Source organism: Loxodonta africana, chromosome 1 (assembly GCF_030014295.1).
Source record: "Loxodonta africana isolate mLoxAfr1 chromosome 1, mLoxAfr1.hap2, whole genome shotgun sequence".
NCBI lineage: Eukaryota > Metazoa > Chordata > Mammalia > Proboscidea > Elephantidae > Loxodonta > Loxodonta africana.
In genome coordinates, this window is record NC_087342.1 from 145,741,365 (window position 1) to 145,885,543 (window position 144,179).

Below are 144,179 nucleotides of genomic sequence, written 5' to 3' on the forward strand. Positions count from 1 at the left end.
TTAAATCTTTAACACTAAACTTTCTACTGAACTCTAGGCCTCATATCTCTGATTGTCTTCTGGATATCTTTTCTATCTAAATTAAAAAAAAAAAAAAGTTGCCCAAGTCCATTCTGATTCAAAGCAACCCTATAAAACGTAGTGGAACTGCCCCATAGGATTTCCAAGGAGTGGCTGGTAGAGTTGAACTACCTGTCTTTTTGGTTAGCAGCCCAGCAGCTATAGCTCTTAATCACTACACCGCCAGATCTCTTCTAGGCTGCTTTCCTGGGAGCAACTGTATTTTACATGCAGGAAGGAAGGTGAAATGAATATTCAGTGTCTAAAAGGGCAGATTATGATACTCTTATATGCTGTTGGTTTCTTTTCTCTTATTTCAGGGCGCAAAGATAGAACTGTGCTTCCCTGGCCCCTTGCAGTTAGGTATGGCATGTAACTTGTTTTGGCCAATGAAATATATCAGAGGTAATGTGTGTCACTTTTGGCAGAAGCCTTTAAGAGCTGGCACACAGATCATTTCATTTCCTTCCCCCTGTTATGAGAACTAGAAATGTTTGGGAGGGAAGAAGCTCCCTAAGACTGCATCCCTAAGTGAAGATGATATAAAGTAGATCCTCCGCTAATCCAAAATGGACACATAGCACAAGTGAGAGATAAATCCTTATTGTTGTAAGTCTGTGAGATTTGGGAGTTGTTTGTTACTGCCACATAACCCACCCTATGCGGACTGCTTCAAGACCAAAGCCAAATTCATTTTTTTTCTCCTGCATACCATTAATAAAAAAAAAAAAAAAAAAAGCAACTCACCTTTATCTTTGCAAGAGCCATCACCAGCTACACACTTAACCAGGCTAGAAGTCCAGGAACACACCTAGACGCCATCTTCATGTCCACAAATATTTTATGATTCAATTAATTCTGTAGATTCCATTTCCTAAACATCCCTCAAATCTATCCTTTCTTCTCCATCCTTAGTACACATCTTATTATGGCTTTCCTGGACTACTGCAACGACCTGTTAAATGATCTGGTCTCCAGTAGCAGCATTCCTTAAATCCATCTTCCATATGGCTCCTAAAGCGATTTTTATAAAATTCCGACTTTGGCCATTCCACTCTCCTACTTAAAATCTTTCACCAGTGCTTGTAGAAAAAAGTCAAAATCTCTTAGTGTAGCATATTAGGTTATTAAATAGTCTGGCCCCTTTTTATTTCCCCTATGTAGCTACGTCTCTGCTCCAGCCATACCCATCCCCCAGTAGCCATGTTCTTTCTCCTCCTACCCCTACACTCCCCCCCCCCAACAGGCTATATTTCTTGAAACCTTTCCTGATTTTCCCAAGCAGACTTACTAATTCCCTCCCTTTGTGCTACTTCTGTACCTTAAATGTGGTTTTTCTATCAATGTGTCACCTTTTAAAGATCTTTGTTTATATGGCCACTGTAATGATCATGGATTGTCATGATGGTAATCTTCTTGGGGGTAGGGAGAATATTTTATTCACTGTTATAATCTGGAATGCACGGCGCTTGACTCATTACAGACACTTTGAAAGATGTTTTTGCAACTGAACTGAGGAGCCATTTTATCAGATAGTTTAACATCTGTGAAGGGCTTATGTCTTTTTAATACTTTAACATCTGTTGAGGGCTTTCTATATATCAAATGCTGTAACAAGCATACTATAAGTCTTATTTTATTTAGTATAATTCTAGGGCATTGAAACACATCTATCCTTACTGATTTTACTACCTGGGGTAAATCACATCTTACCTTGGGGGCAGGGGTAGATCACTGCAGGCCATAGGCACTAATTCCCCAAACCGAAGAAACCGATTGCCATCAAGTCGATTCCAACTCATAGGACTGTACAGCACAGAGTAGAGCTGCCTCTTAGGGTTTCCAACGCCGTAACCCTTACCAGAACAGACTGCCACATCTTCCTCCTCCAAGCGGCTGGCGGGGAGCCACCTGCCTTTTGGTTAGCAGCTGAGTGCTTAACCACTTCGCCACCAGGACTCCTTCAGGTACTGATTAGAAGTTAATTTTTTCCTATGTAGCAAATGAATTAGTAGCAAGGACACTGTAGCTTACATTCAAGGTTTTTATCTATAAAATGTAAGGGAAAGTTCAGCTCTGTTATTCAATACATTTTCGGAAAAAAAAATCACAATAGTCTCTTCTTTGAAGCATAACAATTTACCAAATTTTTAGTGGAACTCTGTAGATAAATGAGAAGTAGCTAAGTAAGGGAAGCAGGGGCACAGAGAAATGGACTAATTTGTTTTAAATCATAACTTTTTAAGATTTTATTACCATTCCACACCACCACCCCAAAAAAGATTTTTAAAATTCCCAATGTGGAGGCATAGTGACCAAATGCCAAATAACGATGGAGCTGTATGGATGAAACTCAGGATTGATTCTAGAGGAAAACTGATAAGATGTTGGGGAGAATCAACAAAGACAGTAGAAGATAATATAAAGCTATATGCCCGAGTATCTATGCCCCTCGGCTCCAGTCTCTGCAGCTCTTGCCTGGAGCATTCAATCTGTTACAATTCACTTCTTGTTGCCAATGATTTTTACTACCGTCAAATAATAATATAGATAAACCTAGTCAGTTTATACATTAAAAAAAAAAATCCTACATTCCTTTCTTGAGTTTATCTTTTGTTTCAGAAAGAGGAGTTAAGGACATTCCTTTTGACTTGAGTCCGCATCCCAGCCTTTATAGAACACAGCGTGCAGAGCCAGTTGCATTTGCTGAAGGCCAGAAAATCGGGAGACTCAGACCAATCAAGCAATTACCAGTCACTTGGCCTTTTTGCAGAAATACACAAACCGTGTAGAATCGCTTAATTTTATCCCCTCCTAGCCTCTTCACATGGAAATTGGCTGCTCGGGCGAATGTTATTTTTCACTGCAGCGATGTGTAGAAGAGCGATTAACACACTCGCTCGACAAAACTCCTTCCCCGGGCCATTTGGGGAGTTGCACGCGTTCACACCCCAGGCTCACCCCGATGAGCCTTCACGCGGAGCCTTTTTGTTTATGCAGGTAGCAGCGGAGAGAGGGGAGGAGAGGGAGCGCACCTCTGCATACGCATCAGGCCGTGAGGGTTATATAAAGACTCAGGTCTCGGGCCTGGTGAAAAGGGCTAGGATTGCCCGCGAGCTGGTAGTCTTCCGCAGTTTTCCCCCACGCCATGGACATTGCCCAGAGCTCGGAGAGTGGAGCCGGCGAGTGTGCGCGCTGCCGCCGCCTGCTGCCCGAGGCCTCCAGCGACCAGACGCGGCGTGGGGGTGCGGACTCCGGGTACTGTGGCTCCGCGCGGCCCTGCGCCTTCCCTCCCGCGCGCCCCTCCCGCGAGCGCCTCACCCAGCTTCTCCCCTCAGCTCCAGGTCTCCCCGCCCCGTACCCGCGCTCGGCTTGGGTTGCTACTCCCCGGCCTCGGCTCATGTCTCCTGCGCGCCTTGTGCTCCCTACCCTGCAGATCCGCAGGCTTCTGGAGACCGTGGGTTGACCCCCGAGGTGAGAAAGAGGAGGAGGCGCCGCAGCAAGCCACCGAGGCGGTGAGTGAGCCGCGCTTTCGGGGCCGCACCTCCTAGAGGCGCAGAGGATTGCACAGGGTAAAGACGCGGAGCCCCGGGAGGGGACAAGCACTCGGCCTGTCCCTCGCTAATACCCTGCCTGCCGGAGGCTCTCCAGGTGCTGATGCGGCGGGTGTGTCTCCCAGAGCAACTTGGACACGCAGATTGTGCCAGGAGCGAAGCTGCTGAGGGCCGCGGGGTCGCATTCCTTGCGGGCGCGAAGGACGCTGGGTCGGTCTCACAGGTTTCCAGTTTCTAGTGAGGAGGTAGGTGGTAACTGCGATTCATCTCCTTTCGTCCCCAGGTGCCGGATAGCCCTGGAATGACGGGAGCCTCAGGAAAGCTTTCCCAATACAGACACCCAGTCAGGTGAGTGAAGGGCGTCACTCCTCCAGCCCCAGGAAAGACAGGTTTCGCACAGCCCAGCTCAGCAGCTGGCCTTGCTGTTTTTCTCTTAGACAAATGTGTCTTCAAGGTTAAGACTATTTTATTTTCCCACTTCCAGATGTCCGTTTACTCATCACATTGGGAAAAAAGTGTAGGCGTTCACGCTTCCACCTAAAAAAAACTGCTAATCACTGCATTCTCAGTAAACCATTAAAAAATGTATTTTGAAGAGGGAAAGTGGCTGATATAGTAAATGTAGAACCATGGCAAAATAGGGTTCTGTTTTGTTTTGTTTTAAATGCTAAAGGGAACGAATGAAATTGACTTCACACCAGGCAGAGTGTGTATGTTCTTACTCTTTTGCAAACCAGAAGGAAGAATGGGGTTCACAGTTGGAGTACGGCAGCAAATCAAGCTTGATATATAAGACAAAAGTGGAAATGTAACAAAATCATGAAGACCGTAAAAGAATATGTAAGACAAAAGTGGAAATGTGACAAAATCATGAAGACCATACAAGGGGTCAAAAGTTATTAAAATACAATGAGGAGTTAATATACTGTTCCTAGCCACAGGAAGGAGCCCTGGTGGCGAAGTGGTTAAGGGCTATGGTGAGCTATGGCTACTAACCCAAAAGTCTGCAGTTTGAATACAGCAGCTCCTTGGAAATCCTAGGGGGCAGTTCTACTCTGTCATATCGGGTTGCCAGAATCGTCTGGATGGCAATGGGTTTGGTTTTGTTTTGGCCACAAGAAGCTAGCCTTTCACTAAGATTCTTTATAGCTTTTATTCAAGTGTTAAGGCTGCTAATTCTGCAGTTTGCCTGCTTCAGAGAGCTGTTAAATGCATATTTAAACCAAACCAAACCCATTGCCGTCAAGTCAGTTCCTACTCAACTACCCCATAGAGTTTCCAAGGAGCGCCTGGTGGATTTGAACTGCTGACCTTTTGGTTAGCAGTGGTAACCACTTAACCACTATGCCACCAGGGTTTCCATAAATACCAATAAATAGTTATTTCCTACTATGTATAAAAAAATTTTTTTTTTTTTTATGTGCTAGCACTGGTGGAGGACACAGGAGAAAAAGAATCATGGAAGCATGGCAACAGCTATAATAGTTTAGTCTGTTTTACGGTTAAGTACAGGACATGAAGTGCCTAACCTGCCAGGAGTGAGTGGTGAAGGGCCAGGAAAGGTATGTGTCATAGATTGTGGTTACCTGACTGAGTCTTGAAGCAGTTAGCCAGATTGTGGGTAGTGGGTGTGCAGAGGAGGCAAAGTTAGAAGAAATAGTGTAAGAAAAAGAGATGCAGGGTTGTGGAACAGCATAGCTCCTTCTGGGAGCTCCAAGGAGCTGGGATTTGGGTTTGTGAAGCTGGGGTCATTCCAGCAGGGTAGCCAGAGGCCAAATCTTCTTGTCCCTGTACACCTTGGTACAGTTTTGTCCTTATCCTGGAGGTAGTGTTGGGAACCCATGGTATTTATTCTGTAGAATTTTAATCAGTAAAGTGGTGTGATCAGATTTGTGTTGCAGAAAAACCACTCTGGAAGAGATATATAGGCTCAGTTAGATGCCAAGAGTAGGACTAAATGGGAAGCTATTCCAGTTGTTCAGACAGGAAATTATGAAGGGCCATTCTAAGGCATTGGAAAAAGGAATGGGACAGTGAATTTGAGGAATGTTTAGATCGCAAAGTAAATTAGGCTTTATAATGTGCTGAATATGGTAGGTGAAGAAGAGGTAAATGATCAGAACAGCTCCCAAGTTTCTGGCTGCTGACCAGGTGAATGCTGTACTGATTGGAAATGAGAGCTTGGAACAGATTTGAGGAGCAAGATAAAGAGTCTAGTTTTCCTTTATCTTATTTAGTGGCTTATGGGGCATCCAAATAGTGATGTCCAGTAAAGAGCTGCATATATAGGTAGAGGCCCAGAGTCAAGATCTTAACTAGAAATCATCTTGAGATCCCTTGATAAATGAACAGTTTGAGAAATCATGACAATGGGTCAGGTCATCCTGGATAGTGTAGAGAGGAAAGATGATCACTCTCAATAAAGCCCTGGGAGAAGGCCAGCATCAAATCAGTGTACACAGAAAGTCTGCAAGGAAACTGAGAAGAATCAGTCCAAATGGAAGAAATCAGGAAAAGTATGGAGCCCCTGGAAGAAAAAATGGTTCATAGTGAAAAATTCTGGAGAAGAGAGTATGCTAAAGATTAAACAATATTCTTTGAGTTTGACAGTTCACGTTTTGACAGTTTCAGTTACGCATTGGGAAGTGGTGACCCTATAGGACAGAGTAGAACTGCCCCATAGGGTTTCCAAGACTGTAAATCTTTACAGAAGCGGACTGCCACATCTTTCTTCTATAGAGTCGCTGGTGTGTTTGAACCATCCAACTTTTGGTTGGCCGCTGAGCACTTTAACCACTGCACCACCGGGCTCTTTACTTCTTATATAACCAATTACTTCCTTTTCTGAACCACTGTAGCAATTTATATGTACTACTGTTAAACTTTTTTTTTTTACTGTTAAACTTAATATTATTTTTATTACTTTCTATCTTGACTAGTATTGTGTAAGGATTTTTTTACTCAATTGTCAACTTCCTGAAGGTGTTGTGTGTTGTCCAGTTGATTTCAAGTCATAGTGACCCTATAGGAGTGAGTAGAACTGCCCCATAGGGTTTTCTAGGCTTTAATCTTTGTGGGAGCAGATCGCCAGGTTTTTTCTCTTGCTGAGCAACTGATGCATTTGAACCATCAACCTTTCAGTTAGCAGCCAAGCACTTAACCATTGCACCACTAGGGCACCTTTGTCTTTAGGGTAGAAGCCATGATTTATTAGTTTTTAAATTATGAATTATGTCTTGTACAAGGGGTAAGTAAAATATTTATTGAATAACCAAATAATTTGGCATTTACTTACTTAGGCATTAAATTATAAACTATTTTTTACCATTTTGGTGTAAACACTTATAAGCTACATTGACCATTTTTCTACCTTTTTTAAAATGAAGTATACTGTACGCGATGTTACCGTCCCTTTGTTTAGGATTCAGGGCCACAGTAATAAATATCAATTACCTCGGGCTGTAATAGAGTGAGGCTCTCAGAGGCCATATGGATACAAGGGGCTATTTATTCTACACTAAAATGATGGCACTGTGCTTGGTGATTCAGCCTTATCCATGCTGCTTTTTTTTCTTGGATGAAGAAGAGTAGAAGCCCAGATGGCAAGATTGATATCTGTGAGATTTTTGGAATTTTGAGGTAATCATGTTTATATGCAAATTATTTGTATAAAACCAAAATTATTATCTCAACTTTTCCAATATGGGGTTCCCAAATTTACTTGGGTGTAGAATAGGAAGAGAGGTGGATCGAGGTTTGGGTGAAAGGTAGCCTTCGTACACCTCAAATTGTAAGTGGACAAATTTATAAAAAAAATTTTTTTTTGTACTTTTTAAACTTATCTATAACTAAAAAAAAAAAAAAAATTTTTTTTTTTTTTTTATAACTAAGAGTTAAACCTATGAGCTTTAAGCAAGGTTCTAGGTGATTTTTGCCTTTGTGTGTAAGGAGCATTTGTTGTCTTTATAAAGTTGGCTATTGTTGGAATTTTTAATATAGAGGTAGGATTCACATTGTTCTTCCCAAAGAAACTTGGATATTGGAAGACAAACTTTTCTTCCGTATCTGGAAAGTAAAAATATATCCATGATGCCTGAAGTAAGCTAAACATTACCTTATTCTTGCACAGGGTTTAGTGTGAATTTGTTTGATCCAATTTTCAGCTTGGATGAAGATGAAAACAAAAAATCAACTAGTTGTTGAGACTTTGGCAAATGGACTCCATGAAAGCCATGATAATAGCATTTTTTAACTCTGTATCTAAAGTATGATCAATTGTTGAATGTATGGAGCTCTTAAAATTTTATCGTTTCATGAGCATAAGAATTCTGCATGTGAAAAAATAAAACATATTATGTTGTCTGCTTATTTCAGACTATTTTGGCCAAAATCAAAGTGTTATGATTATTTATATCAAGAAGCAGAAGCTCTTCTGAAAAATTTTCCAATTCAAGCCACAATTTCATTTTATGAAGATTCTGATAGTGAAGATGAAATTGGGGAGCTGACCTGGGATTCAGAAAATTAATCTGATTAGTTACTTTGGATGACATTCAGAGCTTATGGGATTTAAATTTAGTGTACAAATGTATCATAATCCTTTAAAATAATTTATTTGTATATAAGTTATTAATAAAATGAAATATTTTATAATTACATGGTAGTTTGGCCTTTTTTTTCCCCCCTAGAATTCAATGCTGGAATTTAAAATAGGCTCCATTTACAGAATTGTCTTGATTCTATTGTAAACATTTGGGTTTTACGAAAGATAATTTTTGGTTCTTCATCAAATTACAAATTTATCTTTAGTTATAATTTTGCAAGGAATTACAATATTTAATTTTCGAGATTGAATCCTGTAACATCTGCTATTTCCTACTAATTACCATTGGATGTTGTAGTTACAGTTGAAATTACCTTATTAGATAATGAAGAAAATTCACCTTATGCTACCAGTCACATATTATTATATGTTGTTTGCTAGCAAATGGTGAAAACACTTTAAATCATTGTCTAGAATTAAGAATGGGAGTCAATTTTAGGGCTATTAAATAAATTTTTAATAAATGATGAGTCCAGTAATTTTCACTTTAAATACTCCTCTGTGGTCCTTAAATCTAGTGGTAAAACAGCATGATGTTCAATATATTTAGCATTAGATTGCAAAACTCCCCCTCTCCCCAGAATTAAAACAAATTGTTTAAATGAGAATGAATTTCATGAAGGCTGAAAAAGGAGAGTGCCAAGGCAATAATTTGATAGCATTTTTCCATTTCTCTCTAACCCGTTGCCTGTTGCCGTCGAGTGGATTCCAACTCATAGCGACCCTATAGGACAGAGTAGAACTGCCCCATAGGGTTTCCAAGGAGCACCTGGTAGATTTGGACCACCGACCTTTTGGTCAGCAGCCGTACCTCTTAACCACTACACCACCGGGGTTTACATTTCTGTCCAACAGGGAGCTAAGAAACTTGGCAGATATAAATGGTCACGAAAGAAAAGTGTTCCACTGAAAAAAAAGAAAGTTTACCAGGCATTTTCTTGGCCTGGGTGAAGGGTTCTCCAACATCATCCACCTTCCTTTGTTTGGTTCTCTGCTCCTAATATTCTCGTATAAAAATATTCTCCCGGGAAGTAAAATAACAATTATCAGTGATAAACTTTTCCTACATGGACTTGAAGAATACGTCATCATTTACGAGAGAGAAAAAATGAGCAATTTCCAAGGTAAAGGTAACATAGTAAACTATGGTTATGAAGTTCTTTTAGCTGCAGTAAAATCTTTTCACAACATGCATTTCAATTGCCAATAAAAAATGTGCGTGCGTGTAATAGTCCAGAATAGTAATGTGTAGAGGTGAAAGTTAGAGATGGTTACCTAGCTAAGAAATGCCTCTTACTTGAGTGGCTACATATATCCACACATTTTTCCTTCTATTTGAAAAGACACTACAAACATAACTTTGATTTCCAGGTGCTCTAAAACTGAAATAGAGGTAGCAAGTTCAAACCATGGCAATATGTCCAGAATTGGAAAAGTTAGTAATGGGAGGGTGGGGTGGGCGTGGGGGTTTATTTAGAGCTACGTTTCTTCTGAAAACTTTTTCCTCTCACTAGATTCTACCCTCAGGATCTGTATGTTCCCCAAAAAATCCCCAAAGGACATACAAAATACTTACCAGGTCACCAATCTAGGCCTTGGACATTAGGGACTGGTGTTTACCTGCACAGTGTCTGTACTTCTCTCATTAATATGTTGGAATAGCATGAAGATCTACTGTCCATTATCCACTAGGAGCCCTGATGGCACAGTGGTTAGGAGCTCAGGGCACTAACCAAAAGTTGGCAGTTTGAATCCACCAGCCACTCCTTGGAAACCCAGTGGGGCAGTTCTCCTCTGTCCTAGAGGGTTGCTATGAGTTAGAATTGACTTGACAGGAACAGGTTTGGTTTTTGGTTTTTTACTACCAGGGACAAATATAATGTAGTTTACATATGACACTTCATTTAATCCTTATAAAAACCTAATCCCATTATTCAGACAGGGAAAATGAGGCTTTGAAATACTAAAGGAACTTGCATAAGGCTGCCCAGTTATGTGCAGGATCTGCATGCAAGCCAAATCTGTTTGACTCTCAAACAGATAATTTTTTCAAAACCACAGTTAAGGGTGAGCTGGATCAGCACACCTTGTAAGTTAAGTAAGGAGGAAGAACTTGTGAGTGGGTGAATGGAGCAGAGGGTGACTTTACAAGACTCTTTTACTCATTTGTCAGCCATTAAGGGGGGTGCTTAGAGGTGAGGTTTTCTCCTTATCTCACAGGAGTGGCTGTTTGCATTTGACACCTTAGCTATTAAAGGTGTGAAGTTCTGTTTCCTGTACAGCCTGTTGCTTTAGAGGAGAGAATTTCAGAGAGATGTTGTTCGGTGCGGTTGAGTTGGTTCCAACTCAAACCAAAAAACCAAGCCCAGTGCCATCGAGTCTATTCCAACTCATAGCGACCCTATATGCAACAAAATGAAACAGTGGTCCTGCCCAATCCTTACCATCGTTTCAGCCACTGTGTCGTTTCAGCCATTGAGTCGATCCAGCTCATAGAGGATCTTCTTTTTCCCTGACCCTTTACTTTACCAAGCATGATGTACTTCTCCAGGGACTGATCACTCCTGATAACGTGTCCAAAGCATGTGAGAGGAAGTCTCACCATCCTTGCTTCTAAGGAGTGTTCTGGCTGCACTTCTTCCAAGACAGATTTGTTAATTCTTCTGGGACTTCATGACATATTCAATATTTTTTGCCAACACCATAATTCAAAGGCGCCAATTCTTCTTCCGTCTTCCTTATTCATTGTCCAGCTTGCGCATGCATGTGAGACCATTGAAAATACCATGGCTTGGGTCAGGCGCACCTCAGTCCTCAGAGAAATAGAAATGCTTTCATAGTGTTATTCCATGTTTCAAGTCATGCGTTAGGACTGTTTAGCAATGGACAGAGACTGGTGTTCTGGATTAACAATACTCGAGGGGAATTTATTCTCAGACTCAGTCAGCACCAGGGCCAAGGAACAGCTGCCTTTAATGCTCTCTTAAATCTTTCCGCGAAATAGCTGTCACCTCCCTCAGTGCTGAAGTTCGGGACCAACTGAGCATGCGTCTTTCTCCTCAGCCGGCGCTCCCTCCCTCCATTAACCCCGCCCTTCTCGTTGGCTCCGCCCCCGTAGCCTCAACGTGCTGCGTCATGGCGCGCCTCACCCCGGGCGACCCCGGAAGTGAGTCAGGGGCTTGGCCTCTGCCCGGCCGCTGAGCCGGAGCCGGGGGCCCTACCTGCAGAGGGGTCCTGCCGAGCTAATCTGTCCGGTAGCGGGCCCCGGGCAGGGCCCAGGGCCAGGGGTTCAAGATGCTTAACGTCCCTTCCCAGTCCTTCCCGGCCCCGAGCTCGCAGCAGCGCGTCGCCTCGGGGGGGCGTAGCAAGGTAAGCGGGTGAAACTGCAGGTCTTCCCAACCCTCGCCTCCTGCCGGCGTTTCGCGCTAATTAATGTTCAACCTATTTTCTGTTTTCCGCCCCTCTCCCATTTCAGTCCTCTCCAGCTTTCACCCCCTTCTGCCCTTGCTGGCGACTTCCTTCTGATCCTCTTCCATCTCCAATCCTCGAACTCGCCAATCTCACTCTCCCTTACCTGCTGTCCTCTTTTTACCCATCCCTTTATCCCGCATTGGTACTTTTCTTCCTCCAAGCCTTTTCCCGCTAATTAAATTCAGACGTATTTGACAGGGTCAGGCACAGTATATGTCGTATTGTAGGTACTTGTATTAGTTTCCTTCCCTCAACTTCTCCTTTTTGCTCTTTTGTTCTCCTCTTTCCGACGGAGTTGTGAGTGATGTCGGTCGCCTAGCAGAAGGGAAAGGCTGGGCAGTGGTGACCGTGACCAAGCCGCCAAGGGTGGTGGGTCGTGGAGCTAGGAAGGATTGGAGGAACGAGAACAAATGTCTACAAACCTCCGATCAGGTTTACGGATACTTCTTCTCCAAGCCATACTTTCTTCATCTGGTACCTGATTGTGTCATCACTGCCTCTACTGATATCACTTGCTGTTTATTGCTCTTGAGGCTTTGTTGAGTGTTGTTACTGTTAGCAACAGGTAGACTACAAATGCATTTTTTTTTTTTTGCAAAATCGAGTAATAAAATTGGCTTCTATGTTCATTGCAGTGTGAGTGTTGTCTGCTCCTGTTACTTGTTTGTTTCTTACTTTGTAACCACATCCACATTTTTTGTTTTGTGAGACTTCCCCCTACTTACACCACTGCTTTTTCTTTTTCATTTCTGGACTCTTAGGTCTAAGCATCATTTGTGGCTTTCACCGACTTTTTTTTTTTTTTTTCAACTTGGACCTGACCCTAGGTCAGAATATGGGCTTCAGGGATCTGTAGATTTCATTCGTTTTTCAGAGGTCTTTAGGCCCAATTGGAATTTGTTCATTGCTTACTGATAGCCATGTATGTTGTGTTTTGAGTGCTTTACATGCATTAACTTGTAAAGTTAACAACGATCCCATGAAGTGAATACTTTTATTATCTCCTTTTCATAGAAAAGGTAACTAAGAAATGTTGCCTTAAACCCTATAGGCTTGTTGTGATGTGACTCTGCTTGTGACATTTCATTTACTGCTCTATTTATCATCTGGCCATTCAAACATGTGTCTTATTTTTCCTGGATGTTTTAATCTCTTCCTCAAGCTAAGTACTTGATTATTTATAGTCTTGAATAGTATAGTCTTTCCAGAGAATCTCTGAATTAGAATGTAAGAGTTCCTGCCCTTCTTTATTAAAATTGCCTACCATGCCCTCAGCATCCATTTAAGGTGAAAACTTAGGGCAAACATAAAAGGTTCATATGGCCAAAGTGAGTCTTCAGGTCTAAAAAGAGAACAAAATAAGATTATTGTGCAATCAAAGGAAAACTCAGTCTCTGGTGAAAAAAGATAAACATGTCAGAATCTGAGTCAAGACTGAATGAAATGGGTGGAGGTTGTATATCATGATTGTTCAAAGCATAGATTTTTGTAGCCTGAAACACTCAGATTCCTTCCCCAGCTATACCACTTAATTTCTTTGTGTGCAGGTTTCCTCAGATGTACAATGGGAATAACAGTCTGCATCTTACAGGGTTGTCAATGGGATTAAATAAGATAATGCTTCTCTTAGCACAGACTTGGTATAAAAACTAAAAAAAAAAAAAAAACAAAACCTGTTGCCATCGAGTCAGTTCCAACCCATAGCGACCCTATAGGACAGAATAGAACTGCCCCATAGGAATTCCAAGGAGCGGCTGGTGGATTCAAACTGCCAGCCTTTTGGTTAGCAGCCGTATCACTTAACCACTGTACCACCAGGGCTCAGGAAATTTTATTCACCCTTAAGCTTTCATTCAGGTCTCAGGAATTATTGGGTAAAGTCCTTAACACATCACCTGGCATAGATTGTGTGCTCAGTGTGTGATTGCTGTTATTTCTACTACTACTACTACTCCTGGAATTGTGATCCCTGATTTCAAGGAGTTCATTCTCATAATCTACGCAGATTAGTAAACAGACAGTTAATAATGCTATAAGTACTATATAAAAAAGCAAGGTGTTATGACCACTTGGAAGTTGAGATCAGAGACAGCTTCTGGAGGAAACGTCTGAGTGTGTATGGGGGTGTGGGGGATTGATTCAGAATGAGGAAGCAGCACTTGTGTGAACAAGTGCTTGATAGCAATCAAGGAGTTAGTTCCCATTTGGCTAAAAATGGAGCAAAAGTTAAAGCATGGAGCGAGTGAGGTAAATTATGATCAGATTATGAAGGGTCTGGTAAACCACTCTTAAGGAATTTAGACAATATAAGGTAATGTGGAGGTCCCTGGGTGGCACAAATGGTTGTGCTCATCCACTGACTTAAAGGCTGCTGCAGAAGGAAGGTCTGCTTCCATAACGATTACAGCCAAGGAAACTATGGAGCAGTTCTAGTCTGCAGCACATTGGATCTCCATGAGTCAGAATTGACTCAACAGCAATGAGTTTGATTTCTTTTTTTTTTAAAGGAGATATAGGGAGCCACTGAAGGAGGGAGAGCCTGTGATTAGATTTGCATTTCCCCGTGAATTATGGAATGAAGAGAGACCAGTGACTTTGGTTTGGGATGGGAAAAATCATTTGCTCACATGTTACTTCATTTATTGGGACCAAGAGACCTAAAGAGTTTCAGTGATGATAAGAACAGGACAGTATAGATTGGTAAGGCACACAGATCTATTGGATATCTATTGATCTGTTGGATATTTGGATATACCATAGTAGGTATATTTCAGGAAAATGAGGAGTATATACTTTCTTGAGTTTGCCTGCTTTTATATTACATATTTTGTTGGTACTATATTACAAACTAATGATACAAGTTTGGGCAACAGTCCTGTCCCATAGAGAAATCTTGAAAAATTTCCACTAGGTTGTCTTAACTGGTCGAAATACTAATAATATCGCTCATCTAAAAAGTCTTGAAAATGTATTTTGTTTAAAAAAAAAAAGATCCCATTATCAAATCCTCTAGGCAAGTTTCGACAATAATAAATATTTTAGGCTTTGAGGTGCATCATCACCACTGCCTCCACGACTACCACCACACATGTAAAAACTATTCTTAGCCCAAGGCCTGTATAGAAATAGGTACCGGTCTTAGCTGGCCAACCAACTCTTTTGCAGCTGACGGAAAGGTTGAAGGTTGGAGTCTACCTAGAGGTGTAACAGACCGAAGGTTCTTGTCCTGTCCTATTAGCTGATCAAAATAAGATGGACACTACCCCACCAGTTGCATGGGAAACAAAGTGGAAGTTTCTCATCTGTGCAGACAAGGAGCAACACAGGGCCTAGTGACCATAAGGCCATGTTCTTGCTGTCTGAGGGAGTTAAGGAGCTTTTTATTTCTGATGGCGTCTGGGGGTTGGGTTTGGTGCCCAGAACTCTCCGCCCTTAGCCCTCCCATGTCCACATTTGGAGGTCCGGATGTTAAATCATGTCAGTGATGTTCAGGTCCAAGGCCAGATTGAGGACACAATTCTTCAGATCCTGCACATGCACCAAAATTTTGGTTCGCACATGCGTGGGGTTCTGGCACCAAATTCAAAGTGTGCTTAGGGTTGCAGCGTGGTCAGGCCAAACCGCAGTTAGAAGCTATGGCTTGGTGGGCTGTAGTGTAGGGGGGACTGTGGAGGAGCAGGGAGAAGTCTCGGCTGAGCCTTCAGTCCCTCCCAAACATGTTCCTTTTAATCTTAAAAAGGGTTTAGGGCCGAACGTCTCATCTTTTGTTGCTTCTTCTTGCTGGCTAGGAGCGCTGGCGTAGAGCTGGGCTCTAGCTGGAACCTGCTCGGGGGAGGTGGGCTGGTGTCTCCGTCGCAGCGTCATTTGTAGATGTAACTTCTGAAGCCTGGAAGACAAAAACTTTACTAAAAGGTTAAACAAACAAGGCCTGAAAACAAGCAGCAGGATGACCATGGCCAAGGATCTTAGAAGGGCAGGACACCAGGTTAAGTTCAGGATTGCTGCCTTTTCTGTATCCCAGATAGCTTGTGAAGTTGGGCCTTGGTTGAACTTGTGTAGCCACTTACTATGGAGGGACTCGAATCCTCAACAAGCGGCCAGGAGCCCTGTTACTGCACCTGCCCCAGTTAGGATTCAATTTAGTGCCCTCTTTAGTCTACAACCTGAGGCTCAGCTGGAGGCTCAGTGCATGCAGACACTAGTGCCTAAGAGGAACTTTAAATTCTTAGGAAACATCGACCAGTGGTTGTGACAGGGCCGATGTAGGAAGCTGTCTATTCACAGCCAGGACAATGACAAGTCGGGTTGCGGTCACCCAGGTACCAGCCAGACTCACGCACTCAGAGACATCTACCAGGGGCACACAAAGATTCAGTTATGGCACAGCCACCAAGGGTGGCACCAACTCACTCGAGCCAAGTGCCGCTCCACAAGTTTGGGCCCAGGGGACCACAAAGCCCAGATTGGTGCGCTCAGCACATGGGGCTTTGGTATTTTTTTCCTTGTGGCATTGTAAAAGTGTTTTGGAAGTAAATGAATGTGCCCGGGGGATGTAGGCCCCACGTGGTTGGGCAAGCAATAGTCAAGGAGCAAATAAAAAGTTCTTGGGAAATTTTTGTGTATCTTCTCTCAATAGGTATCTCCATGTAACAGACTTTGTCAGGTTAGTCTGGAGATAAGTTGTCTCATTCCAGTTGTCTGGGGTTTTAGCAGTGGAGTCAGTGAGACCCTGGATAGTCTGTTGGACAAAGTCCCTATTGTAATTAATAAAAGATGGGCTCAGGGGGAGACCCATTACATGGGGAATCTAGTGGTGTTTTTAATAGGTGAAGGCACCTGGACCGGGACTGCCTCTACATTTTCTTTAGTTCTGGTAGGGGGGATGAAGCAGACCCAGTGATCTTTTAAGTGGAGATCATTTGAGGTGCTTATGAGATAATTATTTTGCCATTCAGGGGGCCCTGCTTTTCCTCTAGAGAGACATAGGAAATAAACGAGCAGGATATAAGGCCGCATATAGGTGGTAAATGTGAACAGAGTCGTGAATAACAACCTGTACAATCACTAGGGAATGACAGTCAACTGGCACAATTGCCTATCACTTTAAATCTTTTGAAGCCTGACTTTCTCAGTTATTACCGTCTTGCCAGTTACTGTTCTGCGCGGCTTGTTGTTCTGTATTGTGAGTAGGAGCCTGCTCGATGCGAGAGTTGTGGATCCACACTCCCTTTCTGGCAATCTTGATTGCAGTGCTAGGGGTTTGTTCTCTTGCAGGGTCTGTAGTGCTCCAGGTCTTGACACAGAGAGAGAGAGAGACTTCAGGTTGTGGAGGAGTCTGTCATGTCGTGTACCTGTAAAGAGAGTCAAGCATCCCTGCCACAGAATACAAATATTTTTTAATAGCGAGCTAGCTTTGTGCATGTTTCTAAGCCTCTAACTTATTCTCAGAACGCAGAGTAATCAAGCCCTCCCACAAGTTATGGAGGAGGGGAATCCTGTACATAACCTCAGAAAGGCTTACCTTAAGTTTGGTTTGAGGTGCAACCCTAGTCCTGAACACAGCCAAGGGAAGGGTCTTAGCCCATGTTAATTAGGTCTTCTTGTAAGGTTTGGCCCGGTGGGCTTCAATAGTCCAGTTTACCTTTTCCTGCAATTTTTTTCTGGAACATATTCCTGGTGTTTAGTCTCCTCTCATGCTGCCAAGAAGATCTTGTCTCTTTTTTTGGTAAGCAGTGGTCTTTAATATTGAGAGGAACCATACAGAGTGACGAGTGGTATAGAGCCAGCTGTTCACAAGAGTGTAAAACCTGATCCGGTAGCAGAATAAATCAATATATTTAGGTTTTTCCTGGAAACCCAGGACAGTCCAGTCTGGAGCCAGCCCCCCCCTTTCTTCTCCACCTTTCTACTTTCTCACCTTTTTGTTTTCTCTTCATTCTTCTTGCTCTCTACCCTTTTATTCTTCCAAGCCTCATCAGTTGTTTCTTCCCTGTCTGTCCCCTATTTTTGCAACTGTAAAGGTCATCTGTAGCTTATGGCAAGCTAGAATCAGCCCCTACTACTGGGGTCACAGTTTTCGCTGCTCACTTGGGTTATAGGTCGGCCCTTTGGTGGCCTTGGGCCACTACTGTATCTTCCTGTTGATGTCCTTTGCAGTATACCACAGCCAGAGCAGCGGGGAGTGACACCGCATCAAGGAGTTGTAAAATCTGTTGGCTCTGTTTGATTTTTTTACTGTCCCAATTTAAAAGCTCTCTGCTTCCACAAAGTCCCGTATACATGTAAAACTGGCAACGTGTACTCCGAATCTATGTGAATGGTCACTTATTTGGACTTGGCCAGCCACAATGCCAGAATCACCACAACCAGCTCAGCTTTTTGGGCTGAGGTTCCATCTGGGAGAGCATTTGCCTCGAGGACCTCGGTGTGGCTGACAACTGTGTAGCCCACTCTCCTTTGGCCACCTCGATGAAGCTACTCCCACCTGTGAAGATCTCTAAACTGGTGGCTCTTAGAGGTTGATTTTGTGGGTCTGGACAGCTGGCATGGACCAGGCCACCATCCAGGCACAGTCACGGTGGACGGAGTCTCCCAGGGACAGAGTGGGAAGAGGGGTGCCTGAACCTGGAGCAGCAACAGATCGGACGGACGTGCTGGGATTACCGACTAGAGAGGTCTGGTATTGAGTTTCTCGGTACTTAGTCTCTCTTGGGACACTCTCTTTACCAGTGGCCCTCTTGCTCACAATATGCACACTGGTTCCCTCCCAGCGGGGGTCAGGACCGGGCCTTGCTAGGGTCTGCGGGTCTGTTCCTCCTAGGGGGCCTATGCTATTTCTGTACTGTTGCTGCTGTTGCTGGTAGGACAACTTGGCACTTCCTGCTTTTGTTTTCTTCCCTGTTGTTATAGACCTTGAATGCCAGTTCAACTAGCTGTTCGATACTCATAGTTACCCTCCCTCTATTTTGTGAAGTTCGTTCCCAATATCCGGGGTATACTGTCTATATAAAAATATTATTGGCCACGTGAGCATTTGTTGGGTCCTTTGGATCTTGATCAGTATATTGTCTAAAAGCTCTATAACTCTTTCGAGGAAGGTTGCAGGGTCCTCACCTTTACACTGGTTAATTTTATACTTTTTTCCAATCTAATAGCTTAGGCACTCCACATCTAAGGCCCACGAAAAGACAGTCCCGATACCGGGTGAGCCTATGGTATTCCACTGTGCGATTGTGGTCCCAGTGGGGTCTTGACGGGGTAGGATGTCATCGACTGCATCTCTGGTCCATCAAGCATCATGTTGCCTCTGGGCTTCTTCTCCGGCCTTGTCTAGGACCATCTTCTTCTCTTCCGGGGGGAGAAAGGTGCTTAAGAGAGATTGACAGCCTGCCCAGGTAGAATCAAAAGAATTAAAGATGATAGTAAACAGTTCATACAATGTCTTTGGTTTCTCTTGACATCCTGAGGTGTTATTCTTCCAGTTAATCAGATCCGCTGTACTAAAGGGAACCTGGCTCCAGTTCACTACTGGAGTTGTTTGGTGGAGGGGGTACTGGCCAGGGGCTAGACCTCCCTGTTGGCTCTGTTCTGGCTTTGCGGCACCCAGGGCCACATTTGTCTCTCGATAGGGTGTCCCCCGCCTCGTATGGGGGGCTAGCAAGGGGAAATTCCCAGGACATTCGAACTGCCCTCTCTGGTTAATTCCGTCCTCCCCCCCTCCCGCCACAGCACCTGGCACAGGTCCAGGAGGCAAGCCGCACATGCTGCTGGAGTTGTAGGGGCTGTTCGTCACTAACCCTGGCAGCGGCGTGGTGGACTTTCTCATTTTCCCATGATTACAACCGAATTTATCTCAATTCTCTGAAGTACATCTTAAGGGTGAATGCTTTGGAATGTTTTTAGGATTATCCCTGTCCCTACACCTACACACTCGAACAAAGACACACAGACAGACAAAGAACACCAGTTTTAAACACATTCAGACAGGATGGCCCCTACCAACCTAGAGGAGTGCCCATCAGACAGATAGACAAAGAATACCAATGCAGAAAGGACGTCCCCTAAACCAAAAACTGAAACGTGAGCCAAAACCAAAACCAGGACTTAACCAGAATCAATGACCGTAAATTAAATTACCCATTTTCTGCTGTCGGAGAACAGAGATAAAGACAGGGAAAGGGGAAAAAAGTATTCAAAAGAAAGATTGTCGCAATGGCAGAGCAACCCCTGAGGGACTTAAATACCTTCTATCAACTACTGATAAGCCTTGGGTGATCACAGATGGACAGAGATTGTCGCCAATGGCAGGGTGACCTGATACCCTTGGTTTCACATGTGGCGAGGGACCCCAGCTAGGCTGAGGATGGGTCCCAGGGGCCACGACTCCCCACTTCCCTGATTTTACAACCCTCGGGGTCGGGTCTTAGCACCGTGCTGTTGCCACCCTCTTCTTTGCCTAGCTCCCTGGGGGAACTGTAATCCCCCTCAGTGGGGATTTTAACCCTCCTTAGATGACCAGTGGAACAGCCTGGTTTCGCACGCTTACCTTAATTCAGAGGCTTTTCCCATCAAGTTTCCAGTTTCTGTTTCTGAGCTGAGGTGGGGACCCAGTGGACCTTGTCCCAGGGCGGGGATCATGGTGGCCACCTGAAACTCCTTACCGACCAAACAGGGTTGGGGCACGCCTTAAGGGGTTGCAGGGGTCCGGATGCTCACCACGCAGGTTTTGGAGTCCTCAAGTCCCGACCAGAGTTGCCAAAATCTGTAACCGAGCAAGGGTTCTTGTCCTGTCCTATTAGCCAATCGAAATAAGATGGACACCACACCACCAGTTGCAAGGGAAACAGAAAGTGGAAATTTATTGCCTGTGCAGACAAAGAGCAACACGGGGCCTGATGACCATAAGGCCACGTGCTCACTGTTTGAGGGGGTTGGGGGAGCTTTTTTTTCCAGTGGCATCTGAGGGTTGGGTTTGGTGCCTGTAACTCTTCGCCCTTTGCCCTCCCATGTCCACATTTGGAAGTCTGAATGTTGAATCATGTCCATGATGTTCAGGTCCAAGGACAGATTGAGGACACAGCTCTTCAGGTCCTGCACATGCACCAAAATCTTGGTTCGCGCATGCGTGGGCTTCTGGCACCAAATTGAAACTATGATTAAAGCTGTAGCGTGGTCAGGCCAAACCACGGTTAGAGGCTGTGGCTTGGTGGGCTGCGGGGAGGGGACCATGGTACAGTGAGGGGAGGTCTCGGTGGAGGCTTCAGAGGCACCTTGGCAGAAAGGCCTGGTGAACTTTCTGACAAGTCAGTCACTGAAAACTCTGGAACACAGTTCTACTCTGGCACACATGGGTTGCCACGTGTTGGAATCGACTACCACTCGCTAACTGGCCCTGAGGGTTACAGCTTTATTATTTTCCATTATTTGATAATCTTTGTCTCTCAGTGCATGTTTAGAAAACCGATTGTTGCCTAGTGATTTGTAATATTCTGTTTATATTGACTATCCAGAACCTCAGTGTTTATTTTTTCTTCCATCAAATATGTTTTGATTTTTTTCCTTTTTAAGTATATATATATATATATATATTTTTGAAATAATATTTTATTGTATTTTAGGTAGAAGTTTACACAGCAAATTAGGTTCCCATTTAACAATTTATATACAAATTGTTCTGTGATGTTGGTTACATTTTTCACAGTGTATCAGCATTCTGGTTATTTCCATTCTGTTTGTTCTGTTCTCATTAATCTAGCTTCCCTGCCTTTCTTTACCATCTCATCTTTGCTTTAGGGTAAATGTTGAACGTTGTAGTTGATTGTTTAAGGGAGCACAGTACTCATGGGTTATATATTGTTTATTTTATAAGCTGTTTTGATTTTTAAGGTGAAAATATTTTAGTCCAAAGAGGTGAGTGACTTGCCAAAGTTCTGTAGCAAATTAGTGGCAGAACCAGAATCAGAACTCCTTTTCTCCCTCCAGGTTCAATACTCTTCCTATGATCCATTATGGTGGTAATTTGTGTGACAGGCTAAGTCCTACCTGATAGCCGGATATTTTAAGTAATGTTCTGTTTATAATTCTAACACAACAAAAACAGTTTTGATGGCCTCCTAGAGCTGTAAGAGAATTGTTAGATTTGTGTTTTATTATCTTTGTAACAGGAATTAGAGTATTGAAGTAGCATGAAGACAAGCAGCAGGAAGAAGGGGAAGCAAGGAACTTGAAGCCAAATTTAATTCTTCCCGTTTCCTTTTTTAGGTTCCTTTAAAACAGGGCAGAAGTCTTATGGATTGGATTCGACTGACTGAAAGTGGAAAGGACCTAACAGGATTGAAAGGAAAGTTAATTGATGTAACTGAAGAAGAACTCAAAAAACACAACAAAAAAGATGATTGTTGGATATGCATAAGAGGTAGGTGGTATTTCTTAGGTACTTCAGAAAATATTGATTGTGCTTTCAAACTATAATGCTATATAACTCCTTGATCGTGTTATTTGGTGATACAGTTTGCCATTAGATAACAAGAATATGTGTTTTAGTGGACAGTAAATGATAAAATTTTGACTTAGGATAGTATTTATTCCTTACCTAATAATTTATGTTCTGATTCAGAAAACAGTGAACTTATGAAATGAAAATTTTTTTCTAGCATCTCAGTACTGAATTCCCTTTGAAAGGAAACAAATATCCAAACATACAGTTTATATCGAGTAACTTCCCACCTCAGTGCCTTGTAACAAAATTCTGTCAGGGGAAAAAAATTATTTCTGAGAATCTGGAGTAAATCAGAAAACCCTGCATTAAAGATTCTTTCCTAAGAACCTTCAGTTTACACTTGCAGCAGTTTTTATTGTTATTTACTGTATATGTCTTAGCAAGACTAGTTACCTGATTTTTCAAGCCTGTAGTAAATTAGAAGTCCCACTAGAAATGGGTGCATAGAAAGGGGAGAGCAGAGTGATAGGAAGGTAGATAATAAAAGCAGACATCGTGCTAGCCAACAACCTGCTGTGTAGGAGGGGAGCAAAAATCATGAAGAGAGTATAGAACTACACAGTGAGCATCCATAGTGATGCCCTTGAGTCATCTAGATGTGGTTAACTATGACCACTATTTTCTGTCTAAAGAGAAAGGGAAGTGTGTCCTTTATTGCTCAAAGCCACCTCACTTTTCCAGCTAAGTATTTTCTGCTAAACTCGGTGAACTGGAGGTCATTTTCCCAGGAGCATCCCTCAGATGGCCTAGGCTATGGGCATGTTTGAGTTTTGTTTCTACAGTAGAAAGTCGCTTCTCTAGAAAATTCACTTACGTGAACTTTTCATTTCCCAGGCGATATTAGATAAATGAGGCACTATAATACAGTAGTACTATCCTGTTTATTTGATGTATTCATGGGGACTGGGTTGCTGTGTTTGAAAAGTAATATACGTACTTCTCCCAGTTAAATATCTCTTTTGATAGTCTGAATGGTATGGTACCTCTTCTGATAAGGTCATAATTTAATCATAACTTTTAAAAAAGTTTCTGTTGGAAAATGTTCTACTGTGTCAATAATAAAGCTTTTTCCTGCTTTGCAAAAGGAAGATTTTTTTTTTGACAGAATTTGGATTTTTGATTTTGTCAAGAAGCACTCATTCAATTTAGCCCCTGCCCTTTGAGCTTCCACTCTAATAGGTTAGACAAGCGTGAATGAAGGTGTGTTAGACAAGGCTGAATGAAGAATTTGGTAGACAAGACAAGGCTGAATGAAGAATTTGGTAGACAAGACAAGGCTGAATGCAGACTTTGTGCCATAGGAGGGTTACAAAGAAAGTGATATCAGACATGTGGGCTAGGAAAATCAGGGATTCCTGGTGGTGCAGTGATTAAGAGCTTGGCAGCTAACCAAAAGGTCTGCAATTTGAATCTACCAGCCACTCCCTGTGGGGCAGTTCTACTCTGTCTTAGAGGGTTGCTATGAGTTGGAATAGACTCGACGGCAACGGGTTTGGTTTTGGTTTGTTTTTTTTTTTTTTGTGGTGGAGATCAGCCTTGAAGCACTGGACAGACTGTCAACAGGAAATGATTAGGGAGTGTATCCAAGTAGAGGAAAAGGCTGAAACAAAGGTGCAGACATAGAAAAGCTTGAGGTATGTTCTGGGATTTAGTTTATCTGTTGCAGAGTTATAAGAAAGAAGACTGGAAAGGCAGGCTAGGTCAGATTGTGGAGGACCTTGAAAGCCAGACTGAGAGAAGTATGTTCTTAATTTAAGTGGCATTGTGATCTTGTGTGTGTTGTGTGTGTGTGTGATCTACTGGAGAGATTTGAATGTAGGCACAGCGTGAGCAGAGCATACCTTGGAAAAATAAATTTGGTGGTAGGTGCGGAGTGTATTGAAACGAGACAAGGAAAGCATTTGACTCATTACAGTAGTATGTACAGGTGGTAATAGGAGCTGAACCAGGATATTGACAGACAGCAGAAAGTAGGATGAGTGTAAGATGAACAGAGTACTGGCAATTTCTGACATGTCCCCAGATGGAAATTAAAGAAAGCACATGACCAAATGTAATTGTCTTTTTCTTCGTAAACCAAAACCAAACCAAACCCGTTGCTGTTGAGTCAATTCTGACTTATTAGCGACCCTATAGGACAGAGTGGAACTGCACTATAGGGTTTCCAAGGAGTGCCTGGTGGATTCAAACTGCTAACCTTTTGGTTAGCAGCCATAGCTCTTAACCACTACGCCACCAGAGTTTCCTTTTCTTCATAGTGGTCCTAATTTAAAATACCTCCGATAGCTCCTTAAAGGAGGAACGTGTGCTAACTTTAGCTTTGAATATCAGAGATCTGTTAGGAACCAAGTTTTAATCAAAGCTGTACTGAAGCATGGTATCTTTTTTTTTTTTTCTTTTGTTAAATATTAATTTCTTCATTTTCTAACAACTGCTCTGTTTTTAGATCAGCTTTTAATACAACTGATAAGGTTGAGGCAGGAAAATGAATTCTTTAAGAAACCTTAGAAAATGTACAATTTAATGTGGTTTTTATAATAATATTTTGGGTACTACTTTCTTTTTTGAGTATGTAGCAGCAGTTTTGCTTCATCTTCAAGTATGCTGAGCCTGCTCGTGTTCCTAACAATGATGACATGGAAAGAGCACTTGGCTGGCAGCAGGCCCTCTCTGAACCTCAGGTCTCTCTCCACAGTAAAACATGGGTGTTGGCCTGGAATGATTTCTAGGGCAGGTATATATGGAGTCCCTAATTTGTCTATTTTATTCCCACCATTTTCTGTAAAGTAGGTAATTATTATAACACAGGAAGAATTAGTTGTCTGGAAATTTGAGAGAATGGGAAAGTAGTGCTTTGTCAGAAATATTACTGAATTTAACATTAATTCATGCTTTTGTTGGAAACCCTAGTGACGTATTGGTTAAGTGCTACAGCTGCAAACCAAAAGGTTGGCAGTTTGTATCCACCAGGCGCTCCTTGGTGAATACTGGTTAAGTCAGGCTCACTCAAGATAATCTTCCTTACTTACAGTCAGCTGAATAGACACTTTACATTTGCTTTGCAACAGCAGCACCTCCATTAGTGTTTGATTAAATAACTGGGAACTGTAGCCTTTGTAGCCTCGCCAAGTTGACATATTAAAAAAAACCACCACGGGGAGTATTCCCTCCTTTTTTCTGGAAGACCTTGTGTAAAACTGTATCCCTACCCCCACCTCAGATGTTTGCTGGAATTTATCTGTGAAGTCATGTATTTTCTTTGTCGGGAATTTTTTTTTTTTTTTTCAGTTGTGCTTTAGATGAAGGTTTACTGAACAAATAGTTTCTCATGAAACAATTAATACACATATTGTTTTGTGACATTTGTTGCCAACCTCACCATGTGTCAACACTCTCCCCTTCTCGGCCTTGGGCTCCCCATTTCCATTTGTCCAGCATTCCTGACCCCTCCTTTCCTTCTTGTCCTTGCCCTGGGCTAGTGTGCCCATTTAGTCTCATTACATGATTGAGCTACGTATATTATTGTTCTATGGGCCTGTCTAATCTTTGGCTGAAGGATAAATCTGAAGAGTAACTTCTCAGGGTTTCTCCAGTCTCTGTCAGACCAGTAAGTCTGGTCTTTTTTTTTTTTTTTTTTCTTTTTTTAAATTGTACTTTAGATGAAGATTTACAGAATAAACTAGCTTCTCATTAAACAATTAGTACACATATTGTTTTGTGACATTGGTTGCCAGCCCAACAACATGTCAACACTCCCCTTTTCAGCTTTGGGTTCCCTATTACTAGCTTTTCTGTCCCCTCCTTCCTTCTCGTTCTTGTCCCTGGGCTGGTGTGCTCATTTAGTCTCATTTTGTTTTATGGGCCTTTCTAATCTTTGGCCAAAGGGTGAACCTTAGGAAGGACTTCATTACTGAGCTAAAAGGGTGTCTGGGGGCCATACTCTGAGGATTTCTGCAGTCTCTGTCAGACCAGTAAGTCTGGTCTTTTTTTTGCAGGTTAGAATTTTGTTTTACACTTTTTTCCAGCTCTGTCTAGGACCCTCTATTGTGATCCCTGTCAGAGCAGTCAGTGGTGTTGGTAGCTGGGCCCCATCTAGCTGTGCTGGACTCAGTTTGGTGGAGGCTGTGGTGGTTGTGGTCCCTTAGTCATTTGGACTAATCTTCCCTTTGTGTCTTTGGTTTTCTTCATTCTCCCTTGCTCCAGATGGGGTGGGACCAGTGGAGTATCTTAGATGGCTGCTCACAAGCTTTGAAGACCCCAGACACTACTCACCAAAGTAGGATGTAGAACATTTTCTTTATAAACTATGTTATGCCGGTTGAGCTAGATGTCCCCCAAAACCGTGGTCCCCTGCCCTCAGCCCAATCACTCGATCCCTCAGGGAGTTTGGATGTGTCTGTGAAGCCTCCATGACGTTCCCTTGGTCAAGTTGTACTGACTTCCCCAGTATTATGTACTGTATTACCCTTCACCAGAGTGACCACTTGTCTGTTGTCTATTTAGTGTTTTTCCCTCCCCTTCATTGCAACCATCAAAGATTGTTTCTTTCTGTGTGCACACCTTTTCATGGGTTTTTATAATAGTGATCTCAGATGGTATTTGTCCTTTTGTGATTGACTTATTTCACTCAGCATAACACCCTCCAGATTGTTGTGAGATGTTTAGCAGATTCATTATTGTTCTTTGTGGGGAACTTTTTGATTAGAAATTTAATTTTTAAAAAGCATATAGTGCTATTTAAATTTTCTGTTCTTCTTGTGTCAATTTTTACCAGTTGTGTTTTCAGTGAATTTATTTTGTCTGAGTTGTTGAATATATTAGCATAAAATTGTTTATAATATTCCCTTATTATCTCTTTAATTTAGGTATTTAGCCTCTGTAGGTTCTGTAGTACTCTTTCTTCTGTTTTTCTTGCATCAGAAAGACATTCCTTTCAAAGGCATCTTTCTTTCTAAGATATTTCTGTTCTAAAGCTAGTCCCTTTGTGCTCTTGTGAGCCCTCACTAGCTACCTCTGTAACCTTGAGCCTATTGCTTATGTTGCATTCTTTTATATCCTCAGTTCTTTCTTTCTTTAACTTCCAGTAAATATAAACAGGTCAGTTTAGTGCGAAGATTGCATATGCCTGATAACAAAGGTTCAAAATACATGAAGCAAACATTAATAAAATTGAAGAATGAAATAAAAATCTACAATCACAGTTGGGTATTTTAACATCCTCTCTCAGCAATTAATAGAAGAACTAGATAAGAAGCAAAAAAACCCACTGCTGTCGAGTCAATTCCAACTCATAGTGACCCTATAGGGTAGCATAGAACTGTCCCATAGAATTTCCAAGGAGCACCTGGTGGATTTGAACTGCCAACCTTTTGGTTAGAATCAGCAGACATAAAATAATGAAAATAATGTGCAGTTTCTCTACTCAACACAAGATGGCAGAGTAGCTACAGTACTTATACAGACCTTTGTAATGCAGTTAAATACACCATGATTATACTGTGTGAACATACTTTTTCCCTTCGTTTATTTAAATAGAGCCTACAAAATAAACAGTGGTAAATAGTTGAAATAAGTAGGAATATTGTGATATTGTGACATAATGTCTGATACATACGTGACAGGCATTAATTTTTGTTGAATGAATATAGAATGGGGCTTTGGAGTTAAATCTGTGTTTGAATTTTAAGACAAAAAATATTTTTTAATCCAATTACAAAATTACCTCTTTTACTTGGACAGCAGCTGTCTCTGAATCCCTTTACTCTTAAAATTTATTGAGGACCCGAGAGATCTTTTGTTTATATCTATGTTGATATTTACCTTTTAGAAATTTAAATTAAGAGATTAAAAAAAACAGTTTTAAATTAATTAAAAAAGAATAAACCGCTGTGTATTAAATAACCCTCATACGCTGCTGGTAAGAATGAGCAGTTCTGGAAAAGGTTAAACATAGGATACCATATGACTCAGCAATTTCACCCCTCACTGTGTACCCAAGAGAAATGAAAAAATGTCCGCACAAAAACCTGTACATTTGTGTTCACAGAAACATTATTTATAACAACCAAAAGGTGGTAAAAACTCAAATGTCCATTAATGAAGGAATGGGTAAACAAAATGTGGTATAAATCCAAACACAAAAGGTCACATAGTGTGTGATTCCATTTATACGAAATGTCTAGAATTGGCAAATCTATAAGGTGATTTTATAAAATCTATAAATTTATAAAATCTGTTAATCTATAAGGTGATCGTATAAGGTGATACAGTGGTTAAGCACTTGGCTGCTAAATGACAGGTTGAACCTTTCAGTGGTTCCGTGGCAGGAAAGGCCTGTCTGCGCCCCTAAAGATTACAGCCTGGGAGACCCTATGAGACAGTTCTACTCTGCCCTATAGTGTCACTGTGAGTCGGAATCTACTCCATGGTGCACAACAACAACCACAATAGAGGTGGAAAGTAGGGTTAGTTGTCTAGGGCTGGGGCTAGGGAATGGGACTGGAAGGTGGCTGCTAATGGGTGCGAGGTTTCTTTTTGGAATGATGAAAGTGTTCTAAAATTGACTATGCGATAGTTGTGAAACTAAATATGCTACAGGTTTCTGCAGTAACATGGATTACATTGTTTGAGCTGTACAACCACTCTCACTAATCCTTTTTCAAAATATTCCACCACCGTTAACATACATTCAGTGCACCCTAAGCAAAATCTTACTCTTTCTCCCTCCCTCTCATTCCTGGTACCAACTAATTTTTGGTTTTTATATATTTGCTTGTTTCATATGAGTGACATCATACAGTATTTTTTCTTTTGTGACTAACTTATTTCACCCAGCCTAACGTTTTCTAGGTTCATCCATGTCGTAGCATGTATCAGGACTTCATTTCTCTTTATGGCTGAGTAATATTCCACTGTATGTATATGTCACATTTCGGTTATCCATTCATCTGTTGGTAGGCATTTTGGTTATTTCTACCTTTTGGCTGTTGTGAAAAGTACGGTGATGAACACTGATGTACATGTGTCTGTTTGCATAGCTGCTTTCAGGTCTGTTAGGTGTATGCCTTAGACTGGAATTGCTGGTCACAGGATAATCCTTGGTGTAGGACCGAGCATTGTTTCCTTCTGTTGTACATAGGGTTGCTCTGAGTCAGAACAGACTCTATGGTACCTAACAACAACCACAACATGGTAATCTTACGTTCAACTTTTTATGGAACTGCCAAACTATTTTTCACAGTGACTGTACTGAAATGGTTTATACTCTTTTAATGTCATTAGTGACAAGAATCTGATAGGAGGAGTTGCTTCTCCTGCTGACTTTGTTGTTGTTAGGTGCCATTGTGTTGGCTCCACCTCCTACCGACCCTATGCACAACAGAACGAAACGCTGCTCAGTCCTGTGCCATCATCACAATTGTTGCTATGCTTGAGCCCATTGTTTGTAGCCACTGTGTCAGTCCATCTTATTGAGGGTCTTCCTCTTTTTCCCTAACCCTCTACTTTACTGAGCATGATGTCTTTCTCCAGGGGCTGATCCATCCTGGTAACATGTCCAAAGTATGTGAGACGTGGTCTCACCATCCTTGCTTCTAAAGAGCATCCTGGTTGTACCTCTTCCAAGACAGATCTGTTCATTCGTTTGGCAGTCCATGGTGTATTCAATATTCTTTGCTAATACCACAATTCAAAGGCATCAATTCTTCAGTCTTCCTTTTTCATTGTCCAGATTTTGCATACATATGAGGTGTTTGAAAACATCATGGCTTGGATCAGGCGCACCTTAGTCCTCAGGTGGCGTCTTTGTTTTTCAACACTTTAAAGAGGTCTTTTGCAGTCGATTTGCCCAGTGCAATGCATCTTTTGATTTCTTGACTGCTTCTTCATGGGTGTTGATTGTGGATCCAAGTGCAATGAAATTCTTGACCTCAACCTTTTCTCCTTTTGTCATGATGCTGCGTATTGGTCCAGTTGTGAGGATTTTCATTTTCTTTATGTTGAGAAGTAATCCATACTGAAGGCTGTGGTCTTTGATCTTTGTCAATAAGTACTTCAAGTCCTCTCCAATTTCAGCAACCAGGGTCTGTCATCTGCATAACGCAGGTTGTTAATGAGTCCTCCTCCAATCCTGATGTCCCATTTTTCTTCATATAGTCCAGCTTCTCAGATTATTTGCTCACTATATAGATTGAATAGGGATGGTGAAAGGATACAACCCTGACACACACCTTTCCTGAATTTAAACCATGCAGTATCCCCTTGTTCTGTTCGAACGACTGCCTCTTGATCCATGTATGGATTCCTCATGAGCACAATTAAGTGTTCTGGAATTCCCATTCTCTGCAATATTATCCATAATTTGTTATGATCCACAGAGTCGAATGCTTTTGCATAGTCAATAAAACACAAGTAAACATCTTTCTGGTATTCTCTGCTTTCAGCCAGGATCCATCTGACATCAGCAATGACATCCCTGGTTCCACATCCTCTTCTAAATCTAGCTTGAATATCTGGCAGTTCCCTGTTGATAAAAGCAGCTGCTTTTGAATGATCGTCAGCAAAATTTTACTTGCATGTAATGTTAATGATATTGTTCAATAATTTCCGCATTTGGTTGATCACCTTTCTCAGGAATAGGCATAAATATAGATCTCTTCTAGTTGGTTGGCCAGGTAAGCTGTCTTCCAAATTTCTTGGCATAGATGAGCGAGCACTTCCAGCGCTGCATCCGTTTGTTGAAACATCTCAGTTGGTGTTCTGTCAATTCCCAGAGCCTTGTTTTTCGCCAGTGCCTTTGGTGCGGCTTGGACTTCTTCCTTCAGTCCCCTGGGTTCCTGATCATATGTTACTTCCTGAAATGGTTGAATGTTGACCACGTCTTTTTGGTATGGTGACTGTGTATTCCTTCCATCTTCTTTTGATGCTTCTTGCATCGTTTAATATTTTCCCCATAGAATCCTTCAATATTGCAACTCAAGGCTTGAATTTTTTCTTCAGTTCTTTCAGCTTGAGAAATGCTGAGAGTGTTCTTCCCTTTGGTTTTCTATCTTCAGGTCTTTGTGCATGTCATCATCGAGCTGCCCTTTGAAATCTTTTTTTCAGCTGTTTTACTTCATCATTTCTTCCTTCTGCTTTAGCTACTCGACATTCAAGAGCAAGTTTCAGAGTGACATCCATTCTAGGTCTTTTCTTTCTCTCCTGTCTTTTTAATGACTTCTTACTTTCTTCATGTATGGTGTCTTTGATGTCATTCCACAACTTGTCTGGTCTTCAGTCATTAGTGTTCAGTGCGTCAAATCTGTTCTTGAGATGGTCTCTAAATACAGGTGGGATATACTCAAGGTCGTACTTTGACTCGTGGACTTGTTCTGATTTCTTCAGTTTCACCTTGAACTTGCACATGAGTAATTGATGGTCTGATCTGCAGTTGGCACCTGGCCTTGTTCTGATATAGTATTGAGCTTTTCCATCGTGTCTTTCCATAGATGTAACTGATTTGATTCCTGTGTATTCCATCTGGTGAGGTCCCTGTGTATAGTCGCCATTTATGTTGGTGAAAAAATGTATTTGCAATGAAGAAGTCATTGGTCTTGCAAAATTCAATCATTCGATCTCCAGCGTCATTTCTATCACCAAGGCCATATTTTCCAACTACTGATCCTTCTTCTTTGTTTCCAACTTTCGAATTCCAATCGCCAGTAATTATCAGTGCATCCTGATTGCATGTTTGATCAATTTCAGACTGCAGATGTTGGTAAAAAGTTTCAGTTTCTTCAGCTGTGGCCTTAGTGGTTGGTGCATAAACTTGAATAATAGTCGTTTTATTTTTTAGTCGTATTAACTGGTCTTGCTTGTGGGCGTATGGATATTATCCTACCACTGACAGCATTGTACTTTACGATAGATCTTGAAATGTTCTTTTTGATGATGAATGCAACACCATTCCTCTTCAAGTTATCATTTCCAGCGTAGTAGACCATATGATCTGTCCAATTCAAAATGGCCAATACCAGTCCCTTTCAGCTCACTAATGCCTAGGATATCGATGTTTATGTATTCCAGTTTATTTTTGACGATTTCCAATTTTCCTAGATTCATACTTTGTACATTCCAGGTTCTGATAATTAATGAATGTTTGCAGCTTTTTTTTCTCATTTTGAGTCATGCCACATCAGCAAATGAGGGTCCCGGACTCTACTTTGACGAGGCAGCTCTTCCCGAGCCGTATTTTGGGAGCCTTCCAATCTTAGGGGCTCATCTTCAGGCACTGTATCAGACATTCTTCTGCTGCTGTTCTTAAGGTTTTCACTGGCTAATTCTTTTCAGAAGTAGACCACCAGGTCCTTCTTCATAGTCCGTCTTAGTCTGGAATCTCAGCTGAAGCTTGTCCACCATGGGTGACCCTGTTGGTATTTGAATACTGATGGCATAGTTTCCAGCATCACAGCAACACACAAGCCCTCATAGTATGACAAACTGACAAGAGGCATGGGGGTCTGTTGACTTCAGTCAAAGTGAATTTTAGGTAATAGATTGAAATGTGTCCCTCTAAAATGTGTGATGACTTGACTGGGCTATGATTCCCAGTATTTGTGATTGATCACCATTTTGTCATCTGATGTGATTCTTCTATGTGTTGTAAATCCTGCCTTTATGATGTTAATGAGGCAGGATTAGAGGCAGTTATGTTAATGAGGCAGAACTCAACCTACAAGATTAGGTTATATATTGAGTCAATCTCTTTTGAGATATAAAAGAGAGAAGCTAGCAGAGAGGAAAGGGACTTCATACCACCAAGAAAGAAGAGCTATCTGGGAGCAAGTGTGTCCTTTGGACCCGGGGCTGCTGTGCTGAGAAGCTCTCAGACCTGGGGAAGATTGATGACAGGGACCTTCCCCCAGAGCTAACAGAGAGAGAAAGCCTTCCCCTGAAGCTGGAACCCTGAATTCAGACTTCTAGCCTCCTAAACTGTGAGATAATAAACTTGTTTGTTAAAGCATCCATTTGTGGTATTTCCATTGTAGCAACACTAGATAACTAAGATAGTAACTTAACTATGTTTTGTCTGATTTCTACTGACATTGACATCCCTGTGTGTATGGAAACCTTAGAAACAGGAGCCTCAAGCTAGGAAAATGTGGGGCACTCTGTTTCCTGGTGCTCTTTGTAAGAATTCAGAGCAATCTCAGCATTTGTACCACTCCTGGTTTTTCTCCCTGCCCTGGTTGCCAGCCGGAGGAGAGGGTGGGGTAGATTAGGGCATCTCCCACCCATTTCTGCCCACTGGTAATATGTTTAATGTGAAAATACCTCCCATCTTTCCCTTATTTTCCCTTAAAAAATTACCATGAGTATTTTCCCTTGACAATAAATAGTCTTCTAAGTTTTATGGTGGGTTAGTATTCATTCATGTGAATGAGTTTGAATTTCACTTTTACCACAACAATGTATATGCTCTTTGAACAGACACTCTTGAGCTTCCATTTCCGTATATATAAGAATAGGATTGATAATAACTGTTTCCCAGGATTGTTAGGATTTAATGATATTACATTTATGAAGAAACCAATTACATAGCGTAATAGTTTTCAGTAAATCCTGGATTTCATTTTTCCCATCGTGCAACAACTTCTCAGCGTAATTTAGGGATTTATTTAATGTTTTTGATCCCTGAGTAAAAACAAAATATTATTGCAAGTTTTATATCTCTGTACCGTGAAAATTACATTTGATATGATGTGTACATTATCATTACAGATGTGAAATTTCAAGTCTTCAGTCAGAGCCAGTAACTTCAAACCTATGGCTAGCCAGCTACTATTAAAAACCTAAAGATTGTCCTGGTAGTTGACCGCTTGTTAATGTTGTTTTATGGAAATAAGGTGACATGGGAAATATCACAAACACAAGGTTTAAGCTTCTAAGTCATTTGGGGGCCCCGCAGGGATGATTAAGATCCAGACTATATACCTGTTCTCCTGCCTTGCTAGTTGAGAGTGTGATCCACACTGGCATCAAGTAGGAGCTTGTTAGAAATGAAGAATCTTGGGTCCCATCCCAGACCTATTGAAACAGAATCTGCGTTTTAAGAAACACTGTTCTAAGGGTCACACTATTAATTTATTTATCTTGGTAGTTTGAGTTCATCTTTTTATAAGTTAGAATATCAAAAAATCACGTGTAAGGTCCTTGTTAGCTTTCTCATAGCAAGTGCATCATTGTTTTGTGTTTTACTATTATGCCCTTCCCACATATGCTGTGGGGAAAATAGGAACATGCAAATGAAGAATGTTTCTGCATATTGGTAAATTATCCTATCTATTATGTGATCAGTGCCCCCTATACAAGGACTCATGCTTCTTCACAATATCAGGGGAAAGTTTCTCCTTTTTAAAGAACTAACAAAAAAATTAAAAAAAAAAAAAATCAGATTATAAGACAGCTGTTATTAGTGTCTCTTTTGGCTTTGGCATCTTGTAAGTTCAGGAACAACATTTAATGCTCCATCACAATAACACTGTTTAGCTAGCTTAGGCAGCTAGTACATTTTCTTCTACATATTTTGATTTTTTTTTTTAATTTCATACTCTTATACAAAGTTAAAGGTAAATATTTAATTTTAAGTATCAGCAACAATTGGGGGTTTAAATTATAAAGAAATGAATTTAAAAATTATACACGAAAAACTATAGGTGGTGTTTGCCAAGATGGAAAGAACTCGTTATGTGTAAAATGGGAACTTTAGTTTTCAGATACAAAAAAGGAATTGATCCTTGAACTAAGCTTTTAAAACAGTGGTAAGCTCCTGGACACTGAAATGTTGAAGCAGTTGCTGGATGGCATTCTCTCCATCGACACTGGGAAGGTGAATCCTGCGCTGGTTGAGAAAAAAAAAGCCACGCTAAATTTAAATTGCTTTTTGAGTTCTCCCATTCTTAAGGTTTTATCCTTCTGTGACTGAATTGACAGTATAAATTTCTGACAGTAAAAAATTCTAAGTGGTAATTTTAAAATAGGTAATTTTTCTTCGAAGAACTCATTTGAGAACCCAGAGTTCTAGACATATAATACAAAAAAGACGATTTTATGTGAAAAGTATTAGAACAAATACGACCAGTACATTTTGTAAAGAAACGCTGTGTAGCTGTTGCTCTGAATGTGTGCTTTCAGTTGTGCTGCAGCCCTGCTGGAATGACTTAGCTGTAAAGTGTATCCCTAAATATTGCTAGGGCATTTAAAAATTATTTCTTTAGGTATTGGAGTAGATCTTCCTCATACAAATGCTGTGTTTTAGTTTTAATAAGTTGCTTTATCTAACAGTATTCAATCTTGTGTCTACTCCAAGTTAGAGTTTAAAAAACAAAACAAAAATAAATTAACATAAAAAGATATACGTGTGTGTATGCGCGTGTGTGTGTGTGTATATATATGTATATATTTATATGGAGCTCTGGTGGCACATTGGTTAGGCACTCAGCTGCTAACCAAAATGTCGGTGGTTTGAACCGACCAGTGGCTCCGTGGTAGAATGATGTGGCAGTCTGCTGCTGTAAAGATTCTAGCCTTGGAAACCCTATGGGGTAGTTCTGCTCTCTCCTGTAGGGTTGTTATGAGTCAGAATTGACTCGATGGCAGTGAGTTTATAGTAAAACTTATGTATAGTGAAACCTGCTAAAGCTGGAACCTGTCAGAGAAGGAAAACTCAAATGTTTTCCGCTAAAACAAGCAATGGAAAAGTAAGATTATCCTGTCAAAGGCAGAAAACTTGCAAGACCCAAAAACACAGCACAGTCTCTTCGAGTTTCTGCTCTCACAGGTTTCAGTGTGTGTGTGTGTGTGTGTATATATATCCCCAGCCTGAATCCCACTCTGCCACTGATGGTCATGCATGTAATTGATCTAAAAGCTGTAAGAGAACCTTGCTCACAGCCCAGTTTTTACACCATTCAGGTTCAGAATTGGTGTCTCATGAATCTACTCCTTCCCATTTTTCTTCTTAATGTTATTAGCATTTAGGTTTTATAGAATTTATTAATAGACTACCATCAAATTGTGATTAGGTCTGTTCATAAATATTATTTATTTCTACTTAATGGACAATCAGATGCTCAAATCTGCCATACCTGAGCGATTGGAGATATAGGAAGAAGTTGATAAAATTTTGTCACTGCAAAATTTGGAAGGTTGCAAATTTAGTTTCTAAAATTCCAGTGGTAAGAACTCACAGGAGGCCAGAACTTTGCGCATGAGCGATTAGCTTTCTAAAAGCCATGTGTAGTACAAATAGCATATAATAAAGCACAAAAGAAAAGTATAAAGTCAGCATCTTTTCATTTTTCTTCTGCTGCGTTCAAGGGTCCAAATTTTAGGAAGTGCTTTTGGAAGAGAAAGATGGAAGGTAATAGGAGGGAGAGAAAGAGGAAAGAAAGAGTGAACATCAGAGGAAATGCATCAGATGCCTTTTGGGGTTGGGTTTAAATTCTGTAACTTGAAAATTACTAACACCACCAAGTGTGATTGGATCTGGCATATCTTGGACAGGGAAGCTATCTAACAGTCTTAATTACTTTTAGTGAGTGTAGTGAGGGTGGAAAAGTTCTTCAGCTTCACGGAGTATCTTAGTCATCTAGTGCTGTCATAACAGAAATGCTACAAGTGGATGGCTTTAACAAAGAGAAATTTATTTTCTCACAGTCTAGTAGGTTACAAGTCCAAATTCAGGGTGTCAGCTCCAGGGGAAGGCTTTCTCTTTCTTTTGACTCTGGAGGAAGGTCCTTGTCTTCACAGTCTTCCCCTCGTTGAGGAGCTTCTCAGGCGCAGGGACCCCGTGTCCTTTATCAAAGGTCGCGCTTTGCTCGTGGTGCTGCTTTCTTGGTGATATGAGGTCCCCTGTCTCTGTGCTTGCTTCTATCTTTTATATCTCAAGAGATTGCCTCAAAACACAATCTAATCCTGTAGGTTGAGTCCTGCCTCACTAATGCAACTGACAGGCATCCTCCCTCATTAACATTATAGAGGCAGGATTTACAACATATAGGAAAATCACACAATACTGGGAATCATGGCCCAGCCCAATTGATATACAGATTTTGGGGGAACATAGTTCAATCCGTGACACAGAGCGATTCTAGTCTTATTGTAAAGGAGGGTAAGACTATTGAGAGGATGATGTCCAATCTGAAAAACTAAGGGACAGCAAAGAGCACAGGTGTTATGTTCCAGGCTTCATTTTTTTTGATCAGGGATAACTATTCAAGCTGTCTATCTTTCAGCCTATTTTTTGAACATATGAAATTCTATCAGAAGGTTGCATGGTCGGATGTTGTAGATTTTCTGTTCTTAAGAAACTCTAGAACTCTAGTTAAGATTTGTTTGGAAGCTATCCTCGGTTTTAAAAAGCCTGTTGGGAATAATTCTGATCCTAATCAGTACCTCTGACATTTGTGATCTGTGAATTTTGGAGCATTAAAATTCCTTCTAAATTTGGTGGGGCAGGCAAAAGGAGCGGATTCAATCAGGTTTTTAATTTTTGGGGGGGCGGGGTTATGTGCTTTCAGACTTGTTTGTAGTACTGGTATAAGAGAAATTCTGTGAACTTCAATTTGTACCTGTCTTTAAGAGACTTTTTTTTTTTTTTTTAAGAGACTTTATACTGAAATTTAGACTGCTTGGTTATTATCTAAAACAAAACTGGTGGAGAAATTACAGCACCCTTCATGGTATGATATTCAACATCTTCTTGCCCTCTGAGATTATGAAACAGAATGAAAATTTTAAGTTATCTAAATTCATGGAAGTTGTTATATAAAAAAGGGAGAGCCCTGGGTATAAGAAGTCTCACTGTATGCATGAGCTGTCTTTAGGGCTAGATTTGTCTACTGTCTAGTTTTCAAGTAAAAGATTAAAAAGCAACTCACTTCTTTGGGAATGCTATCTATTGAGATATTCTGCTGTATTTGGCATTTCCTATTCCTTGTTTTTAAAAGATAAAAATTAAGTATACTTAAAATTATGGACAGATGAAATAAAAATATTTTGGTAGGCAAAAATTTTATTAAGATCTAAATAATAAGCTTTGTTCCTTGGGTAACTGCAGAGAATAACTGGGTTTTCTTCACAAAGCAGTCCTAAGTGGTCTAGTCACCATTTGCTGAGCCTTTGCTGAGATGGTCAGACAGATAGATGTGAACTCAATTTTTTTTTTTTTTTTAAATCAGATTCTCTTGCTATAACAGTAAAGTATGCTTTAGTGGAAATTTATTGCTGAGTGCTGTGTGTGTATACTTTAAAAATTATATACATAGTGTTTCATTTTTTTGTGTTGGGAGGCAATTTTCTGTGGGTCTTTCACATTTCTTCACATTTTGCAAGCAGAAGCAACTACTGCCTTTGTTCTGGACTATCTTTTCAAGGATGTTTGTTTGTATAATGAACAACCTTGGATGATAGTTTCTCCCTCCTGACAAAGGACAGGTTTGCTTACTGCCCGTTATAAAGTATTTGGGTTTCCTAAGCTCAGGCTTCCTCTCCTTTAGTGCAGCCCATAAGTACAGGTTTTATTAGGCTTTCTTCACATAGCTCTGTGGGAATTGGGGCTCAAGGAACTGATGCAAATACTGATGTTCTAGCTACTTCTATTGCTTTAAGCAATATACTGTTCCTTGTCTTACACCTAGCAGTCTCATGTCTTCTGCCTGCAATGGTGAAACTGTGGCAGGTTAACTTCTTAGCTTGCACGTGTAAAATCTCAGAACCTTTACAGTTCTTTTTTTTTTTTCTAAATAATTTTTATTGTGCATTAAGTGAAAGTTTACAAATCAAGTCAGTCTCTCACATATAACCTTATATACACCTTACTACATACTCCCATTTACTCTCTCCCTAATGAGTCAGCCCGCTCCCTCCTTCCAGTCTCTCCTTTCGTGACCGTTTTGCCAGTTTCCAACCCTCTCTACCCTCCCATCTCTCCTCCAGACAGGAGTTGCCAACACAGCCTCAAGTGTCCACCTGATACAAGTAGCTCACTCCTCATCAGCAACTCTCTCCAACCCATTGTCCAGTCTATTCCATGTCTGATGAGTTGTCTTTGGGAATGGTTCCTCTCCTGGTCCAACAGAAGGTTTGGGGATTATGACCGCCGGGATCCTTCTAGTCTCAGTCAGACCATTAAGTCTGGTCTTTTTATGAGAATTTGGGGTCTGCATCCCACTGCTCTCCTGCTCCCTCAGGGGTTCTCTGTTGTGCTCCCTGTCAGGACAGTCATCGGTTGTGGCCAGACACCATCTAGTTCTTCTGGTCTCAGGATGATGTAAGTCTCTAGTTCATGTGGCCCTTTCTGTCTCTTGGGCTCATAATTATCTTGCGACCTTGGTGTTCTTCCTTCTCCTTTGATCCAGATGGGTTGAGACCAATTGATGCATCTTAGATGGCCACTTGTTAGCATTTAAGACCCCAGATGCCACACTTCAAAGTGGGATGCGGAATGTTTTCTTAATAGAATCTATTTTGCCAGCTGACTTAGATGTCCCCTGAAGCCATAGTCCCCAAACCCCCACCCTTGCTCCGCTGACCTTTGAAGCATTCAGTTTATCCAGGAAACTTCCTTGCTTTTGGTGCAGTCCAGTTGAGCTGACCTTCCCTGTATTGAGTATTGTCCTTCCCTTCAGTGGGAGTGGGTTCACCTAAAGTAGTTCTTATCTACTATCTAATCAGTAAATAACCCTCTCCCACCTTCCCCCCTCTCGTTACCACAAAAGAATGTGTTCTTCTCAGTTTAAACTATTTCTCAAGATCTTATAATAGTGGTCTTATACAATATTTGTCCTTGCGCATCTGACGAATTTCACTCAGCATAATGCCTTCCAGGTTCCTCCATGTTATGAAATGTTTCACAGATTCATCATTGTTCTTTATCAATGCAGCTTTACAGTTCTTGATTCTTCAAAATAATGATTGTTAAATAGATTGTATTTGGAAAGTTTTTTGGAATTTATATAATTTTTACAGTTTTTAAGAAGTTGATTTAGGATATTGCTTCTTCTTGCTTTGGTATAGGGTGTGTTTATAATGTCAGTCCATATATGGAGTATCATCCTGGCGGAGAAGATACATTAATGAGTGCAGCAGGATCAGATGGTACTGACCTTTTTAATCAGGTAAGATGCTGAAAGTAATGAAAGTATTGTAACGGGAAAATACTCTCAGATTTAGCAATGTGACATTTATAGAAAGAAAGAAAATAGTTGCGTAAATTTCAGATATGTTACTAGAATTTTGAATTGTAGAAAGATGCTCACAAGTAGCAGGTGTTCCTTTAACTTGCCTTTGAATTATTTCATCAAAAATTTAGAGAAGGTTTCAACCCTGTGTCTAGGAGTCTGCTCTTAAGTATTTGCTGTCTCCTCTGCTGTTGGAAGCCCTCATGGCATAGTGGTTAAGAGCTGTGGCTGCTAACCAAACGGTCAGCAGTTCGAATCCACCAGGCACTCGTTGGAAACCCTATGGGGCAGTTCTACTCTGTCCTATAGGGTCGCTATGAGTCGGAATCGACTTGACGGCAATGGGTCTTTGGGTCTGCTGTCAAGTGTTTACTTGGTTTTCACTGATGTTAATAATGGTGATGATTGACTTAAGGAAGACAGTGAAGACTAGAGGAAAGAACTTTAGGATCTGTAACTAAGTTACTGGGTCACTTTAAACAAGTCACTTAGCTTCTTCACTCTTGGTCTTTTTTCATTTGGAGATTATTATATATTCAGCCCACCTCACTGCACTGAGCATATACCATGTAGAAAGTTAGATGAAACTGATTACTGAAGAGAAAAATGTTTTTTTCTGAGAGCGATAGCAGAGATTCTGCATGGATATCTCAAAAGATATGTTAGTAACATCTTTTCTAATTTTTACTAAAATCAAGCAGTAGCTTATTCAGAGGTCATACAGAATATACTAATTATTATCAATTTGTTAAACTATTGTTTTGAGACAGTATTGTTTAGAAGAATAGAAATTTGCCTTTGTCTCACATATGGTTAACCATATTATAATAATAGGCTTTCATCATTTGAGATAGTTGAATCAGATTGGGTTATCTTTATAGTTGTCTCCTGACCAAATATAATTTGATTTCTGTTCTTCCTACCTTGTCATGCATTTTAGGATCTATTTTTGACCAGGCTGCCAGAAATGTAACCTGTATTATATTTAATTTTCTTCACTTACATCGCAAAATTCAATGTGTTAATATTCTTCCTGGATTGGAAAACACCTGTGTTTGTCCATTGGTCTTAATAGCAACCTCCTTGGGAGATTCTTTCTGCTGTTTTAAGACAGGTTTCTATTGTCATTTGATATTTGTTACTATCCAGTAATTCAAGGCAAATAGAAAAATTTCAGAGTTTGCCTGAGAACTAGTTTATGGTACTTTTCTTTTATATCTGCCCTGTAACCTCTTGATGCTAAATGTACTATTGCACAAGAATTTCCAGTAAAATCCAGTCTTATTTATATTCCTCAGTGTTATGAGATTATATGAACCTTATTTAAGAAAGTTTTTGTTTTGCTGTTTTGGGAAATCACAAAAACTGTTATATTGTTAAGCTCTTTGGCAATTCAAGCAATATTTTAGTTGACAGACTTCTGCATCCCCCTTGCCTTTAATAAGGTCAGTGATGTTTAAATTATTTGACTTTCACCGCAGAAGTAAACAACTTTATATTCTAGAAACTGCACAGAAGCTTCTTGCATTCTTAAGTATCTGAGGATTTATTGTTGCCTAGCATTTGCCTTGTGCAATGAATGTTAAGTAATCTTTTTATTGTCACGTTTGTGTTTCCTGTTTAGACCTCACTCCTGTCCTCCAGTCTTGTATTTCCAAACACCTGATGGACAATTTGATAACCTGTTGGCACTTCAGCTACCTGGGCCCTCAAATAACACCAATCAATCCTCTTGCCTTCTCCCTGTACCCTCCCCCATTCCCTGTTTCTGGCAATGGGGAATTGAAATCACTGAGTAATACTTGCCTTCTCTCATTGGTGCCCCAATGTCCAATCGTGGGCTGAGTTCTGTGGATTATTTCTTTAAACCCACCCAGTGCCGTTCTTTAAACAATAGACCCTTTTTCTGCCTTCCCACTGCCTTACTTCAAGTTATCATCATCATCTTCTCTAGCCCCAGTATTTTTGTATCTGTCTTGATAGCTTTACCTTCAGTACCAATGTACAGAATGTATGGCAGCTAGATTAGTTTTCTTGAAGTACATTCATCTTAGCACCTTGCTCTGTAACTCTCAGTGCCTCACCAGTGACAGTGGAATAAATTTAAACCCTTTAGCCTGACTTTTGAGGCTCTAAAAAGACTGTATCAGGGTAAATATTTTCAACATATATCCTCTTGCTTTGAGCAAACTGAAGTGCCTGCCATTTTTCACCAGTCTCATCGTTGGCAAATTCCATATCTTTGCCTCTGCAAATATCTTACTCCTTCATTTATCTGTTTAAATTCTGCCCAATCCTATCACCCCCTAAGATAGTGCTTTACACGTTAGTGGATACTGTATAAATATGTGGTAAGTGAAATATCAATTTATATTAGTAAATGAGTGCCTGTTATATGTACATATACATTTTTTACGTATTTACTATTTTCATGTTTAGTTATTTACTCAGGAACATACCATGAAGATTCTGATACCACATAATGTTATTTTGATCTGATTTTTTTCATTATTGTATCCCATTGAATAATACATTATGATTTTCCTTTCCTGGTCTTTTACTCTTGAACATTTGGGTTGTTTCCAGTATTTTGCTAATATAAACAGTAATATGATGCCCTGGTGGTGCAGTGGTTAAGAGCTTGGCTGCTAACCAAAAGGTCAGCAGTTCATATCCACCAGCCACGCCTTGGAAACCCTATGGGGCAGTTCTACTCTGCCCTATGGGGCTGCTATGAGTTGGAATTGACTCGAAGGCAACAGATTTTTTTTTAATAAGTATCCTGGTATCTACATCTTCATGTGTATGTGATATTTTCTCAGATACATCCCTAAATTACTGAGTGAAAGAGCTGTGTATTTTAAAGGTTTTAATGCATATTGAAAAAGCACCTTCTAGAAAGATTGTTTAATTCCCACCGGTAGTATATAGCAACAAGCACTAAGTGACAGGTTGACTGTGAGTTTTCAAGACTATGTCTGTCAGATACCCAAGTCTGAATACCTATAACTTATCACTTGTACTTTCATGTAAAAATGGCCTTTGATGAAAAACACTCCCAGCTCAATTCGCAAAGCAAACAATTGTTTATGCGTTTTTCCTCAGGGAACCATTGTATTTTTGAGAATTTCCCACTTTGTCACACACGATATTAAAAAAGATAGGAGTTGAGATTTTAAAAAAATTAATAATTTTTATTGCTTCATGAAGGATATTCTTAAGGGAAACTGGCTTCTTTTTTTTTTTTTAACCCCTATGGGACCATGTTTGTGAAGAATACAGTGACTACTAGTCAGTGGATGTGCCACTGCCTTAATTTGTGCCCAGACACCAGCCGTTTCACCCACCAGTGCTTTTGTAACATTAGCACAAATAACAACACAATAAAAAAGGCAAACCTTAGTATTATTATGAAACTATTTTAGACCCCATGGACACCTGAAAGGGTGTCAGGGACACCCCCAGAGTTCCACAAATGACACTTAAAGAACACTGTTATAAATAATCTTTGTCTATACTGCCTTTCTATCACTTCCTTGTTGTCTAATTGAATCTGGGTGGTGCAGATGGTTAAAATGCTCTGCTGCTAATCAAAAGGTTGGAGGTTTGAGTCTACCCAGAGGTGGCTTGGAAGAAAAGCCCGCCAGTCTGTTTCCTTAAATTCAACTGTTTGAAAACTCTGTGGAGTACAGTTCTACTCTGACACACATGGGATCACTGGGAGTCGGAATCTCTTTGATGGCAACTGGTTTCCAGAGCAGTTTAAGAATGTTTAGTTTTACTCAAAATTAGAATGTCCTATGGAGTTAGATACATTTTGCTTTTCTGTCATTTATCTCTCATACTAGATTCATCCTTGGGTCAATTATGAATCCATGCTGAAAGTATGCCTGGTTGGCAGAATGGCAGTTAAACCTACTGTTTCTAAAGGTAAGTGGTGCTAAACCAGCCTTGAAATTGGCCTTGATGTGTGACATACGTGCACGTTTTTTATTTGGATTTCAACAAATAAATAAGTTGCTGTATGTTTCTCATTTTCACTGGTCCCCTAGCCTAGTACCACTAAAGGCTTTATTTCAGTCCTACTTTAGAATCAAATAAATAGTGATTTTACCTTAAAAATTTGACCTATTTTGTAGAGAAAATTCATGGTGTGAGGGGAAAATTCATTTTGGAAGGGAAAGAACTTTACTTTCTTAGTTTTTCGTTACTTTTTTGATCTAAATTTTGAAGTTGTATAAAAAGATTTTGGAAGAGAAAGAACTTTACTCTTTTGGTTTTTCATTACTTATTCTTTTGATCTAAATTTTAAAGTTGTATAAAAAGATTTGCACTTGGTTAGTGTTGATTTTTAGACTAGTTTTTTAGAATTTAATTTTTTGCATGTTCACATGATTCAAAAATAAAAGAATTATATGGTGTAATGCATCCTCCCAACCTATCTCACCTTTGCCTGGCACCCTCCCACTCTTTGTACCCTCACCATAAATAACCTCTGTTGTTATTTTAGACTACTTTTAAACTGCAACTTGTTTCTTCCCCTTACCTTCTAAGCTGGGGCCCTACAGCTTGAGTGGTACTGGAGGTCACCCCTTTATTTTTCCTAAGCTTCTTTCTGAGTGCACCCTTTGAAAATTTTAGGCATAGAATAGGAGTAGCAGGAATATTTTGCTTAACCCTTTACTATGGAAGGAATGAGAATTGCCTCTTTTGAGTGATCCCTAACCCTTGAAGTCACATTAGGAATAAATCGGCTTGTCCATCCAGATTCTACTACTTAGTTCAGCAGGTTTTGTAATTCAGTTTTTACTCCCAGGGAATTAAATTAGCAGTATGGAAATAGCACAGGTTAACTTGGCTCCACAAGTTAATGGCTGTGCAAACTTTGGGCCAGCCAGTCTCCATTTCTAAGCGTCAATTTCCTAATCTGTATAATGACTCATAAGGCTAAGAATTAACATGCATGCAGTTCCCTGCACAATGAATATAATTGATGCTCAATAAATATTATTTCTTTTCCTTCCCTCCCTTTGCTACAAAACAAACAATGTGTGTATACCAAAAGCAAACGAATTTGAACTTCTGTGTTTGGAAATTCTTTCAAACCAGCTTACTTTCATAAGTCAATCCCTTTCACCTCTTAATTGGCTCCTAAATTCATCTGTTCAGTGCCAGCAGAGATATGGCCCTAACTAAATCAACAAGATGGATTGACACAGTGTCTGCAGCAATGGGCTCAAGCATAACAATGATTGTGAGAATGGCGCAGGACCAGGCAGTGTTTCCTTCTGTTGTAAATGGGGTTGCTATGAGTCGGAACTGACTCAATGGCACCTAACAGCAACAACAAATTTCAAGAGGACTAATTTTACTTCATCCTGAATATTATTTATTTACATAATCTGGTACTAAAGGTCATGTGTTCTTTTCTAATAACGTTAAGGATGACTTAAAAAATATGTCAGGCTTCTTAGTGTTTCTATACCATAAAAAAATAGGAGATGTGAAATTAGTAAACGGAGTTTCCTGTTTTCCCTCTTTCCTTCTCTCGAAATGAAAAACAGGTAAATCCAGACAATGCTTGATCAAATACAACAAACATCATTTTAAATGAGCAGTTTACTTCACAAGGAAATCCCCAGATTAAAAAAAAAAAGATAGGTGGAAGCAGCAATCCAGAGTGATAAACTAGTTCCGAAGCCCTCATTTCCCCAAGCACTTATATGGCTACTAGGAATTTAGAGCCACATGGGGACTTTGGTGTTCACGCAGGTTATAAAAGATAAAGCAGAGAGCTGAAAGTGACACCCCTGCCTATGCCTTGGACTCTTGAAAGGCTATATAGTCATCAAAATGGGAAGACTTGAAAAAAAAAAAAAATCTGTCAAGAACAGGGGTAGATATTAGGGTATCTTGTCTGCCTTGGCCTTCTTTATGAGATGGTGGGGGAGAGGACAGGAAAGTTTCCTCTGAGAACATTTGCTTCTACCCACGTAAGAATTGGGATTAACATACACCAAAAAAAAAAAAAATTTTTTTTAATGTGGCCTCAGAAACCCCGAGCCGAGAAATAAAATTGTCTCTCATTATTAGTTTCCCAGGCTGCCTGGCAGGTGCATATACAAAATTTAATGGGGAAACATACTTTCAACCTAAAGTCCTCAAAATTCTCACAAGTGTAGATCAAACGTTTATGAGCACACAATAAAAAATTAGAGAACACATGAGGAAAAAAATCAGCAGAAACAAATAACAGCAGAATTGGATCCTTAGGATTTTATTATTCATATACAGAATAAAAATAATTATGATTACAGTGTTTATGTTTAGAGAAATGAGAATGAATTGATAACATGAGTAAAAAAAACAAGAGACTGTTAAAAACAATCATGCAGAATTGAAAAAGAACCAAATAGAATTTCTATATATGAAAAATAGAGTTGATGAAATAAAAATTTATAGCCCAGAAAGTCAAATGGAGTATATATGGTAGAAGAGTTCAGCGAACTGGAAGGCAGAACAGCAGAAATTAACAAAACGGGGCACGTTTTGTTCCTAGTATCTATATTTAAGTGCCCCATTTCATTAGACAAAAAAGATAGAAAAATATGCAAGATTAATTTTCTGTTACATGAATTTCACTGCGATAAATACACAAGAGACATGGAAGACAGAATAAGAAGATCTAACAGGTTTCTAGAGGAGGTAGTCATGAGAATGGGGAAGAGGCAGTATCTGAAGGTATGATGGCCTGAGAGTTCCAGAACTGATAAGTTACAAATCCTCAAATTAGAACGTTTTGCAAATCCCAAACAAGGTGAGTAAGAAGAAACTGCAGCTCACCAAAGACAATGAGTAGATCCAGAAATAGCCAGAGGGAAACAGATTTACTAACAAAGCAATGATTAGTAAATTAACAGTGAATTTACTAGCTGTCAGCTAATTTGCTAGTTTAAATTTACTAGCTGTTAGAGTTAATTTACTAGAAAAGTAATAGAAGCCAGAAAATGGTGGAATAATCTCTTGAAAGTGCTAAGAGAAAATAACTGACAACCTAAAATCATTCAAACAAGGATGAAATAAAGGTACTTAAGATTAGCAAAAAAACCCATGGAGTCAAAATCAGAAGAGTTGAAGAAAACTAAGAATTGCAGACTAAACTCTAATCCTAAAGAACTAAACCCTGACCGGTATACCAGTATCTCCTTCTCACCACCTGGTTTAGGAATACAAACACATTTCCTCTTTGGAATGAAGTGACTCTGAGGTTCTGTGCATTTGTAAATTAAGTTTCCTTTTGAACGCTGTCAGGCGAAGCTCTGATGTTGATTACCAAGGCAGCATGACTTTGTAGAAAGAACACAAGACAGACCTTGGTTCAGATGTCTTCTCTGACACTCGTAAGTTGTTGTGTGCTTAGGCATCAGTGAACAGATGTTGGTGTTTTTCCTTATTAGTAAAGTGGGGTTTAATAATAAAACATTCTGATTTCAAGAGGGAAACCCTGGTGGCATAGTGGCTGAGTGCTATGGCTGCTAAATAAAAGATTGGCAGTGCAAATCCACCACGTGCTCTTTACAAACTGTATGGGACAATTCTGCCTTGCCCCATAGGGTCACTATGACTTGGAATCGACTTGACAGCAACAGGGTTTAAATGTTAAGAGGGTTAAATAAAGTAATGTGTACTAACCACTAGCACATAAGAAGCAATAAATGCTGGAGGTAGTAGAAGTGGTTGCTACTGTGGACACCATTCCCCTTCCACTCCTAAAATACTGAGGCTAATTACATTTAAAGTACAACCAGAATGCTCCTTAGAAACGAGGACAGTGAGGCTACATCTCAGCTTCCTTGGACACATTCTCGGAAGGGATCAGTCCCTGGAGAAGAACATCATGCTTGGTAAAGTAGAGGGTCAGCGAGAAAGAGGAAGACCCTCAACGAGATGGATTGACATAATGGCCACAACAGTGGGCATAAGCATAACAACGATTGTGAGGATGGCACAGGACTGGGCAGTGTTTTGTTCTGTTGTATATAGAGTTGCTATGAGTCGGAATATTCAATAGCAGTGGGTTTTTAACGTGTAGCCCTATCATTTTCGGGTATAAACCAGCATGTACTGATGTATTTTTCCATGAAAGATGGTTATGTTCCTGTGAAAAAGAGTCGTCTTAGTTTATTAATTTTTTTGACGGGGCATGTGATTGGGGTTGTGAATCAGTCTGTGTTTCACTATAAAATCTTTTAGGATCATGGGTGTGTTAATGAGGTGAGAACAGCAGCATGTGAGACAACTTGTAAGGCATTGATCATATGACATGAGAAAACTTGGTAAAGCATTGGGAAGCAAAGACAAGAATTTTACAGATCAGAAAAGCTTTGATTGTGAGTAAATGAATTCGGACTTTGTAACAGTGGAGCCTTGAAATACTTGCAAAGATTGAAAGTCTGACAGAATAAGCAGTGGTTTGGGTCAAGTACTGGGTAAGGTCTAGAAACATACAGCCTGAAATCCGGGTTCCCAGACCCAAAAGACCATGTTAGGAGACAAAGAAACCAAGGAGATAGATTTAATGTGTCAGAGGTAAGAAATACACATGATAATAAAGGTAAAGTGTTATTTTAACAGAACCTCTTATGCCTTTCATCTTTAGGCAGGGATTGGTCAGCAACTCTGCTGACCTGAGACTTACTGATAGATAAGGCAACCATGTAATTATTCAAACCACAGCACTTATGAGAGTGAAAGAGGACTCTATTATTAATTATACTGGGACAACAAAGGGAAAACTGTAACTCTGCAAACCAGGGCATATGTTTACCCTACAATTAAAGCTCCTAGATGAAGTAGAAGATGAAAGGAGAATGTTCTTGACATTAGGGGCAGTGAATATATTGGAAAGGCATTTTGCACATGGACTCCTTTCAGTATAAAATCCCTGAAACTGTTTTTTAGATGAGGTGACCTTCCAGAGCCCAATGCAGGGTATCCAGAATTGCTGTTTCAAGGATATCCCACAATTGGGAAGTTGTGGGAGGTTGGTTTTCAATTTATTTGGTGGTTTCTAACATGGGGATAAGGAGCTCTGGTAGCACAGTGATTAGCACTTAGCTGCTAACTGAAAGGTTGGAAGTTCGAAGTCATCAACAGCTCCACGGGAGAAAGATGTGGCAGTCTGCTTCCTTAAAGATTACAGCCTTGGAAACTGCGGGGCGATTGCTCTCGTCCTGTAGGGTCACTGTGAGTTAGAATCGATTCAGCAGCAGTGGGTTTTAGCATAGGGGTGATGAAATGCCTAGACATCCTAGGAAGAAAATGGAAAAGCTGACAGACTTTTATAAAACAAAATACTAGTGGGATATTATCAAGCAGAGTCAATTGTGCCAATTATAGTCCTTTGTTTAAAAGGTATTGTGGTTTGTGTTATGCTTTAGAAAGATGTATCAATAATGATAAAAGAAAAATTTTTCTTCTCCTTTTAGTGATGGTATTAGTAGCATATATATGTTAAGCTGGTATGTAGGTAGCGGACAGCTTTCTGGGATGTCCCAGGCAAGGGTGCATCTATAGAGCTTGGGATGGCACACATATACCAGGATCCAAAGAGTGCATTAATTCCTGTTGTGACACCATGAGAAATGAGTGTGTAACTTTTGAAACAAAAACAAGAATTAGGCCTGTATTGTGTTACGAGGAGTTCAGTTTAGAGATAAGGAGAAATTCCTAGATAAAAACAGGAGCCAAGGAGTCTTCTGCCAAGGCTAAGGCACTCAAGGGAGCATAGAGTAGTAAATTTTGGACTTTGTGAAAAAGACCCCTGCTAACAAGATTGACCTCATATCTGATGTTTACATGATCGCAGTATTTTGGAGTGAGAAAGGGAGATGAAATATATTGCTGTCACATAAAGATAAAACTTTCAAATCTAAATGCTCAACACTTTCCTTCCTAAAATGCTTTTCTTCAGGGACTCCAGACAAATGCCTATTGTAAGATTCCGTCAATTCAGTTCCAACTCATAGGAACCCTACATACAGCACAACGAAACACTGCCAGGTTCTGTGCCACCCTCACAGTTGTTGCTTTGTCTCAGCCCGTTGTTGTAGCCATTGTGTTAATCCATCTTGTTCAGGGTCTTCCTCTTTTTCACTGACCCTCTACCTTACCAAGCATAATGTCCTTCTCCAGGGACTGGTCCCTCCTGATAACATGTCCAAAGTACGTGAGAAGAATTCTCGCCATCCTCGCTTCCAATGAACACTCTGACCATACTTCTTCCAAGACAGACTTGTTTGTTCTTTAAGAAGTCCATGATATATTCAGTGTTCTTCCCCAACACCATGATTCAGAGTTAACGTTTCTTCTTTCGTCTTCTTTATTTCTTATCCAGCTTTTGCATGCATAGCTGAAAATATCATGGCTTGGGTCAAGTGTACCATAGTCCTCAAAGTGATGTCTTTGCTTTTCAACACTTTAAACAGGTCTTATGCAGCAGATTTGCCCAGTGCAGTACAGCGTTTGATTTCTTGACTGCTGCTTTCATGACATTGAGTGTGGATCCAAGAAAAATGAAATCCTCAGCTTCAATCTTTTCTCCATTTGTCATGATGTTGCTTTTTGGTCCGGTTGTAAAGATTTTTGTTTTCTTTATGTTGAGGTGTAATCCATAATGAAGGCTGTAGTCTTTGACCTTCATCAGTAAGTGCTGCAAGTCTTTGTCACTTTCATTAAGCAAGGTTGTATCATCTGCCTATTGCAGGTGGTTAATGAGCCTTCCACCAATCCTGATGCCATGTTCTTCTTCCTATAGCCAGCGTCTTGGATTATTTGCTCAGCATATAGGTTGAATAAATATGGTGAAAGCAAACAATGCTGACACACGCATTTCCTGATTTTGAACCATGCATTATCCCTGTGTTCTGTTTGAAGGACTGCCCCTTGGTCTATGTACAGGTTTTGTATGAGCACAATTAAGTGTTCTGAAATTCCCATTCTTCACAATATTATCTATAATTTGTCACGATTCGCAGTTGAATGCCTTTGCGTAGTCAATAAAACACAGGCAATGTGTTTCTGATGTTCTCTGCTTTCAGCCAAGATCCAACTAACATCAGCAATGATATCCCTCATTCCATGTCGTCTTCTGAATCCAGCTTGAATTTCTGGCAGTTCCCTGTCGTTGTACTGCAGCAAACACTTTTGAATGGTCTTCAACAAAATTTTACTTGCATGCATGTGATATTAATGCATTGTTCAGTAATTTGCACACTCTGATCGCCGTTCTTTGGAATAGGCACAAATATGTACCTCTTCCAGTCGGTTGGCCAGGTAGCTGTCTTCCAAATTTCTTGACATAGAAGAGTGAGCACCTCCAGTGCTTCATCTGTTTGTTGAAACGTCTCAATTGGTATTCTGTCAATCCTGGAGCCTTGTTTTTCCTCAGTGCTTTCAGTGCAGCTTGTACTTCTTCCTTCAGTATCATTGATTCTTGATTATATGCTACCTCCTGAAATGGCCGAATGTCAACCAGTTCTTTTCGGTGGAGTGACTCTGTGTATTCCTTCCATCTTCCTTTGATACTTCCTGCATTGTTCAATATTTTGCCCGTAGAATCCTTCAATATTGCAACTCGAGGCTTGAATTTTTTTCTGTTCTTTCAGCTTGAGAAATGCTGAGCGTGTTCTTCCCTTTTGATTTTCTAACTCCAGGTCTTTTCACATTTCATTATAATACTTTGTCTTCTCGAGCCACCCTTTGAAGTCTTCTCTTCAGCTCTTTTACTTCATTTCTTCTATTTACTTTAGCTACTTTAAGTTTAAGAGCAAGTTTCAGAGTCTCTTCTGACATCCATTTTGGTCTTTTCTTTCTTTCCTGTCTTTTAATGACTTTTTGCTTTCTTCATGTATGGTACCCTGGATGTCATTCCAGAACTCGTCTGGTCTTTGGTCATTAGTGTTCAATGTGTCAAATACATTCTAGAGATGGTCTCCAGATTCAGGTGGGATATACTCAAAGTCATATTTTGGTTCTCGTGGACTTGTTTTAATTTTCTTCAATTTCAACTTAAACTTGCATGTAAGCAATTGATGGTCTGTTCCATGCTGGCCCATGGCCTCTTTCTGAGTGATGGTATTTTCCATCATCTCTTTACACAGATGTGGTCAGTTTGATTCCTGTGTATCCCATTCGGAGAGGTTCACGTATATAGGCACCGTTCATGTTGTTGAAAAAAGGTGTTTGCAATGAATAAGTCTGTCATGCGATCTCCAGCGTTGCTTCTATCACCAAGGCCTTTATTCTCCAACTACCAGTCCTTTTTTTGTTTGCAACTTTCGCCTTCCAGTCACTAGTAATTATCAGTGCATCTCGATTGCACGTTTGATCAATTTCATACTGCAGACATCGGTAAAAATCTTCAGTTTCCTCATCTTTGGCATTAGTGGTTGATGCATAAATTTGAATAATTGTCATATTAACTGGTCTTCCTTGTAGGCGTATGGATATTGTCCTATCACTGACAGCGTTGCATTTTAGAATAGATCTTGAAATGTTCTTTTTGATAATAAATGCAACACCATTCCTCTTCAATTTGTCATTCCCAACATAGTAGATTATGTGGTTGTATGATTCAGAATGGCCAGTACTAGTCCATTTCAGTTCATTGATGCCTAGGATGTCTTAGTCATCTAGTGCCGCCATAATAGAAATATCATAAGTGGATGGCATTAACAAAGTAAAATTTATTTCCTCACAGTAAAGTAGGCTAAAAGTCCAAACTCAGGGTGTCAGCTCCAGGGGAAGACTTTATCTTTATGTTGGCCTTCTCATCAGTGTTCCCCTGGACTAAGAACTCCTCCGCACAGCGACCCCGGGTTCAAAGGATGCCCCTGATCCCGACACTGCTTTTTTGGTGGTATGAGGTCCCCCTGTCTCTTTGCTCACTTCTGTCTCTTATATCTCAAGAGATTGCCTTAAGACACAATCCAATCCTGTAGATTGAGTCCTGCCTCACTAATACAACTGCTGCCCATCCTCCTTAACATCATGGAGGCAGGATTTACAACATACAGGAAAATCACACACTACTGGGAATCATGGCCTAGCCAAATTCATACACAAATTTCTGGGGGGACGTAATTCAATCCATGACATAGGATATCAATTTTTATGCATCCCATTGCATTTTTGACAGCTTTCAGTTTTCCTAGATTCATACTTTGTACATTTCACATCTTGATTATTTATGGAGGTTTGCAGCTATTTCTTCTCGTTTTGAGTTGCACCACATCAGCAAATGTAGATCCTAGAAGCTTGACTCCATCTACAACGTTATGGTTGACTCTGCTTTGAGGAGGCTGCTCTTCCCCAGTTGTGTTTTGAGTTCCCTCCAAACTGTGGGGCTCATCTTCTGGCACTGTATCAGACAGTGTTCCGCTGCTGTTCCTAAGGTTTTGACAGTTTTTTCAGAAGTAGACCATCAGACCCTTCTTCCTAGTCTCTCTTAGTCTGGAACTCAGCTGAAACCTGTCCACCATGTGTGACCCTGCTGGTATTTGAAATACAGGTGGCATAGCTCCAGTATCACAGCAACACGTATGCTACCGCGGTATGGCAAACTGACAGACGTGTGCTGGGGCAAATGCCTACACATTTTCAAAACAGCTAAAATATTACTTTCTCAGTGAAGTCCTTTCAAACTCCTTCCAGATAGAGATGCCCCTCCTTTGTACTTCTGTAACACCTTCTACATACCACTTTTACAGCATTTATTGCACAGTATTAAAAATATAGCTTTTTATTTTTAATCCAGTTTATTTAATTTTTTGAATAAGTAATGCATTCACATGATTCAAGAATGACAAGTCCACTTGTCATACTTCTGTCTCACATATACCTTTTCCTCCCTTATATGCACACATGAAGGTAATTATATTACTAGCTGTTTTGTGAATCCTTCCAATTTATCTTTATGCATGTATAAGCAAATTGAAAATATGTGTTCTTATTTTTCTGACTTTTTCTCCATATGGTTTCATATTATGTCATTATCTCTATTAGGATGATGATCAACAGATATTTATTGAAAGAAATTACCATAATTGTAAATTAAACAGAATTTTTCCTACTTTCGTTATCCCAGGGGACCCTCTTTCAGCTCCAGCTGTAACCTAGATTGGGGTCACAATTAAAATTCCTCGCTCAGCCCTCTTGCCAAGGGAGAGTAGAGCAAAATCCCCTATAGGACACAGCCATAGCCTTCTAAATGACTCTGACCTCTGGAAAGCAGAGGCTCGTACCAGAGTAATGCAGTTTAACCAACATTATGAGAAAGTAGGAATTCTATTGACCATAAGCCAACAGTGTGATGGAATTAGTTATCAATACAGAATATCAGATTTCCCTTCAGGAAGGAAAGTAACTCGTGATTAAAATCATTCTGATATAAATACGCTTAATAGTAAATAGTCTTTTCTATTTCTACGACTCAGCGTTTGAAAGAGTTAACAAAAGTAGACTAGTAGAGTTTTTGAAGGTAGTTCAGATCATTTAAGTGGAAATTGTCTTCCTATTAGTACTTCTTGTATTTAAGAAAGACTCAGAGAAAAAAAAAAAAAACGAATTTAGCTGAATCCAGAAAGTTCTGACAGAGTCTGATCAACTCATGTCAGACAGAATGTAATTACATGAGATAACATTTTTTTTTTCCTAGAAACAAGTTTCCTTGGACAATTTTTCAAAATCCGGGAGCCTTTTAGATAAAAACAAATTGTTTTGCATGATAAATGAGATTTATTAAACTGCCAGCCATGTTGTATATTGAAAATAGATATAACTTATTGTGTTACAGTGAATTTACTGTTTGTTCTGAGATAAAACAAATAATCACAACTGCATTAATAAAGACAGATGAAACTGGCTGCATAAAAGTAAGTGACCAAGGAGGGACATCAGTGATCCCTTGAAAACTCTAATAACTGAATTTTATTTGTCAGTTGATAAACAAAGCTCATATTAAAGTATAATTTAAATCGTTTTTAGGTTCTGTGTTCTTTCAGGAAGTACTCACTCAAAAAAAAAAAAAAAAAATCCCAATGCCATCGAGTCAATTCTAACTCATAGGGACCCTATAGGACAGAGCAGAACTGCCCTGTATGGTTTCTAAAGAGTGCATGGTGGATTCTAACTCCCGATCTTTCAGTTAGTAGCTGTAGCTCTTAACCACTACACCACCAGGGTTTCCATATTCACTGTAGCAGTGGCATATTAGAACACTGATAGCGCAGTGGTTAAGAGCTTTGCTGCTAACCAAAAGGTTGGCAGTTCAAATCCACCGGCAGTTCAAATCCACCAGCTGTTCCCTGGAAACCCTATGGGGCAATTCTGCTGTGGCCTATAAGGTTGCTACGAGTCGGAATTGACTTGAAGGCAACGAGTTTGGGTTTTTTGTTTTGTTTTGTTTTGGTGTATTATGAAAAAAATGGGGCTGAGTTTCAGGGGAGATGAAGTCTAACCTTGGCTTTGCTGCTAAAGAGCTGTAGATTTCATTCAAGTCCTTTTCTCTTATTTTCAGTCTTTACATGAGGATCAAATGATAATTTGCTGCATGTTGTTAAGATTTCTTTCAGCTATTAAATTATTTCAGTAGAACAAGAAAAAACAAAGGATGGTTATCTGGCCTCCTTAATCATGATTATTTTGTGATGGGTGATTGAGGTGGAGGTAATTATGGGATCTCTGGTTGATTAAAAATCAATACAAAAAATTACTTGAAAACTTTAAGTACGTTAGTTTTTTTTTTTTTTTCTGTAAAGACAGTGTGATGTCAGCTTGACAAGTGATAGCTTTCAGTTTGACTGCTTAGCTGTTTGATTAACTTGTCATTCTATCTTCCTTTTCTTTAAATTCTGATAACTTGCAGACAAGTTTATTTTGACCATAATGTGGATATCAAGATACACTATAGATTTGTGACACATCTGCCATCCTGGAAGAAAATAGCTGTTATATTTTTTCTGGGTTGTAACACTAAGGTGTGACAGTTTTAACATATTTTCAGTATTTTGGCCACTGAAACTTGGAGTAGCAACTATCATTTCAAGTACTGACTTCAATAAAAAAAGAGAAAGATAAGATACCTTGCTTTGGTTTGTGTATATGTATAATGTCGTATATATGTTTCATTTTTTTTAGGTGTAATCTAATAAATTCTGATTAGATGAATTTAAAATATGATAACGTGGACAAAACTTGGATTTTTATCTTCTCTCTGAAGAGAGTGAGAGAATAAACCAATATGTTAATGAGAAAATAATCACCAAAGAAGGAGGAAAAAGCCCAGTGAAATGGGAGACAGACACCTGGAGAAATGGTCTGGCAGTCTTCAGAGATTAAAATTACCTATTTGAAACAAAGACCATCTATTTATTAGTCTTATTGTCCTCCTGTGGCTTTAGAAAAAAGCCCTTCAAGAGAGAAGGGCTGTTATCTTTAAATCAATAATATATGCTATTACACTGTTGATGTTATAGTATTCTTATTTGAATTTTTTTTTTTCTAAATCACTATAGACTATCGCGAGGAAAACAAAGTCTTAAATGGTAAGTCTTATAAATTTATAGTAAAAAATGAACTGTATTTATTTTTTGTATTATGTATAATATTGCTTCATAGAGTTGGCTGGGGTATAAAGATATCCCTATATTTGCCCAAACTTAGAGAATTTGACCGAACTTTATAGACCTTTGGGAGCCCCGATGGCACAGTGGTTAAAGCAGTCAGCTGCTAACCAAGAGGTTCGCGGTTCAAACCCACCAGCCGCTCTGGAGGAGAAAGATGTGGCAGTTTGCTTGCGTAAAGATTTACAGCCTTGGAAACCCTATGGGGCAGTTCTACTCTGCCGTATAGGGTCACTTTGAGTTGGAATTAACTAGACAGCAGCAGGTTTGGGGTTTGGTCTGTAGGTCTCTTACTCCAACAGTTACTCATATAGTAGTTCCATCTATGATATTCCTGAACAAGTGCCCTCAGCTTCAAGTAATTAGGAGTTCTACCCTCTGAAGTAAGACTGAACTAGTCAAGTCATTCAAGCACTTGGCCTTACCTCCAGTGTTTGAATGTAGATGCTGAGTAGCCTAGTAGCCCACTCTTCTTTGGGTTGAATGGTTTTGGCTTCCTCAGACATTGAGTATGACTTGGAATTAGGAATGGCATTGCTACCTCCCCCAACCCCCGCCCCCCCAAAAAATAAAGTTTGGGAGTGGCAGTCAGTACTGACCCATTTGAAATGCATAGAGATGCTCTGATTGAACTATATTAGTATAAGATAGAAATATTTTTTTTTCTCTTTGCAGAAGAAAGTTATAGAAATTCAACTAACAAGCTAGATTACCAAATGAATGACATTTTTTAGCTAGAGAAAATAGTCTATTGTAGACAAATTGATTTTATATGTGATAACAACTGAAGTTGTTTGTATGGTATAACATTGCATTAAATGAGGGCCTGATTATGTAAATGAGGCCTAAACTGATGACTGACTTTTTTTTGTTTTAATTTTTATTGTGCTTTAAGTGAAAGTTTACAAATCAAGTCAATATCGTGTACTAAAATTTATACACACCTTGCTATATACTACTAATTGCTCTGCCCCTAATGAGACAGTACACTCCTTCCCTCCTCTCTTTTCTAGTCCATTCGGCCAGCTTCTGACTCCCAGCTCCCCTCCAGACAGGAGATGCCAACATAGTCTCATGTGTCTACTTGATCCAAGAATCTCAGTCTTCACCAGTATCATTTTCTATCTCATTGTCCAGTCTAATCCATGTCTGAAGAGTTGGCTTTGGGAATGGTTCCTGTCTTGGGCTAACAAAGACTCAGGGGACCATGACCATTGGGGTCCTTCTAATCTCAGTCAGACCATTAAGTCTGCTCTTTTTACGAGAATTTGGGGTCTGCATCCCACTGCTCTCAGGGGTTCTCTGTTGTGTTCCCTGTCAGAGCAGTCATTGGTTGTGGCCAGATACCATCTAGTTCTTCTGGTCTCAGACTGATGTAGTCTCTGATTTATGTGGCCCTTTCTGTCTCTTGGGCTCATAATTACCTCGTGTCTTTGGTGTTCTTCATTCTCCTTTGTTCCAGGTAGATTCAGACCAACTGATGCAACATATATGGCCACTTACTAGTGTTTAAGACCGCAGATGCCACTCTCCAAAGTGAGATGCAGAATGTTATCTTAATAGATTTTATTATGCCAGTTGACTTAGATGTCCCCTGAAACCATGGTCCCCAAACCCCCACCCCTGCTACACTGACCTTCGAAGCGTTCAGTGTATTCAGGAGACTTCTTTGCTTTTGGTTTAGTCCAGTTGTGCTGACCTCTCCTCTATTGTGTGTTGCCTTTGCCTTCACCTAAAATAATTCTTAATCTACTAGCTAACTAGTGAAAACGCCTTTCCCTCCTTCCCTCCTCTTGAAACCATCAAAGAATATTTTCTTCTCTGTTTAAACTGTTTCTCAAGTTCATAAAATAATGGTCTTATACAATATTTGTCCTTTTGCAACTGACTAATTTCACTCAGCATAATGCTTTCCAGGTTCCTCCATGTTATGCAGTGTTTCATAGATTCATCATTGTTCTTCATCGATGTGTAGGATTCCATTGTGTTGAATATACCATAATTAATTTATCCATTCATCCGTTGATGGGCACCTCGGTTGCTTCCATGTTTTTGCTATTGTAAACAGTGCTGCAGTGAACACGGGTATGCATATATCTGTTCGTGTAATGGCTCTTATTTCTCTAGTATATATTCCAAGGAGTGGGATTGCTGGATCTTATGGTAGTTCTATTTCTAGCCTTTTAAAGAAGTGCCAAATTGATTTCAAAAGTGTTTGTACCATCTTACATTCCCACCAGCAGTATAAGTGTTCCAGTCTCTCCACAACCTCTCCAGCATTTATTATTTTGTGTTTTTTGGACTAATGCCAGCCTTGTTGGAGCAAGATGGTATCTCATTGTAGTTTTGATTTGCATTTCTGTAATGGCTAATGATTGTGAGCATTTCCTCATGTATCTGTTCACCGCCTGAATGTCTTCGTTAGTGAAGTGCCTGTTCATATCTTTTGCCCATTTTTAATCAGGTTATTTGTCTTTTTGTAGTTGAGTTTTTGCAGTATCATGTAGGTTTTAGAGATCAAGCGCTGATCAGCAATGTCATACTAAAAACTTTTTCTCAGTCTGTAGGTAATCTTTTTACTCTTTTGGTGAAGTCCTTGGATGAGCATAGGTGTTTGATTTTTAGGAGCTCCCAGTTATCTAGTTTCGCTTCTATATTGTTAATAATGCTTGGTATACTGTTTATGCAATGTATTAAGGCTCCTAGCATTGTCCCTATTTTTTCTTCCATGATCTTTATCATTTTAGATTTTATATTTAGGTCTCTGATCCATTTTGAGTTAGTTTTTGTGCATGGTGTGAGGTATGGGTCTTATTTCATTTTTTTGCAGACGGATATCCAGTTATGCCAGCACCATTTGTTAAAGAGACTATCTTTTCCCCTTTTAACTGACTTTGGGCCTTTGTCAAATATCAGCTACTCATGTGTGGATGGATTTTTGTCTGGATTCTCAATTCTGTTCCATTGGTCAATGTATCTTTTGTTGTACCAGTACCAGGCTGTTTTGACTACTGTGGCGATATAATAGGTTCTAAAATCAGGTGGAGTGAGGCCTACCACTTTGTTCTTCTTTTTCAATAATGCTTTACTTATTCCAGGCCTATTTCCCTTCCATATGAAGCTGGTGATTTGTTTCTCCATCTCATTAAAAAATGTTGTTGGAATTTGGATTGGAATTGCATTGTACCTATGGATGGCTTTTGGTAGAATAGACATTTTTGCAATGTTCAGTCTTCCTATCCATGAGCAAGGTATGTTTTTCTGCTTATATAGGTCTCAAAAAAAAATTTGTTTTCTTTTTTTATTATAGGTCTCCTTTGGATTCTTGAGGTAGTGTCTTGTAGTTTTCTTTGTATAGGTCTTTTACATCTCTGGTAAGATTTATTCCTAAGTATTTTATCTTCTTGGGGGCTACTGTAAATGGTATTGATTTGATGATTTCCTCCTCGATATTCTTCTTCTTGGTGTAGAGGAATCCAAGTGATTTTTGTATGTTTATCTTGTATCCTGACTCTGTGCTGAATTCTTCTATTAGTTTCAGTAGTTTTCTTGAGGATTCCTTAGGGTTTTCTGTGTATAAGATCATGTCATCTACACATAGAGATACTTTTACTTCTTCCTTACCAATCTGGATGCCCGTTATTTCTTTCTCTAGCCTAATTGCTCTGGTTAGGACCTCCAGCACAATGTTGAATAAGAGTGATGTTAAAGGGCATCCTTGTCTGATTCCCAGTCTCAAGGGGAATGCTTTCAGACTCTCTCCATTTAGGATGATGTTGGCTGTTGGCTTTGTAGAAATGCCTGTTATTACGTTGAGGAATTTTCCTTCTATTTTGCTGAGAGTTTTTTATCATGAATGGGTATTGAACTTTGTCAAATCTCTTTTCTGCATCAATTGATAAAATCATGTTGTTGTCTTTTGTTTTATGTATATGACGGATTACATTAATTGTTTTTCTAATGTTGCACCATCCCTGCATAGCTGGTGTGAATCCCACTTGGTCATGGTGAATTATTTTTTTGATATGTTGTTGAATTCTATTGGCTAGAATTTTGTTGAGGATTTTTGCATCTAAGTTCGTGAGAGTTATAACCAAAAAAACCAAACCCACTGCCATCGAGTCAATTCCAACTCATGGTAGGTGTGTAATTTTCTTTGTGGTGTCTTTACCTGGTTTTGGTATCAGGGATATGCTGGCTTTGTAGAATGAGTTTGGAGTATTTTGTCCTTTTCTCTGCTTTGAAATGCCTTTAGTAGTAGTGGTGTTAACTCTTCTCTGAAAGTTTGGTGGAACTCTGCATTGAAGCCATCCTGGCCAGGGCTTTTTTTTTGTTGGGAGTTTTTTGATTACCTTTTCAATCTCTTCTTTTGTTATGGGTCTACTTAGTTGTTCTACCTCTGTTTGTGTTAGTTTAGGTAGGTAGTATGTTTCTAGGAATTCATCCATTTCTTCTACGTTTTCAAATTTGTTAGAGCACAATTTTTCATAGTAATCTGATATGGTTCTTTTAATTTCAGTTGGGTCTGTTGTACTGTCCCCCATCTCATTTCTTATTTGGGTTATTTGCTTCCTCTCCTCTTTTTCTTTTGTCAGTTTGGCCAATGGTTTATCAATTTTGTTTATTTTTTCAAAAAACCGGCTTTTGGTCTCGTTAATTCTTTCAGTTGTTTTTCTGTTTTCTATTTCATTTAATTCTGCTCTAATTTTTATTATTTGCTTTCTTTTGGTGCCTCAAGTTTTCTTGCTGCTTTCTTTGTATTTGTTCAAGTTGAAGGGATAATTCATTTATTGATATGCATTGACCTCTGAGCACCACTTTTGCTATGTCCTAAAGGTTCTGATAGGAAGTGTTTTCATTCTCATTGGATTCTATGAAGATTATTTCATCCTTAATGTCTTCTATAACCCAGTCTTTTTTGAGCAGAGTATTTTTCAGTTTCCAAGTGTTTGATTTCTTTTCCCTGCTTTTTCTGTTATTGATTTCTATTTTTATGTCCTTATGGTCAGAGAAGATGCTTTGTAATATTTTGATGTTTTGGATTCTGCCAAGGCTTGCTTCATGACCTAATATGTGGTCTATTCTAGAGAATGTTCCATGTGCACTAGAAAAGAAAGTATACTTGGCTTCTGTTGGGTGGAGTGTTCTGTATATGTCTATGAGGTCAAGTGGGTTGATCGTGGCATTTAAATCTTCTGTGTCTTTACTGAGCTTCTTTCTGGATGTCCTGTCCTTCAGCGAAAGTGGTGTGGTGAAGTCTCCTACTATAATTGTGGAGCTGTCTATCTCACTTTTCACCAATGCTGATAGAGTTTGTTTTATGTATCTTGCAGTCCTGTCATTGGTGCATAAATATTTAATATGGTTATATCCTCCTGGTATATTGTCCTTTTAATCATTATATAGTGTCCTTCTTTATCCTTTATAGTCAATTTAACTTTAAAGTCTATTTTGTCAGAAGTTAATATTGCCACTCCTGCTCTTTCTTGATTGTTGTTTGCTTGATATATTTTTTTTCTATCCTTTGAGTGTTAGTTTGTGTCTCTGAGTCTAAAGTGTGTCTCTTGTAGGCACTATTTAGACGGATCATTTTTTTTTTATCCATTCTGCCACTCTCTGTCTCTTTCTTGGTGTGTTTAGTCCATTTACATTCAGCGTAATTATGGAAAGGTATGAGTTTAGTGCTGTCATTTTGATATCTTTTTTTGTGTGTTGTTGACAGTTTCTTTTTCCCACTTAATTTTTCGCATTGAGTAGTTTATATATTGTCTTTTCCTCTTACTCGTTTTTGTTGATTTTGTTTCTACTAAGTCTCTTTTTTTTTCTTGTGTTTTATTTTGATGAGTAGGATAGTTAATCTCCTTTGTGGTTAACTTGATATTTACCCCTGTTTTTCTAAGTTTAAACCTAACTTTTATTTCTTTGTATCGCCTTGTCTTCCTCTCCATTTGAAAGATAATGTGACTGCATTTCTTCCTTCTTGTTTTAATATTGTCTTCTTTTACTTAATAATATCACTGTTTCCCTGTTTTGAGCATTTTTTATCTTGATTTATTTTTGTGATTTCCCTTTCTGGGTTGACATCTGATTTCTCTGTCTAGTGTTATAGTCTTGGGTTGATACCTGATATTATTGATTTTCTAACCAAAGAACTCCCTTTAGTATTTCTTGGAGTTTGATGTGGTTTTTACAAATTCTCTAAGCTTCTGTTTATCTGGAAATTTCTGAATTTCATCTCCATATTTGAGAGACAGTTTTGCTTCATATGTGATTCTTGGCTAGCAGTTTTTTTCCTTCAGTGGTTTATATAAGTCATCGCATTTCCTTCTTGCCTGCATGGTTTCTGCGGAGTGGTTGGACCTTATTCTTATTGATTGTCCTTTGTAGGTGACTTTTCATTTTTCCCTAGCTGCTCTTAAAATTCTCTCTTTATCTTTGGTTTTGGCAAGTTTGATTATAGTATGTCTTGGTAACTTTCTTCTAAAATCTACCTTTTGTGGCATTCTTAAGAGCATCTTGGATAGATATCTTCTCATCTTTCATGATATCAGGGACGTTTTCTGCCAACGAATCTTCAGCCATTCTCTCTGTATTTTCTGTTATCCCTCCCTGTTCTGGTACTCCAGTCACTCTTAGGTTATTTCTCTTGATAGAGTCTCACATGATTCTTAAGATTTCTTCATTTCTTTAAATTCTTTTATCTGATTTTTCTTCAAATACATTGGTGCCAAGGGCTTTATCTTCAAGCTCACCAATTCTGCCTTCCACTTGCTCAGTTCTGCTCCTCTGACTTTGTACTGAATTGTCTAATTCTGTAATTTTATTGTTAATCTTCTGAATTTCTGATTGCTGTCTCTCTCTGGTTTCTTGCAGCTTATTTTTCGTTACATTCTTGAATAACCTTTTTAATTTCTTCAACTGTTTTGTCTTTGTGTCCCTTGGCTTGTTTTGCTTATTGCCTGATCCCCTTCCTGATGTCTTGAAGAGTTCTGTATATTAATCTTTTGTATTCTGCATCTGGTAATTCCAGGAAACCACTTTCATCTAGGAGATCCCTTGATTCTGTCTTTTCAGAGCTTGTTGAAGTGATCATAATGTGTTTCTTTATGTGATTTGATACTTGTCTTCGAGCCATCTATAAGTTACTGTATTAGTTTATTTTATGTTTGTTACTGTATCCCAACTTCTTGCTTTGTTTTGTTTTGGTATGCCCAAATAGGTTGCTTGAGTTGAGGTAGTTGAATAGTTTCATCTTTGAAGCTCTGACTTCCTGTCACCAGGTGGTTATAGCTGTTATCAGGTATATGAGCCTAGGAGTCCTTTCACTTTTCTTGTATGGATTCAGCTCAGGTGTCCAGGTAGCTGGTCATTAAGTGTGTGGTACTGGCTCTGTCCTACAGTCTTAGAAGGGCAGGGGTGATTGGTGTAGGTTCTGGCATCTGATTGCAGCAAGGGATCACGCTCTGAACAAGGCAGGGGGCTGAGAATCGTCCCCCAAGTAGTTCTGAGGAAAGCGCATCCCTGTTCCCTGGAGCGTACAGGTGGGTGGTCTCTACACATAGACTAGGAGGTACCAGTTATCCTTGGACCCGTGTCGCGGGTGGCTGGTTGATGTGCGTGGAGCCACCAGTCCTTAGGCCCCTGATGTGGCTAGGTGAGGACCCTGTTTAATAGGCAAAGTGGTGTCAATCATTGATCACCCACTGCTCCACTGTGCAGCCGAAACAGTTGCAGTCTGCCAACAAGGGCCTATTCTCTTGAAATAGGCCCACACAGGGCCATCCAGGGGGGAAAAGCATTCAACATCCATGAAACATTTATGTCTGGATAGGAGCCGCTTCTGTCTGGAGCTCTCCCAGTTAGTGGAGCTGCAAATTATCTTTTCCCCCCCAATGCGAATTTATTCCTTCTCTAAGGCTGTGAGGATTGCTTCAGGCACTCAACAGGGCCTCTCTCAGGCCTAGGGAAATCAGCAGCCTCTGAAGCTGGCTTGGGGGCTGGAGGCGCAGTAAAATGTATGCAAGTACTTAGCTTTTGCCGAGAGCACTGTTCTTCTCTGGTTCCGGAGGTGTGAGTAGGCTGTGCAGCTGGCTGGTTCTCCCTGAGGAAACTGGGGTGATAATGCCACTCCCAGCCTGCCGTAGCTGCTCTCAGGAGTAGTGCCTGAGGGGTCCCAGCAACTCAGGTCCTGGAACTCCTATCTGCTTCTAAACCATCTCTCCTACCCCCTGCCGCTCAGTCCATTTTCTAACTTTTGCTTTGATGTTCAGGGCTCCTAGCTTGTCAGAAATATAATAATTTTACTTGATTTTTGGGGTCTTTGTTGTAAGAGGGATCGCCGGAAGTGTCTGGCTATTCCTTCATCTTGGCCCCACCACTATGACTGACTCTTCTATGGTACTATACAAACAATCTTCCCTTACAGATCAATACTGATGGACTGGGCATTTTTTTTCCCATCACATAATCCTTCTAGAACCCTTACTTTCCTGTTGCCCATCTTTGGATCGTTGCATTTAATAAATATCTCAGTTTAAGGTTGGCTTTAAGAATTGAACATAGCACTCCACAAATAGTCTGCCTAGCAGTTAACCTCTTGTGACCTGGATTCTTTATGATTGTTTTATATATATATATCACGTCTTACTTATTTAAACTTGTAGTAAGCCTTTTCAGATGTGATCTTCCTGCCTTCTGTATCATCAAACAGCTGTTTAAAATATTGATTTGGGTAGACTGGTATTCCACTAAAGACCTGTCCCTTCAAGCTGACGCCAGTCCATCAGTTGGCACTTTAAAGAAGGAGAATGTTCATTGAGTCCACCTTGCTTTACTTTTTTACTCCACCCCACGTTTACCCCACATTTCTTCAACTTAGCCAGAAGGATATTATGGAAGCCTTTTGGGAGGGGGAGGATAGGAAAGGAATGTAGAACTCAAGACACATTCCATTGCCTATGACTTTTCTGTTTTAATAAGAGTCATATTTGTATCGTATAGTGTTTCAGAGTGTTTGGAAATTGTTTTATTTGATCTCTCATGAGATTGGCAGGGCAGTTTTCAGTTTGAATTTGAGGAAGAGGAAACAGTGGTTTGTTTAAGATCACAGAGATGACACTCAGCTAAGTTTTCTGGCCCTAATCAATCAAACAGAGCCCTGGTTGTTCCGTAGTTAAGCGTTAGGCTGCTAACCAAAATGTCTGCAGTTTGAATCCACTAGCTGCACTTTGGAGACCCTGTGGAGCAGTTCTGGGTTGGGTGCTGGGTATGGAGCAATTCTACTCTGTCCTATAGGGTCGCTGTGAGTTGGAATCGACTTGATGGCAACGGGCGGGCAATCAATCATACAAAATTAAGATTGACTAATGACTTATGAGTTCTGTTGACAGCTTTTTTTTTTTAATAGAAATTCTTAAATTGTGATACTTTTAAAAAAATTTTATATATCTAAGAATCCACCAAAAGAAAAATGACATTAATCTCAATGAAATATCTTTTAATGCTTCTCAAATAATTTAATAAGATACATCTTTTCTTGCTTTTGGAGCCCTGGTGGTGCAGTGGTTAAGAGTTTGGCTGCTATCCAAATGGTTGGCAGTTCGAATCTACCAGCTGCTCCTTGGAAACCCTATGGGGCAGTTTTTCTCTATGCTACAGGGTCCCTGTGAGTTAAAAATCAACTTGACAGCAATGGGTTTGGTTTGTTTTTTTCCTTGCTTTTTGGAATTTTGAAAAAAATAAAAACATTTTAAGTATTGTAGTTTTGTCATTTTGTTATAGCTGTAGTTTTGTGATTGAGCATTCTTCTTTAGGGTCCACTGCTGATTAGCTCACAACCTTGGCCTTGTTAGGTCACATTTCTGGGACTTTCTTTGTTAATCTGAAAGTTAAGTGTGGTAAGGCTTTAGGGCTCACTGTCAGCCTCATTCAGAAAGGTGTGCTTGTTTTATGTTTGTGCTTGCACTCTTAAGCTTGTCCTTAAACAGAAGGTTCTGTGTCTAGAAAGAAGCTTGATAACCTCTAAACTACCTAGTCTGAAAGGTGTCCCCTAACTCTATATAATTACTGTGATTTCTAATCTGAAAACTTTGTAAGATTCACCAGAGACTAAACATTTAATTTTTTTCTTTCACAATTGTATTAATATAACTGATGCAGTAATTTTCAAAATCTTATAGCAGCAGCACCTTTTTCCCACAAACTAAATCTTACAGATACAAATAGTTCATTCTTATTGTCAGGAAAATGCTTAAAATGTATGCAGAATCTTCAGAATTCTTCCGTGTCTCCAGGTTTTCTGGAACAATTTGAAAACTACAGCTTTAGTGAGTGTCTTAGTTACCTAGTGATGCCATAACAAAATATACCACAAGTGGGTAGCTTTGAAGAACAGTAATTTATTTTTTCACAGTTTTGGGAGTTCTGAGTCCAAATCAGGGCATCAGCTCTGGTGGAAGGGTTCTTCGTAGGTAGCCCCAGGAGCTCCTAGGAGTTCCCTGGCATTCAGTGGTGTTCTTCAGTGTTCCTTGGTGTTGCATGGCGTCTGTTTCCCCATGTGTGTGTCTCTGTCTATTCTCTTTTTATAACTTGGAAGTGGTTAGGATTAGGACCCACCCTACTTTGGTATGATCTAATTAACATAATAAAAGAAGAATCCTGTTTCAAAACAGGATCACATCCACAGGTACAGGGTCCAGGACTTGTGATTTGGGTACAATTCAGTCTACCACATTGAGCTTTCATGTTGATGCATGCCCACAAGAATGGCTAAAATGAAAAAAGGCACAATTCTATGTGTTAGTGAGATTGTGGAGCAACTAGAACTCACATACACTGCTAATAAAAAGTATAAGTTGGCATAACTACTTTGGAAAACTGTTTAGCAGTACCTACTAAAGCTAAACATGTATGTACCCTATGTGCCCACCAGAAATGTGGGTATATGTTCTTCAAGAATGTACATGGCATGTACATGTACAAGAATATTTTGATAGCAATATGCATAATAACTAAAATTGGAAACAATTCAATGCCCATTAACAGGAGAATGAATACATTGTGGTATATTCATACTACTCAGTAATAAAAAGAAACAAACTACTGATGCATTCAACAGCATGAATAAACTCTCAGAAAGCTCTAGTTTTAATTTACTGCTAATTATTTATCATTCTTGTTTGACGTAGAACTGTAATGTTTATAATATTGGTCCAAAAAAGTCAGACCAAAAGAGAACATATCTTATGATTCTATTTATGTAAATGGCAAAAACTATGTTAAAAGTCAGGATATTGGTTATCCTTGGGGGAAGGATAATTATTGGAGGGGAGAACGAAGTGGGTACTGGTTACAAGTGTATGTTTTACTTTATGAAAATTCATTGAGTTGTACATTTATCATTTGTGTCCTCTTGTGTATGTATGTAATATTTTAATAAGTTTATTGAATTAAAAAAAAAAAAAGACTGAAAAATGCTGTGTGGATGAACCATAGCTGTTTTTGTTTTTCTTTGTAAAGGCATGCTTCCTAAGAGCCAAGTGACAGATATACTTGCCAAAGAAGGTCCTAGTTCCCCAAGGTATGCATTTTTGTTTTACTTATTTAAAGCTAAATCAGTTCTACACCAAAATATACACATTTTTAAAAGATAAAATAGTTCTGGGTTTGATTTATCGCTTACTATTAATCATGTTTCTTTGACACAAGAACTACAGTACCTCATTTATCAGGCATTATTGGAGAATGAGCTGTTACATAAATGTGAATTTTTAATATAACTGAAGTTTGATCTATTTTAAACACCAAAGTTTAAAAGAATATTTTAAAATATTTTTTCGATTATAAAATACACATTCATGGTAGAAAACTTGGAAAATGCAGAGAAATACAAAAGGAAATGGTAAAATCAACTTTAATTTCAGCCCTAGGTACGTACTCTCAACGTTTGGTTTATCTCTTCCAGTTTGGCTCATATAATACCTATTTCCATATTATAATTTTGTAATATTGGTATCACAGTATACCCTATGAGCAATTTCCTTTGTCATTAAATATTCTGCTAAAACATATTTATTGTCTGCATTCCATCACTGGAAACCCTGGTAGCATAGTGGTTGAGTACTACGGCTGCTAACCAAGAGGTCAGCAGTTCAAATCCACCAGGCGCTGCTTGGAAACTCTATGGGGCAGTTCTACTCTTCCCTGTAGGGTCACTATGAGTCAGAATCGACTCAACGGCAATGGGGTTTTTTTTTTTTTTTGGACATTCCATCATATGACTGTGTCATAATTTAACTATTGTATTTTTTGTATACCTAGTTTGTTTTATTAATTTTTAATGTAAATCTTTCAAAATATATTGTACACTAATTGTCTTAGTTAACAGTAAATTAAACAATACGTATATATTTTTCTTAATGACATTTGAAATGCCCTCACAGTTATATGTGTTCTATGTAGTTCTTTCTCTTACCTCCTTTCTCTCTATTGATAGTCTATATGATTCTAACAGCAGCATCCTGCTATGTTAAACCTGTTAAATTATTTCATATGCAATTTTAAGTTAAGGGCCTGAGAATGCCTCCAGGATTTGCCTATGGGTGCCTATTGGTATTAAGTGCAAAAACAGTATCAATTTGATCAATAGCTATAGCAAAACAGAAGACTTAGTTATACCTGAAGTTTTTACTGTCAACCTATTAAAACTGCCTTGATGAGTTCATTTCTTTAGTAGTAGTATATCTGTGACAGGAAAGAATGAAGAATAAGCATATAGATTTCTTCGTGCTCCTTACCAAAATACATTGTGCTCTGTTGTGACTCTGATAAAAGGATTTTTTAGTAAAGAGTTGTATAACCTTTATAAAAAGTGTTTTGTCAAGGATGTTTTTATCCACATTGAAGCACATGAAATATAAGGTACTTTAAATTTAGAAATAATAACCAGTTATATAATGAAGAAATTAACATGGTAAGCCTACTGTTGATTTGGAAAAAGTTTAACCTAGAGAAATATTTCTCACCGTAAATTTTAAACATTTGATGATTTAATATATCTTAATAAGCATGATTGTCAATATAATTATTCTTTCTTTTCTTAATATTTTTACAGCTATGACTGGTTCCAAACAGAGTCTTTAGTCACCATTGTAATATATACTAAACAGAAGGTAAGCATATCTTTTTTTTTCCACCTGTTGTTGAGAATATACACAGCAAAACATACACCAATTCAACAGTTTCTGCATCTACAATTCAGTGACACATTACATCCTTTGCGTTGTACAACTATTCTCACCTTTTCTGAGTTGTTCCTGTCCCATTAACATAAATTCACTGCCCACTAAGTTTCTTTTCTGATCTTTCAAGTTGCTGTTGTCAATTTGATCCCATATAGGTAGATCTTGAAAGAGCACCATGCCCAAGTCAGACATTCTTTACTAGTTAAGTTAAACTATTGTTTGGTTTTAAGAAGACTTCAGGGGATATTTTTGGTTTAAGGTTTAAAGATTATCTCATGGCAGTAGTTTCAGGGGCTCATCCAGCCTCCAAGTCTGGAGTCCATGAGAATTTGAAATTCTATTCTGCCTTTTCCGTTTTGGATCAGGATTCTTCTTTACAATCTTTGATCAGAATGTTCAGTAATGGTAGCCAGGCACCATCCAGTTTTTCTGGTTTTATGGCAAAGATGACAGTTTTTCATGGAGGCAATTAGCCACACATCCTCCTCCTATTCTTGACTTGCCTTCTTCCTCTATTGCTCCAGGCAAATAGAGACCCATTTTTGTGCCTTGGATGGCCACTTGAAGCTTTTAAGACCCCATGCACTACGCAATGAACTAACGAACCAGAGCGAACAGAAGTACTAAACACGTTATTAGTTAACTGGGATGTTGTCATGAAACTATGACTCTAAACATCCAAACCAAGGAACCAAAACAAATCCCATGAGGTTGTATACATAAACAGCCTCAGCAGCTACTCTTTTTTTTTGGTTGTTGTAAGTATATCTATCATACAACTTTTGGTACAAAAAAAAACACCACTGCCCATGAGTTGAGTCTGTAACTTTTGGTAACACATCTTTAAAATAAGCAAAAGAAAAAAGTAAATAGTCAATAAATGTTGGTTGTGTGCCAGGTACTTTTCTAAGTTTTTTTCTTGAATTATTAACTCCTCACGATAACTGTTTGAGGTAGATACTGGTGTTATCCCAATTTTCCAGATGAGGAAATAAAGATTAAGCAATTTATCCAAGGTTACACAGTAAATGGCTTTTGTTGTTGTTTTTAGATGCTGTCGAGTCAGTTCTGACTATAATAGCAAAGAAAACACTGCCTGGTCCTGCACCATCCTCACAATTGTTGCTGTGTTTGAGCCTATTGTTACAGTCACTGTGTCAGTCCATCTCGTTGAGCGTCTTCCTCTTCTTTGCTGACCCTCTACTTTACCAAACATGATGTCCTTCTCTAGGGACTGGTCCTTCCTGGTAACACCCATAGCACGTGAGACAAAGTCTCGCCATCCTCACTTCTAAATGGCAGATCTGGCATTTTGGACCCAGTCATTCTGGCTCCAGACAGTATGCTTTTAAGAACCACACTAGGGCCTCTTAAAAAAAATCTACGAATTAGACTAGGAAGTAGTTTACGTGCCTTTCTGATTTTTTTAACTTTTTAAAACATGGATAACAAAAGTGAGAATACCAGTTAACTTCTCCATAAGAACAAGTTTATTGAACATAAGAGATTGTATTGATGTGGCTTAGTATGCTTAAACTAATAGGGCTTAGATGTCCTCTTGAAGCTAAAATTGAGGCGATAATTCATCTAATAAGTATTTATCCTTTATTTGAGGTACTGTCTAAAATGTGGATCTAAAGATGGGCCAGATACGATACATAGAGACCTCAATTTCAAGGGGCTTACAGTCCACCTGGGAAATCAGATAAATAAGGAGACAACTTACAACATCTCTAAATGTATACTCCAACAACTGGCAAGGTTCCCATGCTTTGAGGAACTGTGTAAATGTAAAGACAAGTCTGGTAGCTGGGAATCTTTGAGAATTCATGCTACGTTTGTAGTGGCAGACTCACATCTGAGCCAGTGGATTCCTGTGACTATCGCAGCATGATTTGACCGTTCTGCAGGAGTGACCTGCCTTTGCCTGATGCAGCCAAGAGGGCCAGAGGCACTGCTTGTCCTGTCTTCTACTCTCTCTTGCTTTTGTTTCCTCGTCCAAAACAAAGAGGGCAGGGACTGTTGAGGGTGGGTCCTGCTTCCAAAAGTTAATACTAATGGTGAACAGAGGGTGGATTGCTAAGGGAAGGTGGAAGGTTTCTATTGTAGACTAATGTGTTGAATTATGGTATAAATGATAGATACCAAAGCACCTTGCACCAGGGCTATGTATAAATTGTTGCCAGTTGCCATCAAGTTGATTCCGACTCACAGTGACCCCATGTGTGCAGAGTACAACTGATCCATAGAGTTTTCAAGGCTTGTGACCTTTCAGAAGCAGATTGACAGGCCAGTCTACCAAGGCGCCAAATTTTCAGTTAGTGATAGAGCTCTTTTTTAAAAAACATTTTATTGTATTTTAGGTGAAAGTTTACAGAGCACATTGGTTTCCCATTCAGCAATTCATGCACACATTGTTTTGTGACATTGATTGCTATCCCCACAATGCGTTAACACTCTGTGCATTTCTACCTTGCCTTCCCCCTTTCCATCCCTCCAGTTTTCCTGCCCCTCCTTATCTTCTCATTTTTGATTTTGGGCAAATGTTGCCCATTTGGTCTCATATGGTTGACTGTTGTAAAGAACACATTCCTCATGGGTGCTGTTGTTTATTGTATAGGCCAGTCTATTATTTGGCTGAAAGGTGGCCTCCAGGAGTGGCTTCAGTTCCAAGTTAAAAGGGTGTCTTAGGGCAGTAGTCTCCAGGGTTCCTTCAGTCTTTATTAGTCCAGTAAGTCTGATCTTTTTTAAGAATTTGAATATTGTTCTACATTTTTATCCCATTCTTATTGGGACCTCCTGTTGTGTCCCTGGTCAGAGAGGTTGATAGTGATAACCGGGCACCATCTAGTTCTTCTGATCTCAGGCTAGTGGAGACTGTAGTTTATGTGAGTCATTAGTCCCATGGACTAATTGCTTCCTTGAGACTTTGGTTTCCTTTACTTCGCATTGCTGCAGACAAGAAGAGACCTGTAGTTGTATCTCAGATGGCCATTCACAAGCTTTTAAGACCCCAGATACTACTCACCATACTAGGATGTAGAACATTGTGTTTATGAACTATGTTATGCCAATTGACCTAGATGTGCCCTCAGACTATAGTTCTTGAACCTTCAAACCCAGTAACTCAGTCCCACAAGGTGTTTGGATATGTTTTGGAAGTTTGCATAACTATGCCCCCTGTGTATTCTATTATGTATGTGAATATGCAGCATATGCAAATATGTATACAAAAATGCCCACAACTATGTATATGCATATGCATGTAGTCCTCTATGCTGTCCCACACCTGTATAGTGTACATATCTACCCATGTAACCACTCACAAATTTTTGGTTGTTATTACTGTCGTTGAAGAATTATGTAACATTATTCACTGTAGTTGTCCTTTATTCTTGTGTACCTCTCAGTGTCCTCATTTACCTTGGTCACGTTGTGCTGACTTCACCCATGTTATATATCGCCTTTCCCTTCACCAGAGTTAACACGCCTACTAAGTACTTCTCCCTCTCTCCCCGTCTCGTCCCTGGTATCCATCAAAGCACATTGCTTTCTGTGTGTAAACCTGTTCTTGACTTTCTATAAAAGTAGTATCGTGTAATATTCACCCTTTTGTGCTCGACTTATTTCACTCAGTATAATGTCCTCCAGATTCAACCATGTTATCAGATGTTTCAGAAGCTTATCATTATTCTTTATCCTTGTATAGTATCCCATTGTGTGTATGTACCATATTTCATTAATCCATTCATCCACCAATGGACACTTAGGTTGTTTCCATCTTTTTGTTATTGTGAATAATGCTGCAGTGAACATTGGTGTGCATATGTTTATTAATGTCACTGCTCTTACCTCACTTGGATGTATACCTAGGAGTGGGATTGTTAGATCATATGGTACTTCTATTTCTCGCTTTTTGAGGAAGCGCCATATTGTCTTCCGTAGTGGTTGTACCATTTTACAGTCCCCCAAGCAGTATGTGAGCTCTAGTCTCGCCACAACCTCACCAGCATTTGTTGCTTTCTGGTTTTTTTTTTTTTCCTTCTATCAGTGCAATTTTTACAGGGGTGAGATGGTATCTCATTGTAGTTTTGATTTGCATCTCTCTAATGGTAATGATTGCGAGTATCTTTTCATGTGTTTGTTAACTGCCTGAATGTGTTTGGTAAAGTGTCTGTTCATGTCCTTTGCCTAACTTTTTATTGGATTGTTTGTCTTTTTGTTGTTGAGATATTGAAGTTTTCTATATATTTTAGGGATTAGACCCTTGTCATATATGTTGTTGCCAAAATTTTTTTCCCAGCCTGTAGGTTCTCTTTTTCCTCTTTTGGTAAAGTCTTTTGGTGAGCGTATTTAATTTTTAGGAGGTCCCAGTTATCTAGTTTATGTTCTGTTGTTTGTCCATTTTTAGTTATGTTTGATAATGTTTTTATCCCATAAATTAAGACTCCTAGCTTTGTCCCTATATTATCTTCCAGGAACATTATAGTTTTAGGTTTAACATTTAGTCTTTGATCCATTTTGAGTTAGTTTTTATGTATGGTGTGAGGTATGGATCCTGACTCATTTTTCTGCAGATGGATACCCAGCTTTGCCAGCACCATTTGTTAAAGAGACTGTCTCTTCCCCATTGAATGGACTTTGACCCTTTGTTGAAGATCAACTGTCCATGGCAAGACGGATTTACTCATATCATCTGAGAATAGGAATAGTTTTGCTTCTTCTTTACCAGTTTGAATGCCCTTTATTTCTCTTGCCTTATGGCTCTGGCTAGGATTTCCAGTACAATATTGAATAAGAGTGGTGATAATGGGCATTTTTGTCTCCTCTCTGTTCTCAAGAAGAATGTTTTCAATCTCTTTCAATTGAGAATAATGTCAGCTTGTTGATTTTGTGTATATGCCCATAATTATGTTGAGGAATTTCCCTTCTATTCCTATTTTGCTGAGAGTTTTTATCAGAAGGTATTGGACTTTATCAAATGCCTTTTCTGCATTGAGATAGATAATAATGCCATTTTTTTTTCTTTATTTGTGTGGTGAATTATGTTGATTGATTTTCTAATGTCGAACCACCCGTGGCATCCCTGATAAGAATCCCACTTAAATGTGATGTGTTTTTTTGTTCGTTTGTTTGTTTGTTGTTTTTGATATGCTGTTGTCTTCTACTGGCTAGAATTTTATTGAAAATTTTTGCTTCAATTTTCATGAGGAATATTGGTCTGTAATTTTCTTTTTTTGTGGTATCTTTGCCTGGCGTTGGTATCAGGGCTATGCTGACTTCATAGAATGAATTAGGGAGTATGATCTGGAATTGTTAGAGGAGAATTGGTGTCAACTCTTTTCTGAATGTTTGGTAGAACTCTCCAGTGAAGCTGTCTGGGCTGGTGCTTTTCTTGTTGGGAATTTTTTAATGATATCTTCAATTTCATCTTTTATTATATTTAGGTTTTCTTCCTATGTTTGTGTTAGTTTAGGTAGGTCATGTGTTTCTAGATATTTGTCCATTACTTCTAGGTTTTCATTTTTGTTAGAGTATAATTTTTTTGTGATACTTTGTTATGATCCTCTTTATGTTGGTTGGGTCTGTTGTAATGTCAGCCATTTCATTTCTTACTTTAGTTATTTTCATTTTCTCATTTTTATCCTTTGTCAGTTTGGCCAGTGGTTTGTTAATTTTATTGATCCGCTGAAAGAACCAATTTCTAGTTTTGTTGATTCTATTTTTTTTTTCTGTTTCATTTATTTCTCCTCTAATCTTTACTATTCCCTTTCTTCTGGTGACTGTGGACTTCTTTTGCTGTCCTTTTTTAATTCATTCCAGTTGTTGGATTACGTTATTGATTTTGGACCTTTTTTCTCTTTTGATGTGTGCATTTACTGCTATAAGTTTTCCTTTGAGAACTGCTTTTGCTGTGTGCCAGAGGTTTTGGTATTTTGTGTCGTCATTCTCATTTGATTCTAAGAATTTTTTAATCTAATTTTTAATTTTTTTATGGCCCAGTAGTTTTTAAGTAAGGGGTTATTCAGTTTCCATGTGTTTAATTTTTTCTCCTTGCTCCTTCTGTTATTGATTTCTAGTTTTATAGTGTGATAGTCAGAGAAAATGCATTCTATTATGTTGGTATTTTTTAATTTAATGAGGCTTGCTTTGTGGCCTAGAATATGGTCTGTTCTGGAGAATAACCCATGTTCATTGGAGAAGAATGTGTACTGGATGCTGTTAGTTGGTATGTTCTGTATCTGTCCATGAAATCAAGTTGGTTGAATGTGTTATTTAGATCTTCTGTATCTTTATTAGTTGTTCTGTCCATTGTTTAAAGTGATGTATTAGTCTCCTATATTATTCTGTTGTTGTTGTTAGGTGCTGTCAAGTTGGTTACAAGTCATAGCAACCCTGTGTACAACAGAATGAAACACTGCCTGGTTTTTTACCATCCTCACAGTCATTGCTATATTTGAGCCCATTGTTGCAGTCATTGTGTCAATCCATCTCATTGAGGGTCTTCCTCTTTTTTGTTATCCTTTTACTTTACTAAGCATGATGTTGTTCTCCAGGGACTCGTCCCTCCTAGTAATATGTCCAAAGTATATAAGACAAAGTCTCACTATCCTCCCTTCTAAGGAACATTCTGGTATACTTCTCCCAAGACAGATTAGTTTGTTCTTCTGGCAGTCCATGGTATAGTCAGTATTCTATGCTAACATCATAATTCAAATGCATCAATTCTTTTTTTTTTTCTTTATTCATTGTCCAGCTTTCTCATGCATATGAGGCGAGTGAAAATACCATGGTTTGGGTCAGGTGCACCCTGGTCCTCAAGGTGACATCTTTGCTTTTTAACACTTCAAAGAGATCTTTTGTAGCAGATTTGCCCAATACAATGTGTCATTTGATTTCTTGACTGCTGCTTCCATGGGAGTTGATTGTAGATCCAAGGAAAATGAAATCTTTGACAACTTCGATCTTTTCTCCATTTATCATGATGTTGCTTATTGGTCCAGTTGTGAGGATTATTATCTTCTTTATAATGAGTTGTAACCCATGCCGAAGGCTGTAGACTTTGATTTTCATCAGTAAGTGCTTCAAGTCCCCTTCACTTTCTGCAAGAAAGTTTGTGTCATCTGCATATGGCAGGTTGTTAATGAGTCTCCAATCCTAATGTCACTTTCTTCTTCATATAGTCCAGTTTCTTGAATTATCTGCTCAACATGCAGATTGAATAAGAATAGTGAAAGGATATAACTTTATACACACCTTTTCTAATTTTAAACCACACAGTATCCCCTTGTTCTGTCCAATAACTGCCTTTTGGTCTATGTACAGGTTCCTTATGAACATAAGTGTTCTGTAATTCCCGTCCTTTGCTTTGTTATCCATAATTTTTTATGATTCACACAGTTGAATGCCTTTGCATAGTCAGTAAAACACAGGTAAACATCCTTCTGGTATTCCCTGCTTTCAGCCAAGATCTCTCTGACATCAGCAATGATATTCCTGGTTTCATGTCCTCTTCTGAATCTGGCTTGAATTTCCAGCAGTTCCCTGTTAATGTACTGCTGGAACCATTTTTTAATTATCTTCAGCATAATTTTATGTGCATGTAATGGTAACGATATTGTTCGATAATCTCTGTGTTCTGTCGCATCACCTTTTTTTGGAATGGGCCCAAATATGGATCTCTTCCAGTCAGTTGGCCAGGTATCTGTCTTCCAAATTTCTTGGCATACACGAGTGAGTCCTTCCAGCACTGCATCTCTTTGTTGAGATATCTCAATTGGTATTCCATCAATTCCTGGAGTCTTGTTTTTCACCAGTGCTTTCAGTGCGTCTTGGACTTCTTCCTTCAATACCGTTGGTTCTTGGTCATATACTGCCTCCTGAAATGATTGAACATCAACCAATTCTTTTTGGTACAGTGACTCTGTGTTTTCCTTCCACCTGCTTTTGTTGCTTCCTGTGTCGTTGAATATTTTGCTCATAAAATCCTTCAAAATTGCAAATTGAGGCTTGAAATTTTTCTTCATTTTTTTCTGCTTGAGAAATGCCAAGCTGAATCTATTATAGAACTATTTCTCTTTTCAATTCTGTTAGTGTTTGTCTTAAGTATTTTGGAGTTCTGTCATTGGGTACATAAATGTTTATTATTATTATGTCTTCTTGGTGAATTGACCCTTTCTATGATCATTATATAATGCCCTTCTTTATCCCTTATAATGTATTTGGACTTAAAGTTTATTTTATCTGACATTGTTATTGCTACTCCTGCTGTCTTTTGGATGCTCTTTGGTTGAAGTATTTTTTAACATCCTTTGATTTTCAAATTGTTTATGTCTTTGTGTAAGGTGTGTCTTTTGTAGGCAACATATTGATGGGCCATGCTTTTTACCCATTTTCTACTCCCTCTCTTGAGTGGTACATTTAATCCATTTACATTCAGTGTGATTAACAATAGGAATAGATTCATTGCTGTCTTTTTGTTACCCTTTTTTTTTTTTTTTTTGTGGTGTTAATGGTTTCTTTGTTCCTCTTAATTTTCTGTGCTGAGTTCTTTTTGTGTATGGATTTTCTTTTCCTATCAGCCATTGCTTTTTTTTTTTTTTTTTTTCCTATCAGTCGTTAAGTGTGTTTGTGTGTTTACTGAGTCTTTTTGGTTTTCTTCTTTATTTTGGTGAGTAGATTTATTTTCTTTTTGGTTACTCTTAAAACAGTCTGTTATATCTTGAGATCAAGTTTACTTCCTCCCCATATGGAAGTTCTATTACTACATCTTTTGTTCCCCCTTTTTGCTTTGAAATTGTCGTTGTTTACAACTTTTACTCCTCTGGTTTTCTGTAGTCAATTTTTTAGCTTTATTGTGCTTTGTCGAATTTGTTGGTTCTCTGTCCAAAGGACTCTCTCTAATCTTTATTGTAAAGCTAATCAGGTTTTTCAAATTCCCTTAGTTTCTTCTTTTCTGGGATTGTCTTAGTTTCACCATTGTTTTTGAGAGATGCTTTTGGTAGATATACGATTCTTGGTTGGTCATTCTTTTCCTTCAGGATTTTATATATGTCATCTCTTGCCTTCTTGCTGCATGGCTTCTGACAAGAAATCAATGCTTAGTCTTATTGATGCCCCTTTGTAAGTGATATTTCATTTTTTTGAGCTGGTTTCAGAATGCTTTTTTGTCTTTGGTTTTGGAAAATTTGATTATGATATGTCTTGGTGAATTGGGGCGGGAGGGGCTATGAATTGAGGAGCTCTAGTGGTGCAGTGGTTAAGAATTCAGCTGCTAATCAAAAAGTCAAGAGTTTCAATCCACCAGCTGCTCTTTGAAAACCCTGTGGGGCAGTTCTGCTCTGTCCTGTAGGGTCACTATGAGCTGGAATCAACTTGACAGCAGCAGGTTTGGGGGTTTTTTTGGTATGAATCAACTCGACAGCATCTAGTTTTATCCTGTATGGGGTTTGTTGAACTTCTTGGATGGTAACCTTCTCGTCTTTCATGATGTTTAGGAAGTTTTCAGCTAATACATAATCTTCAAAAATTCCCTTTGTACTTTTTATTCCCTCATCTTTTTTTTTTTTTTTTCTTCATCTTCTGGAATTTTATTACGCGTAAATTATTCCTCTTGATAGTGCCTCACATAACTGTTAAGGTTTCTTCATTCTTTTTTCTGGTTGTCCCTCAAATAAATGAATATCAAAGAACTTGTCCTCCATTTCACTGATTGTTTCTTCTTTTGATTCAGTTCTTCTATGTCCTTCTATTGAGTTATCTGTTTCTGATATTTTATTGTTAATCTTCTGAATTTTTTCTTGTTGTTTTTGTATGGTGTCTAATTGTCTTTTGAGTCTGTTATTTTGCTCTTGTATTGTTTTCCTGGATTTTCCTAGGTCATTTTCTGTTTTGCTGTATCTCTTTTAGGATCCTAAGTATAAGCCTTTTAAATTCCTTCTCAGGTAGTTCTGTTATTGTTACTTCCTCAGGAAGGTTTTCTTTCCCTTTATTTTCTCACTTGCTTGAGCTGTCTTATCCTGTTTTTCATATGTGTTGATATTGTCTGCTGTCTCCAAGGCATTAAGGTGTTATTTTATTTATGTATTTATTTATCGATTGTATGTTTGTTTTGTCTTGATTTGTTGTTTTGCTTTGTTTTTGATATGTTAGAATGGATGGAGCGGGTGTGCTCCACTGATCCCTGGTCTGGTGGCAAGAAAGCGCTCACCACCTGTGGCCGGGTAGGCGGGGCAGCAGCAGGCAGGTCGAGTGTACATCACAGTTCAAGAGGCTTGTGGGGTGGCTGGGAGTTAGCTGGGCGGGTGCAGTCTGCCACCTGTTGTCAGTCTGGTGGTGTGGGAGCACTTACTGCTGCCCACTGGGTGGGTGGAATGATGGGAAGGGGGTATGGCTGGCGACCAGCAGCACAGGAGAGCTCACTACCACTTGTTGGCTGGACAGATGGCAGGTAGGATGGTGTGGCCGGTAACTGGGGTGTGGGAGTGCTCTCTCCCAATTGTCAGGTAGACAGGGCCATGGGTGTTGTGGTGTGACAGACAGTTGGTGTGTGACATGCGACAGGTGGTGCGAGCGTGCTCACTGGTGCTCGCCAGGTGTGCACAGTGGCAGGTGGGGGGTGGCGGGCAGGGTGATATGGCATGCTCACTGCCAGTTACTGGGTGGGCAGGGTTGTGCCAGGTGGGGTGGGAATTTGAGGAGAACAAAGGGGATGCTCATACTGTGGTGCCCAGTCAGGCTGGGTAGTTGAGGTGTGTGTCTTTCACCTCTAATCACCAGGAGAGCAGTGGGAGGGGGAGCAGTGGGAGTGGTCTCTGGTCCCTGTTGGCTGCAGCCGAGGTGTTGGGACCGGGCTGCAACCAAGTGCGAGGAGTGGGGGAGTTGTTCAGAGTCCAGTTAGGTGGGGAACCTCCTTCTGACAGTCTATGGATCTTTTCTCCGTGTGTGCCACCTACCCTCATAGTCAGGGACCACCGCTGGTAAGTAGTCCTGACTCTGGATTTTGGTTCACTTCCTGCTCTGTGGGCTAGAGGATCCCTAGAACTCTCGCCCTCCTTCCTGTACTTTCCTTCCTTAGATCCAGTTCATGTTCTGCTCACCTTGCTTCACTCTGCTTATGTCTACACAGTTTCTCTGTCTTCTATCGGGAATTCCGTGAAGTTGCCTTCTTGTGCTTCTCACCCAGGATTGCTGCTGTCTTTGTCTCAACATGGCCACACTATGCCAGGCCTGCTGAAAGAGCACCTCCACTCCACATTGCTCCTTGTTTGCTGTTTTTGTTCAGTTTCTCCTTCTAATCAGTGTGCGATCTAATTCTTTATCCTTCTGTTTGATGCTCAGGGTTCCAGGATTGTCACCTGAATATGTTTCACTTGGTTTCTTGGGTCTTTGCTGAGAGTGACGGTGTGGTTTATCTGACTGAACCACCATCTTGGGCCAAAATGCAGTAGTAGAGCTCTTAACCGTTTGCGCTACCCAGGGAATCCTATGTAGCCATTGAGCCGATTCCAACTCATATCGACCCTGTAGGATAGAATAGAACTACCCCATAGAGTTTCCGAGGAGTGCCTGGTGGATTTGAACTGGAGCTCTTAACCACTACACCACCAGGTGTATAAATTAGAGACCTCTGAATGTTTGTTAGGTCCCTGGCTGAGGTTGAGAGGTTGTATGATTTGCTCAGCATCACACTGTAGTAGAAAAGTTAAAGTGAGCACAAATATTATGGCTTCTTGCCTAATTCCAATTTTTTTTTTTTTTGCTACATTATTTATTCAGCAAATACTTTCTGAGCACCTACTAGGTGCCAAGCAATGTTTTAAAGACAGCCTCCTATGCCTAGAGCTTAGAGACTAGTAGGCAAGGCAGATATTAAATAAAATAGAGACAAGTATATAATTAAGATGGTGATAAGTGCTTTGAAAGAGAAGAATAGGGTTGTATGAGAGAAAAAACAGGAGTAGCCTTTGTTTAGCTTGGGGGTTCTGTAAAGAAGCAACATATGAACTTCTACTGATTATCTTAAAAGTATAGCTGTAGAAGTTCAGAAAAATAATTTACTTTTTAATTTTTTTTTTTTGCATTCTGTTTAAGGATATCAATTTAGACTCAGTAATAGTTGATCATCAGGATGATTCCTTTAGAGCAGAAACAATTATCAAGGATTATTCATATCTCATACATCTTGGTGAGTACCTTATTTTTTATTAATGAAAAAAACTCAATTTTCCTTTTAAGCGTGACAATATCTTGGTCTACAGTCTAGGTAACTGTAATATTTTATTTGCTATTATCATTGTGGTTTGTCATTTTTGATCAATTTCCTTTCTATTTTTTATATACACTGATGAAAGTGCTAACAAATCATAGTATGACTTCTTATTTCCAAGTTTCAGGCAATTAGATGCAGTCAAAATCAGTATTAATGTAAATACTTGTCGGCCCAGTTATGGTGAGTCTCTTGCATTTGACACCTACAAATAACTCTCCAGAGGACTGTCTGTCACATGTAGTAAGCACCCATCACTAAGTTGTCCATTCCATTGGCCCATTCGTTGCCACTTCTGTCATCAGAAGTCATAGGCTCAACCAGAGCAGCTTGGACTGTAAGGTTACCATGTGTCCCTTGGCTGCCTGTCTTTTCATGGCCAAAGACCATACAGTTCATTTCTGTCTGTTTTGAAAGGTTAGAGGTTGTTGTGGATTGAATTGTGTCCCTCCAAAATATGTGTTGTAAATCCTAAACCCTACATCTGTGGTTATAGTCCCATTTGTGAATGTTTTGTTATGTTAGTGAGATGGGATTAGTATAGGTTGTGTCTTGAGCCAGTCTCTTTTGAGATATAGAAGAGATTAAACAAGTAAACAAGTGAGGAAAGATGGGATAAGATAGGTTCCGAGACACATGGAGTCTTCAAGGAACCAGGAAGCAGAAGCCGAAGAGACAAGGAACTTCCACAAGAGCTGACAGAGAAAGCCTTTCCCTTGAGCCCGCATTCTGAATTTGAATTTCTAGCCTCCTAAATTGTGAGAAAATAAATTTCTGTTTGTTAAATCCATCTACTTGTGGTATTTCTGTTATAGTAGGACCAGGTAACTAAGACAGAATTTGGTACCAGAAGAATGGGGTGCTGCTCTAACAGATACCCAAAATGTGGAAATGGTTTTTGAATTGTGTAATGGGTAGAGGCTGAAAGAGTTTTAAGGTGCTGTCATGGATTGAATTGTGTCTCCAAAAAATATCTGTTAGCTTGGGCGTGAGTCCCAGTATTGTATGATTGTCCACCATTTTATGTGATTTTCCTATATGTTGTAAATCCAATCACAATGATGTAATAAGATGGATTCGCAGCAATTATATTGAGGAAGTCTACAAGATTAGGTAGTGTCTTAAGCCAATCTCTTTTGAAATATAAAAGAGAGAAGCAAGCGAATGGGACTGCCCAAAACCAAGAGAACCAAGTTGCCATTCCAATGGGTCTGGAAGCCAGAGCTGAAGCCCAGGGTCAGGAGGCCTCTATCCAGTGTCTGGAGGACTGCCTAACTAGTCTCAAAGAACAGAGGATTATTTTCAAGTCTTGAGAGCTAATGTAAGTTGTTCTTCTGGGTTTCGGACTTGTTTGGTGCCTGTTATCCCTTCTTTCCCTCCAGTTTCTTCCCATTTGTAATGAAAATATCTACCTTGTACCTGTTCCACCATTGTACTTTGGAAGCAGATAAGTTGTATTCTAGATTTCACCAGGTCACAAGTGAGCAAGAATTTTGCCCAAGCATGGAAATCGCCTAAAGTCTTATCCATATTTGATTTAGATGATTCAGAAAATAAGATTTTGGACTTAGCATTGATTTAAGGCTTTTGAGATGATATGATGGGGTGAATGTGTTCTGCATATGGCAAGTACATGAATTTTGGGGGCCAGAGGTAGAATGTTATGGATTGAATTGTATGTATTGTGAAGTATGTATTGTAAATACTAACCTTTATGCCTGTGGTTATAGTCCCATGTGGGAATGTGTTTTTTTTGTCTTGTTAGTGAGACAAGTTTAGTGTAGGGTGTGTCTTAAATCAGTCTCTTTTGAAATATAAAAGAGATTAAAGAAGCAAGGGAAAAAAACAGAGATGGGGTAAGATAGATGCCAAGACACATGGAGTTCTCCAACAAACATGGAAGCAGAAGCTAAAGGGACAAGGACCTTCCTCTAGAGCTGACAGAGAAAGAAAGCCTTCCCCTCAAGCCAGCACCCTGTATTCAGACTTCTGGCCACCTAAACTGTGAGAAAATAAATTTCTGTTTGTTAAAGCCATCCACTTGTGATATTTCTGTTACAGCAGCACTACCTAAGATAGATCTATCAGAAGAAGGAAATCAGGACTAGAATTTGGAATCTAAAATATCAGATTCTGAATCATTTCTCATCCATAATGAACTTGACTGTAGAGTTTCACCCTTTTCTCTTTGTAAAATGAATGATGTCTTTTTATGAAGGTGATGTTGTTCTGGTTAGAAGGTAGAAATGAAACAAATAACAAAAAAATAATCTTGGTAATGTTGTTTTCATACTTAAAAAAAAAGTTCAATTTGCTTTTGCAAAACACAGACTGAAATTCTCCAGACTTTGGCCAACTTGACCCTTTGCTCACAGCTTTGCTATATTAACGAAGTACCTTTAGTCCTGTATTTGGTCTGAGTTGATACATTTTTTTTTTCCTTCCCACACCCTCCTCCCCATTCACTGATCAACCCCAAACCTTAAGCTTTTCTTCTAGATATAAAAAAAACCCATTGCTGTTGAGTCAATTCCAACTCATAGTGACCCTGTAGGACAGAGTAGAACTGCCCCCCATAAGGTTTCCAAGGAGCAGCTGGTGGATTGGAAATGCCGACCTCTTGGTTAGCAGCCAAACTCTTAACCACTGCTCCACCAGGGCTCCAGATACATACTACAATATTGATTTTTGTTGTTGTTGTTATTTTTTGTTTGCTTGAGATGTAATGGGTATTGCATCATATGAATTCTAACCAAACACTCAGATGTCCAGAAAAGTACACATAGTCATCAGCACTGTCGTGATTTCACAGAAGTAGCACCTCTGTGCCAGCACATATTATGATTCAAATACTTTATGGCTAATTTTGCTCACATTGTAGCTAACAGTACATCTGGCACATAAATAAAAATAAAAAGTTTCACAGTCAAATACAGATATATGAAACTCTTCTTTGCTAATTTTGGATCAGAATGACTAAAATAACACAATATTAAGTTCCAGGTAACCATATTGATCCAGTGAAATTTAGAGTAGATATTTGTAAAAATACTTCTTATATCTCCCCCTTCCAACATGTAAGTTCCATAAGAGCAGGGACTTTTGCCTCTTTTGTTGACTCTTGGATCCATAACACCTAGAAAGTGCCTGACATACATAGATGCTCAAAAAATATTATTTTTAGTAACTGAATGTATATTCAGTTTTAGGAAACAATAAGAAAGAAAACACTAAGCTAGGCCCATCCTGACCTGTGTTCATATACGCACATGCACACACATTGAAGCGTGCACCTCAGGTGCTGCCTTTCCCTGCCTTGTTCCCTCCCTGGTGTGTAGGAATGCCAGTCTGAGACTGTGCTTGGTCTAGTGTGAGTTACCTCTTGTGGGAAATTGAGTACTCTTCAGTTAATAGAGAAATAGGGGAAAAATGCATATTTAAATAATTTGCCTCTCCATTTTAGTTGTGTACAATTTCTTTTAGCCTCTCAGAAATACTGTACTTGTCTTGAGGGATTTAAAATGGTGCCTAATAGAACCATTTCAATGATCTTATATGGTGTTCATGGATACCCTGGTGGCATAGTGGTTAAGTGCTACGGCTGCTAACCAAAGGATCTGCAGTTCGAATCTGCCAGATGCTCCTTGGAGACTCTATGGGGCAGTTCTATTCTGTCCTGTAGGGTCACTATGAGTCAGAATCGACTCGACCTACACGGCACTGGGTTTGGTTTTTGGTATATGGTGTTCATAAACTGTTTGAATTGAAGTTGAATTTTTATTAAATATGTTTTTCTTTCCCAGGGCTAAGCCATGAGATTCAGGAAGATTTTTCTGGTAAGCCACCAAAAAAAAAAAGAATACCAAGCCACTCAAATTTGAGTTACACATACACAGAGAGAGAGGAATTAGTAATGTCTTTTTGTGTATATATTCTCATGTTGGAAAACAAAGGTATAGTGTGATGTTTACTCTATAAGCAGATACATTACTTTTTAAATATACTCTTCTCCCTCAGGTTGCAGTTCTTTCACCATATTTTCTTTCCCCTTGTACCTTTCATCTATTTACACATTCCTTTTTCTCTTCAAAACAAAACAAAAACTCATCTCCTTTTCATTCTTCTTTCCTTCCTCACCTCTACTTTATACTTGACATGCAGCTTGTAGAAATATACTACCCCTACCCACTGCCATCGAGTCAATTCCAGCTCATAGTGACCCTGTAGGGCAGAGTAGAACTGCCTCATAGGGTTTCCAAGGCTATAAATCGTTACGGAGGCAGACTGCTACATCTTTGTCCTGTGGAGCAGCTGGTAGGGTTCAAACCACCAACTTTTCAGGTAGCAGCTGAATGCTTAACCACTGCACTACCAGGGCTTCTTTAAAAGGTATACTAGACGACAAATTTTTCTTAGGTATACATATTTAAATGTTGACGGAACATACTAAATTATGAATATTGCAGCATGTAAATGTGCAGTATGGATTTTAAACAGTTGTTTAACAACAAAAGACTCACCACGAAATGGTTTTAAAGTTTTAAAACTTGTTTTAAAGTACTGTCAGAGTACCAAGATGGATTGACTCAGTGGCTGCAACAGTGGGCTCAAGCATAACAACAATTGTGAGAATGGCACAGGACCAAGCAGTGTCCTGTGCCATTTGCTGTGAGTTGGAACCGACTCCACGGCACCTGACAACAAGAATACCTTCCACTAGTAGTTCCATGTCTCCTCTTTTCCATATGCCATAGTAACCTCTGTAAATTGTGTAAATTAAACTCTTTAAAGGGAGAGTGGAGGGAAGGAGTGTGCCGTCTCATGAGGGGGAGAGCAATTAGGAGTATATAGCTAGGTGTTTATAAATTTTTGTATGAGAGTCTGACTTGATTTGTAAACTTTCACTTAAAGCACAATAAAAATTAAAAAAAAAAAAAAAGGACCATGTTTTTATCTTTGTTAAGCTTCAGGTCAGTGCTCATTGAATTCATTTGACTAATCTGTTTTAAAAAGTTCTTAAGTTGCTGCAATGCTGTGTTTACAGTGAGGAAGAGTAGATGCGTTGTTTCTAATGACAAGACATTAAGTCCTTTAGGTCTTCAAAAGCACAGTCAGTTCATCAAATTTAAACCAGTGTTTAAAAGTCTGTTTTATTATTATATTCATCTAAACTATTTTAATCACTCAAAAAATAAAAAGTTAATCTAATAGGTTTTCAATTATCAAAGATTCATGCACACTCTGTTAATTCATTTCATATTTACTAGGGACTCATTCTCCCAAGGCTGTTCTTGTATTTACTAGGCTCAGTATTGGTCTCCTGAAGAACCCCCTCAAATCCCAATCAAGGAAGCAAATTAAATTTGCTATTGTATGTGCAGTCAATGGCTCATTTGTATATGTCAGCCCAACTTTTTTTTTGATTGTGTGTTAGTTAGTTGCCATGGCTATATTTGAGCTTTTATGAGAACTAGCATTACTTTGGCCCTTGATAAATTAGTTTGAAAGAAGTTAATCTGATTCTTATATAAACTAAGCTGGATTTACCATCAGATGAGGCATAAACAGTTTTGATGAACATGTGAACAAAACCTTATTTATCCTAATGATAAGCATCATTCATATCAGGTCTGGACATTTGGATTGTTTGAGAAAGATTGGTTTTAAAATGAAATATCATATTTCGTATCAGTGAATACAAATGGAATTTATTTTCTTTTCAGTGCGGGTTGTTGAGAATGTGGGAAAAATAGAGATTGTCCTGAAGAAAAAAGAGAATACTTTTTGGAAGAGTCTTGGTCATTCCCTGGAGAATCATAATTCATTTATTCCAAAGAAAGATGCAGGTATGTTGTGCTGTTGTTTTAAGTCCTGTGTTCAGCAAATTGTTGTGTTAGTGGCTTATCTGTACCAGAGTTTGCAAGGCCACTTTGGGATAAGCTGAAGGGTTCTTATGTCTGCCTCTAAACCAAAAACCAGACCCATTGCCATTGAGTCAATTCCAACTCATAGCAACCCTGTAGGACAGGGTACAACTGCCCCATAGAGTTTCCAAGGAGTACCTGGTAGATTCGAGCTGCCAACCTTATGGTTAGCAGCGGTAGCTTTTAACCACTACACCACTAGGATTTACGTCTGCTTCCAGGCAGTTGAAAAGGGACATTATGTCTGTTATCCTACTTTATTACTCATAGGTTACATTTCAGACTCTGCCATCTGATGTTTAGGAATAATAAAGTCATTAGGTAACACTACCTCGAATGGAGAAACACACTGGAGCTTACTTAGACTATTGTCCAACCATTTGCTTCTCTGGGTCCCTTTTTAGAAAAGATTCAGAAACAAGCTCATGTGTATGCCTTGTAAGCACGTCTAATTTTTTTCTATGAAAAAATCATGTTTATCGTTTTTCTGCGTAAGTAAACCAGTTTCTCAGTTTACTCCTAAAGGATGATATTATTGATATCCTTTATTTTTTAAGCTTGTTATCTAACATATATATGGAAAAGGACACATGTTATAAGTGTACTACTTGATGAATTTTTATGTTTTTTTCTGTTTCTTCTCTGGAAATTGGAAGGATTGGCTTGTTCCAGGTATTTTGAAATTTTATGATATACCTTAATGGGTGTCTGTTTTTCATCTTTTGTGTTAATCATTTTAATGTAGAAACTTCTGACCTTCAATTATGGGACAAATTACTGATTTTTCCTCTCTCCATGATCTGTTTTTACTTTCTAGAAGTATTTTTCTTATATTCAACCTTTTTCACCAGTCTTCTATCTTATCTTCTCATTCTTATTTTCAATTTTTATCCTTTTGTGGTACTTTCTGGGAGATTTCTTCAGCTGTATCTTCTAACTCTTTCATTGAGTTACTCGTTTCTAGTATAATATTTTTAATTTTTAAAAAATCATTGGATTTCTGTTCCTTTGTTTTAGCATCCTGTTCTTATTAACTTATCTTTTTAAGAATTGCCGACAGTGTTTTAGAATTTTCTTGTCCCTATGTAACCTCTCTGTCCCCCAGTCTTCATTGTTGTTGCTGATTTGGTTTGTCTTTCGTATTAAATGCATTCTTTCAGTGTCTGCTCATTCTTGACTACCTGCTCATATTTCAGGGTGGGGTCCTAAAAGCTGATTGGAAATTCTGTGCATGTGGGTATGACTTGTCAACAGTAGTATTCACTATAAGTGACCCAACCAGATCCTTTCTTTGGTAAAACTCCAATGCCAGAGTCTCAGAGTGAACAATCTTCTGTCTTACACCCAGCATTCTAAAAGCCATGTGGGGACAGAAGGCTGGGGTGTCTGTAAACTTCACTTAATTTTTCTGTTTTTGCCTAATACACCCAATCCAGAAGCCCTTTATTTTACCCTCTCTGTCTAGAGAGAAAACTTCTAATATTTTGCCAGGATGAGGGGGGGTCAGTCATGTGGCTAGACTCAGAAGTAGGGGAGGGCTTCTCAGAGGAGGACTCAAAGGTTCTTAAATGAGCTTTCATCCAGAAAGTATTTTCAGACCCACCTTCACCTTTGATTCCACACTTCACTGTTGATTCCACATTCACCCAGGTTTTCACACTTGGTCCTGCCAGTTACTGAGCTTTAAAGGAAATTGTGTTATAACTGGGTTGGTTCTTGGCTTTCCATACTTCTAGTTTAGGATTAAGCTTTCTTGGGTCTGCTGAGTCAGTTACCAGTCATCTCTCTTCCCTGCCAGCACCCAAAGTTTTGTTGCCTTTGTCTCTTATTTTCATTCTTTTTGTCCTTGTGGGTATATAGCTTAGAAAACAATCAAGCAACACACAAAAATTTCCTTTGCTGGAATTTTATAGGGGTTCAGGAGAACTAAGTGTGTGTATTCAGTTTACGCTATGTAAATACTTAAAATTATTACATGTTTTAACATTATAAAAATATATAGATAATATTTTAATTTTTGAAAAAATCAGACTTAATTTGAGAACACATTTTATGTATAAGGCTATTTTAGGCAGTGTGGTATAAAACAAAAGGCATAAGAAATTATTTCCCTAGTTGGAAGAAAGAACATACACAAACATGAGATAGAAGAATATTTTTATAAAGAATCAGGTCAACAAGTTTAAGTTATGTAGCACAAACTGAAGATAACCTGAGTTAGTCCCAAGTGGATAGAGATGGGTTTGATCTTTAATAACTTCCTAAAAGGTAAATTTTGAATAATGTTTTAAAAGTAGGGTACATGGCTTTCAGAAAAACAAAATAAAACAAAAAGCTATGAAGGATTTTTCAGGTACAGCTTCAAATCACTACTGAGTACTTAATGTGCCAGGCATTTTGTAGGTTGTAGAAAAGAATAATGTAAGTGGTATGTAGGAAAGGTCAAACAGATTGACTTTACTGGAGCAGGAGGTCTGAATTTTGTTGTATTAGCTGGGAAGAGATATCAAAGAGAATTACATAATAGTGTGATCTAGTTGATCAGAAGATACTAGGAAAGAGACAATGAAAATGAAATTATCTGATTTATGTAGTGACTGAAAAATCATAGTAAACTAGATAAAAGCCAAGTCCAAGAAATAAAAGATACTGAGAACCACGGCTGACCTCTGTTTGAAACAGAATGACCACAGCTCAAGTACTCTTCTCTGTAATAACCTGAGACTGTCCATGAACTCTTATCCCTGCTATAAATTTCTCCTTGAGTCCTGAACCACCATAGTCAGCCGTCTTAGTCATCCAGTGCTGCTGTAACAAATACCGCAAGTGGATAGCTTCAACAAAGAGAAATTTGTTGTCTCACAGTCTAGTAGGCTAAAAGTCCAACTTTAGGGCGTCATCTCCAGGGGAGGGCTTTCTATCTCTGTTGGCTCTGGAGGAAGGTCCTTGTCATCAATCTTTTCCTGGACTTGGAGCTTCTCAGGCACAGGGACCCCAGGTCTAAAGGATGCTCTGCCCCTGGTGCTGCTTCCTTGGTCGTATGAGGTCCCCTACTCTTCTCACTTCCCTTTCATCTCTTGTAAGATAAAAGCTGATGCAGGCCACACCTCAGTGAACCTCCCTGTACACTGAATCAAGGATGTGACCTGAGCAAGGATGTTACATCCACCCTAATCCTCTTTAACATAACGTAATCTTGCCTCAACCACAGGCAGAGATTAGGATTTACGACACGTGGCAAAATTATATCAATCACAAAATGGAGGCCAGTCACACAATACTGGGAATCACAACCTAACTAAGTTGACACATAGTTTTGGGGAACACAGTTCAATCCATGACATCAGTTTTAGCTTTTTTGTCTGAAATTAGAGCCATGCTTGTATTTTTCAGTGATGCAGGGTTTGCACATTGGAAAATGATTTAATTTGTTGTTAGGTGCCATTGAGTTGATTCCCAATCATAATGACCCTGTGTGCAACAGAACAAAACACTGCCCAGGCTTGCACCATTGTCACAGTCTTGGCTGTGTTTGGGCTTATTGTTGCAGCCACTATGTCAGTCCATCTGGTTGAAGGTCTTCCTCTTTTTTGCTGACCTTCTGCCTTACCAAGCATGCTGTCCTTTTATAGGGACCAGTCCCTCCTGATAACATGTCCAAGTATGTGAGATGAAGTCTCACCATCCTCAATTCTCAGGAGCATTCTGGTTTTACTTCTTCCAAGATAGATTGGTTTGTTCTCCTGGCAGTCAATGGTATATTCAGTATTCTTCACCAACATCATAATTCGAAGACATCAGTTCTTCTTTGGTCTTTCTTATTCATTGTCTAACTTTTGCATGCATATGAGGCGATGGAAAATACCATGGCTTGGATCAGGTACACCTTAGTCCTCAAGGTGACATCTTTACTTTTTCAACACTTTAAAGAGGTCTTTTGCAGCAGATTTGTCCAATGTAATGTGTCTTTTGATAGATTTTTGACTTTTGCTTTCATGGGAGTCAGTTACGGATCCAAGGAAAATAATATCTTAGACAAGTTCAATCTTTTCTCCATTTATCATGATGTTGCTTGTCGGTCCAGTTGTGAGGATTTCTGTTCTTTATGTTGAGATGTAGTCCGTGCTGAAGGCTGTAGACTTTGATCATCATCAGTAAGTGCTTCAAGTCCTCTTCACTTTCAGCAAGCAGTGTTGTGTCAACTACGTATCACAGGTTGTAAGTGAGTCTTCTTCCAATCCTGATGCTGTGTTCTTCTTCATATGGTCCAGTTTCTCAGATTATTTGCTCAGAATACAGATTAAATAAGTATGGTGAAAGGATACAATGCTGACACACACCTTTCCTGATTTTAAAGCATGCAGTGTCTCCTTGTTCCATTTAAATGACTGCCTCTTGGTCTCTGTACAGGTTATTCATGAGCACAATTAAGTGTTTTGGAATTCCCGTTCTTTGCTCTGTTACCCATGATTTGTTGTGTTCCACACAGTCAATTGGCTTAGCATAGTCAGTAAGACACAGGTGAACATCTTTCTGGTATTCTCTGCTTTTAGCCAAGATCCGTCTGACATCAGCAGTGATATACCTACCTGGTTCCATGTCCTCTCTCAGTCTGGCTGGAATTTCTGGCAGTTCCCTGACAGTGTACTGCAGCATTTTTTGACAACTTCCAGTTTTCCTAGATTGATACTTTGTACATTCCACATTCTCAGTATTAATGGATGTTTGTGGCTGTTTCTTCTCATTTTAAGGCGTGCCACATCAGCGAATGAAGGTCTTGAAAGCTTGACTCCATCCACATCATTAAGGTTGACTCTACTTTGAGGAGGACTCTACTTTTCCCCAGTCATATTTTGAGTGCTTTCTAATATTAGGGGCTCATCTTCTGGTACTGTATCAGACAGTGTTCTGCTGCTATTCACAAGGTTTTCACTGGCCAGTTTTTTTAGAAGTAGATTGCCAGTTCCTTCTTCCACCACTCGTCTGTCAGTTTGTTGTACTGTGGTGGCTTGTGTGTTGCTGTGATGCTGGAAGCTATGCCACTGTTATTTCGAATACCAGCAGGGTCAGGTTTCAGCAGAGCTTCCAGACTAAGACAGACTAAGAAGAAGGACCTAATTAAGCTTATTTTTGTTTATTTGAATAAATTTGCAAAGGTAATTTCCTCTTTTTTCCTGTCCTTAAATCATGCCAAAAACCTGTAGGTTATTTAATCTACTAGCAAAGCTGAATACTTACATTATCAATGTGTTATGACCAACTTGCTGTCTGTGACCCCAAATAATTTTGTGGTTCCTAGGTTTTCAATATGTGTATTACTGATATTACTGACTTATGTGATGTTAGCATGCTGACTGCATCTTATCAAAGTTGCCTAGTTAAAAGAGTTTTAGATGAAAAATAAGCATTTAAGTTGGAAACTTTTAATACAATACCTTTTTATTTCAAATCTAGAATTTATTTACATGAAAGACTTAAATACTTAACACAGAATATTGATCAGAGAAGAGAAACTACTATTTTTTTTTTTTTTTACTCTCTTTACTCTTAAACTTCTCTTTTAAAGGTAAAAATGATTTACCTTTAATCCAAATGTAATAGGTAATATTTTAAATTTTCTGAGTGGAACCACACTACCATTTGTAAGTAGGATGCTTCCAATTATTTTTCTCTGCAAAGGTGAAGATCATGAGTGCATAGGGGTGTGTGTGTGTGTGTGTGTGTGCGCGCGCGCGCACACGCACGCGCAATGGCTGAGGAACTTTTTTGTATATTAAGGGTCAGAAAGCTCGTAGGTAATTGGATTTCTCTTTCTGTACCCAACCTAACATTTTGATTTAACTCTAATTGCCTTTCATATGGAGATGTTGATCACCAAATAAAAGCAGTTTTAAAGATTTTACCACCAACAACCCAGTAAATAGCCTTAGGATATAAAAGTATGAACAAAATTTTTTTAAATTGTGCCAAAATTTTGATACATTAGCAGCCCTTTTTGAGCCTTTAGGATCTACCTCACCCTCGTTGTCTTCTCTCCTCCACCAAACATGATGTCAGTCTCTAACAATTGATCCCTCCTGATGACATATTCAGATCAAGTGAGTCAGACAGTGTTCTGTTGTGACCCATAAAGTTTTCATGAGCTAATCGTCTATAGTAGTTTGCCAGGCCCTTTCTTCCCAGTCTGTTTTAGTCTGGAAGCGCTGCTGAAACCTATCTACCATGGGTGACCCTGCTGGTACTTTCAATACCAATGGCATAACCTCCAGCATCACAGCAATTTGCAAGCCACTACAGTACAACAAACTGACAGATGAGTTGTGGATTTCAATATTATATTCTGTTAAAAGAACTTAGATGTTTTGGGTAGAAATCTTTGCCTTATGTTTTTATTTTACCCTCATCTTGTATTTTCAGTCTCTCATTTTCTTGTATAATTTTCTGTGCTTACAAAGCTAAAACCCTGATACTTAAACTTAAATAATGGTATTGTCCAGACTAAAGTAGTCAGCACCATCTGCTTTATACTGGTTTTTTTTTTCTCTCGTGTGCTGCAGTTCCCTTCTCTGTGTGCCATCTTTCTTTTCAGTGTAATTAAAAGATTAAAACTTTCTTAAAACTTTCAGAACTTAGAATGTTTTGAAATTACAGCAGTCATTTATAGGTAAAACTTTGTTTACCTACCTCAGTAGTGTTACATGGCAAGACTGTGCCAAACCCCACAAAAGGAAAGTCAGTAAATCACTCTAAGCCAAGATTTCCTTGTGTTTTAAGAATAGCTTAAAAGACACATAATTGCTATAGCATGTCATTTCTGGCAAATGCTAGAGTAGAAGGTATCAAGTGAGATGATGACTCTTTTTATCCATTAGTAAAGTTATTAGGAGGGCATGCACTATATCTGATTAGAGGAAATGACCCTCAGACCTGGGTAAAAGGGACGCCTGCCCTGGGCATCTTACTTGGAGGGCCCCATCTGGCTTTCCTCCAGCCATACCCCTCCCACAGGTCAAGGAGTATGCAAGGCCAAGAAGTGCCCACCCGGAGTTCACATTCTTTCGTTCAACATGGCACTCCGTATATTGGGACCTCAGAATTCCCTGCCCAAATCACCTAAGTCCACTTCCTGGGCCTGCCTAGGCATCTTCCCTGATCTGTCCAAGGAGTGGTCAAGGCTTTTTATGGGAAAGGCTAATGGGCAAGCTTGAACATAGTAGCTGATGTGTCCACACTCACGTAAGACCCCACTTGGTATTGGATAGAGCTGTACCCACTTGGTATCTGACAGAGCTACAGGTGAGGAGAGAAGGGGGATAGGCCATAGTCAGTGGGAATGCAGCCCCCGTCCCTCTGCCATTGTCCTGCATGGAATTCTGAGGAGTTTTAGAATCCTAACCTTAAACCTAGCGTTCTAGGACATTTATAAGGTATGAATTTCAAGGTACATATTCAAGGCATAGAACATGTTTTATTTAATAGTTTTTTGTCTGATTTGTAACTTTTAAATTCTTAGACATATGGTATGTTTGTCTCTGATTGTATTCTCACACTGCATCCCATAGGGCCTGGGGGTAAGAGTAAAGACATCATTTGAACCTTATTATCTCTTTGGGGCCTGTGTGCTTTGACCCTTTGGTCAGCCCAGTACTGGAGTAGGCCTATCAGGGTAACTTTAGGGTAGTACCCTTAGACATAATTTGGTCCAAGCCTATGCCCGGCAGTAGAACAAAGTGACTTGAAGTGATGCCCCTAGATATTTGCGTGCAGTGATATACTCTAAACTTATGTACGTGGTGAGCCATTATGGTAGCAGGTGGAAAGATTTAGTGACCTAGGTCTTCAGGGGACAAAAGGGAGAATAAAGGAAGGAAAATTGAATGAAATTGTGGCCAAAGTGATTTCTTAAGTTTATATGTGAACTTCTTTTTTCCACCAACCATTCATTATTGGGTGTTGGGTCCTCACCTCTTTTAAGACCCAGAGTAAGTCTTTCTTGCACCTACCTAAATATTTTTAGGCAAAAAAGAGAGAGAATAATTAGAAGAAGAAATGCTTTATCAAAATTGATTCTTTCATGTCTCCACAAATACTATTGTATAACAGAGGAAATAATGAAATAAACTACGAATACCATCAGTGCCGTTTATGTCCAAAAGGGAATTTACAAGTGAAAATATTAATGCTTGCAGAGCTTCTATAAGGAGTTTTCCCAAACCAAGTATTTTCTGAGCTTAGGATATTATTTTCAGATCTTTCCAGTATTTGTAGAAATACCTGATTCCTTTTCTCTACTTATGTATTAGTACCACAAGCCTGGCATTTCTAGTTTTTCATTTATATTAATTTTCTAGATAATTAAAACTTACACCACAGGAATAAAAGTTTATTTTTTGTTTTAATTATTTTTCACAGTTGGAATGTTCTTGTACATACATACATACATATGTACATACATACACATACACGAACATAGAGACACAGGAACATGTATTTTTCCTGCCTTCTTTGTCAGATAGATAGTTCTAAAATTATCTAATATTGCTAATATTGTGAAACCGTAAATGTTTGAGTTTTAAGACTTTTCCACTCTGTAAGACAAGACTTTAGAATGTAAATTTGTTGGTTATCAGATATTTCTCACATGTGTGATTTAATTATATAGCTGTTAATGTAAGGCTTTAACATTTTAAAAGATGGAATTATTAAAAAGTGAATTTAAGAAGAAATAAATTAGGTTTTCATTTCTTAGAACATAATGATTTTAACATGCCATGATAAAAGACATGGAGTAAATAGTGTTCATTTTATAAAGTTCACTTTTCAAATTATACAAATATTTACAGCTTCTAGAAAATAAATATCTCAGGAAAGAAAATGAGAAAATTAACACTGTAAGACTTTCAGAATATTGATAAATTTTTTAAAGTTATAGACATTTTAGTAAATTTCAAGCCTCCTAAAGAGCAAAAGCTAAGTCTCTGCTTCACTTGATGGGTCTAGTATTACTCCTTATTTAATTTATTCTTCAATAAGAGAAAACAAATCACTTTCTAGGTTTATACTACAGAAGGTGCCGGTTAATTTCCAAGGAAGATGTTACTCATGATACGAAGCTTTTCTGCTTGATGCTGCCACCAAGCACTCATCTTCAGGTGCCAATTGGGCAACATGTTTACCTCAAACTAACTATTACAGGTAAGGAAAATGGAGGCTTTAGGGGAACGTTCTCTTCTTTTATAAGCAGTTCAAGATTACTACTTATCTCTTTAAGAAGCAGTGGTTTAAGTTATTAATAAGTGTTTCTGGGCAGCTAGATTTAATGATGGCCAGATTCTAGCTTTGTAGATGTAGTGCACTTACGTGTTGCACTGTAGCCATGTCGCATTATCATATGAAACCAAGAAATTGCCATTGGTCAGAAAAATGGCTCCACCAGATAAAAAGCTCTATAAATACATTCCTGACTGTGAAAATTCTTATTCCCTTATTTTTATCCTAAAATTGTCTCACTTGTTTTCAATACCCTTCTTAATGATGTCCAGTATTTTCATGACCTTTTGAAGCTATGAAAGGTGACATTTGCATGATCCCTGGTGGCACATTCGCTCGGTTTATAGTGGCACAGCTCAGCTGCTAACTGAAAGGTCACCAGTTAAAACCCACCACCCGCTCCTTGGAAACCCTGTGGGGCAGTTCTTCTCTGTCCTGTAGGGTTGCTATGAGTTGGAATCGACTTGACAGCAACAGATTTGTTTTTCTTCAGTAGTGTTTTTAGAGCAATTAGTTTAACGTATTACCACCCAGGATTTGATAGATATAGTATATCATGATAGCACTAGTAAGTTTTTCTCATCATTATCACTACTGCCAAGTTACCATTCAATAGCTGGCTATCTTCCATAGTACAGTCATTGTCAAGTAATTTAATGTACAAATGTAGTACTTTAGTGTATATCAAAGAGTCATGTATACAATTTTTGGTCTTTCAAATGTTTGGTGACTCTTTTTTGGAATCTGGCTAGCGAAAGTATAACATGAATACATATTTATTTTACCTTAATTTTTAGTATTATATCCTTAGAGGTAGCTAGATTAACATTCTATTCATTCATTTACAAGTGATATATAGTGTGTTAAAACATTAAAACAATTTAAAATGTAAAAGTGAAATTCTTCCCTTTTTCTCCCCCAAATGATCCCATTGGCCATCAGTGACCATTGCTAAAAACTGGGTGTATAATTGAAATTATTACATAAATACTGTTTTATATCTCTGTGGTAAACTTTGATACCATTTTTTTGTAGCCCATTCAAAGTTTATGTGCTGATGGAACAGATGGGTGTCTAAAATTATTAACCTAGATACATATCAGTTTATGTCATATTTGATAAAAATAGACTGCTTATATTATGAGTAAAGTATTAAAATTATTTCAGCACATATAGGCTAGGAGTAGATATACATATATACATATAGAACATAAAGTTGGAATTATATATACACTAGGTATATAGTTTTAAATATACACCGATAGTGTCATAAAATTTGTGCTTCATCTTCAGAACTTTTTCAATTTTTAGAATTTAATTTCTTTGTTGTAACTTTTTTAGGTACAGAAATAGTGAAGCCATATACACCTGTATTTGATTCCTTACTCTCAGAGTTCCAGGAACCAGTTCTTTGCAACAGTAAATATATCTACTTTTTGATCAAAATCTATCCTGCTGGACTATTCACACCAGAACTTGATCATCTTCAAATTGGTAATTATTTTTGTGTGATTTTATTTTTTTTACTTCATTTGTGCCCTAGATTGGATCACATGCTATACTGCTTTCTAGTTATCTCCATGTAGGTGTCTTTCAAATATCTTAAAGTCAACATGTCCACAACCAAAGTCATCCCCTCTTTGTCCCATCCAGCCTGTCCTTACTTCTGTATTTCCCATCTTTGTTTTTACAGCATCACTGTTTATCCTTGACCCAGTCTGAAGACCTGAGTCATTTCTGAGTTTACCTCCCTCCCAGTGACTTTGTAATCTCTTCTTTCTATCTCTCCTCCCACCCTCCAAGAGTAAGTCTTCATCATTCTTTCTTGGCCTCTAACTGGTCTCTCAGTTGCCTCTAACTGGTGGTGTCTCTCCATCTTCATCTTCTAGTTCCTTCTCCAGACTTCCTTGAGAATAGATTTAATCATGTTGCCCTGCAGCTTTGTAACCTGTAGTGGGTCCCTGTATCTATACTGATACAGGCTTTGGCATGGCCTACAAAGACCATGACCCTCCAGCTTCATCTCTTGCTACACAAAAACACTCATGCTACTCCCATTTGACAAGTTTGTCATCATTCATAAGTCCATGCATTTTAGGATGCCCATCAACCCTTTTTCTACCCATCAAGTGCCTTTTTTTGAAAGTCCCAAGTAAAATATCACTTCCTTTATGATGCCTTCTTCGTAAGAACACCTCGATAACTAACAATTTGTTTGTTCTTCTGTTATAAGAATAAATGTATCCCATCTTTGCAAGGCTTTGGATTTAAGGGCAAAGATTGTCATATCTTTGTATCTCTATCACTTAGCATAACAGTTGATACATATTAAGCTCTTAATAAATGTTTTTTTGAAAGAATTAATAAAGGAACTATAATAAGCTCTGTTAATGTTTGGAGACACTTTTTCTTGCTTCTGTTCATATTTCTGTATCTTCAACTTTTCAAAGCCTTTGCCCAGTGGCAAAGTGCTCTTCTCCTTTTCAAGGTGGCATTACCAGTACATCAAGGCAACAGTGAGGTAGATCACCAGAGCTTGGAACTATGTTGCTTTCTGAAAGGTAAACGTATAAGTCTGCACATAATGGATACGATTTGTCATCTTTGGTTACATAAACCAAAATGTTCTATGTAAATATGAACCTAAAGAATTTTGGAATACCCACAAACCTAGCGAAGGTGGAAGAACTGACACGATTGTAATATAGTAAGTGGAAACTCAACTGGTGGTATGTATGACAGGTAGTCCTTGACTTACGACAGGGTTCCACTCCAGTGACTCCATCGTAGGTTGGTTCTGACGTAAGTCGAATACTTTAATTTTATTTTTTGGTTTTCATAATTATTGCCTTTTATTATCAGTATCTTTATAAATCTGACCTTTATTTGTCTTTAGGGGTTGGAACAGTACATATATAAACTTACGGATATATTTTAGCACATAAACTTACAGATATATTTTAGCAAATACATACGTACATAAAAATATATAAATCATAAAAATTTACTTCGATGATGAAGAGTTGGATGACCATGGCATTTTGTCAGTGTGGTAATAACTCTGCTTGTGGAAGGTTCTGGATTATCTGGATTATTCTTGGGAATGGGATGGCATTTCTAGTCTTAAAATTAGCGAGAGTTGTCTATATGGTTCTTTTATTTTTTTCTTCATATATTTTGGAGTAACATTTCACTGCTTCGCGAATCTGTCTACTGACTTTAGCAAAGCCGTCAGCATTTGGGTCCATGTTTTCAAGCAACTGAAGCCCCTGATTTAGTTTATAAAATTAAATCCATACAGCACTGTTCTGAACAGTAAATCATAAAAATTGAACATCTGTGAGTGAATATCTGAAAATGACAACATCAGCAAATTACGTGCTGCAGTGTTGTATATAGTACATACAATGTACCAAAAAAAAAAAGACGGTCGTAGATTCCGTTTGTTGTAACTCAAACACATCATAAATCAGGAACTATCTGTATAACCTATTTATAAGGGATTTTGTGAGTAGAGCAGGATGGAGAGCTAGCCCAGAGCATGGAAAAGGAAGACTCAAAGAACAAGATGAGTGTTTTTCAGCTTGATCCAGGGGAGATAGACATGGCATAAATGCTTATGTCACGTAGAGAGTAGTGCACTTGGTACTTGGTATGGTAGTGATGACTTGTGAAGCGTTAGTATGGCCTAAATGAGCTACCCCATAAAGTTATCTGCATCTTTGTTTCAATCCCATGTTCACCAGGCAATTTTTATATGATTAATTTGACCTTTAAATGTCCTGATACTGGGAAAGAAATGCTCTGGATGGGGCATGTAATGTTCAGATTACAAGATACGTATAACCCCTGTTGTAAATCACTTGACATTCTGGCATGTTTATGTTAATCTTTTGTGAATTTGATTAACATCAGTTACTCTGCGTGAGTCTAATTTTATGACATTGAAAGGTCTGATTTGTAGTCAAAAGTTACCAAGTTAATATCCTCCTGTGAGGCTTCTTCATTAAACAACCAACTGGCTTTTTCCTGATTACTTCCTGATCTTCTGGTCCCTTTCAAACCATAACAAGAAGCTTATATTACCTTCCAATACTTAATTCATCAATTACTTCAAGATTCTTCCTATCCTGCTATGGAAAATAAAGGAAAAAATTTGAGCATCTAGGCATTTTAAAATAAGTCAGTATTTGAAATTATTTCTTAAAATATGAACAGGTTTATATTTCGTTTTTATAATTACATTGGAAACTTCTGAATCTAGTCCTAAAGGCACCTCTTGTATATGAGTGGTACCCAAACCAAACCCAGTGCCATCAAGTCGATTCTGACTCATAGCGACCCTATAGGACAGAGTAGAACTGCCCCATAGGGTTTCCAAGGAGTGCCTGGCTGATTCGAACTACCGACCCCTTGGTTAGCAGCCGTAGCACTTAACCACTACACCACCAGGGTTTCCATATATATGAGTGGTACATTGTAGAAACTGGCCACCGATTTCTCAACTCTGTTGTTTCTAGACTGGGAAATAGCATGCCCCAAATGTAGTCAGCTGCTTTTCTGATCTTGATTTGTTCGTGTGGGAATTAAATTCAGAAAAGCCCTTGTTTTAATCAATAGGTATTTTCAAAGATTTGATGGAGAAGTTAGAGCATATACTAACATAAGATTTTAGAATACATTTCTACTTCAATTTTCTCTCCTAGTAGTCTTATTCCTGTGGTCCATCATCAATGTGTAAATAGTGAATATCTACTCTCTACCCTGTATTGTGCAAGGCAGGTATACATGGACTCTGCATTGGAAATGCTTATAATTTCATTTAACACTCAGCTCTTTATTGGTACTTTGTGGACAAGTACTTTGCAGTCCTTTTTAAATTAGAGACTCCAGATGGTTTGGGAAAATAATGTTGGGAAATGAATGTAATAAAACTTTGTTATTAATTTGATTATAATAACATAACGCAGACATACTTGGGAGCCTAATGATTACCCCTAAAATTCCATAAAAAAAAAAAATTTTTTTTACATACCTTAAAACTGATATGTAGTCTGCAAGTTAAGCATTCATCCGGTTTCTCATCAAAAGTATCAACTATAATTTAGCCTTCTAGTTTTTCTGCCTTTTTTTTCCTGATTTTGTTTATGTTTCATCGTTTAGGAGATTATGTTTCCATAAGCAGTCCTGAGGGCAATTTTAAAAAATCCCGGATTGAAGAATTAGAAGATCTCTTTTTATTGGCAGCTGGAACTGGCTTCACACCAATGGTTAAAATACTGAATTATGCATTGGCTAATATACCCAGTCTCAGGTATGTAATTTTCTCTCTTAATTACTATCCTTTGTGAGGCTGTTACATTACTATACGGTATTCTAAATTGATTAAGTATGCAATGGACCTTAACAGACACGTTCTTTTTCCCTCAGTCATCAGTCCCAACTGTTTTATTAACTTGGTTCTTTTATCTCATTGCAGTTTGCTACTTTTGGTTACCTAATTTGCACAGAAGAACATTCACCCTAGTTCACCTTTTGACTTTCCGTTTGTGCATGTTTTAAATGTAATTAAAATAGTTCTTTCTTTTTTTTTTTTACTTTTAAGGAAAGTGAAGCTGATGTTCTTCAATAAAACAGAGGATGATATAATTTGGAGAAGCCAAGTGGAGAAATTAACGTTTAAAGATAAGAGGTACTAAACTGGAATTGACTCTGCATTTATTCATATGTGTGTAGTCAGGCTAGGCCTTGCCTTCTTTCATTGGAACGCAGAATTAACTAGGAAGCAAAGAATAAACTAACCAGTGATTCTCTAATATAAATAAACTTAATGCTGTTTCTCCACCCCATCCCTCTAAAATACTGTCTGATAAGATCAAGGAGACGTCATATATGTATTAAAAAAATGTACACTGGGCTTTAGGATTATATTATATTGTTTACACTGAGTTGGGCTTGATTGAAAAGGATCTCATGTAACCAATTTGGTAATTCAGAATTTTCTTGTTGTAATAGAAGGTGGATCAAATAAATTTGGTAAGGATGGATTAAACAAAATTAAACAGATTTCTTTACTGCAGAACTTCTCAGAGCCTTTAATATGCTAATGTTCATTGTACTTTCCAAGAAGGAGGTTTAATAATGCTTGTTTACCAAGACCGTCCTTTTTTTTTTTTGTCTGCATTAACACTTATTAATAGCCCTGTCCTTAGTGGTCCTCAGTACACACTTTGGAAAATGCTGGTAAGGGCAATAGAAAAAAGTTTGCGTCGGACCAAACTTAGTGCTAGAATGAGGCAGCAAGAATAGCAAAGAGAAAATTTATTTCACTGAAAAAAGAACCCTAACACAGTCAGCTGAAACAAGGTGATTTAAATGGGTATACGCTTCCTCGGAGACTTAAAAGCAGTAGGAAATTCAGAATGTATATTTTAGAAGAGGAGTGAATTTGACAAGCCATCAAACTTTCTGAAGCATTTCCATGATCATTAAAAGCTATTTGTGGGAATTTCAGGACTTGGTAAGTTGTTCACAATATCTGAAGTAAGTGTTTATGCTTATGGTAGTGTGATATAGATAAGGTTTTAGACTTTTTAAGGGTTAAAGCATTCAGAAACTCAGCTGTCCCAGGTGCTCCAGGTTCTTCTGAATATTGTCTGAATATACTTAATAAGGTAATGATTTTTATCGCCACCCCCCTGCTATCTCCCATTGCTCTTCTTTTCTCTTGTAATATTAATAAAAATATCATTTGTCATAGAGTTGATTCCAACTCATGGTAAACCCACATGTTTCAGAGTAGATCTGTGCTCCCTAGGATTTTCAATGGCTGTGACCTTTTGGAAGGGTCTTTTTCCAGAGAAGCCTTCTAGGTATATTCATACTGCCAGCCTTTTGGTTAGTAGCTGAGCACCTAACCATTTGAGCCACAAATTAACTTATTTATCCTTGAAATATTTACTATTCTTACCTACATAAATGGCTCAAACATAGCAACCATTGTGAGAATAGCTCAGGACTAGGCAGTGTTTCAGTCTGTTGTGTATAGGCTCGCTATGAGTCGGAACTGACTCAATAGCACCTAAGAACAACAAACTACATAAAACATAAACCTAAAAACATTTATTGTATTTCAGTAGTGGTATGGCAGTTTAAGCCAAGATTTAAAGAAGTTATACAGGGATCACAGTAGAGGCCCCTGGACAGAGCTGGAGAAAAATGTAGAAAATTCTAACTCACACACACACAATAAGACTTACTGGTCTGACAGAGCCTGGAGAAACCCCAAGAGTATGGCCCTCAGAGACTCTTTCAACTCAGTACTGAAGTCATTCCTGAGGTTCATCCTTCGGCCAAAGATTAGACAGGGGCATAAAACAAAATGAGACTAAATGGGCACACCAGCCCCAGGGACAAGGACAAGAAGGCAGGAGGGAACAGGAAATCTGGTAATGGGGAGCCCAAGGTTGAGAAGGGGAGAGTGTTGACATGTCATGGGGTTGGCAACCAATGTCACAGAACATTATGTTTATTAATTGTTAAATGAGAAGCTAATTAGCTCTGTAAACCTTCATCTAAAGCACAATAAAAATAATAATAAAAAAAGAAGTAATAACATTTTTTTAAAAATTCCTAGGTTTTCAAGTAACTTTTGCCATAATTTTCAAGGTAGAAAATTGGTAATAGCATTTAGTGAGAAGTGTAAAGACTTAAATTCCAGATTTCATTCTACCCTCTTTATCTGCAAAATGAAATAATGACATCTTTCCTACTTACTTTGTAAAGCTGTTGTGAGGATTGGAGGAAACAGTGTAAATGCTTAGGAAACTGAGAACACCTACCTCAGGTATCTGAAATGTGGTTTTAAAGGACCCACGCAAAGGACCCTGTGGTTGGTTTCTGTATTAACTGTTTGAGCTTCCGTTTTCCTAAAATAAACATTTCAGCAGACACACTAGGTTTTTAAAAAGGTATTTCTGGAAGTTTTTCAACAAAGGTGTTCTTTAAGATAGTTTCTTAGAAAAGAAAAATCCATTTTACCATTATTTTAATGACTAGACATTGTACTTTTAGTGTGTTCATAGGAGTTAAGCATCATTGAAGAGTTAATTGGTAAAAAGGAATTTGGTGACAGCCTGTGAAGATAAAGTACCTTTTATGAAAGTCACCTGTGTTTTTGTTCTGTTTTGTCTTGGTCTGCATAATTTGGGTTGGTGGAATTGCATAGGCTGGAGTATTGAGGATGAGGGAAGGCCCCTTTTTTCACTTCTGGATGACTGGCTCTAACAGCACTCACCAGGTGAGTGATATTCTCCAGTTTGCTGAGAGAAGCAATAGTGTTCAGACTTCTGGCCTGCCTTAGCCTCCTTCTTCTGCTCATTCTCTTTTTCCCGCTTTCCCTTGCTTGCTGGTACACGTGCTCTCTTTCTCTTCGCCATCCCTCCTCCCTCTCCCTGAAGGCTCAGCTCTCTCCTTGCTGGAGGCACTCTCGTACCCACTGGCTGCCAGGGTTGTACGGTTGCTGCTAGAGGAGGAGGCTCACAGTCAGGGTCTCACTGGGAAACAAAAAGGCCATGCTTGTGAGGTGACTTTGGGACATTTATCAGAAATTTTACCATAATCTGAGACTTTATGCAGGAAGAGGAGAAATCTAGCCTGAGTTTCCGGATGTAATTTGGCAGTACTGTTCTGTCAAAAATAATTGTTGAGCCCGATACATAAAAGGAAGGTAAAAGTTCAGGTTTAGTTTTTGAGAGTTTGAATTTTAGTTAGAAACCCTGGTGGTGCAGTGGTTAAGTGTTCAGCTGCTAACCAAATGTCAGCAGTTCGAACCCACCGACCACTCCTCAGAAGCCCTGTGGGGCAGTTCTAATCTGTCGTATAGGGTCGCTATGAGTCGGAATCAAATCAATGGCAACAAGTTTTTTCTTTTTATTTTAATTAGTTATATCTATATTTTAGTTAGTGGTTGAGGCTATGTTGTATATTAAATGGCCCCATTCCTATTTCTTGACTCCTCCATGTCACTTCTAATTCAAGTAATAAAATTTCTAATGGTGAAATTTTCTTGGTTAAATTATTATTGAATTGTGGATTTAAAAAATAAATCTCTTAGGTTTTGTAGTTAAAACAGTGAAATGCCCTACTTTTTGTAGAATTCAGTCTCAGCCTTCTACTAAATCCTTTGTGGAACAAGGAGAGATAGGAAGGACAGATACCGAGGTTAGCATACGATCTAATGTTTTCAGCAACTATTCTCTACTTGTCCTCAGTTTATCTAGATAACATCATGAGCAAATAAAATTCCTAGAAACACATGATGTGTAGTGGAAGCTTACTAGCCTTGTAACCTTGGGCAAGTTACTTATCCCACTGAGCCTCATATCCATACCTACTTCATAGGATTGTCTGAGTATGGGATCAATGAGATAGCATATATAGGTGCCTAGCACAGTAATTGGCATATTTGTAGCAGATATTCATTCATTAGTGCATGAAACATTTATGAGTGTCTGCTATGGATTCATATACAGTGGTACAACAGTGAATATGATATTACATTGGCTTATTTTCTCACCCCGTCCAGGGAATATATCTTTTCATTTTCCTCATTGTTGAGTTCAATAGGATTGCAAAAAATAAGTACTCAAGTAGTACTTTTTAAAATATTTTTCTATTTCAGTCAGTTTTCATATTATTAAATATAAAATAGAATAAGAACTGAAAAAAAGTAAGTTTACCCAAATTTATCCAAGTATGTTATTATACTTGACTGTTAGGTCCAGCAGTTGGGATTCAATTTCATAGCATTCCAAATCTACCAAAATCTTACACAAAGATGAATGAGAAAAAACAGAAGGCTAATATGTGCAGTCGTTCATCTAGGTAATTACTATGTAAAACTGAAATCCAAATTAAATTTCACATATCTTTCCCTTAAATAAGTGAGCAGTGTTCTTGAGGCCCATTGACTTGCTCTTGTACGTTGGCCCACCCCCTCCCACCCTCAGTAGAAGGCACTGGCTCTGTCACTTTCTCTGCTTTTGCAGGATTAATTTTGGTCATGGGACAGTTTGACAAAGAGGTAGTCTTCTGGACAATGTTTTTTAATATGTAAATATAACAAGTATTTTTCTTCTCTTTCAGAGCCATTATTTTTGGAGGCAATAACTTATTTAAGTAAAGCTAGTGCGGCATTGGTGGTGTAGTGGTTAAGTGCTATGGCTGCTAACCAAAAGGTCAGCAGGTCAAATCCATCAGGCGCTCCTTGAAAACTCTATGGGGCAGTTCTACTCTGTCCTATAGAGTCGCTATCAGTCAGTATCTGCTCAACGGTGATGGGTTTTTTTTTTTTTTGGTTTAGTGGGGCATTCTTTTGTACAAATAGTATTGAATTTTTCCTTCTGTTTATAAGTTAACACATATTTATATCAAAAAATCGTAAGGAAGAAAATCACCCATAATCCTGCCACTCAGAGCACAACCATGAACATTATAGTCTGTATTTTTGCACACAGGCACACATATACCATTTTTGTTTTGTTTGCATTTTTTAAATAAATCATACAGTCAAACTGACTATACTTTTTATAACTGCATTTTCTACTTATTATGAGTATTCTATGTACAGAATACTCTAAGCCAATAATCCTCAACGAGGGATAGTTTTGCCCTCGGGACATTTGGCAATGTCTTGAGACATTTTTTGATTATCACAATTAGGGGAGGAGGTGCTACTGGCATCTCCTGGGTAGAGGCCAGGAATGCTGTTAAACACCCTACAATGCACAGGACAGCCCACCCATAACAAGAAGTATCCAGCCCAAAATGCAGCAGTGCTGAGGTTGAAATATCCTGCAGTCTACCATGATTTTGAATGGCTGCATTGTATTCAGTCATATGGGCATAGCATAGTTTAGTTAATCAGCCCCCTACTATTAGACATAGTAATTAGAGGTTATTCTGTACTTCTCTATTGAGAATAAAAACTTAGAAGAATAACTAGGTCAAAGTGTTCTAAGGCTATTATTAGTACATTTTGACAAGTAGTCTCTAGGAAGTAGTAAGCACCCAGCACAGAATAAACCCTTAATATTAGTATAATTATTTTTCCTCTAGAAAAGATGGAGTTCGTAGTTGGGGCATAAGGAGAAGAGAGAGAAAGGGATTCCCAGCAGCACGGGAATGGGTCACAAAAGACAGGGGATTATAGACCCAGTTAGCGCACCACCAGAAGATCAGTTTGCATCACGTCAAGCATTTGTGTGTTCACCATTTGCGATATGTGCTTGGCAGTGGGAAAAGTGGCGAAGTTCTGAAGTTTGCCAGCAACTGTAGTGTCTGTGCCTTGAGGGGAACAAATAACCTGCTGTAGAAGTCTAAGGAGAGGAAAAAGTAATTCCATTTAAGTGAGGGTGGGCATATCAGAGGTTCACGAAAGAAGGTCTTCTGAGCTGGGATTTGGGAAACAATTAACATGCCTGTGAGTAGGAAAAGAAATGTGGGCGGTGAGATTCCATGAGCAAAGACATGAGGACTGGCTGTTCAAAGTGTTTTAGTGAAAGAGCAGCATCTAATTTAGTTGAAGTAAATATAGTGCACGGAGGAGAACAATGAAATAACTTTGTAAAAATAACACCATTAAACCCTATTATATCAGTTTTAGAAGGAGTCTTAGTGGTGGTTGCTTCTAATCTTCTTGTATAGTCGAAAAATCAGGATAGGCCAAAATAAGGTGATGGAAAACCTTGGATGCAATTCATATATTAAATAAATATTATATATTAGATAGACATAGGAAGGCCCAGCAATACTCTGCAACTGTCTCCCTTTAGTGCTCACAGGCTCTGTGCATAACAACTGACTATATTTCTGTCCTCTGGTGTCAGCACTGAGATTAGCAGTGTATTAGTCCCATTTAAGATAGCAAAAGCTGATGATTCCAGAAGCGTAAGTGAATTGAACAGTGTGCCTGAACCCATTTCTTTTTCCCCAGCCTGTGATGCATATAAATACCCAGGCCCCTAATCTGGACCGTTATACCACTCTGTTCCTCCCAGGAAATAGTCTTCAAATGGCGCATTTCTTTGAATATGTCCCTTGAGATGATTCTCGTTCCCCACAAAGGGCTGTGATTAAATAATAGGGACAATGTATACCATATTTCCTTCTTGAAGATTCACTGTGAGCCTAACATATTAAAGACTTTGAGAAATCCTGAAGAAACCTATTTAATTTGTTTTAACCCGATATGTCCTGAACTCATTTGGTGGGTTAACCTTTTTTTTTTCCCATGGAATAATCACTAACATCTGGAGGAACGCTAATGTTTCATCAGATTCGTTTTGAGAAATGGTTCCGTAATATGTATTTTAGCTATTCTTAAGCCCTAGTAGTTTATTTTGTGAGCTATTTTTTCTGTGAGCAAATAGCAAGTTCTCCTAGTTTCTAATATTTTTCTTTAGCCAGAAAAGCAGGAAAAGCTGAGTCCTAGAGTAGCTATGAGTCAGAATCAACTCGACAGCACCTAACAATGACGACAGAAATTCTGAAATACTATTCTTTTGGCAGTGAGGAATTACTGAAGCTTTTTAAGCAAAGAAGTTGCAGGATTGGTTTTGGGATTTTAGGAGAACTAATCTTTTTTTTAATCTGGAAGCACGGAGCCCTGGTGGCACAGTGGTTAAGAGCTCAGCTGCTAACCAAAAGATCGGCAGTTCCAGTCGCTCATTGGAAACCCTATGGGGCAGTTCTACTCTGTCCTATAGGGTCACTATGAGTGGAGTCGACTTGATGGCAATGGGTAATCTGGAAGCACTGTGTAGCACTGATTAGGGCTAACTATTATGGCAGCATTTTAGACAAGAAACATAAAGGCCTGATACGGAGTTGTGCCAATAAAAACAGGAAAGGGGACATGTGTGAGAAATACGAAGGAGGTAGTTTTTGGAAGCTGATGGGTTGGAGGAAGAGGGATAAATTGTTGAATGACTGGAGGCTCTGGGTGTTGTTAACACTGAAAACATTTCTGTTTTGAGATTTTCATCTCCAGTCATTATCAGTGTACTTTATATATTTTTTGATAAGCTTACTTACTGCCATTGACTTTTAAGAGCACATGAGCATTCATCAGAAGCAGGTCTATTCCCTCTCTCTCTTTTGCCCATGTTGCTTTGCACCTTATGAATTATTTCTGTTGCAGGTAGCCTTTTCAAGAATCCTAGTCCTTTCTAGCACATTGAAAGGAATTTCAGAATGTTTAGTTATATGCCCCTCATAAACCAATTGCTGTTGAATTGATTCCAACTCATGGAAACCCCACATATGTTAGAGCAGATCTATGTTCCACAGGGTTTGCAATGGCTGATTTTTTGGAAATAGATCGCCAGGCCTTTCTTTTGAGGTGTCTCTGGGCTCAAACCTCCAGCCTTTCCATTAGCAGCTGAAGGCATTAATCATTTGCACCACCCAGGAGCTCCTTTACCTCCAGCAAATCATGCTATCATCGTTTCAAGCAGTAAGTTGGCCTTCATTCAGAAATTCCAGAGAAGATTCCACAGTAGCCATCTGTCTTTGAGTATGGAATAAGAAATCCATTGTTAAAGAATTCATGAGTCATAACTTGGGATTTTTCCTGCCCCAGTTTAAGCTCTTTCTTAGCCTGTGAAAAAGTATAAACAGGATGGCAGCCTCTTTATAATATCCCCAGATTGCATACCTGCTGCCTTTTCACTTTTTCCATCTAGGGCTTAATAGCTATAGCCCAGGGACCATTTTGTGGATAAATAAAAAATGCATGAGAAGTTTACACCATTTATGCAAGGATCTCAGTTACCTATCACCATTTAGTAGATACCTACAGAAGTGTGCTGCTGATTAGGCCTTTTTTCTTTCTTTTTTTTTTAGCATCCCAATAAAAGAAAATTATGAATGGGTACTTATCACAGATGACAGGGACTTCAGCATTAATTTATATATCTTAGCAGTTTTATCCCAGCAATAGGCTCATTGGCAATAAAGCCAGAAGAAACTGTCTTTTATCTTTTAATCTAACACGGCAATTGCTGTCTTTTATCCAAGTGTTTTTTATAACTGGAAACTTCTCAAGACAGTGGTTCTCCAGCTGCTTTTGGGTCCCCTTTGGTAATCTGATGACAAATTATGGGTCTTCTCCCCAGAAAATGCACTTACGAATTCACACACATTTTCTTATGTAACTTCATAGATCATATAGATTTGTTCTTTTAGTTATAATTTTTATTTTTACTTCTTTGTAAATAAATTCCTTTATTCATTTTTTTTTGCATACATAAGTTATCTTAATTTTAAGTGTGAGGGAGGAAAAAAATAGGTTAGCGAAAGAAAGTAATTGGAGAGACTATTTTGTATATGGTGGATTAGCATTGCCACTAATACTAAATGGGAACCATGAAGGTGAGAAATAAAAAATAATTCTGTAGGTGTTTTTTAATGTAAAATCATAGGTATTAGAATTATAAAAGATTATGTAGTCCCCCTACCTCATTTTACAGATGGACAATAAGACTTGGAGGTTGGGTCTAGGAGCAGAGCTGAGACTTGTCTATTAGCCACCAGGCTTGACACTCCTATTTGGTCTGTGCTGATTATATCAGGCTCATTGATTCTGGGTAGCCTTAACCCAGCTGAGACACGTGATGTGAGGGCAGTTGGGCCAGCCACATCTTGTTTCTGTTCTGATATTTGGTTCCCCAACCCCATCAGAGGAGAAACTGTTCATTTTCACTTTTTACAAAGATTTAGAGTAATACGTACATAATCAATTCTTGCTAATCTTCAGAATATAGCTCAATTACCGCAGCATGTAGAAGTGTATTTGACCTGGTGCTGTTGAAAATGATAAGAATTAATTATGGTTAGTAAAATGAGAGCAGAAGTAACAGGTACAACATTATAATTTTAAATGTACTGTGGCTCATTCCCATCAGTTCACTTAACAGATTATTAAACCTGTGGGAAGAAATGACCTGAAGTTACATTGTAAGACTTGGTTTGATGTTCTTTCTCATATATTTCATGTTTCATAAGTGCTTGAGTGCCTCCTGCATGTTGGCCACTAGAAATACAGTGAAAACCAAGGCAAACATTGTCTCTGCTCTCCTGGATCTTACAGTCTAATGGGGAAGGTAGACTTTAATAAATAATTGTTTCATTGACCACATATTTACAACCTGAGGTGAGGGCCGTGAAGAAAAGGAAAAGGAAAACTTTTCTACAGCACATGTAACAAAGGACCCTAGACTAGGGGGTACAGTGCTTCTCTGTAGATACTTTAGCTAAGAGCTGAAGAGTGACTCGCTGCTGTTGAGTTAAATTTGACTCATAGCCACTCTATAGGTCAGAGTAGAACTGCTCGATAGGGTTTCCAAGGAGCGGTTCGTGGATTCCAACTGCCGACCTTTTGATTAGCAGCCAAACTGTTAACTACTGTGCCACCAGGGCTCCAAGAACTGAAGAGTGAATGGTGGTAGAAACATAACAGAAAGAGAAGGGAGAATAGGCAGAGATATGGCAGTCAAGACAGAGATAATGCCAGGCGTGGGCAGTCTTGAACATGTTAAATTTGAAGCCTTTTTGAGGTCACAGCAGTGAGAAGTCAAGTAGGCTGTTATAAGGGTCTGGAACTCATTGGAGGGGTTGAGCCATAGATAAAAATACACATGTACCTGGTAGTTGCTCTTTATTGTGATTTATGCATGCAGATTATTAATAGAAATCTGGAGTTCTCCGGGTTCCCTTGGAGCACTCTTTTTAAACAAGCCAAATTTCTCTCCTTAATGTTTAGCAAAAGCTAATCCTTAGTAAATGTGTATTTAGACCTGTATGTTTTTGTTAAATCATTGCTTATAATTTATTCCATTGCTTTCCTAGAAAATCTTTACATATAAACTTGTTCTCTAAAGGGGGAAAAAAAAGAATATGTTTTAGTGAACTTGAGGCATGTTGAGAATGTGTTTAAATAATAGACGTTTTTAAAATGCTTCTTTCCTCTAGATTTGACATTGAATTTATTCTCTCAGCACCTACTTCTGAATGGAATGGCAAACGAGGATACATTTCACCAGCTCTTCTTTCTGAATTTTTGAAAAGAAGCTCAGACAAATCCAAAGTCCTCATTTGCATTTGTGGACCAACGCCATTTACAGAACAAGGGATAAGGTGAGTAGGAATATGGCAGGAAACAATATTCAAACCATAAAATGAAGATCTTCCCATAAAAAACACTTGACATCTTTCAGTTCTTCCTTTTTGTATGAACCTGCACTTTAATAATCCATTACAGCCTAAGAAAGGAACAAAGTTTTTAATCTTCATGCAAATTAAGGGTTAGAAGCCAGGACTTCACAGAATATTAGATAAGAACATATAAGTCAGATACAGCCAGCTCTCCAGTATCTCTGCTAATGACTGGCAACATGGATCAGTTCACAGTGGTGCCACAATCTTATTTGGGACATTAGGTTCAACCTCTTCTTCTACCAAAGCTTTGTAATATGTAGTAACTAATAAGCAACGTGAGTCGGAAGCAACTCGATGGCAGTGGGTTTGGTTTTTGGAATAAGCAATGTAGGAGTGCTGGTGGTGCAGTGTTTAAGTGCTCAGCTGTTAGATGAAAGGTCAGCAGTTTAGGCCCATCAGTCTTTCTGAGGGAGAAGGAAATGGCGGTCTGCTTCTGTAAGTATTACTGCCTTGGAAACACTGTAGGGCAGTTCTACCCTGTCCTGTAGAGTTGCTGTGAGCCAGAGTCAACATGACGGCAGTGGGTTAATAAGCAGTGTTCACCTCATCGTAGCTTTTCATCTTCCTTCATTCTCTGCAACTGCCTGAAAGTTGCTAAATAATACACTGATCAAAAGCTAGGCAGCAAGACAAAAAAGAGCATTGTTGTTAGTTGCCTTCGAGTCAGTTCTGATTCATGGTAAATTTACCTTGATCTGACTTAACTCTAAAATGGCACTTAAAATATTTGGGACTAAATAATTGGCACTAAAACCCACCGTTGGATTTCTGGATGATTTTAAAGATATGGCTGCCTTCAATTCCCTGTTTCTTCTTGTTTGGTATGTGACTAAACCTAACTATATTCTAGATAATCTTCTCTGTGTTGCTATTTTATTTTTTAATTCTAATTATAGAAAAGATTGATCCCAATAAATATAAATAAGCACAAACATTTAAAAAGTATTGTAATTAAATTTATATTTATTTCTGGATTTTACTACTTTCATAAAAGTGTTCTTCTAGTTAACCTCTCTCAACTTAAAAAAAAAATTAATGTTTCTATTTAAACTTACTTCTTTAAAGCTCCACCACAGATATTAAAGTTACAATGAAGAATGATAATATGGTTTGAAATAAAATCATTTTTAAGATGAAAAGGAAGGAGCTACACAGTTCTCTGTTTTACTGACAGCTGTTTTAGAAGAATTATCCCAAAGTTTACATATAGATTGCAGTATAATACTTTTTAAATGAATGGAATCAGTCAGAACGGAATCTCTTCAAAATGGAAAGAAACTGTCTTTAAGGCCATTTAATTGAATTTACCACTGACTGAGATGGAATTTCTTATACAACCTCCCTAATAATAGATATGCTAGAGGTGTCCAAAACTCAAAGCTATGTTTAGGAATGGATTGCTTTCTCCCATGAACTGTGGGCTTCTTCAGGGCCAGGACCACGTCTTCTTTGTTTTGGGCTTGGCCACTTCCTTGCATACCGAAGCCTTAATAAATGTGTATTGAATACAAGGTGGCCAAGATCTTAGTAATTACGCGATTTTTTTAGATTGACTGAGCCCTAGTGGTGCGGTGGCTAAGTGCTCAGCTGCTAACCAAAAGGTTGGCAGTTCAAACCCCCAACCACTGCTCTGTGGGCGAAGGATGTGGTAGTCTGCTTCTGTAAAGGTTTACAGCCTTGGAAACCCTATGGGGAAGTTCTACAGAGTCACTGTGAGTCGGAATCAACTTGATGGCAGCTTTTTTTGGTTGGTTTGTTGATTTCAGTTTATAGCCTCTACAGGTTTCTTTTCTCAGTTTTAACTCCGAACCAATCTCTCTGTGCTACACTAGATGGCTTGCCCACAACTGCTCAGGAGTGTTATTACTCATCATTCATAGATCCTTGATGTTACTTACCCTTGAACATGCTGTATAAAGTTGTAGCTTAATTCAAATCACCACTTGCAGTTCATAGAATCTGCCCTTGTGACCTTCAGCTTAAGACGTTTACTTCTTCGATTGCTTTGTCCCTGCCATCTTACTGTATGGTATATCTGTCTTAATTGGCAGCAACATGGACCTCTTATTATACTTTAGTTTTTGATGTTCTGAAAAATGACTCTTTGCGATACCCTCTCTTAGAGCCTTCCGAAGTTATTTCATGTCTGCTACGCGACGGCACTGGGTACTGGGACATAGGTTATAAATATAACCATCTGAAACATACTCCCCATATTTGGTGAAAATTTTGTCAAATTTGTGTGATGTGATAACAGAGAAAGACTCATAAACTTTTTTTTCTTTTCTTAATGTAAACAGCTTATAATTACTTGGCTAATAAAGGCTCTGTTATCCACTAAACATCTGCATATTTATTACAGAGTTGAAAAAAAAAGTCTCTGCTTTCAGGGCCTTTACTGGCTAGTGGTGGAAACAAATGCACATTAAAAAAAAAAAAATGCACATACAGGTAACTAAAATATGACTTAAAAAAAGACTTAGAACACCATAAATAGAATATTACCAATTTCAATCCCTAATGAACTAATAAATCTATACATAGATCACCTGTGGTTGCTAGCATCCAAAAAGAGAAGCAACCAGATATTATATTCCTTATGCTGAAGTACCTATGAAGTAGTCTTGCCAGAAAGAATTGAACCTGTATCTGATCAGGCCTTTAGATACAACTCTTAATTATGGGACATAGAAAGATCTAGGAACACATTATTATTATACCACAGGGATACAACAAGTTGAGAACTGGGGAATATGCTACAGGTGAAAATCTGATTCTGTCAATAAACAAATTACAGGAGAAATACAGAGAGAGCTGGAGAAGTATCTTATAGATCAAAAGATAGTTAAAAGCTAATCACGATGAGTAGACTTTAATTGACTCAAACAATCAAAGATTTTGGCATTCATGAGACAGTTGAAAAACTGAACGTTAACCATGTAATTGATGATATCAAGGAATTATTGTTAATTTTTAGAAATGTCGTATTGTGGTTTTTTTTAAAAAAAATACTAAGTTGGAAAAATGAAAAAGTACTATGGTTATGGTAAACTCTAATCTTATGTATTTTTTAACATTTTCACTAAGAAACATGTGTTTTATTTGTTTTTCAGGTTGCTGCATGATCTTAACTTTTCCAAAGATGAGATTCATAGTTTTACCGCATAATGAAGAACTGCTATTGTTGTTATTCAACTGATTTATCTAAATTTGTGATTGCTTAGGATTTTTTAAGGGGACATTTTTGTATATACAAAATGGCTAACTAGAATTCAGGCTTACATGAAATCCAGTGTTACTTCAGTATAGGTAACTTGTCCTTTATTTTGTACCATAACTTTTTTTACTACTCCTACTACTGATATATGACCTGGAAAGTCAGTGTTGGCAACAAATACATACAGGATTCTTTGTTATGAATCACAAATTTCTTTACCATTTAAATTGTCTATATCACTGTTCTAAAATAGGCACTTGTGTTTTATGACATAAATGATCAGTATGATCATGTTTCTATGCTGTAAAATGTTTAATTAGCAATACAGATGAATTTACATTGCACTGTTAACTCAGGAAATGGTCACTTTCTGTCCTTGTTATTAATATTAAAACATGGAATGTTATGACTTACTAAGTGATCCAAACATTTTGTGTGTGTGTGTGTGTGTGGCTTGATTCAGAATAGAATAAAATTATATTTAAGCACTTTTTAATCCTTGTGAAAATGCAGTTGACTGCAACAATATTGCTCTGTATCTAAGGAGAATCTAAAAAGGCAGCAATAAAAGATACTGAAGATGCTTCACACATGTGGCCTTGGACTAGATGTGTATGATTCGTAACCAAAACCAGCTGGAAAGGGCATCAGGATTGAAAGTGTAGCATCTTGTCCCCTGGCCTAAAATAAATATTCAGTGTTTTGCAATGGGTTAAATTTTAATTCCTTTGGGAGCCCATCTAGGCCAGCTGGAAAATGAGGAACACTCTGTCCTAAATGATGCTTTTTCGCTGGCTGGCAACTTTCCCCAGAGCTGGCAGTTCAGCAGGGAGCCCTCCTGAACACTCATGTGTGGGCCTCCCATCCTGTCCCTGCTGCTGTATGCAACCTTCAAATACTTTTGTAGATTGGAATTTAGCAGAGTATCAAGAAGTCACTATGAGCCTTTCATAAGGTAACTTGGATTTTTCAATCTTGTTCAGTACAGCAGCAATGTTTCACAGAAAGTGGGGTTGGAGGCAGTCTCCACATTTCCAATAAATGATTTTGTGAATGGCTGAATTTTCACTGAAGAAGAGACGCATTCAAGAGGAACACAAGGTACAAATGGCTGACTGAAAATTCATCTTTTCATGTCTTCTGTAGCCAGTTCCATCCACGTCAGCATTCACCCAGACAAGAATCTAGCGGTGCTGGACTGGCAGTGTTCCCCAGCAGCTAGCTCCTAGTGTCATGCCGCCTTACCACCTCCATTCTTTCCTTAGTCTAAGGGGACTCTTGTACTTTCCACAAACCTCCTTTTTGCTCTTGTAGTTCATTAGTAACATATCAGTTAATTCTACCTTAGCCCGTCACATTCTCATCTGTTTTGACTTCCTTTTTTCTCTAATTCTTTTGTTACTATCTATATGTGTCTCTTCCTCATTCCTCCTTTTATTGTATTTCAAAGCAAAAGAAAACTCATAAGCACCCTTCTAGTTGATCTTATCCACTCACATGATTTTATTAACTATATGTTAATTAAGGAGCCCTGGTGGTGCAGTGGTTATGCACTTGACTGCTAACTGAAAGGTTGGCGTTTCAAACCTACCTGCTACTCTGCAAGTGGCAGTCTGCTTCTGTAAAGATTACACCCTTAGAAACCCAACTTTGTCCTACAGGGTCACTATGAGTTGGAATCGACTGGAAAGCAACAGGTATAAAAAAAAAAAAAAATTTTTTTTTTATATGTTATTAATTCCAAAATTAGAATCTCTAATTGAGAATCAGCTGAGTTTCAATTTTCGTTATCCAGTTACCATCTGGACACCACCTTGATGGCCCACAAATCTCTCAAACTCAACATTTTTGAAACAAAAGTTTCACCATTGTCATCTCTCACCAAGTCTGTTCCTCCTCTTGAAATCTCTGATTCATTGGTACAACAGATTGATTGAGTCAACTTAGGGCTCCATTGAAGGGATAGTTTCTGAGGTCAGTGTTGGTTATTTGTTCTGCCCCAGGAGGGCTCCTTTCAATTGTTTCTTTCTATAGTTTAGCCAATATCTTCAATGAATGGAAACCCTGGTGGCGTAGTGGTTAAGTGCTACGGCTACTAACCAAAAGGTTGGCAGTTAGAATCTGCCAGGCACTGCATGGAAACTCTATGGGGCAGTCCTACTCTGTCCTATAGGGTCACTATGCGTCAGAATCGACTCGGCGGCACTGGGCTTCGTTTTTTTTGGTTTTCTTCAATGAATCCACCAATTTCCTCTCCATTGCCTTTTACCACAACCTCTACTATTTTTGAGAGTCCGTATGCTTGAACTTCTCCACACTCTGTTGCAAATCAAGTCACTTCCTTTGAGGAGAGATTTGAAGCTCTCTGTACTATGACCTGTTCTCTGTTCTCTACCACCCCCCTCCACCCTACCCCTACAAAGCCTCTGTGCTATGGCTCTAGAACTGTGTGTGACACCCATGCTGTAGGAGCTGAGTGCTTAGTGGAAGGGGTATCAGAAGCCACAGGTTTGCTTGGCTGCTTCTCCCAGCATGGAATTCCCATCCCGGTAGTCTGGACAAGGGCAATCAGGCCCCAGTACTAATGGGTCTCATGTGCCATCCTCAGGAATTTGGACTGTATCTCGTTGGAGTCAGAGGAGCACAATGATTGATGTTGTGTTCTAGAAAGATCACTGTGGCAGAAAGGTGAAGATTGGAAAGGAGATGAACAAGACACTGCTGATACTCTACCTTCCTGAAGTTGCACACCTGTTCTGATATACTGTGTCTCCTGTAAACATTCTCTGCATTGGTTTCAGCAGATTGGGAATGAAATCTTGCACTGAAATCACAAATTGCTTATAAAATTGCTCTTCATTTGGGCTCCATATCTAAGAAAACAGTGCTGAAGTCCCATGAAAGTTGAGATTCATGTCAGTTAATAATAATGGGTGTTAACATGAATTCAGGGCCCCGGTGGAGCAGTGGTTAAAGAGCTTGGCTGCTAACCAGAAGGTCGGCAGTTTGAATCCACCGGCCGCTCCTTTGGAAACCTTATGGGGCAGTTCTACTCTGTCCTGTAGGATTGCTGTGAGTCGGGATTGACTTGCTGGCAACAGGTTTGGGTTTTTTGCTTTTTTAACATGGATTCAGCATTCACCATGTGCCAAACTAAGCACTTTGTATGCATTATCATGTTGAATCTTCACAATATTCCAATAAAGAAGGTACTATTATTTACACCATTTGACAGATTACAACATTAATTAAAAAAATTAAAAATTTGCTGAAGGTTACACAGCAGCTCAGCCAGATTTAGAATTCAGTTTTTTGTCTGGTTCTAGAATCCAAATCTTAGCCATTAAGCTAATTGCATATTTTTGTATTTCCACTACAGTTAACATTGTTTTATATATACTACATGCTTGATACATTTTTGTAGACTGAATCAGCTAAGGATGTATCAAGCCCACAAATTATTACCATTCATCTATTCAGTAATGCTAATATCCATACTTCAAATATTGCATTACTCAAAAAAGGAAATTTTGCAACAAGTACTTGGTGATTCACTTTGTGAATTCATACATTGAATAGTCCTTGTACTTTCAGTAGGTAAATGCAAATAATCATTTTTTTTTTTTAAAGAAGAGTGGGCAATATTGATAGCTGACAGGCTGCAGATGAAAGGGAAGATGTTAAAAATTAAGTGAGACTTAAATATAAAATGATAAAGATCATGGAAGAAAAAATAGGGACAACACTAGGAGCCCTAATATGTGGCATAAATAGAATACAAAACATTACTAACAATGCACAAACACCAGAAGAGAGACTAAACAACTGCGAGCTCCTAAAAACCAAACACTTAGGCTCATCAAAAGACTTAATCAAAAGAGTAAAAAGACAGCCTACAGACTGAGAAAAAAAATTTTGCCTGTGACAAATCCAATCAGCGTCTAATCTCTAAAATCTACAAGATACTGCAAAACCTCAACAACAAAAAGACAACCCAATTAAAAAATAGGCAAAGGATAGGAACAGGCACTTCACCAAAGAAGACGTTCAGGTGACTACCAGATGCATGAGGAAATGTTCATGATCATTAGCCATTATACAAATGCAAATCGAAACTACAATGAGATGCCATCTCACCCCAACAAGGCTAGCATTAATCCAAAAAAACACAATAAGTGTTGGAGAGGTTGTGGAGAGACTGGAACACTTATACACTGCTGGTGGGAATATAAAATGGTACAACCACTTTGGAAGTTGATTTGGCGCTTCCTTAAAAAGCTAGAAATAGAACTACCATATGACCCAGAAATCCCACCCCTTGGTATATATCCTAGAGAAATAAGAGCCGTCACAGGAATAAATATAGGCATACCCATGTTTATTGCAGCATTGATCACAATAGCAAAAAAATGGAAACAACCTATGTGCCCATCAACTGATGAATGGATAAACAGATTATGGTATATTTACACAATGGAATACTATGCAACGATAAAGAACAACGATGAGTCCTCAAAACATAACATGGATGAATCTGTTGAGTGAAATTAGTCACAGAAGGACAAATATTATATGAGACCACTATTATAAGAACTCAAGAAAAGGTTTTAAACAGAGAGGAAAACATTCTTTGATGGTTACAAGGGTGGAAAGGGAGGGAGAGAGGTATTCGCTAACTAGATAGTAGACAAGAATTATCTTAGGTGAAGGGAAGGGCAACACACAATACAGGGGAAGTCAGCACAATTGGAATAAACCAAAATCTAAGTTACAACCAAACACTTTGAGGGACAGAGTAGCAGGGGTGGGGGTCTGGGGACCATGGTTTCAAGAGACTTCTAGGCCAATTGGCATAACAAATTTTATTAAAATGTTCTGCAACCACTTCGGTGAGTGGTGTCTGGGGTCTTAAAAGCTATCAAGCTGCTATCTAAGATGCATGCATTAGTCCCAACCCACCTGGAGCATAGGAGAATAAAGAACACCAAAAGACACAAGGGAAATATGAGCCCAAGGGACATAAAGGGCCACATAAACTAGAGACTCCATCAGCCTGAGACCAGAAGAACAAGATGGTGCCTGGCTACCACCAATGACCACCCTGACAGGGAACACAACAGACAGCCCCTGATGGAGCAGGAGAAAAGTGGGGTGCAGAGCTCAAATTCTAGTAAAAAGACCAGACTTAATGGTCTGACAGACTAGAGGGACCCTGGAAGACATGGACCCTGGACTCTCTGTTAGCCCAGAACTGAAACCATCCTTGAAGCCAACTCTTCATATAAGATTAGACTGAACTATAAGACATAAAATGATACTGCTGAAGAGAGTGCTTCTTAGCTCGAATAGATACATGAGACTAAATGAGCAGCTCCTGTCCGGAGGTGAGATGAGAAGGCAAAAAGGGACAGGAGCTGGTTGAATGGACACAGGAAATCCAGAGTGGAAAGGAGTGTGCTGTCGCATTATAGGGAGAGCAACTAGGGTCACATAACAATGTATGTGTAAATTTTTGTATGAGGAACTAACTTGAACTGTAAACTTTAACTTAAAGCACAATTTAAAAAAATAAAATCGTAATTGCTTCAATACTTTTCCCTATCTATGGCTTCCCTTAGAGGTTCCTTTGTAATGGAGAAAATAAAATTTGTTTTCCTCATGGATATAATTTTTAAAGCAATACTTCTTTTTATCATGTCCTTTACAAATTCAAATACGTCTCTTTGTTGAGATGCTTCCCTTCGAATATTTTCTCTGCATGATATTTTTTGAAAAGTAGGACACATTTTGATAGCAGAATTTACTACTTGAATTTTTCATTGACAATTTAAATAATTTCTAAGAGAAGTTGATAATCTGCCCTTAGAATAAGCAAGAGGAAGAGGAGATGAAGGTGAAATTGGAAAGAGAGCAATGCTGCATCGTGGTCTAGAGACCACGGTAAGAAGTTTGGGTTTCTCTCCAAGTGTAATGGGAGAGTTTCAAATAAATTTTACTGAAGTATACTTTACATACAATGAAATGCATCTATTTAAATTGTATGTTTTGATGAGTTTGACAAGTTTGTATATTCTTGTAGCCACCACCATCAAGATACAGAAATTTCCATTATCCAGAAAGTTCACTTGTGGTTCATACTAATGCATTTCCTCCCAACCTGGCCCTAAACAACTATGGATCTACTTTCGGTAACTATAGATTAGATTGGTCATTTCTGGAGTTTCATATATGTGAAACCATCCAATATGTACACATTTGTGCCTAACTTGTTTTGTTCTATGTAATTTTTTAAGATTCCTTCATAGTGTTGCATGCATCAAGAGTTTATTGCTTAGTAGTGCTTCAGTGTATCAAAATACCATGATTTATCCATTCAACTGCTAATGGGCATTTGGGTTGTTTCCAATTTGGGGCTATTACAAATAAATAAAGCTGCTAAGACTATTCATGTCGAAGTCTTTTTGTGAATATGTTTTTATTTCTCTTGGATAAACAACTGAAAGTGGAATTGTGGGGTCATGTGGTAGCTATGTTCAAATTTTAAGAGACTGCCTTTTTTTTTTTTTCCCCGAAGTGGTTGTACCATTTTACATTTCCACTAGCAGTGTGTGAGAGTTGAAGTTAGTTCATATCCTCACCAATTTTGAATTATTGATCTCTTAAATTTTGATGTGTACTGGTTTTCATTGTAGTTTTAAAATTTTCATTTGATGTCTACTAATGTTGAACATTTTTTCATGTGCCTATTGACCATCAGTGCATCATCTTTTGTAAGGTGTCTGTTTAAATTGTTTGCCCACTTATTAATTGGGTTGTTTGTCTTCCTGCCATTAAGTTGTAAGCATTCTTTATATGCTCTGCATATAATCCTTTGTCAAAATTGTTTTGTGAGTATTTTCTTCCATTGTGTGACAGTTTATCGTATGTATGCTTTCACCCCTATTAGTGCTTAGGGCAAGAATACGTCAATTTCAATTTGACCAAAATAAAACACTAGTACAGGGGCAACTGTGAAGTTGACATATGAACGACTGAAATTTTAGGAAGAGAAATCTAGGGGCAGGGTCGGGAGGGCATTGCAGAGGGGACAGATCTGAGAGGCTGACAGCTAATGACAAGCAGGACTGTGATATGACACCTTCAATTTTGGCTCAATGAAAAGCACTGAGCATTAGATAATAAAAGTCCTAACTCTATAGCCATGAGGGAAAATACAAATCATACACATTTTGTATACACCTGACTATCTATGTTAGGAGAAACAAACCACTTACTTATTGCAGCACATTTTGTCCATTGCTTGTAGCCACTGGGCAATTGGAGGTAAAGCTGAAAATGAGCTGGCAACTTTCTTTCTCTAATTCAAAGAGCTTATGTTCTAATTTAGGATTTTCTAATTATCCATCTCAGCCCATGGTGATTAGAACAGCAAGGGGAGGGTTTTTATTGCAGTGTTTGCTGAGGCAGCCTGGGTAGACTTCATTACAGTTCTATTTCCTCTCATTAAGAGCATGCTGAGAAAAGCAGTTATTTGTACTCTGCAATTGCCCTTTAAGCATATCTAAGGGAAAAGGCTTCTGTAATTGTTAGTAAAATACATCCGTGTGTTTGTTATGCTGAGTATTTCCTACTTTATGAGCAAGTTAATATTTTATTTATGCGAGACTTATCACAAGGCAATTCTCAGACTAGTTTAGCCACATTAGGGAAGAATTTCTTGTGATGTTTAGGAAAAAAAAATTACAGATAACCATTGCACTGCATCTAGGTTTTCACTGTACATTCCATATTTTAAGTGTGTGTTACGTTCCATATTTTACATGTGTATAATATTATATATACATTTATTTATTACATATATAAATATTATTTATATACATATATATAAAATACCTATACCAGAAAATACCTATATATACATAAAATATATGTATATATTATGTATACTATATAATATTGTATATATATAATATGTACATATTTTATACATGTATGTATATTATACATACAAATATTATATATATTTATGTATATATATAATATACATATATCTTACCTATATATACCTATATACACAAAAATATGTATATATACTATATAATATTGTATATATAATATGTATGCATTTATATATGCACATATCTACAAATATAATATATATTTATGTATACGTAATATACATATATATACGATACCTATATACACATAAAACGTGGAAGGTAACACACCCTTAAAATACGGAATGTAACAGTGAAAACCTAGATACCACACAATGATTATCTGTAATTTTTTTTTTCAACATCACAAGAAATTCTTCCCTAATCTGGCTGAACTATTCTGAGAATTGCTTTCTGATACGTGTCGTATAAATAAAATATTAACTTGCTCATAAAATAGGAAATCCTCAGCATAACAAACACATGAATAGTGGTTAAGAGCTGTGGCTGCTAACCAAAAGGTCAGCAGTTTGAATCCACCAGGAGCTCCTTGGAAACCTATGGGGGCAGTTCTACTCTGTCCTATGGGGTGGCTATGAGTCAGAATCTTCTTGATGGCAGCAAGTTTTATATATATATCCCTTTTTTTAAAATCATATTTTAAATCTTAAATTTATTATTCTAAACCTTCTGTGGGATGAAAATTCTGTGCAATAAACCATTAGAGCAAGGTGCATGCTCCCTCACCCAGTTAGGAAGTCACAAAGGAAACCAAAATCAAGCTCCTCAAGGGGATTCCAGGAAGAGCACAACACAGGAATTCAGGTGTAAGTTGAAGAGAGGAACTGCTCAGTCAGCAATGAAGCCCTGGTGCTCTGCCCATCCCACTGGACTGACTCTGCAAAACATACCAGCTTGGGCTGCAGAAGAAGGCCTGAAACTTGTATGCTGTGCAGAGGGTTCTGTGTGATGTAGAACAACATTCTTGTAGAAGGTTTTTTCTTTTACATAAAAGCTCTATTTTTTTAATCTCTTGGCCATGAAATCTTTCACAATGCCTAGTAGGAATCCCTGGGTGACAAACGGTCAACGTACTTGGCTGTAACCAAAAGGTACAGGCTCAAGTCCACACAGAGACACCTTGGAATAAAGGCCTGGCAATCTACTTCTGAAAAATCAGCCATTGAAGACCCTATGAAGCACAGTCCTAGTCTGACACATATGGTGTTACAATGAATTAGAAGCAACTTGCCGGCAGCTGGCAATATTTATATTTTTGTTGTATGCCATCGAGTCTATTCCAACTCATAGTGCCCCTATAGGACTGAGTAGAACTGCCCTGTAGGGTTTCCTAGGCTATAATCTTATGGGAACAGATCACCTCGTCTTTTGCTGCTGGTGGGTTCAAACTGCTGACCCTTCCATTAGCAGTCAAGCTCTTAACCATTTCCATACCAGGGCTCCTAATATTTGTATAGTGCTTTTCAACTGGCAAAGGAGCCCTGGTGGTGCAGTGGTTAAGTGCTTGGCTGCTAACCAAAAGGTCAGTGATTCAGACCCATTAGCCTCAAACCCACCAGCCGTTTCACAGAAGATGTGGCAGTCTGCTTCTGTAAAGATTACAGCCTTGAAAGCCCTATAGGGCAGTTCTACTCTGTCCTTTAGGGCCACTATGAGTTGAAACTGACTCAACAGCAAAGATTTATTGTTTTGTTTTGTTTTCCATTAGTAAAGCAGCTTCCAACCACCCTTCAGTGGTATACTGATAAATGATAAATGTTTAACAACAGGCTCTCAAAACAAAACAAAAAACCAACTGTGATTTGTAGAGTTTGGTGATTTCTGGTGTATGAATATTTCCACCATGGCCAATTTCAGGGTTCCAATATGAAAGAAAACTCTTTGCTGTCAGTTCAGTTGCAACTTACAGCAACCCTACAGGACAGAGTAGAACTGCTCCATAGGGTTTCCAAGGAGCGGTTTGGTGGATTTAAACTGCCAACGTTTTGGTTAGCAGCTGAGCTCTTAACCACTGCACCACCAGGGCTCCAGACTAAGACAGACTAGGAAGAAGGACCCAGCAGTCTACTTCTGCAAAGAATTAGCCAGTGAAAACCTTATGAATAGCGGCGGAACATTGTCTAATATAGTGCCAGAAAATGAGTTCCTCACGTTGGAAGGCACTCAAAAGGCGACTTGGGAAGAGCTGTCTCCTCAAAGTTGAGTCGATCTTAATGACTTGGATGGAGTCCAGCTTTTGGGACCTTCATTTGCTGAAGTGGCACAACTCAAAATGAAAAGAAACAGCTGCAAACATTCACCAATAATAGGAACGTAGAATGTACGAAGTATGAATCTAGGAAAATTGAAAATCTTCAAAAATGAAATGGAGTGTATGAACATCAATATCCTAGGCAATAGTGAGCTGAAATGGACCAGTATTGGCCATTTTGAATCAATCATATGTCTACTATGCCAGAAATGATAACTTGAAGAGGAATGGCATTGCATTCTTTGTCAAAAAGAATATTTCAAGATCTATCCTGAAGTACAATGCCGTCAGTGATAGGATAATATCCATATGCCCACAAGGAAGACTAGTTAATATGACTATTATTCCAATTTTTGGAAAACCACTAAGGCCAAAGATGAAGAAACTGAAGATTTTTACCAACTTCTGCAGTCCGAAATTGATCGAACTTGCAATCAGGAGGCATTGATAATTACTGGTGACTGGAATGTGAAAGTTGGAAACAATAAAGAAGGATTGATAGTTGGAAAATATGGCCTTGGTGATAGCTATGATGCTGGAGTTGCATGATTGAATTTTGCAAGAACTAATGACTTCTTTATTGCAAATACCTTTTTTTCACCAGCATAAATGGTGACTATACACGTGAACCTCACCAGATGGAATACACACGAATCAAATTGACTACATCTGTGGAAAGAGATGATGAAAAAGCTCAATATCATCAGTCAGAACAAGGCCAGGGGTTGACTGCAGAACAGACCATCAATTGCTCATATGCAAGTTCAAGTTGAAACTGAAGAAAATTAGAACAAATACACGAGAGTCAAAGTACGACCTTGAGTATATCCCACCTGAATTTACAGACCATCTCAAGAGTAGATTTGAATCATTGAACACTAATGACTGAAGGCCAGATGAGTTGTGGAATGACATCATACATGAAGAAAGCAAGAGGTCATTAATAGGGCAGGAAAGAAAGAAAAGACAAAAATGAATGTCAGAAGAGACTCTGAAACTTGATCGTGAACACTAAGTAGCTAAAGTAATAGGAAGAAAGAATGAAGTAAAAGAGCTGAACAGAACATTTCAAAGGGCAGCTTGAGACTGCAAAGTAAAGCACTATAATAACGTGTGCAAAGACCTGGAAATGGAAAATCAAAAGGGAAGAACACACTCGAAATTTTTCAAGCTGAAAGAACTGAAGAAAAAATTCAAGCCTCGAGTTGCAATAGTGAAGGATTCTCCAGGGAAAATATTAAATGACTCAGGAAGCATCAAAAGAAGATAGAAGGACTACACAGAATCACTATACCAAAAAGAATTGGTTGACATTCAACCATTTCAGGAGGCAGCGTATGATCAGGAACCGATGGTATTGAAGGAAGAAGTCCAAGCTGCATTGAAGGAATTGGTGAAAAACAAGGCTACAGGAATTCACAAAATATCATTTGAGATGTTTCAACAAACGGATGCAGCACTGGAAGTGCTCACTCCTCTATGCCAAGAAATTTGGAAGATGGCTACCTGGCCAACTGACTGGAAGAGATTCACATTTATGCTTTCCCAAGAAAGGTGATCCAACCAAATGCAGAAATTTTTGAACAATATCATTAATATCACATGCAAGCAAAATTATACCGAAGATCATTCAAAAGTGGCTGCAGCAGTATATTGGCAGGGAACTGCCAGAAATTCAAGCCAGATTCAGAAGAGGACATGGAACCAGGAATATCATTGCTGATGTCAGATGGATCATGGCTGAAAGCAGAGAATACCAGAAAGATGTTTACCTGTGTTTTATTGACTATCCTAAGGTGCTCAACTGTGTGGATCATAACAAATTATTATTGAGAAGAATGGGAATTCCAGAACACTTAATTGTGCTCGTGAGGAACCTTTACATAGATCAAGAGGCAGTTGTTCCAACAGAACAAAGGGATGCTGTGTGGTTTAAAGCCAGGAAAGGTGTGGGTCAGGGTTGTATCCTCTCACCATTCCCATTCAGTCTGTATGATGAGCAAATAATCTGAGAAACTGGACTATATGAAGAAGAATGGAGCATCAGAATTGGAGAGAGACTCATTAACAACCTGCAATATGCAGATGCCAAAACTTGCTTGCAGAAAGTGAAGAGGACTCGAAACCCTTACTGATGAAGATCAAAGACCACAGCCTTCAGTATGGGTTACACCTCAATGTAAAGAAAACAAAAACCCTCACAACTAGACCAATAAGCAATATCACGATAAACAGGGAAAAGATTGAAGTTGTCAAGGATTTCATTTTATTTGGATCCATAGTCAGCGCCCATGAAAGCAGCAGTCAAGAAATCAAAAGACACATTACATTGGGCAAATCTGTTGCAAAAGACGTTTTTAAAATGTTGAAAAGCAAAGATGTCACCTTGAAGACTAAGGTACACCTGACCCAACCCATCGTGTTTTCAATTGCCTCATGTACATGAGAAAGCTGGACAATGAATAAGGAAGACCAAAGAAGAATCGATGCCTTTGAATTGTAGTGTTGGTAAAGAATAATGAATATACCATGAGCTGCCGAAAGAATGAACAAATTTCTCTTGGAAGTAATACACCCAGAATACTCCTTAGAGTAGATGGCAAGACTCTGTCTCACATACTTTGGACATGTTAACAGGAGGGATCAGTCCCTGGAGAAGGACATCATACTTGGTAAAGCAGAAGGTCAGCAAAAAAGAGGAAGATCCTCAAGGAGATTGATTGACACAGTGGCTGCAACAATGGGCTGGAGCATAACAAGGATTGTGAGGCTGGGGCAGGACCGGGCAGTGTTTGGTTCTGTTGTGCATAAGGTCGCTACAAGTTGGAACCTACTGACGGCACCTAACAATAACAACAATATGAAAGGACTGAATGTGGAGCTAAGAAGAGTGGGAAGATAAGAAGAGTCTCAGAGAGGTTATACGGCAGGTTCCATGCAAGAGTTTTTAAGTGTTTTTTCATTCAACCCCTCAAATAAACCTGATGAAGTGGGATTATCACCTACATTTTGCTGAGGAAGTTGTCCGAGTTCACACAACTGATAAGAACCGGAGCAGGGGCCCAAAACGAGGTGTTCTCTCAATTTAGTTTCCCAATCTAGAAAATTAGGCAGCTCCACGCTATGGTCAGGTCCAGAAACTGTCAGAACCACTCTTATTTTATTTACACTTATTTAAAAATTATTTGGAAATGAGACAGAAGAATCATGGCTGGTCTGTGAGGGGCAGAAGAGAGGATAGAGAAGGCTGTGGAGCCAGTGCTGTCCCTTATTATTTGTGTGGCTTTGAGAGATAATCTCTTGGTACTGTGGTTTTCTTGTATGTACAGTGAGTATGGTTAGCGCTTGGCACTGAGTAGGTGCTTAATAAATGTTAGCTATTAATACAATCTCCAAAATGTTCTGATTTTTTATATGCTTGATGAAACAAAGAAGCTGAGCTTTTTGGAGGAAACCTCACAAGTTCTTTGTAAGTTCAGAAACATGGAGTGATTAATTAAAGGACTATTTATGAACCATTGTTACCTCTTCCAACAGCTGTGCTTTGTGAGTTCTTATAAACACATATCGGAGTTTTCACAAACATTATAATTAATATTTTTACTTGAATAATGAAGTAATTTTATGTAAGTGCATCCTATTTAACAAAAATCAAGTATTTCAGACATACAAAAAGGTAGCAGAAAAATGTAATGAACAGGCAAATACCGACCACTCACTTGAGAAACAAAACATCTAAAATATGGTTGAAGCTTCCTGGAGACCCTCAATAGTCCCTTTTCCCTCCATATCACCCTCAGAGTTACCACTACCTTGAATTTTATTTATCATTCCCATACATGTCTTAATACTTTCACTAAATATGTACATTATCTTAAATAATCTCCCCATGCAAGATACAGAATCGTGTGTATGTATGTATGTGTGTGTGTGTGTGTATATATATACATATATATAGTGTCATCTGCATAACACAGGTTGTTAATGAGTTTTCCTCCAATCCTGATGCCCCATTCTTCTTCATGTAGTCCAGCTTCTCGTATTATTTGCTCAGCGTTATGCAGACAACACAACCTTGCTTGCTGAAAGTGAAGAGGACTTGAAGCACTTACTAATGAGGATCAAAGACCACAGCCTTCAGTATGGATTGCACCTCAACATAAAGAAAACAAAAATCCTCACAACTGGACCAATGAGCAGCATCATGATAACAGAGAAAAGATTGAAGTTGTCAAGGATTTCATTTTACTTGGATCTGCAATCAACGCCCATGGAAGCAGCAGTCAAGAAATCAAAAGACGCATTGCACTGGGTAATCTGCTGCAAAGGAACTCTTTAAAGTGCTGAAAAGCAAAGATGTCGCCTTGAAGATTAAGGTGTGCCTGACCCAAGCCATGGTATTTTCAGTTGCATCATATGCATGTGAAAGCTGGACAATGAATAAGGAAGACCAAAGAAGAATTGACGCCTTTGAGTTGTGGTGTTGGCAAAGAATATTGAATGTACCGTGGACTGCCAAAAGAAGGAACAAAATCTGTCTTGGAAGGAGTACAACCAGAATGCCCCTTAGAGGCAAGGATGGCGAGACTGCGTCTTACATACTTTGGACATGTTGCCAGGAGGGATCAGCCCCTGGAGAAGGATATCATGCTTGGCAGAGTACAGGGTCAGCAGAAAAGAGGAAGACCCTCAACGAGGTGGACTGACACAGCAGCTCCAAAAATAAGCTCAAGCATAAGGATTGTGAGGATGGCTCAGGACCGGGCAGTGTTTCGTTCTGTTGTGCATAGGGTCACGATGAGTCAGAACCAACTGGACGGCACCTAACAACAGCAACATATATATAGTGGAAACACTGGTGGCCTAGTGGTTAAATGCTACGGCTGCTAACCAAAAGTTCGGCAGTTCAAATCCACCAGGTGCTCCTTGGAAACTCTATGAGGCAGTTCTATTCTGACCTATAGGGTTGCTAGGAGTCAGGATCGACTTGATAGCAATGGGTTTGTTTTTGTTTGTTTGTTTGTTTATATGTATATATATAGTCTCCTGCTAACTTCTTTAAAAAAAAATGGCATGGTGTAGAGGATTAATCCATGTTGTTACATGTAGCACTGATTAGTTCATTTTAACTGTGATATGATATTCCATTATTTTATGAATATTGAAAAATTAATTTTCGTCTGAATGGACATTTGAATTGTTTCTAATTTTTGCCATCCCCAAAATAATAATATACTTGTAAATGTCTCCTTATGTATGTATGTGAGAATTTTCTCTAGTATTTATATCTAGGAGTGGAAGTTCTAGGTCACTGAGTGATTCATCTTCAATTTTACTAGGAAAAAAAACCAACCAAACCCTATTTCCAAAATTGGCTATAACAAATTACCTGCCCACTACTGGTGTTTGAGAGTTCTTATCAATCCACATCTTTAAACTCTTGTTACTGTTCTACTTCAAAATTATTCCAGTTCTAACCACAAAAACCAAACCCGTTGCTGTGAAGTTGATTCCGACTCATAGCAGCCCTATGTGAAAAAGCAGAACTGCTCCATAGGGTTTCCGAGGAGTGGCTGGTGGATTTGAACTGCCCGCCTTTTTGTTAGCAGTCAAGCTCTTAACCACTGTGCTACCTGGGCTTCATTCCAGATATAGCAGATATGAATAGGTCTCAATACAGCTTTAATCTTCATTCCTCTGTGAGGCTGTTTGCTCTCAGATCTTTTCCCTGTTTTTCTCCTATCCTGTAGGGGAAACCCTGGTGGCATAGTGGTTAAGTGCTACGGCTGCTAACCAAAGGGTCAGCGGTTCAAACCCACCAGACGCTCCTTGGAAACTCTATGGGGCAGTTCTACTCTGTCCTATAGGGTCACTAGGAGTCGGAAACCCACCAGACGCTCCTTGGAAACTCTATGGGGCAGTTCTACTCTGTCCTATAGGGTCACTAGGAGTCGGAAACCCACCAGACGCTCCTTGGAAACTCTATGGGGCAGTTCTACTCTGTCCTATAGGGTCACTAGGAGTCGTAATCGACTCCATGGCACTGGGTTTGTTTTTTTTTTTTATCCTGTAGGAGGGGCCCTGGTGGTGTTGTGGTTAAGCATTTGGCCGCTGACCAAAAGGACAGCTATTCAAATCCACCAGCCACTGCTTGGAAACCATGTGGAGCAGTTCTACTGTGTCCTATAGGGTCACTAGAAGTAGGAACTAACTCCGCAGCAACAAATTTTTTGTTTTTTAATACTCTAAGGGAGCCTGGTGGTGCAGTGTTGAAGCGCTCATCTGCTAACCAAAGGCCAGCAATTTGAACCCACCAGCTGCTCAGTGGGAGAAAAATGTGGCCGTCGACCTCTGCGAAGATTTCAGCCTTGGAAACCTTTGGGGGCAGTTCTAATCTGTCCTATAGTGTTACTATGAGTCAGAAATCGACTTGAAGGCATTGAATTTGGTTTGGTTATCCTGTAGGGAACCAATCCTTGCAAATACATTTTCTGCGTTCTCTTATCCACTGCTTTCCATTTACATTCAGTGAATGGTAAAGACTGGAAAGGGAATGCCAGGGCCTTTCTCCCCACCTGTAAATATAATCTTGTTTGGGAATAAGATTTTATTTGTTATGTTAATAAGGACATATTAATGTAGGGGCCATTGTTAAATTTTCAGGAATTTTGCAAGCTGGTTGTTAAGCACTTGGTAGCTTGCTTTGGGCACAGTGGGAACATTTATACAACAGAAATGGAGGAATACTGCAAATCAAACTCTCCTCCTCCTCCTTCTGGTGAACCAGTCATTTAGCATACAGCTCACCAAGGCACAGAACTCTATCAAAAGCCTTATCTGTGCAGTGCAGTGTTTTTCAAATTGTCAGTCACAACTCATTACTGGTAAAGAAGTCAATTTCGTTTGCTCCAACTGGAATCGTAGTTTATAAAATGGAGCTGAAGAGAAAAACAAGAATGCATTGCACATAGCAATTGTAATTCTTTTTCTTGAAACTTCTGTTGTAGTTAATATGTTTATATTATATATGTATATACACATGACTATGTGTTTTCGTTTTCAATATAAATTGCATTTCTTGCTGTGAATTGTCGTTTAAACAAAACATGAAAAACACTGAATTAGTTGTCCTTTTCCTTCTGATCTGCAATGTCACTTCTGACATATGTTTTCACATATGAATGCCCCCACCCCAGGTTCTCTCTTCTGTTCACAGCTCTCTTTGCTGGGCCCTGTGTTACGTACGGGCTGCATTATTTTAGCTTTAGGAAAGTCTGCGTGGCTGCTAGGACGAGGTTCCTTACCCTCAACTTCTTCAAAATTGTATATTCTGAATTCTTTGCTCTTCTATATAAATTTTAGAAAAAACAGTCAAATTCTGTGAAAATTACAGTCGAGATTTTCACTAGAATTGCATTGGCTTTGTAACTTTGGGCAGAATTGACATCTTTACAGTATTTGTTCATTTTTATTCTTGAATGTGATGTATATATTCTCTTACCTAAAACTTCTTTGTTCTATAATTTCTTCCACAAAGATATTCACATTTCCATTAGACTTATTTATAGTACCTTATAATTTGTTGCTATTGTATGTGATACGCTTTAAAATTTAAAAATCATGTTTATATACATATATGTTTTGGTATGTAAGAACACAACTGATTTTTATGTATTTATCTTATGTTCAATATACATTCTGATGCCAATTACTAACTCTAATAAATGGTCTATTTTTTCTTGGGTTTTCTGTTTAGATAATGATACTACCCGTGAATAATGGCCATTTTATTTACTTTTATTTTACAATTCTTATAATTTCTTTTTCCTTTCTTCCTGTACCAGAATTTGGCTAAAAAAAGATAGTGGAAAGTCCTTATCTTAATCTCAATTTTAAACAGATATTCCTAATGTTTCACCATTAAATAGGATATTTGCTTTAGTTTTACAAATTCTATTCTGTTATGGAAGCACCCTTTATTCCTAGTTTGGAAAAAACTGTATTTTTTATTATTAATATTGATTTTTTTCAAATACATTTTTCTCATTCTATTTTCTTCACTAAGTATGGTGTTCACTGTTGTGTTAAAACCTGTATCAGATTATTAACGAAATTCCCTTCTATTCTAAGTTTGCAAAGAAATGTGCTATTTTTTTTTTTTAATTAACTTTTATTGAGCTTCAGGTGAACGTTTACAAATCAAGTCAGACTGTCACATGTAAGTTTATATACACCTTACTCCGTACTCCCACTTGCTCTCCCCTTAATGAGTCAGCCCTTCCAGTCTCTCCTTTCGTGACAATTTTGCCAGCTTCCAACTCACTCTATCCTCCCATCCCCCCTCCAGACAGGAGATGCCAACACACTCTCAAGTGTCCACCTGATGTAATTAGCTCACTCTTCATCAGCATCTCTTTCCTACCCACTGTCCAGTCCCTTTCAAGTCTGATGGGTTGTCTTCGGGAATGGTTCCTGTCCTGGGCCAACAGAGGGTTTGGGAACCATAACCACCGGGATTCCTCTAGTCTCAGTCAGACCATTAAGTCTGGTCTTTTTATGAGAATTTGGGGTCTGCATCCCACTGATCTCCTGCTCCCTCAGGGGTTCTCTGTTGTGCTCCCTGTCAGGGCAGTCATCGATTGTGGCCGGGCACCAACTAGTTCTTCTGGTCTCAGGATGATGTAGGTCTCTGGTTCATGTGGCCCTTTCTGTCTCTTGGGCTCTTAGTTATCGTGTGACCTTGGTATTCTTCATTCTCCTTTGCTCCAGGTGGGTTGAGACCAATTGATGCATCTTAGATGGCCGCTTGTTAGCATTTAAGACCCCAGACGCCACATTTCAAAATGGGATGCAGAATGTTTTCATAGTAGAATTATTTTGCCAATTGACTTAGAAGTCCCCTTAAACCATGGTCCCCAAACCTCCGCCCTTGCTCCGCTGACCTTTGAAGCATTCAATTTATCCCAGAAACTTCTTTGCTTTTGGTCCAGTCCAGTTGAGCTGACCTTCCATGCATTCAGTATTGTCCTTCCCTTCACCTAAAGCAGTTCTTATCTACTAATTAATCAGTAAAAAAAAACCTCTCCCACCTTCCCTCCCTCCCCCCCTCGTAACCACAAAAGTATGTGTTCTTCTCAGTTTATACTATTTCTCAAGATCTTATAATAGTGGTCTTATACAATATTTGTCCTTTTGCCTCTGACTAATTTCGCTCAGCATAATGCCTTCCAGGTTCCTCCATGTTATGAAATGTTTCACAGATTCGTCACTGTTCTTTATCGATGCGTAGTATTCCATTGTATGAATATACCACAATTTATTTACCCATTCATCCGTTGATGGACACCTTGGTTGCTTCCAGCTTTTTGCTGTTGTAAACAGAGCTGCAATAAACATGGGTGTGCATATATCTGTTTGTGTGAAGGCTCTTAATTCTCTAGGAATTAAGAAGTGGGATTTCTGGGTTGTATGGTAGTTCTATTTCTAACTGTTTAAGATAACGCCAGATAGATTTCCAAAGTGGTTGTACCATTTGACATTCCCACCAGCAGTGTATATGAGTTCCAATCTCCCCGCAGCCTCTCCAACATTTATTATTTTGTGTTTTCTGGATTAATGCCAGCCTTGTTGGAGTGAGATGGAATCTCATCGTAGTTCTAATTTGCATTTCTCTAATGACTAATGATCAAGAGCATTTTCTCATGTATCTGTTAGCTGCCTGAATATCTTCTTTAGTGAAGTGTGTGTTCATATCCTTTGCCCACTTCTTGATTGGGTTGTTTGTCTTTTTGTGGTTGAGTTTTGACAGAATCATATAGATTTTAGAGATCAGGCGCTGGTCGGAGATGTCATAGCTGAAAATTCTTTCCCAGTCTGTAGGTGGTCTTTTTACTCTTTTGGTAAAGTCTTTAGATGAGCATAGGTGTTTGATTTTTAGGAGCTCCCAGTTATCTGGTTTCTCTTCGTCATTTTTGGTAATGTTTTGTATTCTGTTTATGCCTTGTATTAGGGCTCCTAAGGTTGTCCCTATTTTTTCTTCCATGATCTTTATCGTCTTAGTCTTTATGTTTAGGTCTTTGATCCACTTGGAGTTAGTTTTTGTGCATGGTGTGAGGTATGGGTCCTGTTTCATTTTTTTTCAAATGGATATCCAGTTATGCCAGCACCATTTGTTAAAAAGACTATCTTTTCCCCAATTAACTGACACTGGGCCTTTGTCAAATATCAGCTGTTCATATGTGGATGGATTTATATCTGGGTTCTCAATTCTGTTCCACTGGTCTATGTGTCTGTTGTTGTACCAGTACCAGGCTGTTTTGACTACTGTGGCTGTAAAATAGGTTCTGAAATCAGGTAGAGTGAGGCCTCCCACTTTCTTCTTCTTTTTCAGTAATGCTTTGCTTATCCAAGGCTTCTTTCCCTTCCAGACGAAGTTGGTGATTTGTTTCTCTATCACCTTAAAAAATGACATTGGAATTTGGATCGGAAGTGCATTGTATGTATAGATGGCTTTTGGTAGAATAGACATTTTTACTATGTTAAGTCTTCCTATCCATGAGCAAGGTATGTTTTTCCAATTAAGTAGGTCCTTTTTAATTTCTTGTAGTAGAGCTTTGTAGTTTTCTTTGTATAGGTCTTTTACATCCTTGGTAAGATTTATTCCTAAGTATTTTATCTTCTTGGGGACTACTGTGAATGGTATTGATTTGGTTATTTCCTCTTCGATGTTCTTTTTGTTGATGTAGAGGAATCCAAGTGATTTTTGTATGTTTATCTTATAACCTGAGACTCTGCCAAACTCTTCTATTAGTTTCAGTAGTTTTCTGGAGGATTCCTTAGGGTTTTCTGTGCATAAGATCATGTCATCTGCAAATAGAGATAATTTTACTTCCTCTTTGCCAATCCGGATGCCCTTTATTTCTTTGCCTAGCCTAATTGTTCTGGCTAGGACTTCTAGCACAATGTTGAATAAGAGCGGTGATAAAGGGCATCCTTGTCTGGTTCCCGTTCTGAAGGGAAATGCTTTCAGGCTCTCTCCATTTAGAGTGATGTTGGCTGTTGGCTTTGTATAGATGCCCTTTATTATGTTGAGGAATTTTCCTTCAATTCCTATTTTGGTGAGAGTTTTTATCATAAATGGGTGTTGGACTTTGTCAAATGCCTTTTCTGCATCAATTGATAAGATCATGTGGTTTTTGTCTTTTGTTTTATTTATATGGTGGATTACATTAATGGTTTTTCTAATATTAAACCAGCCTTGCATACCTGGTATAAATCCACTTGGTCGTGGTGAATTATTTTTTTGATATGTTGTTGAATTCTATTGGCTAGAATTTTGTTGAGGATTTTTGCATCTATGTTCATGAGGGATATAGGTCTGTAATTTTCTTTTTTTGTGATGTCTTTACCTGGTTTTGGTATCAGGGAGATGGTGGCTTCATAGAATGAGTTGGGTAGTATTCCGTCATTTTCTATGCTTTGAAATACCTTTAGTAGTAGTGGTGTTATCTCTTCTCTGAAAGTTTGGTAGAACTCTGCAGTATAGCCATCCGGGCTAGGGCTTTTTTTTGTTGGGAGTTTTTTGATTACCGTTTCAATCTCTTTTTTTGTTATGGGTCTATTTAGTTGTTCTACTTCTGATTGTGTTAGTTGAGGTAGGTAGTGTTTTTCCAGGAATTCATCCATTTCTTCTAGGTTTGCAAATTTGTTAGAGTACAATTTTTCGTAATAATCTGATATGATTCTTTTAATTTCATTTGGGTCTGTTGTGATGTGGCCCTTCTCGTTTCTTATTCGGGTTATTTGTTTCCTTTCCTGTATTTCTTTAGTCAGTCTAGCCAATGGTTTATCAATTTTGTTAATTTTTTCAAAGAACCAGCTTTTGGCTTTGTTAATTCTTTCAATCGTTTTTCTGTTCTCTAATTCATTTAGTTCAGCTCTAATTTTTATTATTTGTTTTCTTCTGGTGCCTGATGGATTCTTTTGTTGCTCACTTTCTATTTGTTCAAGTTGTAGGGACAGTTCTCTGATTTTGGCTCTTTCTTCTTTTTGTATGTGTGCATTTATCAATATAAATTGGCCTCTGAGCACTGCTTTTGCTGTGTCCCAGAGGTTTGATAGGAAGTATTTTCATTCTCGTTGCATTCTATGAATTTCCTGATTCCCTCCTTAATGTCTTCTATAACCCAGTCTTTTTTCAGGAAGGTATTGTTCAGTTTCCAAGTATTTGATTTCTTTTCCCTAGTTTTTCTGTTATTGATTTCTACTTTTATTGCCTTGTGGTCTGAGAAGATGCTTTGTAATATTTTGATGTTTTGGATTCTGCAAAGGTTTGTTTTATGACCTAATATGTGGTCTATTCTAGAGAATGTTCAGTGTGCGCTAGAAAAAAAAAGTATACTTTGCAGCAGTTGGGTGGAGAGTTCTGTATAAGTCAATGAGGTCAAGTTGGTTGATTGTTGTAATTAGGTCTTCCGTGTCTCTATTGAGCTTCTTACTGGATGTCCTGTCCTTCTCCGAAAGTGGTGTGTTGAAGTTTCCTACTATAATTGTGGAGGTGTCTATCTCACTTTTTAGTTCTGTTAAAATTTGATTTATGTATCTTGCAGCCCTGTCATTGGGTGCATAAATATTTAATATGGTTATATCTTCCTGATCAATTGTCCCTTTTATCATTATGTAGTGTCCTTCTTTATCCTTTGTGGTGGATTTAAGTTTAAAGTCTATTTTGTCAGAAATTAATATTGCTACTCCTCTTCTTTTTTGCTTATTGTTTGCTTGATATATTTTTTTCCATCCTTTGAGTTTTAGTTGGTTTGTGTCTCTAAGTCTAAGGTGTGTCTCTTGTAGGCAGCATATAGATGGATCGTGTTTCTTTATCCAGTTCGAGACTCTCTGTCTCTTTATTGGTGCATTTAGTCCATTTACATTCAGCGTAATTATAGATAAATAAGTGTTTAGTGTTGTCATTTTGATGCCTTTTTATGTGTGTTGTTGACAATTTCATTTTTCCACATACTTTTTTGTGCTGCGACTTTTTTCTTTGTAAATTGTGTGATCCTCTTTTTCATAGTATTTGACCTTATGTTTGTTGAGTCGTTACGTTTTTCTTGGCTTTTATTTTGAGTTATGGAGTTGTTATACCTCTTTGTGGTGACCTTAATATTTACCCCTATTTTTCTAAGTAAAAACTTAACTTGTATTGTCCTATATCGCCTTGTATCTCTCTACATATGGCAGTTCTATGCCACCTGTATTTAATCCCTCTTTTTGATTATTGTGATCTTTTACATATTGACTTTAATGATTCCCTGTTTTGAGCATGTTTTTTTTTAATTAATCTTAATTTGTTTTTGTGATTTCCCTGTTTGAGTTGATATCAGGATGTTCTGTTCTGTGACCTTGTGTTGTGCTGGTATCTGATATTATTGGTTTTCTGACCAATTTCCTTTAGTATTTCTTGTAGCTTTGATTTGTTTTTTGCAAATTTTCTAAACTTGTGTTTATCTGTAAATATCTTAATTTAGCCTTCATATTTGAGAGAGAGTTTTGCTGGATATATGATCCTTGGCTGACAGTTTTTCTCCTTCAGTGCTCTGTATATGTCATCCCATTGCCTTCTTGCCTGCATGGTTTCTGCTGAGTAGTCTGAACTTATTCTCATTGATTCTCCCTTGAAGGAGACCTTTCTTTTCTCCCTGGCTGCTTTTAAAATTTTCTGTTTATCTTTGGTTTTGGCAAGTTTGATGATAATATGTCTTGGTGTTTTTCTTTTTGGATCAAACTTAAATGGGGTTCGATGAGCATCTTGGATAGATATCCTTTCGTCTTTCATGATGTCAGGGAAGTTTTCTGTCAGCAGAGCTTCAACTATTGTCTCTGTCTTTTCTGTTATCCCTCCCTCTTCTGGGACTCCAATCACATGCAAGTTATCCTTCTTGATAGAGTACCACATGATTCTTAGGGTTTCTTCATTTTTTTTAATTCTTTTATCTGATTTTTTTTCAGTTATGTTGGTGTTAATTCCCTGGTCCTCCAGATTTCCCACTTTGCTTTCTAATTGCTCGAGTCTGCTCCTCTGACTTCCTATTGCGTTGTCTAATTCTGTAATTTTATTGTTAATCTTTTGGATTTCTGAATGCTGTCTCTCTATGGATTCTTGCAACTTGTTAATTTTTCCACTATGTTCTTGAATAATCTTTTTGAGTTCTTCAAGTGTTTTATCAGTGTGTTCCTTGGCTTTTTCTGCAGTTTGCCTTATTTCATTTCTGAGGTCATCCCTGATGTCTTGAAGCATTCTGTAAACTAGTTTTTTATATTCTGTATCTGATAATTCCAGGATTGTATCTTCATTTGGGAAAGATTTTGATTCTTTTGTTTGGGGGGTTGTAGAAGCTGTCATGGTCTGCTTCTTTATGTGGTTTGATATCGACTGCTGTCTCCGAGCCATCACTAAGATATTAAAAAAAAAAAAAAAAGATATAGTAGTGATTTATTCTATATTTGCTCACTGAGTCTTATCTTGTTTTGTTTTCTTTCAATATACGTGGATGGGCTACTAGATTGTGCTGTCTTGTTTGTTGTAGCCCTTGACTTACTTATGACCTATTATCAGCTGGTTTGGGCTGTTACCAGATGTATATGCCTGAGTCTATTCACTATTCTTGAGTAGAATCTGATTTTGGGTCATCAAGTGTGTGCTGCACCCTAACACCTATCCACATCGAGAAGTAGTGGTGATAGTTGTGTGCACTAGATTCTATTAGCAGCTGGGGTTCACACTCCAGGGGGAGCAGGATGCTGACAGGCTTCCCCCAAGTGTCAGTGAGGTAGGTATGTCTCTATTCCTATAGCACCTTGGTGGGAGGGCTCTGCAGCTGTACCTTAGGCCCCCAATGCAAGTACCTCTACTGATTGGTAGGTGTCACCCTCCTTAGACCCCTAAAGCAAGAGGCTAGGTGGTCTGGCGGGAGCTTCAGCCCTCAGTTCCCTGTTGTGGGTCAGTTAGGGCTCTGTTGAATAAGCAGAAATATGAGACCTGGGAAACTTGTTTTTCCAGTAAATCTGATAAAAAAAAATGCAGTCAGATCTCTATTGCATTATTACAGCCACCTTGTTCCCTGTAAGGATGAAAGCCCGAGATTTGGATCATATATGCTTGGCTGTTGCTGGTCCTGTGTTTTTAGTCCAATTAGGGAAGGATTTTTGGTCCCTGGGTTTTTTGTGGTTGCTTCTCTCAGGCCAGAAGAGTGGGTTAGGAAAAGACCAAAAAAAAAAAAAAAAAGGGAAAAGCAAAGCCGCGGAGCCAGAGCCATTCTCCCTCTGGCTCAGGAAATTCCAATGTTAATGAAGCCGCCTGGGACGGGGAGGGGAGGGTTCAGAAAACCAGGAGAGAGTACACCCCGGAATAAAGCCAAAGTTGCTTATCTTGCTTGGGATGACTATTTTATCTGAGGTTCCCAAGGGGCGTGTCGCCTACGTGTGCTGGCTGTGTGGAGATTGTCCCTGAGGGTCTGGCCTGCTGAAGCCGCGCTCAGATCCTCCGCTGCCAATCCAAAGCCCAGCGTCAAGGTTCCCCTGCTGGAACGCTGCACTCCCGGCTCCAAAACCAGTCACTGCCTCCCAGGGACTTCTCCTCCCACCAGCCACGTTGCCACACAGCCCGCGCAGACCGGCTGGGCCCCCTCCCGGGGTCAGTTCAGGGGGGTAGGGCTGCTCCCTGTGTTTGCGCCATCACAGGATGCCAGTGTTCAGCTCCCCTGCACCCAGTCCTAAGCCCGGCGCCAAGGTTACCTGACTGGGACGCTGGCTCCAGGCTCCCAAAACAGTCGCTGCTTCCCCGTAGTTGTTCGTTCTCCGTCTCTGTCACTCAGGTCAACTCTTTAAATCTGTGTTTGTTGTTCAGCGTTCGTAGATTGTCATGTATGTGATCAATTCACTTGTTTTTCCGAGTCTTTGTTGCAAGAGGGATCTGAGGTAGCATCTACCTAGTCAGCCATCTTGGCCCACCTCAAGCCTGTGCTATATTTTTTAAATCATCTTTTTTTTAACCAAATATATTTTCTACATCTACTAAGATGATTTTATGACTTTTCTCTTTTACGCAACTAATGAGATAAGTTATATCAATAGATTTTTCTAAACTTAACTCATACTTGTGTTTCTGGGGTAAATGCAATCGGTTAAAATTATTATTTTTTAATTGTTGAATTTGGTTTGTTAATATTTAGACTTTTAAAAAATTTTTTTGCTAAAGTTCATCAGTTAGATTGGTATGTTGTTTTCATTCTTTTAACATTCTAATCTGGTTTCAGTATCAAAATAATGCCAGCCATATACAATTGTTCATCTTTTTCTATTTGAAGGTACAATTCTTACATGACAGAAATTTGTTCCTTCAGTGGATGGTAGTAGATCTCATACCCTTTGCTCGACTGCATAGATAGATTTTTAAATGTCCAATTGATTGTCTTTGATATTTTTAAATCTATTTGGAGTTTTGTGATTTTTTTTCTCTTTGAGTCAGCTTTGATAACATACTTACCTAAAAAATTGTTTGTTTTCGTCTAACTTTTCCAATTTCCTGAAAAAATTGCTCAAAATATTTCTTTTATTTTTGGTATTTCTTCTGTGTCTGTAGTTAAGGCCATTTTTCATTCCTAATATTTTCTTTTTATTCTCACCAAT

General features: G+C 38.7%; 2 protein-coding genes across 7 annotated transcripts; both read left to right on the plus strand.

The window, feature by feature from the left end:
* Positions 1-3,208: 3,208 nt before the first annotated feature.
* On the plus strand, positions 3,209-8,142 carry RIPPLY2 (ripply transcriptional repressor 2). Its single transcript, XM_003404094.3, has 4 exons — positions 3,209-3,318; positions 3,497-3,575; positions 3,898-3,962; positions 7,989-8,142. The coding sequence occupies exons 1-4, from the start codon at positions 3,209-3,211 to the stop codon at positions 8,140-8,142; spliced, it is 408 nt and encodes a 135-aa protein (XP_003404142.2).
* Positions 8,143-11,368: 3,226 nt separating this feature from the next.
* LOC100676385 (cytochrome b5 reductase 4) lies at positions 11,369-117,874 on the plus strand. Of its 6 annotated transcripts, none has more exons than XR_010322489.1 (16): positions 11,369-11,586; positions 21,949-22,102; positions 40,241-40,341; positions 44,253-44,334; positions 56,979-57,008; positions 68,604-68,664; positions 70,198-70,255; positions 82,421-82,514; positions 86,399-86,431; positions 88,319-88,441; positions 97,574-97,714; positions 99,131-99,283; positions 102,953-103,103; positions 103,395-103,481; positions 106,017-106,088; positions 113,848-113,959. XR_010322489.1 is itself a non-coding variant. In XM_003404374.4 (16 exons), the coding sequence occupies exons 1-16, from the start codon at positions 11,512-11,514 to the stop codon at positions 117,233-117,235; spliced, it is 1,563 nt and encodes a 520-aa protein (XP_003404422.2). In that variant the 5' UTR covers positions 11,370-11,511; the 3' UTR covers positions 117,236-117,874. The 6 variants fall into 6 exon arrangements, 4 of the variants coding, with proteins under 4 accessions (XP_064144736.1, XP_064144752.1, XP_003404422.2 ...); XR_010322488.1 differs by having other exon boundaries at positions 113,822-113,934; XM_003404374.4 differs by lacking the exon at positions 106,017-106,088 and adding an exon at positions 117,181-117,874 and having other exon boundaries at positions 11,370-11,586; positions 113,822-113,986.
* Positions 117,875-144,179: the final 26,305 nt, after the last annotated feature.

Coding starts and splice junctions, on each gene's coding strand:
- RIPPLY2 (XM_003404094.3), top strand. CDS start 3,209: ATGGACATTGCCCAGAGCTCGGAGAGTGGAGCCGGCGAGTGTGCGCGC. Junction 3,576..3,897: donor CGCAGCAAGCCACCGAGGCG/GTGAGTGAGCCG, acceptor TTTCGTCCCCAG/GTGCCGGATAGCCCTGGAAT. Junction 3,963..7,988: donor CAATACAGACACCCAGTCAG/GTGAGTGAAGGG, acceptor TGCTTATTTCAG/ACTATTTTGGCCAAAATCAA.
- LOC100676385 (XM_003404374.4), top strand. CDS start 11,512: ATGCTTAACGTCCCTTCCCAGTCCTTCCCGGCCCCGAGCTCGCAGCAG. Junction 44,335..56,978: donor TAAACCTACTGTTTCTAAAG/GTAAGTGGTGCT, acceptor AAATCACTATAG/ACTATCGCGAGGAAAACAAA. Junction 57,009..68,603: donor GGAAAACAAAGTCTTAAATG/GTAAGTCTTATA, acceptor TTCTTTGTAAAG/GCATGCTTCCTAAGAGCCAA.